The 144,179-nt window shown below is 40.3% G+C and overlaps 7 protein-coding genes and 1 pseudogene across 18 annotated transcripts; 7 read left to right on the top strand and 1 right to left on the bottom strand.

The window, feature by feature from the left end:
- The first annotated feature begins 10,009 nt into the window (after positions 1-10,009).
- Positions 10,010-12,425, top strand: LOC139073308 (calcium homeostasis modulator protein 6-like). 2 transcript variants are annotated; one of them, XM_070556875.1, is made up of 3 exons: positions 10,010-10,634; positions 11,332-11,779; positions 12,079-12,425. In XM_070556875.1, the coding sequence occupies exons 1-2, from the start codon at positions 10,086-10,088 to the stop codon at positions 11,770-11,772; spliced, it is 990 nt and encodes a 329-aa protein (XP_070412976.1). In that variant the 5' UTR covers positions 10,010-10,085; the 3' UTR covers positions 11,773-11,779; positions 12,079-12,425. The 2 variants fall into 2 exon arrangements, with proteins under 2 accessions (XP_070412976.1, XP_070412975.1); XM_070556874.1 differs by having other exon boundaries at positions 11,332-12,356.
- A 17,758-nt stretch (positions 12,426-30,183) lies between these two features.
- Positions 30,184-32,785, top strand: LOC103549659 (calcium homeostasis modulator protein 6-like). The gene is made up of 2 exons (XM_008518150.2): positions 30,184-31,000; positions 31,693-32,785. The coding sequence occupies exons 1-2, from the start codon at positions 30,452-30,454 to the stop codon at positions 32,149-32,151; spliced, it is 1,008 nt and encodes a 335-aa protein (XP_008516372.2). The 5' UTR covers positions 30,184-30,451; the 3' UTR covers positions 32,152-32,785.
- A 3,571-nt stretch (positions 32,786-36,356) lies between these two features.
- Positions 36,357-60,011, top strand: CALHM6 (calcium homeostasis modulator family member 6). The gene is given in 4 exon segments (XM_070632451.1): positions 36,357-36,401; positions 36,804-37,143; positions 37,146-37,339; positions 59,892-60,011. Coding segments are annotated over 4 exon segments (687 nt in total). The 3' UTR covers positions 60,000-60,011.
- On the top strand, positions 38,063-38,638 carry LOC139073678 (calcium homeostasis modulator protein 6 pseudogene; annotated as a pseudogene).
- Positions 60,012-60,906: 895 nt separating the features above from the next.
- On the bottom strand, positions 60,907-114,555 carry TRAPPC3L (trafficking protein particle complex subunit 3L). Of its 2 annotated transcripts, none has more exons than XM_070556877.1 (5): positions 114,263-114,555; positions 95,006-95,103; positions 92,133-92,232; positions 65,066-65,251; positions 60,907-61,435 (listed from the first exon to the last, which is right to left on the bottom strand). In XM_070556877.1, coding segments are annotated over exons 2-5 (408 nt in total). In that variant the 5' UTR covers positions 95,008-95,103; positions 114,263-114,555; the 3' UTR covers positions 60,907-61,315. The 2 variants fall into 2 exon arrangements, with proteins under 2 accessions (XP_070412978.1, XP_008516340.1); XM_008518118.2 differs by lacking the exon at positions 114,263-114,555 and adding an exon at positions 96,405-96,813.
- CALHM5 (calcium homeostasis modulator family member 5) lies at positions 67,345-75,834 on the top strand. The gene is made up of 2 exons (XM_008518107.2): positions 67,345-67,994; positions 71,511-75,834. The coding sequence occupies exons 1-2, from the start codon at positions 67,455-67,457 to the stop codon at positions 71,898-71,900; spliced, it is 930 nt and encodes a 309-aa protein (XP_008516329.1). The 5' UTR covers positions 67,345-67,454; the 3' UTR covers positions 71,901-75,834.
- On the top strand, positions 104,041-108,789 carry CALHM4 (calcium homeostasis modulator family member 4). 2 transcript variants are annotated; one of them, XM_070556876.1, is made up of 3 exons: positions 104,584-104,692; positions 106,816-106,866; positions 108,165-108,789. In XM_070556876.1, exon 3 carries the CDS (start codon positions 108,165-108,167, stop codon positions 108,552-108,554), a length of 390 nt encoding a protein of 129 aa, XP_070412977.1. In that variant the 5' UTR covers positions 104,584-104,692; positions 106,816-106,866; the 3' UTR covers positions 108,555-108,789. The 2 variants fall into 2 exon arrangements, with proteins under 2 accessions (XP_008516362.1, XP_070412977.1); XM_008518140.2 differs by lacking the exon at positions 106,816-106,866 and having other exon boundaries at positions 104,041-104,692.
- Positions 114,556-118,599: 4,044 nt separating the features above from the next.
- Positions 118,600-137,765, top strand: RWDD1 (RWD domain containing 1). Of its 9 annotated transcripts, XM_070556882.1 has the most exons (10): positions 119,340-119,478; positions 120,719-120,846; positions 126,454-126,603; positions 127,270-127,335; positions 129,686-129,719; positions 129,811-129,941; positions 133,616-133,759; positions 134,458-134,590; positions 135,097-135,159; positions 137,472-137,765. In XM_070556882.1, exons 4-10 carry the CDS (start codon positions 127,327-127,329, stop codon positions 137,591-137,593), a joined length of 636 nt encoding a protein of 211 aa, XP_070412983.1. In that variant the 5' UTR covers positions 119,340-119,478; positions 120,719-120,846; positions 126,454-126,603; positions 127,270-127,326; the 3' UTR covers positions 137,594-137,765. The 9 variants fall into 9 exon arrangements, with proteins under 9 accessions (XP_008516302.1, XP_008516317.1, XP_070412985.1 ...); XM_070556881.1 differs by lacking the exon at positions 126,454-126,603 and having other exon boundaries at positions 119,220-119,478; XM_070556883.1 differs by lacking the exon at positions 129,686-129,719 and having other exon boundaries at positions 119,224-119,478.
- The last annotated feature ends 6,414 nt before the right edge of the window (positions 137,766-144,179 follow it).

A 144,179-nucleotide genomic window follows, 5' to 3' on the forward strand; every position in this document is an offset into this window, starting at 1 on the left:
AGTACTGTTCTCTGCACTTTGCCCTTAGCCACCTTTGTGGTTTTGCAGGTGGTTGAAATGAATGACATAACTGTAGAACTAGAATGCTTTCAACTGGCCGGCTGAGACTCTACATAAAATAAGCCAACTTTGTTCAACATCCACAAATCAATCAAGGTGATACACCACATCAACAAATTGAGGAATAAAAACCACATGATTATCTCAATAGATGCAGAGAAAGCATTTGACAAGATCCAACAACCATTTATGATAAAAACTCTTAACAAAATGGGGATAGAAGGAAATTACCTCAATATAATAAAGGCCGTATATGACAAACCCACAGCCAACATCATACTCAATGGGCAAAAACTGAGCGCCATCCCCCTGAGAACAGGAACAAGACAAGGATGCCCACTATCACCACTCTTATTCAACATAGTACTGGAGGTTTTGGCCAGAGCAATTAGGCAAGAGAAAGGAATAAAAGGCATCCAAATAGGGAGTGAAGAAGTGAAACTCTTACTGTTTGCAGACGACATGATCTTATATATAGAACCCCCCCCAAAAATCCATTGGAAAACTAATAGAAATAGTTAACAACTACGGTAAAGTTGCAGGGTACAGAATCAACTTACAAAAATCAGTTGCTTTTCTATACTCCAATAACGAACTTATAGAAAGAGAACTGAAGAATATAATTCCATTTGCAATTGCAACTAAAAGAATAAAGTACCTAGGAATAAATTTAACCAAGGAGGTGAAGGATTTATACAATTAAGACTATAAGACGTTACTGAGAGAAATTGATAATGACTTAAAGAGATGGAAAGAGATTTGTTGCTCATGGATCCGAAGAATAAACATAGTTAAAATGTCCATACTACCCAAAGCAATCTACAGATTCAGTGCAATCCCTATCAGAATCCCAATGACATTCTTCACAGAAATAGAGCAAAGAATACTAAAATTCATATGGGGCAATCAAAGACCCCGAATTGCTAAGGTAATCCTGAGAAAAAAGAACAAAGCTGGAGGCATCACAATCCCTGACTTCAAATTGTACTACAAAGCCATAGTGACCAAAACGGCATGGTACTGGTACAAAAACAGGCACACAGATCAATGGAACAGAACTGAAAGCCCAGAAATAAAACCACACATCTACAGACGGCTGATCTTCAACAAAGGTGCCAAGAACATACAATGGAGAAAAGATAGTCTCTTCAATAAATGGTGTTGGGAAAACTGGACAGCCACAGTCAAAAGAATGAAGGTAGACCATTGTCTCATGCCATACACAAAAATAAACTCAAAATGGATCAAAATGAAGATAAGTCCTAAAACCATAAAACTCCTGGAAGATAATATTGGTAGTATGCTCTTTGACATTGAACTAAAAAGGATCTTTTCAAATACCATGTCCTCTCAGACAAGGGAAACAAAAGAAAAAATAAACAAGTGGGAATTCATCAGACTAAAGAGCTTCTGCAATGCAAAAGAAACTAGGATCAAAACAAAGAGACAACCCACCAACTGGGAGAAAATATTTGCAAATCATCTATTTGACAAGAGGTTAATCTCCATAATATATAAGGAACTCACACAGCTGAACAATAAGAAAGCAAACAACCTGATCAAAAAGTGGGCAGAGGATATGAACAGACATTTTTCCAAAGAAAATATAGAGGTGGCCAATAAACACATGAAAAGATGTTTAACATCACTAATCATCAGGGAAATGCAAATCAAAACTATGCTAAGAACCACCTTATGCCTGTTAAAATAGCTATAATCACTAAGACTAAAAATAACAAATGTTGGAGAGGGTGTGGAGAGAAGGGAACCCTCATACACTGCTAGTGGGAATGCAAACTGGTGCAGTCACTATGTAAAACAGTATGGAGATTCCTCAAAAAACTAAAAATAGAACTACCATATGACCCAGCTATCTCACTACTAGGTATCTATCCAAACAATTTGAAATCAACAACAAAGTAACATACGCATCCCTATGTTCATTGCAGCACTATTCACAATAGTCAAGACTTGGCAGTAACTCAAGTGCCCATCGACCCAGGATTGGATAAAGAAGACGTGGTATATATACACAATGGAATACTACTCAGCCAGAAAAAAAGACAAATTCTTCCCATTTGCAATAACATGGAAAGACCTAGAGGGAATTATGCTAAGTGAAATAAGCCAGTCTGAGAAAGACAAACACCATATTTCATTCATATGTGGAGTATAAACAAGTACTTGGACAAAGAAAACGTTCAGTGATTACCAGGGGAAGGGGGTGGGGGGAGCACATGGGTGAAGGGGAGCACTTATGTGATGAGAGTTAAGAAATAATGTACAACTGAGATCTCACATTGATGTTAACTATTATGACCTCAATAAAAAAAAAAGCCAACATTATCACCCTTTCCTATGGAGGACAAAGATTTGACTGAAATAATCATAAACAGGTGTGGAGGTATAGAAGAAGCTAGAGAATGTTTCACAATCAATGCATCTTTCAGACAGTCAATCACTTGTTGTTCACATTGCTTGTTAAACCCCAGCGTTACATGGGAGGAAAAAAATGAAACTGCAGGGTTTTTTCCTGTTTGGGCATATTTTTAAAATTCTTTATTTTTCATTTTTGATTGAATGTTGTCACTTCTTGGTTGAGTGTTTGTATTTTCGGAGATCATGCCTGTTTCTAGAACTGTTTATTAAGAAGATGGTGTAGTTTAACCTTCCCGTTTTGCAGCTGAGGAAACACCTTGTTTGGCATTTCTTCACTTGAGGGCAGGTGAGGGCATCGCCCGTCAACACCGCCTGCTTTGACTTTTCCACTGAGAGTTGGACCAACCCTAGGGTGGGGATTAAACAAAAAGGACGAATACAAGTTTATGATGCCATCAATCTGGCTGTTGGATTGTTCTTCCCCCAAAGAATTTCAAGTAAGTTGTAGACTTAAATTCATGAATTAAAATATTAATTTATTTCATGGAATCAAGATGGCTGATACTTTGTTTACTAAACATCTGATTCTTTCTGTTCTCAGATGAGCAAATCAAGCCTTAACGCCCCTTAGAGCAGCACAGCCTCTTATGATGGTGAACTAGCGCCCTCTAGCACATCTCTCAGTCACCACTGTTAAAAATCTTTTATAAAATGTAACCGTGAAACTACAATGTTCTCAATACTCTGCTGGGTTCTTTATACTGTCTCACTTTAATTCTCACAAAAATTGTATGACTTTGGTTGAGATAGCTTTGTAAGGAGATAAAGCTAATGTGCAATGTGGTGAGGGCTACTTCAGGTGTGAGAAGAGAGTTGTGGACAGGGAATGACTGACGTTCTTGAGGGATGCCATGATGCATAGGAAGAAGTCCTGGCCCTCTGGGAGCTTCCAGATCAGTAGGAGAGACAGAACTCTGGAAAGGAAAGTTGCAATAGGCACTTTAAGAACTATTGCCACATTATACCCCTTCCCCGTGCATTTATTTTATTTTTTTATTGATGTAACATTGGTTTATAACATTATATAAATTTCAGGTGTAAATCATTATATTCCATCTTCTCTATAGACTACATCGCATTCACCACCAAAAGTCTAGTTGACAGCAATCACCATGTACGTGTGCCCCTTTCACACTCCCCCACCCCCTTCCCCTCTGGTAACCACCAATCTATTCTCTGTACCTATGTGTGTGTTTGTTGTTGTTGTTTTATCTTCCACATATGAGTGAAATCATACGGTATTTGGCTTTCTCTGACTGACTTATTTCACTTAGCATAATACCCTCAGATCCATCCATGTTGTTGCAAATGACAAGACTTCATTATCTTATGGCTGAGTAGTATTCCACTGTATATATCAATTGCATCTTCTTTATCCATTCATCCACTGATGGACACTTTTTTTTTAATGTTGTGGGAGCAAAGTAACAGAACCACTAACTCTGCTTGGGAGTTTTGAAGATGGCTTCAATGAAGAGAGGACGTTGAACTGAGTATCAAAAAACACTTCTGTAACCCTCACTGTGGTATAGGAATACAACATTGTGAACACCCCGTCCCTCATCCCTACCCCAATCATAATCCCATTTAAGCCCCAAAGACAATAACCACTGACTTCATGATTCTTAACCATTACTTTGTTTTTCTTTATAGTTTTTTGACTTATGTGTACATCCTCAGAAAATAAAGTTGAGTTCTGCCTCTTTCTGAACATTTTTAAAATGGAATCATACTGAATATTTTCTGTGTTTGATTTCTATTGCTCAACATTATATTTTTAAGATTCATCCTTGTTGTTGATTGTTGCTGTGGCAGCATTTATTTATTTACCTTGCTGTATAGTATTCTCTTGTTTGAATATTTCACAATTTATTTTGTCTGCTATTGTTGGATATTTGTTCTTTGTATTTTGTTTTAACCACTTCTTGCCTAATGCAGCAATATTGCTATGAGCTTTTGTACCCTGTATCTTGTTCACATGTACATAACAGCTTCTAGAGCATACTCAGTTCCTTTTTCAGGAAGTTAACTCTGCTAGGACTTCCTGTGTGGCATAACTAGCGTGGGGTGAGGTAAAAGGACCTGGTCCACCTTCAGTGAGGGTGGAGAGGAGAGGTCTGGTCTGAGGCAGATTGAGCTGCGTAGGAAGTCGAGTGGCACCCACAGGTGACACTGAGTTTTCTAGCTCGAAAGATTGATATCCTTAACTGACATCAAAATTCTGGAGGAGAAATAAATTTTAGGGGAAAATGAGTTCTCTTTGGGGTTTGAGGTGACTGCTGTATGTACAAGCGGAAATATCTGCTAGGCAATCAGAAATGCCCATCTAGAATTTAGGAAAGGGAGGGGCTGGAGATGAAGATTTGGAAACGGTAACATACAGTCAGTGGTCCAAGCCACGGCAAAGGAGAGTAACAATAATTGACAACACTTTTTGAGCATTTACTATGACTCTAAGACTGTTACATGTATCAACCCATTTAATCTTCACAACCACCCAATGAGTCAGGTAATATTACTATTTTCGTTTTACAGAGGAGAGACCTGAGGCACCCAGAGGTCAATTAACTGGCCCAAAGTTACACATCTAGTCAGTGGTGGCGCCAAGAGGAGATTTTTCAGGAAGAGAAAGCGGAAGGGACTGAACTTTAGTGAGAACCAATATTAGTGGTTGGGGGGAGGAGGAGCCAGGGAAGGGGACTTAGAAGAACAGTCATGGACTCAGGAGGAGAGCCAGAAGAGTGTCACTAATAGCCAGCCTTGAGTTAACTTCGTAAGGTAAGCCCTGCACGTGCCTGGCACTACTGGAGGACGTCAGGTAGCATGCCACAGCAGAGTCACAAATAGTCAAGCTCTGAGTCTAGGTGTCAAGAAAACCCATTCAGACTTGGTTCATTACGTCCAAGAAAGGAAGTGGAACCTCTTTAAGGAATCAAAAAATAAAATGTAGAAAAATAGTTATTTCCTTTTGGTTGCAGTCGACAGCTAAAGTAAAAAGAAAAATTGCTCCCTTAAGTAATTCAATTACGTGTGGGTATGGGAAAATGGGGAAGGCGGTCGGGGAGATGTGCGCTACTTACCAGACAACTCTGCTGAGCAAACAAGCTGAGCTGGGTGGGAGGGAGGGCAGGAAGAAGTCATGGGAGACGCCCTGCTCTGCCAAGGCCTGCAGCTGCAACATCCCCCACTGTGGCTTGGTGATTCTGATGAAAGTGGGTTGGAGTGGGTGTCCAGGTGGCCCTTCAGCTGTACCTGGAACCTGCCGAATGGCCCTATCTTCTCCCTGGTGTTGCCCTGTTCCTCTCTGGATAGACTTACCTACTGTATGTCACAAGATTGGCAACTCAAGATGCTTTATGTTATTCTGAGCTGGGTAGCATGCTCAGACATGCATGACCTCTGCAGAAGGTTTCAAGTTCTGAGCTGAACAAAGCAGGCATGGTGCTGGCTCTGCAGTAAGAGAAGAGAAAATCCAAGTCTGCTTCTCACTCATTCATTCACTTATTATTCTCATAGGTATTTATCGAACACTATGTCCTGGGAACTATGCTAAGACCTGTGTAACCCAATAGGGATTAAATCAAGCATGATCCCTGCCTTTATGAAATTTATAATCTAGTTGGGAAGATGGAAAAAAACAGTAAGCAGCAAATAAAAGGTTATAAAAGTGTAATACGTAAGAAGGAAACAAAGTAAGTCTAAAAAAGATTAAGGGATCGATGGGGGAATTTAGAAAGACTGGTCATAGATGACGTGGTAGAGACCCCTGTGCTCATCCACGTCCAGTTCTCTATACCTTTAAGATCTAGTAGATGACCCTGCTTCCCCTTTTCCTTGCAGTTGGGTGGAGCCTTGTGACTAGTTCTGACCACATATTGGTACCTGAAACAGGGTGCTTCCATAACAAAAATCATCTCTCATCATCCCCACTAACTTCCCCATTTCTCCATCATCTTCCCGTACCCACACATAACTGAATTACTTAAGGGAGGGATTTTTCTTTTTACGTTAGCTCTTGACAGCAACCGAAAGGAAATGACTATTTTTCTACGTATTTTTTATAGCAACTTTTTCTTTTGAAGATTGGCACCTGAGCTAATATCTGTTGCCAATCTTCTTTTATTTTCTTCTTCCTCTTCTTCTCCCCAAAGCCCTCCAGTAGATAGTTGTAGATTCTAGTTGTGAGTGCCTCTGGTTGTGCTGAGTGGGACGCCGCCTCAGCATGGCCTGACAAGCGGTGCCATGTCCACACCCGGGATCCAAACCGGCCAAACCCTGGGCCGCCAAAGCAGAGCGTGCGAACTTAACCACTCAGCCACAGGGCTGGCCCCACTAGTTTTTCTATATTTTATTATTAGATTCCTTAAAGAAGTTTCACTTATTTTCCTACAATATGTGGCATTAGCTTAGCTGTCCAGTGGTGGACAGCACAGAAATTGGTAATGGAAGCTAGGAAGATGGCAAGTCTTCCTTTGTGGTTGTTGACAAAACTGCATTAGCTTGGAAAGAAGATTATACAGCTAAAGAAATGTGGCTCTAGGGAAAAAGATTGGAAAGCATCGTTTCTAGTCTATGTTGGTTCCTACTGGCTATATTTTGGCAAGGCTCTATAAGCTCAAAAAAGAATTGGTTGATTTGTAAGCAGAGTGCAAAAGGAGTAGAGATATTTCAGAGAACTGGGGAGTTGCAAAATTGGAAATCCTGTCAGGTTTTGGAGGTTTTAGACTCTAAACATTAAGAGAGAAGTTGAGAAAGCCTTGAATGACAAAGTCCATTAAAATAAACTGATAGAAGGTCCAAATTAAAAGTATGGCCTCTACCCTATTGGTAATACCTCTCAATAAATTAAGGAACTTCAGGGCAAGATAAAATTCAGGTATTGAATTGGGTAAAGAGCCAGGACAAAGATCAAAATAAAGGTGTGGCTTTTTCATAGAAAACAGTGGCCTCACGTTTACACAGGACGGTAAACATAAAATCATAAAACCGTAGTTCCATTTTTACCTATAATGGCAAGAAACAGACAGACAAATAAATATATGTGGGGGGAGAGAGAAAGAATGAATGAATGGGGCAAGAAAGAAAAAGATAGTAGAAATGAGAACCATGTTTAGAAACGAACTGGGAGTATAGGTATTGACAAATACAGCGTACTGAAATCAAAGAGACAGGAAGCTTACTAAATTTGGGGAGAGATTTACAGCCAAAAGAATCACAAGCCCAACTGAACATGTAAACTTCCGACAAAGTACATTAGCACGTGAACAAAAAACTACTCAGCCCCCAAGAAGGGCATATGCCCATCAAGTATGTGGCTTAGGTAGATAACAGAAGAAGACCTTCCAGGGGGTGGAGTCATGAGAATCAAGCAACATTCTCCACCCCCAAGATAGCGGCCTTTATGGGGTTTGACCAGGAGCAATTTCAGAATTGTAGCAGGGCAGTCAGGGCCTGCTGCTAGCTTCCGTTTTTCCCTTTCAGAATGGAGTGCTCCCTCTGGTTGTCCTGGCCTTGTTACTCCACTGTACATTGTCTCTGGGGACAGATTAATCCATCACTCTTAGTTCAGAGGTCTGTAGACCAAAAAGAAGACCTGATGCAGAGACTACCACACAGTACCCAGAGATTCTGCACTGTGAGCTCCATGTTGTGACTAGTTTAGACTTCCGGTTTGTTTCTTTTGGGAAGAAGATTAGTGAGTGCTGGTGGGGGAAGAAGTGAAAACAGAAGAGTGGCCGGTAGTAGACACTCTTTACCACTCCTTTCCTTCTGGCAAATGGGAAGATTGGATGTCCTTGTCCCCTTGCAGTAAGGTGGACCACAAGACCATGCTGAAGCATTTATGGCTGCTGGGAGACCCTCTAGCCCCACAGTACTCTTCCTGCTCTGACAATCATGGAGGAGGCCTTGGGTTGTGATGGAGGTGCTAAACATTCAAAGTAGCACGGAAGACAGCTGCCCTGCAGCATATGTTTTAGAAATGAGAAATCAAAGTATTGTATTAAGCCCCCATGATTTGGGGGTGGTTGTGAAGACAACACAGTCTAACCCAATGCAGAAGGCCTTTCTGAGGATGTGATGGTTAAGATGAATCTTAACAGGTGAGAAGGAACTAACAGAGAGAACATGCTAGGCAAAGGATTATTTGTGAGTAAAGGTTTTGAGGTAAGAAAGAGCTCATTCAGTTTGAGGAGTTAGAACAAAACTGGTATGGCAAGAGTGTAGTGCATGAGTAAAGGAATAGAGGTTAGCATGGGGACAAGGGAAAGAGGACAAGTAGGACAGCCCAGAGGCTGGAGCTAATAAAACTACTGAAAGCTGGCTGTCTTCATCCTTTCAAGCTGCTGTAACAAATCCCACTGGCTGGGTGGCTTATAAGCAACAGAAGTTATTGCTCACAGTTCCAGAGGACTAGGAAGTCCAAGATCAAGGCACCAGCATGGTCACCTTCTGGTGAGGAGCCCCTTCCTGGTTCATAGTGTGTTCTTCCTGTGTCCGCACATGTTGGAAGGGTCTAGGGATCTCTCTGGAGCCTCTTTTATAAGGCGCTAATCCCATCCAAGAGGGCTCCATCCTCATGACTTAAGCACCTCCCAGAGGCCCCACCTACTAAAACCATCACCCAACCATAATAGCGACCACTCCTTTTGGGGTTAGAATTTCAACATATGAATTTTGGGGAGACACATTCAGGCCACAGCATTGTCGGTAATGAACAAGAAGAAGGAACAAAAAAATGCCCTGGGGACAGGGGCTTATAGAGACAGCCAAACCTCCCAAAGAGGCAAATGTTGCCTTCGAGAGGAATGTGGAGAATAACAAAACTCTAAAGTAACTCCTTTCCCGTTTTGACTGTTCTTGCAACCTTATAACAGCAGACCCCAGGACAGGGATGCTGGCATAAACTGGAGCTCCGTCTAATAGGACCCAGTCCCTTCTCTTTCCCTAACTCTCCGCTGCTCAGTCAGCAGCAGTTCTCAGCCTACATTAAACAATATCAACTCACCAAAACACTATTGTTTTTCTAGATTTTTCCACATACCTAGATGGTTTTTAATGAATCTAAACTAAAACAGTTAACTCCAAACTGGGGTAAAACCTGTGTAGATCAACACTTAAAAGAGGTGATGGTGGTTTCTGAACTGCTGGAAGCTGAACTCCCTGCTCCATCTAGCTTTTTCCTCTTCAACTCTTACTGCTTTTTGTCTCAGTTCTCACACACTCAGTTCTTCATCTTCTGTATTCTTCACAGTTTCTCACTAGGATTTTTCACTTTTGGCAACAAAAAGTGAGTTATTAGGACTCCAGGTTCAGGGAGAAGTCTTTGATACAAACCCTGTGTGCCAAGAAGGAAGGAGAGGGGAGAGACTGTGAAAAAGCCTCTTCCCACACTTGTTCCTTAGAGCTTCTCTGTGAGAACAAGACATTTCATGTTAACATGTTTTAGCTGAGGAAGTAACATATGCATAATTGAAAAAATCAAATACTAAAGAAAGATATACGATCAGCAGAGCGGAAAGCCCCAGCCCCGAGTCCATTCAAACCATTTGAGGCGCAGGGCAGCGAAGAAGCAGAAAGATCCCGACATGGCCACGACATCCTGGGGTAGGGCCATAGCGAGGTTTGGGACGGTGCTAGCAACGTACCTCAAGCACCACAGCAAGTTGGGTTGCGGGCTGGCGTCCCTGCTGACAGTGAGCGGGGAGCTCATCTTCTCCACCGTGGTGTTCGAGTGTCCCTGCAGCGCCGCCTGGAACCTGCCCTACAGTCTGGTCTTCCTGCTGCTGCCGGCGCTGGTGTTCTATCTCCTGGGTTGCGTGCTGAGCGCGCGCTCCTTGTGCCTGCTGTGCAGTTGCTGTCCCACCCGGAACGCCGACAGTAAGTGCTGCGACGGATGCGACGACTGCTGCAGGGTCAGCAGGCCCGCCTTGGTCGCGTCCCTCACCTGGGTGGCCGTGGCGCTGCTCCGGGGCGCCGTCTACGAGTGTGGCGCCAGCGGCTCGACCTTCATGCAGGGCAGGTTGTGCGGTGGCCGCAACTCCAGCTGTGCGGCCCAGCTGCCGCTGATGCCCTGCCGACAGGCCCAGGACCCCTTCGTGCAGGACCTCCAGAAGGTGCTCAGGGCCGAATCTCAGGTCAGGAGCTGGCGCTGGGCGAGGTTGGGAGGAGAGGGGAGGGGCGGACGGTGTGGGGTCGAATTTGGTGCCCTTTCTCCAGACAAATGACATCCAAGACAAACTGGAGAGGCGATTTGCATCTAATGAGCCGACAGGCGAATATTGACATAAAACGAATGAAGAAGAGGAGAGGCAGCCAGTGTCCAATAGCGTGAGGCACCCACCCCGTGCCAGACACCGCGCTGGGACCTTTCCGTCCTACGTTATTCTCTTACGTCTTTATAGCGAACACGCTGAGTCTAGGTCATTGTGTGTCCAGCCGGAAGAAGGTAGAAGGATTGTTAAGATAAAATCAGTCTGCTTGGCTCTAGAGCCATCATCCCACAACGCTTCTGGGCTTATAAAGCTCAGAGGTTCTTGAAAATGAATGCTTGTTTCATTGGATTTGCCCAAATCCCATGTTTTGAGTTCTAGAGGAGTGACACGTAGGCTCTTCCCTGGGCCCTTGACATGACTTGGCAAATGACTGACTAGTCAAGCAAGCAGCTGTGCTGAGGGGTGCGGGAGGGTATTGCCGCTTCTTTCTCTTAACAGAGAAAGACCCCAAACTGTTGCTTGTTCATCATCATCACTTTGAGTACTTCCAACTTTATCTGAGGACTAAAATTTCTTGTGAAAATGTGACTAAATTGCTACTTTGTTGTGTTGTCCTCAGGTGGTGGGCTGGAGCCTGATAGCAACTGTTATGTTTGTTTTTCTGATTTTTACCTGTGTCTCCCACTGCCGAGCTGGAGGTAGTTTCCAGCAGCTGAAATTTTGGAAAATCTATTCGAAAAAGGAGCACCAGTGCCTTAGGATGCAAGTCACAAAGTGTGTGACCAAATTGGCAGAAGAGAATGTTAGATGTTTCTTTGAGGGCTCATGGCCAACGGAATGCAACATCCCAAGCAAGGAAGACTGGGAGAAAATTTCATCACCAGATCCTTTCAACCCAAAGGACAAGTACCTCAGCGCATTGCACAAATATGTTAACAAAACACAGAACAGGCATACTATGAACTCTCCTTCAGGAGATGAAACGCCTCTGAGTAATGTCAGCTCTCCTTCAGGAGATGAAATGACTCCTGTTCGTTGCTCTGATTCACCTAATAAGTAGGCCACTGGTGAGTTATGACCTTATTAATGAATAAGAAAAAAATTTGTGATACTTACCTGGCAGGGGAGATACCATGATCCCAAAGGTAGTTTGCCCAGGGTGAGGCTAATCCATTGCACTCCAGATGTGCTGACCCCTGCGATTTTCTCAAATGTGTGTTTCTGGTAATCATGGACCTTTCCTCTGGGGCATTTGTTTTTGTTTTCATGATAAAAGCAAAAATAAAAAACAAACAAAAAAACAAAAAGAACGTCTGGGGCCAGCTCTGTGGCCGAGTGGTTAAGTTTGTGCTCTCTGCTTCTGCAGCCTTGAGTTCGCTGGTTGAGATCCTGGCCGTGGACCCAAGCATTGCTCATCAAACCATGCTGTGATGGCATACCACATAGAAGAACCAGAATGACTTACAACTAGGATATACAATTATATACTGGGACTTTGGGGAGAAAAAAGAAAAGACAAAGATTGGCAACAGATGTTAGCTCAGGGCCAATCTTCCTCACCAAAAAAAGAAAAAGAAAAAGAGAAAGAAAAAATTATTTTGTATCTTTGCTTCATTTAAAAAAATAAACATTGGTATTATATGACTGCTTTTGGTTTTGGTCCTACAAATGGTGGAAACATAGAATTTTAAATCAAATAAAAATTTAGAACTTTACCTCTTTACTGTATTAATTATACAAAACAGGAAGCAAGGTTAAATGATTCCTTCAAAGGGACAAACTGGAACTGAATCAGAAGTTTTATATCCCAGGTCTAGGGTCCTTTCCACTGAATAATAATGCTGCTTTCAAATAAAAGACTTTAGTAGCAAAAACAGCAAAAGAACAATCGAAATTCAGACCTTTCTTTTAGGTTATCTGATGCTAATGTCAAATTCACTCTCTTGCAGACAGCACATTGCTTACAACTTTAAAATACTGGCATTTTATGGCTCTAATATGGTTTCTAAACAAAGATACAAAAACTCATCATGAAAAGGAAAGTAAGTTTTTTTAAACATCGTATTTGAAAAACTAGGATAATTGCAGGCATAAGTGTTGTTTTCAGTTTGTAGGATCAGAAGGAAAATTTTAAAATTGCTTATTATAGTAAATTTAAAATATGCAGAAAAATAGAAAGGATGGCATTGTGAACCCCCATATAGTTATTAACAGCGTCAACAGAGTGGAGAAGTCTCATAAAACCCACACTGTACAAATAAATAGAGAAATACAAGTTGTGAGCTGATTTAGATCAGGGGAGGGGGGAGTTGGGGGAGTCTGTGAGAAACTGTTATGTGTAGAGTAGAAAGAGAGCATTTCAGTTTGCAGGAACAGTGTGTGCAAAGACTGAGGTGAGAAATCGCTTATCCCAGTCGGAAGCCTTACAGGCAACTGGAAGAACTGAGCAAGAGACGGATCGTGCAGCCCCTTGAAGTCACGCAAAGGATTCTGGTTTTCATCCTGTAAACGTTTTAGGAAGATTGATCTGTTTTTCTTGTTGAAAAAGGAATGGGGGAGGGAAGAGGGAGAGCCAAGGTGGAGGTGGAGAAACTCCTCAGGAGACCACTGCGGGGAAAGAGGCGGGAGTGAACCTGCACTGGGTGGACGGTGGTGAAAATAGAAAGAGGAGAAAGATTCAAGGGAGATTTGGAATGTAGGCAGGACGGGATTTGTTGATGGAAAGGATGCAAGGATTTATTGAGAACAATGCTATCTATAGGCACAAGTCTGTTGAACAATAATGCAAAGATGTTTCAGGGAAGATAAGATTGAAATTCCTGCCCATCCCCCAAATTTATGGCTTTTTGTGCACTTTTAAAAATGAGATAATTAGGGGCCGGCCCCATGGCCGAGTGGTTAAGTTCGCGCTATGCTTCAGTAGCCCAGGGTTTCACTCCTTTGGATCCTGGGTGCAGACCTGGCACCTCTCACCAAGCCACGCTGAGGCGGCATCCCACATGCCTCAACTAGAAGGACCCACAACTAAAAAACACACACCTATGTACCGGGGGCCTTTGGGGAGAAAAAGGAAAAATAAAATCTTCCAAAAAAAATGAGATAATGAAAACTTTGAAACAATTGAGCACTGATGGTGTTTCGTCCTCCTCCTCTCTTGGCAGACCCTCTGCCCGCTTTTATCTACCCTTCATTGCATGGGGCATTAGAAAGAGCTAGTCCGCAGGGCTGGGTATCCTGCAGTTGAGAGTCATATATGGTAAGAAAATTGGCAGCAGAAACTATGTGATCCTTTTTTTTCTATTCCCTAATCAATAATTTTGAAAATTATAGCTCCTTTCATTTTTGCTCCATTTATTTCATTTTGCAATTTCTTTTGTAAATTCTTCCTTTTCAATCTTTTTTTCTGGCCTACGATTTACTGTACTTACATTTTCAGTAGGATCATATCGTCTCCATTTTGTTGACTTATGCTTGACTTTCTCTTGCACAGTCTTTAATAATTATTCTGAAAGTATATACGCTTCAGATAAAAAACGACGATGATAGAGAACTGTGTGAAGTAAACAGTACTATTACCTCATGCTTTTGCCGTGTATCCTTCCAGAGGAAGCCAGTTACTCTGTGACTGCACAGATATTACTGTACCATATACATGGTTCTTCCTCTTTTTCACATGAAATATCATTGTTCCATGTATAAAGGTAACAATTTACCTCATAAAATATTACCACATAGTATTCTACTGATTAGGATATGATGCCTTTTTTGTTAAAAAAAAAATACACACACTATCATAAAGTACATAAAGATAAGCATCAAATTGTCAAATTTGGTCAATTCCAGACCCTAATAATGGGACGGGGGATTTTCTTTTTAAACCTCAGGCACTTCTGATTGTTGGGTTTTTGTTGTAATGATTAATAAATATTAACCACGTAATTAGGAACGATTTAAAAGAACCCGTACACTGGCATAGGGCTTTACAGTCAACAAAGCCGTTTTGGATGTTCACTTCAATTCATTTTCGCAAGTTTGTGGGATACCTGTGAAACACGTCACTCCCACTTACTGGTGAGGAATTGAGGCTTAGAGAGATGACGTTACTAGTCCAAGTTCACGTGGTCAATGAACGCAGGCCTGGAGCTGGAGGGCCGATCCTCTCTGGATCATGTGGTTGAAAGCAGTCACTTGGCTGTTTCTATTAGTAGGCCAGAGTTGTCCCTTCTTAACCCAGGTGCCCTTGTGAGCAGAAAAGATACAGATATCCTTAGTGATCCCCAATATTTTCCTACTCATTCAGACACTTGACAGCTGTTGAGAGCTAAGACAGCTTTGAATAGACATAGTGAGATCAAGACACAGCACAGTCATTTCCTGGTGGGAATGTGGTCACTACTGTTTCATAGGACACATCACTCCTCTGAGCCTGGCCCCAGTCAAGAAGCGTTTCTCCACTCAGCATATGCTTATTTGCTGGCTCACCAAATGATTCTTCATAATCACCCTGGTGTTATGCTGCCCTAAAGCCTTGACCTTAGAAGAGATTCAGACACATCTTTGCTATTAATAGTAGCTGAAGACAGCCATATTGTTCCAAGAGGTGATTCCATAATGTATTGAATACTGGCAAGGTGATACAATTTACAGAGCAGAAGATTAGGCTTTGTCTCTTTGCTCCATCCAAAGCCATGAACAGAAAGAGCAATACTCTATGAACTGATTAAAGAAGCAAGTCCCGAAGGAAGCATCCCAAAATAGAATTAGCCGCGTCTGCAAAAGTCTCTGGCTCGAAAACATCTTGGCATCCTGAAGTTTCACAACATCTTGCATCTTATCTACCAGGTGGCCTATTGTAAACAACTCTTCCTAAGACAAAGGATGGACAGAAGCTCCCTGGCTGAGTCAGCCCCAGCAGCAGCCACAGCCGCTGCCACTCCCACTGAGTGCCCACCATGTGTCACACACTGGGCCAGCCCTGAGGTCTAAGCCTTTGGCTGATCTTATTTTGTCTCTTCCTCTTCATTCCCTACTTAGGAAATAATATCTGTTGTGAATGTCAAGGGAAGGACTGTGGAATTAATTGGATTATTTTCCTAGCTAAGGAAATGGAACTGTATCAAAAAGGACATGTGGTCTGTCAGACTTTTGCCACAAGACACAGCATTCTAAAAACTTCCAAATGAAAGGAAAATTCTACAAGAATAGGCAATTTATTGTCATTTAAAAAATTGTCAGATAAACACAGTGAGGAGTATATGAACCATTTATGTACAGTTGAAAGAATAATTACAAAGCAAACGTCTATGTAATGATTACAGAGGGGAAAGAAATAGTACATTTCCAGTGCCCCCAAAACCCCCCAACCTTTGTGTCTCTTCAGAAGCCCAACTCTCTCCACCTGCAAGTGGGGGTGATCATCTCCTTACTTTCATTTATAGTTTTACCACCTATGTATTCATTGCTATACTATTCATGTTTAGTTTTGCCTGTTTTTGAACTTTTTAGAATCCTCTAAGAAGTGTTGTATGATCGTTTTGTTTGAGAGATTCATCTATATTATGTGTAGAACAGCTTATTTATTTTGAAGGCTGTATAGTACTCCACTGTGGGAGTATACCACAATCTAGTTATCCATTTAACTGCTGATGGACATTTGGGTGGTTCCCAGTTGCTGGCTTCTATGAGCAATGCTGGAGTGAACATTCTGGAGTACAGGTGCAAGTGTTCCTTCAGGGTATGTTCCTAGGAATAGGTGGAAGCACAAGGGTGTTTGGAGAATCCAGTTTGCAAGATAATGTCAAGTATTTGCCTTGAGGGTTGGACCAACTTAGATTACTCTGCGAGGTCCCCTTGCTTCTCACCTCTGCAAGCCTTGGTATTCCCAATGACGTACTTTTTGGCTGGTGAATGTGGAGCTTACATTCTAATGGGAGAGAGAGATAAAAAAATAGTAAGCATAATAAATAATAAATAACTGAATATGAAAGGAGGAGAAGAATACTATGAAACAAAAGAGAAAGGAGAACATATATATAAGAAATAAGATGTAACCTCTACTCTATCGGCTTAGAAATGCTGGAGCTTGGAGAACTGTCACCCGCACAGAGAAGTGCTCTTTAAGCAGATCCTTGAAGGGGTGAAGGGTTAGCCACTGTGGCCTGTGAGTAGTGAGCTGGGGGATAACAGGAGGCCAGGAGGTGAGAGTGGTGCAGGGGGCAGATCATGTTAGGCCTTGGTGCCATCATCAGGACTTTGGCTCTTACTCTGAACAAACTGAATAACTACCTCACATTTTCCCTACCGTGCCTAAATCATCTGATGATTAAGTCAGATCACTGGACACTTTGGGACAATCAACAGAAGCCGAGATGCTGATTTGAAAAAGAGGAAGTGGTACCTATAAAGTAGAGGAAGATAGGCACGGTTGTTAGCTCAGGGCCAGTCTTCCTCAGCAAAAAGATGAGGATTGGCGACGAATGTTAACTTAGGGATAATCTTCCTCAAAAAAAAAAAAAAAAAGGAGGAAGTGGTGCTCCGTTTAGACTATGGATGGCCCAGAAAAGAGATGTCTAAGACCTAATATAAAATGTTAGTGTGGAATTAAACTCACATGGGCAGTGTATGTGTCTGCATGTGTGTGTCTATACATGAATTCTCTTATGGTGCCTCAGTACATTTTTGAGAGTTTTTTTGGCTAGGAGAATATTACTTAAGAAAACTTGGTTTGGTAAGAGTATTAATAATGGTGAGAAATGGGCATGTATATTCAATAGTCACAGATTGCTTTTAAAACTCCGCAGCTCACCATTCAGTGATTCTCCTTGTCAAGGTTCGGGCTCCATTTAACCAATGCCCTCATGTTCATCAGCAGCTCCTTAATATGTTCATTTTCAGTCATTCAAGAAACATCCAAACACGTATGGAGAATACCCACTGTATGTGAGAGTCTTTATTACTACCATGATTAAGAGCTTAGTCGCTAGAGACAAAGTACTACAGACTGAGTGGCTTATGAACAGCAGAATCTTCTTTCTTCCTGTTCTGGAGGCTGGGAAGTCCAAGAGCAAGGCACCAGCACATTGAATGTCTGGTGAGACATTTCCTGGTTCACAGATGGCTGTCTTCTCACTGTGTCCTCACATGGTGGAAGTGGCAAGGGAGCTCTCTGGGGTGTGTTTTGTAAGGGCACCAATCCCATTGATGAGAGCTCTGCCCTCATGACCTAATCACCCTCCAAAGGTCCTACTTCCTAATACCGTCATATTGGAGGTTGGGTTTCAACACATGAATTTGTGGGGGGTGGGGAACACACAAACACTCAGTCTGTAGTACTGGGTTCATATTCTGGCTCAGCCTCTGCTAAGAACATGCCCTTAAACAGCTCTCCAAATCTCAGTTCCAGCCTCTATAAAATGTGAAATAATCACATTACTTAGATGATTTTTGTGAGGATTAAATGAGATAATGCCTAGAAAATGCTCAATAAGAAAAATGTATAGTTCTTATTGTTAAGACAGTAGGCGAAATGGATTGGAGAAAAGGCAAGAAATAACATGCAACCTCTACTCTCAAGGAATTGATAGGCAAATAGGTAAACAGCTAGTCATAACAGGAATCAGGATAAAATACATTATAATAGAAGTATAAGCAAAGAGTTTTGAGACAAGAGAAAATAAATTCTGTCCAGGAATATTTGGAGAAGTTTTCATTGAAGAGGAAATATTTTAGCTAAGGCTTGATAGTGAGTTAGATTCCGCTCATCACAGGAGACGGAAAGTGAAGCCTGCTGAAGGTGAATAAACTCCCAGGCTACCCAGAGTCTCCCAGCGAAGGCCCCTCTCTTCACATTTCTCCTCAACAGTGCTGTTCTAGAACATGGTGATCAGTGTCGAGTCCTAAATGATCCTCTGGAGGTGCCATTTCAGGGTTTCTCCACAATAGCTCACCCCTCCGGACTGTTCCTTTCTTGAATTCATTCCCTTGTTGGGGGGTGGTGATTATATTTTGCAGTGTAATGCTTCATTCACTATGGGTGGGATTTTTTTTTTTTTTTTAAACATTGGCAGCTTAAGAAGCTATCTGATTCAAGCCAATATTGCCATGGAAAACCATCTCAGGACTCTTCCCAGCATGGTGGCGGTGTATGGTCACCTTTTTCATCTATTAAATTGTACCTGTCACCAAGAGCCCAATATCCACATATGTTCTGGTTTGACGTTCACTGTGGATCAAAACAAACCAACCCCTCCCTATTTTGAAAGCTCTCAGGGGGTCCCTTCTCCTTTGTCTCTTTTCCTCAGCAATTTGCTGCTTCTTAGAGCCACTTACCTTTCCTTCTTCAGTGGTGTTTGGCGCTCTAGGTCAATGCACTGAACCGCTTTGTATCCTGGATCCCACATAAGGTGCTGAGATGAATTTCAAGTTCCACAGACTCTGTCTCCTCTGATGCTGGTTTATTGCGATCGTCCTTTCCCTGCTTTGCCTGTCTGCACTTTCTCCCACTTCCAATCCCTCCTTCCTGTGGCTGCATGTTCAAGTTTTCTAAAACACTGATTTTCTCACCCTGATTGAGAGATCCGTATTTTTTGTCTCATCAAATGCACTGTAAGTTCCAGGTGCCAGAAAGAGGCTACCACTCAGTTTCTGAAACGAGAAGCTCCATTCATTGCTTTTTAAGCCAAAGAGAGCTGTGCTTGTGGGTCACCAGCTTCTTAAACAAAGAAATCTGCTGATCTCATATAGGATTAATTTTTTTAGTTTATTAAGAAGAAAAATTTTGAAGTCTCACAAACATTTCTTGAAAATTTAAGACACAAGGAACATAGCCATAGAGAATAAATTAGCAACCAGAGGTTGCATTTCGGTAAATATGTTATCATTCCTAGATTTGAAAACCATTTGTGCATAAATCAGTTGATTTTTTATGTTATTTGTTGGCCTTTCGTGTATGGCACTCCACCTCTTAAGGGCAGATTACAGCACAAGAAAAACCATTACATAAATATATTTATTGTTTTTCTTACATACAGTAAAGCAATACAACTTGAAACACAACAGTTTTTTTTTTTCACGGAGTACCCACCGACAACTTGGGTCATTGGTGTGCCACAGAATACAGTCTGGGAAATCGTGCTTCAGACAACCTGAGGCTGATGGAAAGTTCACTGTTGTTCGGGTTTCTTCACAATATTCTTAAATCACAGAATCTCTCCCAAAATAGCTCCCTGAATAAACTCGAGTCTGAGATACGGTCAAACTGTGGGGCAACTTATTTCAGTGGCCAAGCAAGTAGATAGATACATAGGGAATTCATTAAACCCTAGTTTATTTCATGGAGACCAGATCATCGTGTGTCTAAGTGATTTTAAAGTTACTTAGCACTTGGAGACAGGACAGTGCATAAAATCAAAAGCAGATGTTTCCATCTTAAAAATCAAAGCGATCCTAATGCCTTTCTTAGCTCCAGCTCTGCTGAAGATTTCTTGATGAGACAACTGTTCCTGTTCAATTCATATGCAGTCTAAGGAGTCCACATTTTTTTTTTTAAGGAAGATTAGCCCTGAGCTAACGTCTGCTGCCAATCCTCCTCTTTTTGCTGAGGAAGACTGGCCCTGAGCTAACATCCTTGCCCATCTTCCTCTACTTTATGTGTGGGACGCCTCCGCAGCATGGCTTGGCAAGCGGTACCATGTCCACACCGGGGATCCGAACCGGCGAACCCTGGGCCACCAAAGCAGAATGTGCACACTTAACCACTGCACCACCGGGCCAGCCCCAGGAGTCCACATTCTTTAAATCTGCTTGCCACTGTTCATACAAACACAATTCCACAGCTTTTCCACCCTCACAAGCATAATTATCCAAGCTGGAAGCTGCCTCATCTCCCTGCAGATGTATGCTGAAGCTCTCTCTATAAAATAGCCTTTTTTTGTTTTCTTAAAATCTAAACCTTTATTCCAGATCCTCTATACGTATTGCCACTCCAATTTTAGATTCCTTAATTTATACTTATTAAAAATAATGCTTGGTAAATAATGATTATCGGTAGTGAGATGCAACCGGAAAAGGTACTTCTGGCTAAAATAGTTGGTTTGAAAGTACATATTCAAGCACAACAAAACAAAAGCAAAAGCCTCTTTTTTTCATGTCATAAAGCAACCAGAGAACAGGAGGGGGAAAAGCAACACAATTTTTGGAAGTTGGAAGCAGATGGTAAGTGGTGACTGTTCTAACGGACCTGGGAAACCTGGATCCCATCAGCACTGGAGAAAGAGGAGAAGCAATGTGATTTGTACTGAGGAATTGGTGGGAAAAAGGGCTTAGGAATTAGAGCACCAGTGGCCTCTGGCAATGGGGCTGGAGGCAGGGCTGAAAACAGGATTGGTTGAAATCCTGTTTAAGAAGAATTGGTGCCTGGGGCCGGCCCAGCGGCACAGTGGTTAAGTTCGCATGTTCCACTTCAGCGGCCTGGGGTGCGCCGGTTCGGATCCTGGGTGCAGACATGGCAGTGTTTGGCAAAAGCCATGCTGTGGTAGGCGTCCCATATATAAAATAGAGGAAGATGGACATGGATGTGAGCTCAGGGCCACTCTTCCTCAGCAAAAAGAGGGGGATTGGCAGCAGGTAGCTCAGGGCTAACCTTCCTCAAAAGACAAAGAAAAAGAAGAATTGGTCCCTCAGATCTCTGCCCCCATTCCAAGCAGCTAGGTGACTGCTTCTCTTTACGCTAACAAAAGATGGGAGTTTTAATCTCTAAATATAGTTTTTCAAAAATATTTTTGAACTGAGGGACACTAGACTAGCTAGCTGAAAGCAGGGACACCATAGTGAGCACGTGGAAATTAAGTTGAAATATACATACTGAATTTTTATTTCTCCAGCCTTTCTCCCCAATCTGGCTCCCAGAATGCTGGCATTCGGGCCTATGTTCTCCAGGCAGTAGGTCAGAGGAGCCCTGTGTAGCAAATCTGACTGTGCAGGAGAAGAGACAACAATCAAATGACACATTCTGAGATTCACATTTAAATCTCCCAACTTATCACCCTATGTTGAAGCGCATGATCTACAAGATCATCAAAGTTTATGTTTTATCCAATATGAGTGGATAACCAAGGAGCTCCAGAGATTTAAGCAAAGTAGGAAAGACAGAAGCCAAAGCAAACAGAAAAAGTTATTTGGAGGAAATAGAAACAGTGCATTTTTAAGAAAACTTAAAAAAAACCCTACCATTAAGGATTTTAGAAATACAAGAAGAGACATTACATGTATGAAATGCAAATAGAATGGTATTAGAAACATTTAAAGGACAAATGAGTTCTTGGAAATTAACAACATGATAGCAGAAACTAAAAGTGAAAATAAAAATGTTATGTTTTGGCAAGGTTTTATAAACTCAAAAAGAATTGGTTGATTTGTAAGCAGAGAGGAAAAGGAATAGAGATATTTCAGAGAATTGGGGGCTTGCAAAATTGGAAAGCCTGTCAGGTTTTAGGCTCCAAACACTAAGAGACAACTTGAGAAAGTCTTGAAAGACATAGTCCATTAAAAGAAACCTGTGGAAAGTCCAAATTAAAAGTATGGCCTCTACACACACTGGTAATATCTCTCAATAAATTAAGGAACTTTAGGGCAAGGTAAAATTCAGGTACTGAATTGGGTAAAGAGCCAGGACAAAGATCAAAATAAAGGTGTGGCTTTTCCAGGGAAAACCATAGTCTCATGCTTACTCAGGCTACCTGTAATAGCAGAAGAGAGACGATATATACTTACAAGGAAGAGGAGGAGTGAAAGAGAGAGAGAGAATAAATGCAACAAGAAAACAAAAGAAGATAGTAGATATGAGAACCATGTTTTGAAATGAACTGGGAGTAAAGTATTGGCAAATATAGTTTACTGAACTCAAAGAGACAAGAAACTTATTAAATTTGGGGAGAGATTTAGAGTCAAAGCAATCACAACTCCAACTGGACCTGTAGTCCTTTCAACATGGTACACTGGCACATAGACAAAAAAACTACTCAGCCCCCAAGAAGGGGATATGCTCATCAAGTATGTGGCCTAGGAAGATAACAGAAGAAGACCCTCCAGGGGGTGGAGTCATGAGAATCAAAGAACATTCTCCACCCCCAGGATAGCGGCCTTTATGGGCTTTGCCCAGGAGCAATTTCAGAATTGTGGCAGGTCAGTCAGGGCCTGATGCTAGCTTCCATTTTTCCCTTTCAGAATGGAGTGCTCCCTCTGGTGGTCCTGTCCTTGTTCCTCCACTGTACATTGTCTGTGGGGACAGATTAATCCGTCACTCTTAGTTCGTAGGTTGCTACCGAGACCAGCTAGGCAGCCAGCTGAAGGGGCTGACGGAATTAATAGACAGAACACAGTCTATATAATAGACACAACACAATCTATATTATTTAACAGGACAGGGGACCTTGAGCCCCAAGGGCTGAGGTGAGGTCCCTCTGATTACCGTGTATTTATTTGCAGGCAAAGAAGTACAAGCAGAGCAGGAACTCATGCCAGCAGGGATATGCAAGTCAAAGCTCGGCAGTTCTAGTCTTCCTCCCTTCAGAGGACCCTGACCCTACCCAAGGCAATTCCTTTATGGAGTATCCAGGAGCAATCAGCAAGTTATGCAGACCGCGTTCCATTCCTGCAAGGGCCCAGCGTTCTTAAGCCCCTTGCCTTCATGGTGGATAAGATACACCCTTCCGGCCTTTGATTCCAAAGCACAAGCAAGTACAGTAATTTATGAGAATCAGCAGATCACATATTTCTCAGCCACCCATTTTGTAACTTGTTCTTGCTAAGCTTAAAGCCTAGCAAGAATGTTGCTATGATCTCCTGCAACAGTAGGTCTGTAGACCAAGAAGAAGACCTGATGCAGAGACTACCACACAGTACCCAGAGATTCTGCACTGTGAGCTCCATGTTGTGACTGGTGTAGACTTCCGGTTTGTTTCTTTTGGGAAGAAGATTAGTGAGTACTGGTGGGGGAAAGAGACTGAAACAGAAGAATGCCGTGTCGGTAGTAGTAGTAGACACTCTTTACCACTCCTTTCCTTCCGGCAAATGGGAAGATTGGATGTCCTTGTCCCCTTGCAGTAAGGTGGACCACAAGACCACGCTGAAGCATTTATGGCTGCTGGGAGACCCTCTAGCCCCACAGCACTCTTCCTGCTCTGACAATCATGGAGGAGGCCTTGGGTTGTGATGGAGGTGCTAAACATTCAAAGTAGCACGGAAGACAGGTGCCCTGGAGCATATGTTTTAGAAATGAGAAATCAAAGTATTGTATTAAGCCCCCATGATTTGGGGGTGGTTGTGAAGACAACACAGTCTAACCCAATGCAGAAGGCCTTTCTGAGGATGTGATGGTTAAGATGAATCTTAACAGATGAGAAGGAACTAACAGAGAGAACATGCTAGGCAAAGGATTATTTGTGAGTAAAGGTTTTGAGGTAAGAAAGAGCTCATTCAGTTTGAGGAGTTAGAACAAAACTGGTATGGCAAGAGTGTAGTGCATGAGTAAAGGAATGGAGGTTAGCATGGGGACAAGGGAAAGAGGACAAGTAGGACAGCCCAGAGGCTGGAGCTAATAAAACTACTGAAAGCTGGCTGTCTTAGTCCTTTTGGGCTGCTGTAACAAATCCCACTGGCTGGTGGCTTATAAGCAACAGAAAGCTATTGCTCACAGTTCCAGAGGATAGGAAGTCCAAGATCAAGGCACCAGCATAGTCGCCTTCTGGTAAGGAGCCCCTTCCTGGTTCATAGTGTGTTCTTCCTGTGTCCGCACATGTTGGAAGGGTCTAGGGATCTCTCTGGAGCCTCTTTTATAAGGCGCTAATCCCATCCAAGAGGGCTCCATCCTCATGACTTAAGCACCTCCCAGAGGCCCCACCTACTAAAACCATCACCCAACCATAATAGCGACCACTCCTTTTGGGGTTAGAATTTCAACATATGAATTTTGGGGAGACACATTCAGGCCACAGCATTGTCGGTAATGAACAAGAAGAAGGAACAAAAAATGCCCTGGGGACAGGGGCTTATAGAGATAGCCAAACCTCCCTAAGAGGCAAATGTTGCCTTGGAGAGGAATGTGGAGAATAATAAAACTCCAAAGTATCTCCTTACCCCTTTTGACTGTTCTTGCAACCTTATAACAGCAGACCCCAGGACAGGGATGCTGGCATAAACTGGAGCTCCGTCTAATAGGACCCAGTCCCTTCTCTTTCCCTAACTCTCCGTTGCTCAGTCAGCAGCAGTTCTCAGCCTACATTAAACAATATCAACTCACCAAAACACTATTGTTTTTCTAGATTTTTCCACATACCTAGATGGTTTTTAATGAAACTAAACTAAAACAGTTAACTCCAAACTGGGGAAAAACCTGTGTAGATCAACACTTAAAAGAGGTGATGGTGGTTTCTGAACTGCTGGAAGCTGAACTCCCTGCTCCATCTAGCTTTTTCCTCTTCAACTCTTACTGCTTTTTGTCTCAGTTCTCACACACTCAGTTCTTCATCTTCTGTATTCTTCACAGTTTCTCACTAGGATTTTTCACTTTTGGCAACAAAAAGTGAGTTATTAGGACTCCAGGTTCAGGGAGAAGTCTTTGATACAAACCCTGTGTGCCAAGAAGGAAGGAGAGGGGAGAGACTGTGAAAAAGCCTCTTCCCACACTTGTTCCTTAGAGCTTCTCTGTGAGAACAAGACATTTCATGTTAACATGTTTTAGCTGAGGAAGTAACATATGCATAATTGAAAAAATCAAATACTAAAGAAAGATATACGATCAGCCCCTCTCCCTACATTCATCTCAACATTTCCCTACTTCTCAGAGGCAAGCACTTGACAATATTACTGACATGCAGTGTTTTGCTCACCTGTTCCAATTAACACGTCTGCTCTGTCTTCCCACCCGTACTGGCACATACAGATTTACCTCAATCATACGGACCTACTTTGTATTCCATTGCAGAGATGCGCCATAATTGAAAGAAATCGTTCTCTACAACTGGACCTTTCCTTGATTGTGAATATTTTAAATATGCAGCATATTTCCAGTGATATATTCTTTTCGGGAACATCTTCCTTGACACTTTAAGTTCTCCATGGAGTTAAGCGAAATTTGAGATTTTGCAACAGTGTCATTCACAATTTGAAGAAACCAACATTTCCTTTTATTATTTTAAATTTCTTTATTCTTATCCTTTAATCTTACTTGATATTCATTATTATTATCTTTGTAAATCCAAATCTTTGATCATAGTTTATAAACCAGTAAAGCAAATCTGAGTTCAGGGGAACCGGGCTCGTGATGCAGCAAAGTCTAAGTGGCCATTGACAACGAAGCTCTAGCACACATTAAAATCACCTTTAAAATAATTTGAGTCGATAGGAAAACATACTTAACTTCCCCAAATTCCTAATAGGCGTAGGTTTTAAGAACCCTGGAAGGAAAACTAGGACCTTTAATAGCCTTCTGGTGTCAGATGATGATGATGGTGATAACACCCATGACGATGACAACAGTGACAACAAAACTGGTCACTTTTAGGTTCTCAGAGTTCAAATAATCTTCCATAAGAAAAAAATATGTTTTAGTGTGTGAATCAGTGAATACTTAAAATTTTGCGAGAGGTTTAGAAAATTCATGCTAAGAAAAGGGGAAAATAGTCTGTAAAAAGGCTACTTGGAATGTCATGGGATAGTCATTTAACATGTGACACTCCTGTGTCAGCGAAAGGGCCCGATCTTTTCCTCCTGCTTTATACTTCCCTAGGAAGAACTTTTACAAACATTCGAAAATCTTAGATAATAACTGGGTCAGATTTTCAGACACATTACTTAACCTGAACAATATGTTCATAAATTATAACATATGGAAAGATATTCTCTAAGATTAGGGGTATTACTTTTTAGAATCTAATTTTTTTTAATATTTTTTCAAAATTTTAATTTAATTTTTTTCTTTTTTGAGGCAGATTAGCCTTGTGCTAACATCTGCCACCAATCCTCCTCTTTTTTCTGAGGAAGACTGGCCCTGAGCTCACATCCATGCCGATCTTCCTTTACTTCTTATATGTGGGACGCCTACCGCAGAGTGGCTTGCCAAGCAGTGCCATGTCCACACCCGTGATCCGAACCGGCGAACCCCGGGCCGCTGAAGTAGAATGTGTGAACTTCACCGCTGTGCCACCGGGCTGGCCCAGATTAACGGTATTGACTGTCTAAATTTACTTGTTAATTTTGGCATCTAAAGTTGTTGCACATAGTGGATACTTGCGCATGGGGGACACTTAAAGATAAATGAATCTTAATTTGATTTTACTCTGTTGGCTGGGTGTTGGGGCCAGCACTGACACTGCACTAGAATCTAGCAGTCATATTCCAAGCAGGGTCATACCATTAGTCTGAGTTCTCACAAAGACTACAGAGAGTAATGTTGGAGAACTAGCTCACTTGAAGATGCTTGCAAAGAATTTTCAGATTCACAGTGTGGATGTATATTTCCTTTCAAGAGTTCTTTTGCTTTCTGCTCCGAGAAATGTTTTGTGGTTTCCGAAACCCACTCCTGTCCCTGATAAGGAGAGTGCTGAGAAACAACGTACTACAGTTAAAACAAAAACAAAGAAAACCAAGCAAACCCCATAACCATTGGTTTTCCAGTGTGTTTCACATGAGAATGTCTCACTCATTTCTTAAAAGCCAAAGTAAATTGGTGTTATAGATTTTCAGGAGTGAAAAGGTCTTTCAAATATTATTTAGTCTACTTTCAGAGAAAATTCTTGAATCCTCTCCACACCGTGAGCATGTTACTCTGTTTCCACTAAGGGCTGTACTTCTGAGCAATGTCTTCTTCGAACAAAGCTGGGTATAAAGGGCTGGGCAATCTTCAACAGACTCAGAACTAGAACCATCCAGTGCTCCAGAGCTGGTGGAGGTGGGTTTCAGGGTACTAGACTCAGCTGCAGGTGCTGAGCGCGCATCAGGCTGGCAGGCCGAACCCGGACTCTCACGGTTATGGAACACTGGAGCAAGTGCGGGATGGTCATCAGTCCCTGGTAGACCCTTGATTGGGGGAGCACAGTCGTGGCAAACCCACGAGTGGTGTTTAGAGACACAAGCTCTCAGGATGATGGGTCAGGATGCAGCTCAGGCTGTAATGAGTTTCAGGGAGGTGATCGTTAACTACACACTCTGGTCTATCAAGCCCCTAAACCTGACCTTCCACCTGCAGCTCTGCCCTCATGATGTGCCACCACCCTCAATGGTCCCATCACTGTGACTTTCTTTCCAACTACAGAATACCTTTGCACCCCAGAACCTTGGTCACTCAGATTTCTGATTAAATGTCCTCTCCTCATAGAGGCTTTCTCAGGACACTGTGTTTCACATGATTCCATTTTCATTCTCTGCGTAACCTTGAGGACCCTCCCCTCATTATCTACATCCTCTCCACTATAACGTAAGCTCAGTGAAAGGAGGCTGTCTGTTTGTCTTGCTCCTTATTGTATCCAGTGATCCAGGCACTTTTATAAGTACCTAGCATATTCTCGGTGCTTACTAAACACTTAAATGAATGATTGAATGATCAAATGAATTGACTAATAAATTGGTTAACAAATCAATTACTTTAGCTGGGATAGGGGACTGATTAGATCAAAGTTTCTGTGACTAAACATATTTGAAACCACATCCTTGACTAAATAGCAGAGCTTGGGAGAAGAGGAAGGCCATCACCGGACGCAAACCTCTCAATAAATGAAGGGAATGGAAACAGATGGCAGGAGGGAGGTTGGGGAGGAGGTTGTGCTGAATAGCTTGAGCCTCAGTGGAGAACAATCTATTAGAGGGTGGGGGAAAAGCCCAGATTCACACATAGCAATGGGAGAATGCCAGCCTCCCTCTTGTTTTGAGAAATGTGAGAGAAGAAACAAACCTCACTCAACAGGATGAAAGGGTACACTGTAGTTAGGTTACAGTTAAGGGAGATTTGGCTAGAGCCATGTGCAAGGTTGTGGGTATAGTGGGATCTGTTCCTGATGGATATGGAAAGTGTGGAGGGAGAGGCAACATCTTAGAGGAGTGGGGTGGGGGTGAAGAAGAGTCCAGCAGGAAGAGGAGCAGGGTCACCCGAGGGACTACTTAGCAGAACTGATTTGCCTCAAACATGAAACTTCACTGCAAGTTCCCTGGGAGCCTGGCAGTACGTGGTCTAATCTCAGAGAAGACGGCCTCAACTGTCCTGCATGACCATGGGGTCCCTGATCTGGGGATGGCTTCTTAACACTCACACAGAGAGAATAGCTAATCATCAAAATGCTGTGGAGGTTGGTTTTCTGCAGGCACTGGTGCAGGAGGTTGCCAAGAAGGCAAGTTGGACCAAGAGAAGAATAATACATGTCTCACCCCTCCTCTCACACTGACTCAGTTCCGTGGGCCACTTATTCTTCCCAGATAAAAAAGGCCAAGCTTGTGGATCAGCACCAACAGCATCCAGTTCACTGTGACCCGCCCACCCAGAATCTATATCCAGAGACCCTCCTTGTAATGAGGCAGACAGCTAAGGGCACACTGATTCTCTTAAAGTAGTAGAGGATTGTAGAGTCACTAACTACAATCCTTGGTCTAAAATCGAACATTCATTGGGATTCTTAACTTATGTACAGCACAGTTATTTGTTGCCTATTCCCAAAGTTGCAACATAAGAGGTAATCCCTCACGCTGAGTACTCACTTAATAAGCTCACCCCATGTGTCAAGGTGCTTTACATAAGCTATTCAATGCACTTGTCTCAACAGCCCTGAAGAGGCAGCACTACAATCTTGCTTCCACAGATGAGCACACTGAGTCTTAGTGGGGCTAACTTGGCAGACACACACACAGACACTCTGCACCTGACTCCGATGCCTGTGCTGTTTCAAGTGCACCTCTCCTCACTCTGGAGCCACACAGAGTAAGGCTCAGTTTCACACAAGAGGTTACAGTTTGTGACAGAGCGATGCTGTTTTGAGAAAACCGAAGGTGGAGGAAACAATATGGCAGTTAGAGGTAGCTGTAGTTTGAAATTTTGGGGTTTAATTGGTACATTTTGAACAACCATACTCCCCCCACTCATTAGCTTGGTGGTCACTGGGTAAGAATTTGACACTCCTCCAGCTACGGACAGTATCATGACACACCTGGAGGAGGAAAAGGGGCAGAAGGCAATACAATATATTCAGTCTAGCATCCTGTGGGAGAATTAGGCTGGTGGTTCTGTCCAGAAGGGGGACAGGAAGGGGACAGAACATCATGGACATCCTAGAACTTGTTTTGGGCATTGTTTGGTCTTACTAGGAGTTGGCTTAGGAACTGGGGCGGCTGCGATAGAGGAAAATCTGGCTGTTCCCCAGTTTGGCCAGGTCAGAAGTATTGTTTCCACTGGGTGGCTGCATTGGGTCAGGAAGGGCAAGGGAATTGTTCTAGTTGTTTGTCAGTCAATTGAGGAGACAAAGGCCACCAGTGCCGCTTCCTCAGGAAAAGGGTGGGTACTGGGGAGGTTAGTGGTGCGTGTGCCTGGGTCTGCTTGTCAGCCAGAGGTGTTTTGGTTGAAATAAGAAAGCGAAAGCTCACAAAAGCCGGAAAGCCCTTCTGTTCCCAAAGCTGCTTCTTATCAGGATGGAAAGGCCCAGCCCCGAGTCCACCCAAACCATTCCCGGCGCAGGGCAGCGAAGAAGCAGAAAGATCCCGACATGGCCACGACATCCTGGGGTAGCGCCATAGCGAGGTTTGGGACGGTGCTAGCAACGTACCTCAAGCACCACAGCAAGTTGGGCTGTGGGCTGGCGTCCCTGCTGACAGCGAGTGGGGAGCTCATCTTCTCCACCGTGGTGTTCCAGTGTCCCTGCAGCGCCGCCTGGAACCTGCCCTACAGCCTGGTCTTCCTGCTGCTGCCGGCGCTGGTGTTCTATCTCCTGGGCTGCGTGCTGAGGACGCGCTCCTTGTGCCTGCTGTGCAGCTGCTGTCGCACACGGAACGCCGGCATTAACCGCTGCGACCTATGCGACGAGTGCTGCAGGGTCAGCGGGCCCGCCGTGGTCTCGTCCGTCACCTGGGTGGCCGTGGCGCTGCTCGGGGGAGCCGTCTACGAGTGCTGCGCCAGCGGGTCGACCTTCAAGGCGGATAGGCTCTGCGTTGGCCGCAACTCCAGCTGTGCGGCCCAGCTGCCGCTGGTGCCCTGCCGACAGGCACAGGACCCCTTGGTGCAGGACCTCCAGAAGGTGCTCAGAGCCGAATCTCAGGTCAGGAGCTGGCGCTGGGTGCGGTTGGGAGGAGAGGGGCGGGGCGGACGGTGTGGGGTCGAATTTGGTGCCCTTTCTCCAGACAAATATCATCCAAGACAAACTGGAGAGGCGATTTGCATCTAATGAGCTGATAGGCGAATATTGAAATAAAACGAATGAAGAAGAGGCAGCCACTGTCCAATAGCGTCAGGCACCCGCTCCGTGCCAGACACCGCGCTGGGACCTTTAGGTCCTACATTATTCTCTGACGTCTTTATAGCGAACACGCTGAGTCTAGGTCATTGTGTGTCCAGCCGGAAGAAGGTAGAAGAATTGTTACGATAAAATCAGTCTGCTTGGCTCTAAAGCCATCATCCCACAACGCTTCTGGGCTTATAAAGCTCAGAGGTTCTTGAAAATGAATGCTTGTTTCATTGGATTTGCCCAAGTCCCATGTTTTGAGTTCTAGAGGAGTGACACGTAGGCTCTTCCCTGGGCCCTTGACATGACTTGGCAAATGACTGACTTGTCAAGCAAGCAGCTGTGCTGAGGGGTGCGGGAGGGTATTGCCGCTTCTTTCTCTTAACAGAGAAAGACCCCAAACTGTTGCTTGTTCATCATCATCACTTTGAGTACTTCCAACTTTATCTGAGGACTAAAATTTCTCATGAAAATGTGACTAAATTGCTACTTTGTTGTGTTGTCCTCAGGTGGTGGGCTGGAGCCTGATAGCAGCTGTTATCCTTCTCTTTCTGATTTTTACCCGTGTCTCCCACCACCGAGCTGGAGGTAGTGTCCTGCAGCTGAAATTTTGGAAAATCTATTCGGAAGAGGAGCACCAGTGCCTTAGGACGCAAGTCACAGAGCGTGCGACCAAATTGGCAGACGAGAATGTTAGATGTTTCTTTGAGGGCTCACGGCCAACGGGATGCAACATCCCAAGCAAGGAAGACTGGCAGGAAATTTCATCACCATATCCTTTCAACCCGGAGGACGAGTACCTCAGCGCATTGCACAGATCTGTTAACGAAATACAGAACAGGCGTACTATGAACTCTCCTTCAGGAGGTGAAGTGGTTCTTCGTTCTGTCAGCTCTCCTTCAGGAGGTGAAGTAGTTCGTACTCTTTGCTTTGATTTATCTAATGTGGAGGCCACTGATGAGTTATGACCTTACTAATGAATGAGAAAAAAATTTGAGATACTTACCTGGCAGGGGAGATACCATGATCCCAAAGGTGGTTTGCCCAGGGCAAGGCTTATCCATTGTACTCCAGATGTGCTGACCACTGCGATTTCCCCAAATGTGTGTTTCTGGTAATCATGGACCTTTCTCGTGGGGCGTTTGTTTTTGTTTTCATAATAAAAGCAAAAAAGAAAAAACAAGCAAAAAACAAAAAAGAAGTTCTGGGGCCAGCTCTGTGGCCGAGTGGTTAAGTTTGAGCTCTCTGCTTCTGCAGCGTTGGGTTCACTGGTTGGGATCCTGGCCGTGGACCCAAGCATTGCTCATCAAACCAAGCTGTGGTGGCATCCCACATAGAAGAACCAGAATGACTTATAACTAGGATATACAATTATGTACCGGGGCTTTGGGGAGAAAAAGGAGAAGACAAAGATTGGTAACAGATGTTAGCTCAGGGCCAATCTTCCTCACCAAAAACAGAAAAAGGACAAGTAAAAATTATTTTGAATCATTGCTTCATTAAAAAAAATAAACATTGGTATTATTTATGACTGCTTTTGGTTTTGGTCCTACAAATGGTGGAAACATAGAATTTTAAATCAAATAAAAGTTGAGAACTTTTCCTCTTTACTATATTAATTATACAAAAAAGGAAGCAAGGTTAAATGATTCCTTCAAAGGGACAAACTGGAACTGAATCAGAAGTTTTATATCCCAGGTCTAGGGTCCTTTTTCTGAATAATAATGCTGCTTTCAAATAAAAGACTTTAGTAGCAAAAACAGCAAAAGAACAATCGAACTTCCGACTGTTCTTTCAGGTTATCTGATGCTAATGTCAAATTCACTCTCTTGCAGACAGCACATTGCTTACAACTTTAAAATACTGGCATTTTATGGCTCTAATATGGTTTCTAAACAAAAATACAAGAACTCATCATGAAAAGGAAAGTAAATTCTTTTAAACGTCATATTTGAAAAGCTAGGATAATTGTTGGCATAAATGTTGTTTTCAGTTTGTAGAATCAGAAGGAAAATTTTAAAGTTGCTTATTATAGTAAATTTAAAATATGCGGAAAAGTAGAGAGGATGGTATTGTGAACCCCCATGTAGTTATTATACAGCGTCAACAGAGTGGAGAAGTCTCATAAAACCCACACCGTACAAATACATAGAGAAATAGAAATTGTGATCTGATTTAGATTAGGGGAGGGGGGAGTTGGGGGAGTCTGTGAGAAACTGTTATGTGTAGAGTAGAAAGAGAGCATTTCAGTTTGCAGGAACAGTGTGTGCAAAGACTGAGGTGAGAAATCGCTTATCCCAGTCGGAAGCCTTACAGGCAACTGGAAGAACTGAGCAAGGGACGGATCGTGCAGCCCCTTGAAGTCACGCAAAGGATTCTGGTTTTCATCCTGTAAACGTTTTAGGAAGATTGATCTGTTTTTCTTGTTGAAAAAGGAATGGCGGAGGGAAGAGGGAGAGCCAAGGTGGAGGTGGAGAAACTCCTCGGGAGACCACTGCGGGGAAAGAGGCGGGAGTGAACCTGCACTGGGTGGACGGTGATGAAAATAGAAAGAGGAGAAAGATTCAAGGGAGATTTAGAATGTAGGCAGGACGGGATTTGTTGATGGAAAGGATGCAAGGATTTATTGAGAACAATGCTATCTATAGGCACAAGTCTGTTGAACAATAATGCAAAGATGTTTCAGGGAAGATAAGATTGTCATTCCTGCCCATCCCCCAAATTTATGGCTTTTCGTGCACTTTTAAAAATGAGATAATTAGGGGCCGGCCCCGAGGCCAAGTGTTTAAGTTCGCGCGCTCTGCTTCAGCAGCCCATGGTTTCGCTGGGTCGGATCCTGGGCGTGGACATGGCACCGCTCGTCAGGCCACACTGAGGCGGCATCCCACGTGCTACGACTAGAAGGACCCACAACTAAAAATACACAACTATGTACCTGGGGGCTTTGGGGAGAAAAAGGAAAAATAAAATCTTCCAAAAAAAATGAGATAATGAAAACTTTGAAACAATTGAGCACTGATCGTGTTTAGTCCTCCTCCTCTCTTGGCAGACCCTCCTGCCGGCTTTTATCTACCCTTCATTGCATGGGGCATTAGAAAGAGCTAGTCTGCAGGGCTGGGTATCTTGTTGTGGAGATCATATATTGTAAGAAAATTGGCAGCAGAAACTGCATGATCGCTTTTTTCCCATTCCCTAATCAATAATTTTGAAAATTATATTATAGCTGCTTTCATTTTTGCTCTATTTATTTCACTTTGCAATTTCTTTTATAAATTCTTCCTTTTCAGTGCTTTTTTTCTGGCCTACTATTTACTGTACTTTCATTTTCAATAGGATCCTATCGTCTCCATTTTGTTGACTTATGCTTGACTTTCTCTTGCACAGTCTTTAATAATTATTCTGAAAGTATGTACGCTTCAGATAAAAAGTGACATTGGTAGAGAACTGTGTGAAGTAAAAAGTACTATTACCTCATGCCTTTGCCGTGCATCCTTCCAGAGGAAGCGTTACTCTGTGACTGCACAGATGTTACTGTACTGTATGCATAGTTCTGCAACTTTTTCACATGAAATATCATTGTTCCACGTATAAGCTAACAATTTACCTCATAAAAAATTACCACATAGGGGCCGGCCCGGGGGTGCAGTGGTTAAGTGCACACGTTCTGCTTCGGTGGCCCAGGGTTTGCTGGTTCAGATCCTGGGTGCGGGCATGGCACTGCTTGGCAAGCCATGCTGTGGTAGGCATCCCACATGTAACACAGAGGAAGATGGGCACAGATGTTAGCTCTGGGCCAGCCTTCCTCAGCAAAAAGAGGAGGACTGGCAGTAATTAGCTCACGACTAATCTTCCTCAAAAAAATATATATTTTTAAATTACCACACAGTATTCTACTAATTAGTAGAATATGATGCCTTTTTTGTTAAAAAAAAAAAAAACCCATACACACACAATCATAAAGTACTTAAAGATGAGCATCAAATTGTCAAATTTGGTCAATTCCAGACCCTAATAATGGGCCAGGGGATTTTTTTAAACCTCAGGCACTTCTGATCGTTGGGTTTTTGACGTAATGACTAATAAATATTAACCATGTAATTAGGAACGATTTAAAAGAACCCGTACACTGGCATAGGGCTTTACAGTCAACAAAGCCGTTTTGGATGTTCACTTCAATTCATTTTCACAAGTTTGTGGAATGCCTGTGTAACACGTCACTCCCACTTACTGGTGAGGAATTGATGATTAGAGAGACGACGTTACTAGTCCAAGTTCACGTGGTCAATGAACGCAGGCCTGGAGCTGGAGGCCGATCCTCTCTGGATCATGTGGTTGAAAGCAGTCACTTGGCTGTTTTTATTAGTGGGCCAGAGTTGTCCCTTCTTAACCCAGGTGCCCTTGTGAGCAGAAAAGATACAGATGTCCTTAGTGATCCCCAATATTTTTCATCTCCTTCAGAAACTTGGCAACTGTTGAGAGCTAAGACCGCTTTGAATAGACATAGTGAGATCAGGACACAGCACAGTTATTTCCTGGTAGGAACATGGTCACCCCTGTTTCGTAGGACACACCACTCCTCTGAGCCTGGCCCCACCCAAGAAGCGTTTCTCCAGTCAGTATATGCTTATTTGCTGGCTCACCAAACAATTCTTCATAATCACCCTGGTGTTATGCTGCCCTAAAGCCTTGACCTTAGAAGAGATTCAGACACAGCCTTGCTATTAATAGTAGCTGAAGACAGCCATATTGTTCCAGTTACAGTTTGTGACAGAGCGATGCTGCTTTGAGAAAACTGAAGGTGGAGGAAACAATATGGTAGTTAGACGTAGCTTCAGTGTGAACATTTTGGTTTAACTAGTATTTTTTTGAACAACCATATATACTCCCCTCTCCCCATTCACTTGGTGGTCACTGGGTAAGAATTTGACATCCTCCAGGTACGGACAGTGTCATGACACACCTGGAGGAGGAAAAGAGGTAGAAGTCAATACAATATATTCAGTCTAGCATCCTGTGGGAGATTAGGCAGGGGAGAGAACAGTCAGTGTGAATTAGGCTGGTGGTTCTGTCCAGAGGGGGACACGAAGGGGACAGAACATCTTGGAGGCCCTAGAACTGGATCCTTTTTGTGTGTGACTGTTTGGTCTTACTAGGAGTTGGCTTAGCAATTAGGATGGCTGCAACAGAGGAAAATCTGGCTTTTTCCCAGTTTGCCCAGGTCAGAAGTATTCTTTCCATTGAGTGGCTGCATTGGGTCAGGAAGGGTAAGGAAACCAATTTTCCTTATGAGTTCGGTGGAAACAAAGGTAATAATGGAACAGAGTGGTGTATCCTCTGTCACAGTTCCTGAACTGGGGGAGAAAGGCCACCAGTGCGGAGGCCCCTGGAAAGGGGTGGGTACTGGGGAGGTCAATGGTGTGTGTTTGGGTCTGTTTGTCAGCCAGAGCCGGTTGGTTGAAATAAGAAAGCAAAGCTCACGAAGGCCATAAAGCCCATCCCTTTTCGGAAGCTACTTATTAGCAGAGTGCAAAGCCCCAGCCCCGAGTTCTCCCAAACCATTAGAGGAGCAGGGCAGCGAAGAGGCAGAAGCATCCGGACGGGCCCTTGACATCTGGGGTAGAAGGACCATGGACAAGCTTCCGGAGGTGCTAAAACTGTGCCCAAGTACTCCATTGTCCCGGGCTATGGCCTGGCCACCCTGCTGACAGCAGGCGGGGAGCGCCTCCTCTCCACCGTGGTGTTCCAGTGTCCCTGCAGCGCCACCTGGAACCTGCCCTACGGCCTGTCCTTCCTGCTGGGGCCGGCGCCGGAGCTCTTCCTCCTGACCTACGTGCTGAGCGCGCGCGCCTGGCCCTTGGTGACCCGCTGCTGCTGTGCCCAGGGCGCCTGCGCCGGCTGCGGCGCGGAGCGGCGCGGGGCCCCTGGGAGGACTCAGCTCCCCGGGGCCGCCTTGGTCGCGTCCACACCTGGGTGGCCGTGGCGCTGCTCGGGGGCGCCTTCTACGAGTGCGGCGCCAGCGGGAGCACCACTGTGGCACGTTTCCTGTGCGCTGGCCGCAACTCCAGCTTTGCGGCCCAGCTGCCGCTGGTGCCCTGCCGACTGAGCGAGGAGTCCGACGCGCAGGACCTCCTGAAGGAGCTCAGGGCCCAGTCGCAGGTCGGGCGCTGGCGCTCGCGCTGGGTGCGGTTGGGAGGAGAGGGCAGGGGCGGAGAGGTGCGGGCTTCTGAGGTGCGCACGGGGTGGGGTAGAAATCAGTGCCCTTTCTCTAGACAGGTGACACCAGAAGACAAAGTAGAATGGCTATTTGCATCTAGTCAGCAGACAGGCGAACATTTAAATAAAACGAATGAAGAAGAGAAGAGGCAGCCAATAGTGTCAGCCATCCACTCTGGGCCAGACAACGCTCTGGGCCGTCTAGGTCCGTTCTGCCTTATTCTCTTACGTCTTTATAGCGAACACACTGAGTCGAGGTCGTTGTGTGTCCAGCCGGAAGAAGGGTAGAAGAATCGTTACAATAAAATGGGTCTGCTTGGCTCTAAAGCCATCATCCCCACAATGCTTCTGGGCTTGTAAAGCTCAGGGGTTCTTGAAAATGAATGCTTGTTTCATTGGATTTGCCCAAATCCCACGTTTTGAGTTCTAGAGGAGTGACACTAGGCTCTTCCCTGGGCCCTTGACATGACTTGGCAAATGACTGACTTGTCAAGCAAGCAGCTGTGCTGAGGGGTGCGGGAGGGTATTGCCGCTTCTTTCTCTTAACAGACAAAGACCCCAAATTGTTGCTTGTTCATCATCATAACTGTGGATAGTTCAAACTTTGAGGGTTTTAAAATTTCTTATAAGAAATGTGACTAAATTGCTATTTTGATGTGCTTTCCTATGGTGCTGGGCTGGATCCTGATAGGAGCTGTTATCATCGTCCTGCTGATTTTTGTACATGTCCAGGAATGTCGAGCTGCAGGTAGTTTCCTGCAGCTGAAACTTTGGAAAATCTATTTGGAAGAGGCGTGAAAGACCTTTAAAAAACAAGCCGAAAAGCTTGCAGCTGAATTGGCAGAAGAAAATGTTAAATGTCTCTTTGGGCTCTCACCTCCAGAGAAATACAACATTCCAAGCATTAAAAACCGGCAGCAAATTTCATCGCTATATACTTTAAAACCAAATGAGGAAGAGGACATCCTGTTGCAGACATGTGTTAAAACAAATGAGAAGAAGCATAGTAGCAACTCTTCTGAATGAGATGAAGTGGTTTCTGCTCTTGGCTGTGTAGATTTACCTTTATGGAGACCACTGCTGAGATATGACCTTATTAATGAATAAGAAGAAAAGTTCTTTTGAATTGCTGCTTCATTAAAAAAAAAAAAACATTGATATTATTTATGACTGCTTTTGGCTTTTTTGGTCCTCCAAATTGTGGAAACAGAATACTAAATCAAATAAAAATTTAGAACTTTACCTCTTTATTATATTAATTATACAAAAAAGGAAGCAAGGTTAAATGATTTACTCAAAAGGACAAACTGGAACTGAATCAGAAGATTTATATCCCAGGTCGAGGGTCCTTTCCACCGAATAATAATGCTGCTTTCAAATAAAAGACTTCAGTAGCAAAAACAGCAAAAGAACAATTGAACTTCAGACCTGTCTTTCAGGTTATCTGATGCTAATTTCAAATTCACTCTCTTGCAGACAACACACAGTTTAGAACTGTAAAATACTGGCAATTTATGGTTCTAATATGGTTTCTAAACGAAAATACGAAAACTCATCATGAAAAGGAAAGTAAATTTTTTTAAACACAAAATTTGAAAACTAGGAAAATTGTAGGCATAAGTGTTGTTTTCAGTTTGTAGGATCAGAAGGAAAATTTTATAGCTGTTTATTATAGTAAATTTAAAATATGCACAAAAGTAGAGAGGATAGTATTGTGAACCCCCATATAGTTATTACACAGTGTCAACAGAGTGGAGAAGTCAGATAAAACCCATACGGTACAAATAAATACAGAAATACAAGTTGGTGACCTGATTCAGATTAGGGGAGGTGGGGAGTTGGAGAAGTCTGTGAGAAACTAATATTGGTAGAGTAGAAAGGAGACCCTTTGAGGGACCGGCCTGATGGCTCAGTGGTTAAGTTCACACGTTCCATTTCGGAGGCTTAGGGTTAGCTGGTTCGGATCCCGGGTGCGGACATGGCACTGCTTGTCAAGCCATGCTATGACAGGTGTCCCACATATAAAGTAGAGGAAGATGGCACGGATGTTAACTCAGGGCCAGCCTTCCTCAGCAAAAAGAGAACGATTGGCGGCAGATGTTAGCTCAGGTGTAATCTTCGTCAAAAAAAAAAAAAAAGCATTTCAGTTTGGAGGAACAGTATGTGCAAAACTGAGGTGAGAAATATCTTAGCGCAGTCGGAAGCCTCACAAGCAACTGGAAAAAGTGAGCAAGGCACAGATCACACAGGCCCCCAACGTCATGCAAAAGATTTTGGTTTTCATCCTATAAATGTTTTAAGAGGATTGACTTGCTTTTCTTGTTGAAAAAGGAATGACAAGGGGAAGAGGGAGAGCCAAGGTGGAGGTGGAGAAACTCCTCGGGAGACCACTGCGGGGAAAGAGGTGGGAGGGAACCTGCACTGGGTGGACGGTGATGAAAATTGAAAAAACAGAAAGATTCAGGTAGATTTTGAATGTAAGAATGACAGGATTTGTTGTTGGAAAAGATGCAAGGATCTATTGAAAACAATGATGTCTATAGATACAATTCTGTTGATCAATAATGCCAAGAAGTTTCAGGGGACAGTTGATTGTCATTCCTGCCCATCCCATAATTTTTGGCTGTTTGTGCATTTTTAAAAATGAGGTGTGAAAACTTTAAGCTGGAACAATTGAGCACTGATCGTGTTTAGTCCTCTTCCTCTCTTGGCAGACCATGATGCTGGCTTTTATCTACCCTTCGTTACATGGGGCCATTAGAAAGAGCTAGTCTGCAGGGCTGGATATCCTGTAGTTGAGAGTCGTATATAGTAAGAAAATTGGCATCAGAAACTGCATGATCCCTTTTTTTCTATTCCCTGGAGAATAATTTTGAAAATCGTATTATGGCTCCTTTCATTTTTGCTCTATTTGTTTCATCGTCCAATTTCTTTTATAAATTCTTCCTTTTCAATCCTTTTTCTGGCCTACTATTTACTGTACTTTCATTTTCAACAGGATCATATCATCTCCATTTTGTTGACTTATGCTTGACTTTCTCTTGCACAGTCTTTAATAATTATTCTGAAAGTATGTACGCTTCAGATAAAAAATGCCCATGGTAGAGAACTGTGTGAAGTAAAAAGTACTATTACCTCATGCCTTTGCCGTGCATCCTTCCAGAGGAAGCGTTACTCTGTGACTGCACAGATATTACTGTACTGTATGCATAGTTCTGCAACTTTTTCACATGAAATATCATTGTTCCATGTATAAGCTAACAATTTACCTCATAAAAAATTTCCGCATAGTATTTTACTGATTAGTAGGATATGATCCCTTTTTTGTTAAAAAAAAAAAAACACATACAATCTTAAAGTACATAAAGATAAGCATCAAATTGTCAAATTTGGTCAATACCAGAGCCTAAAAATGGGACGGGGATTTTTTTTTAAACCTCGCAAGTTTGTGGGATACCTGTGAAACACGTCACTCCCGCTTACTGGTGAGGAACGGAGGATTAGAGACACGACGTTACTAGTCCAAGTTCACGTGGTCAGTGAAGGCAGGCCTGGAGCTGGAGGCCGATCCTCTCTGAATCATGTGGTTGAAAGCAATCACTTGGCTGTTTTTATTAGTAGGCCAGAGTTGTCCCTTTTGAGCATAAGTGTCTTTGTGAGCAGAAAAGATAAAGATATCCTTAGTGATCCCCAATATTTTTCATCATCTCGTTCAGAAACTTGGCAACTGTTGAGAGCTAAGACCGCTTTGAATAGACATAGATCAGGACACAGCACAGTTATTTCCTGGTGGGAACATGGTCACCCCTGTTTCGTAGGACACACCACTCCTCTGAGCCTGGCCCCACCCAAGAAGCGTTTCTCCACTCAGCATGTTTATTTGCTGGCTCACCAAACGATTCTTCATAATCACACTGGTGTTATGCTGCCCTAAAGCCTTGACCTTAGAAGAGATTCAGACACAGCCTTGCTGTTAATAGTAGCTGAAGACAGCCATATTGTTCCAAGAGGTGATTCCATAATGTATTGAATACTGGCAAGGTGATACAATTTACAGAGCAGAAGATTAGGCTTTGTCTCTTTGCTCCATCCAAAGCCATGAACAGAAAGAGCAATACTCTATGAACTGATTAAAGAAGCAAGTCCAGAAGGAAGCATCCCAAAATAGAATTAGCCGCGTCCGCAAAAGTCTCTGGCTGAAAAACATCTCAGAACCCCTAAGTTTCACAACATCTTGCACCTTATCTACCAGGTGGCCTATTGTAAGCAACTCTTCCTAAGACAAAAGATGGATAGATGCTCCCTGGCTGAGTCAGCCCCAGCAGCAGCCACAGCCGCTGCCACTCCCACTGAGTGTCTACCATGTGTCACACACTAGGCCAGCCCTGAGGTCTAAGCCTTTGGCTGATCTTATTTTGTCTCTTCCTCTTCATTCCCTATTTAGGAAATATCCATCGTGAATGTCAATGGAAGGACTGTGGAATTGATTGGATTATATTCCTAGCTAAGGAAACGGACCTGTATCAAAGAAGGGACATGGTCTGTCAGACCCTTTGCCACAAGGAACAGCATTCTAAATACTTCCAAATGAAAGGGAAATTCTACAATAATAGGCAATTTATTGTCATTTAAAAAATTGTCAGATAAACACAGTGAAGAGTTATGAAACATTTATGTATAGTTTAAAAAATAATTACAAGCGAAGGTCTATGTAATGATTACAGAAGGGAAAGAAATAGTACATTTCCAGCACCCCAAAATCCCCCTGCCCTTTGTGCCTCTTCAGAAGCCCAACTCTCTCCACCTACAAGTGGGGGTGATCATCTCCTTATTTTTATTTATAGTTTTTACCATCTATGTATTCATTCCTAAACTATTCATGTTTAGTTTTGCCTGTTTTTGAACTTTTTAGAATCCTCTAGGAAGTGTTGTATGATCGTTTTGTTTGAGAGTTTCATCTATATTATGTGTAAAACAGCTTATTTATTTATTTATTTATTTTATTTATTTTTATTTTTTCCTTTTTCTCCCCAAAGCCCCCAGGTACATAGTTGTATATTCTTAGTTGTGGGTCCTTCTAGTTGTGGCATGTGGGATGCTGCCTCAGTGTGGTTTGATGAGCACTGCCATGTCCGCAACCAGGATTCAAACTGACGAAACACTGGGCCGCCTGCAGTGGAGCTCACGAACTTAACCACTCGGCCATGGGGCCAGCCCTGAACAGCTTATTTATTTTGAAGGCTGTATAGTACTCCACTGTGGGAGTATACCACAATCTAGTTATCCATTTAACTGCTGATGGACATTTGGGTCATTCCCAGTTGCTGGCTCCTATGAGCAATGCTGGAGTGAACATTCTGGAGTACAGGTGCAAATGTTTCTTTAGGGTATGTTCCTAGGAATAGGTGGAAGCACAAGGGCATGTAGAGAATCCAGTTTGCAAGATAATGTCAAATTTTGCCTTCAGGGTTGAACCAATTTATACTATATGAGAGCTCCCATTGCTTCTCTCCACTACAACACTTGGTATTTCCAATTATGTACTTTTGGCTGGTGAATGTGGAGCTTACACTGTAAGGGGAGTGAGATATAATAAACAGTAAGCACAATAAATATGTAAATAATTGAATATGTAAGGAGGAGAAGAACACAGTGAAAAAAAGAAGAACATATATATCAGAAATAAGGTTTACCCTCTATTCTAAGTGGCATCAGAAATGCTAGAACTGGGGGACCTCCCTGTGGCAGAATAGTTAAGTTTGTGTGCTCCGCTTTGACAGCCCAGGGCTTCCCCAGTTTGGATCCTGTGTGAGGACATGGCATCATTCATCAGGCCATCCTGAAGTGGCGTCCCACATAGCACAACCAGAGGGACCTACAACCAGAAAATACAACTATGTACTGGGGGGCTTTGGGAGAAGAAGAAGAAGAAAAAAAAAAAGATTGGCAACAGATGTTAGCTCAGGTGCCAGTCGTTAAAAAAAAAAGAAAGAAAGAAATTCTGGAGCTTGGAGAGCTGCTCTTTGAGCAGAGACTTGAAGGGGTGAAGGGTTAGCCACTGCGGCCCCGTGAGTAGTGAGCTGGGGGATAGAAGTACGCCAGGAGGTCAGAGTGGTGAAGGGGGCAGATCATGTTAGACCTTGGGGCCATCGTGAGGACTTTGGCTTTTACTCTAAATGAACTGAATAACCACCTCACATATTCCCTACAGTGCCTAAATCATCTGATGATTAAGTCAGATCATTGGACACTTTGGGACAGTCAACAGAAGGCAAAATGCTGGTTTAAAAAAGAGGAACTGATGGTCCCTTTAGACAATGGATGGCCATAGCCCTGGAACTAGGAGAGAAATGCCTGAGACCTGATAGAGAATGTTACTGTGGAATTAGTCTCATGGGAAGTGTATGTGTATGTATGTGTGTGTTCATTTTTGGGAGTTTTTTTGGCGAGCAGAATATTACTTAAGAAAACTTGGTTTGATAAGAGTATTAATAATGGTGAGAAATGGGCATGCATATTCAACAGTCACAGATTGCTTTTAAAACTCCGCAGCTCACCATTCAGTGATTCTCCTTGTCAAGGTTTGGGCTCCATTTAACCAATGCCCTCATGTTCATCAGCAGCTCCTTAATATGTTCATTTTCAGTCATTCAAGAAACATCCAAACACGTATTGAGAATACTCACTGTATGTGAGAGTCTTTACACTACCTGATTAAGAGCTTAGTCACTAGAGACAAAGTGCTACAGACTGAGTGGCTTATGAACAGCAGAATCTTCTTTCTCCCAGTTTTGAATGTCTGGTGAGACATTTCCTGGTTCATAGATGGCTGACTTCTCACTGTGTCCTCACATGGTGGAAGTGGCAAGGGAGCTCTCTAGGGTGTGTTTTGTAAGGGCACCAATCCCATTGATGAGAGCTCCGCTCTCATGACCTAATCACCCTCCAAAGGTCCTACCTCCTAATACCATCACACTGGAGGTTGGGTTTCAACATATGAATTTGCTGGGGGGCGGGGAACACACAAACACTCAGTCTGTAGTACTGGGTTCATGTTCTGGCTCAGCCTCTACTAGGGATATAACCTGAAAAATCTCTCCATGTCTCAGTTTCAGCCTCTATAAAATGTGAAATAATCACATTACTTAGATGATTTTTGCAAGGAATAAATGAGATAATGCCTAGAAAATGCTCAATAAACAAAATTTATAGTTCTTACTGTTAAGACAGTAAGCAAAATGGATTGGAGAAAAGGCAAGAAATAAGATGCACCTTCTGCTCTCAAGGAATTGATAGGAAAATACGTAAACAGCTAGTGATAACAGGAATCAGTCGTTTCAGGGTTTCTGTACAATACGTCATCCCTCTGGGCTGTTCTTTTCTTGAATTCATTCTCTTGTTGCCAGGTAGTGATTATATTTTTCACTGTAATGTTTCATTCACTATGGGTAGGATTTTTTAAAAACAGTGGCAGCTTAAGAAGCTATCTAACTCAGTACAATATTGCCATGGAAAACCATCTCTCTCAGAACTCTTCCCAGCATGGTGGCAGTGTATGGTCACCTTTTCTCACCTATTAAATAGCACCTGTCACCAAGACCCAAATATCCACAAATATTTTGTTTTGACATTTGCTGTAAATCAAAACAAACCAACCCCTCCCTATTTTGAAAGCTCTCAGGGGGTCCCTTCTCCTTTGTCTCTTTTCCTCAGCAATTTGCTGCTTCTTAGAGCCACGTATCTTTCCTTCTTCAGTGGTGTTTGGTGCTCTAGGTCAACACACTGAAGCACGTTCTATGCTGGATCCAACATAAGGTGCTGAGATGAATTTCAAGTTCCACAGACTCTGTCTCCTCTGATGCTGGTTTATTGCGATCGTCCTTTCCCTGCTTTACCTGTCTGCACTTTCTCCCTCCTCCAATCCCTCCTTCCTGTGGCTGCATGTTCAAGTTTCCTAAAACACTGATTCACCCTGTTTGAGAGATCCATATTTTTTGTCTCATCAAATCCAGACTCTTAAGCTCCATGTGCAAGAAAGAGTCTACCACTCAGTTTCTGAAACAAGAAGCTCCATTCATTGCTTGTTAAGCAAAAGAGAGCTGTGCTTGTGGGTCACAGGCTTCTTAAACAAAGAAATCTACTGATCTCATATAGGATTTTGGGAAAAGGTAGATTTCAGGAATTTGTGGACATTCAGTAAGGGAATTGTTTGAGAATTGGTGGATTTTAAGCTTGGAAGTGCAGTCATTGGAGGGAAGCTATTGCTGATTGGCTGACTTTCAGAATTATGGGACAGTGTTTGGATGGTTTTCAGAATTATGGGACTGTCACTGATGGCTGACTTTCTGAATTATGGGAGAGTAACTGATGGCTGACTTTCAGAAGTGTGAGACTATCACTGATTGGTTGGCTTTCAGAATCGTGGTTACTGAAGCAAAAGTTTTCAGTGGTCAATTGAGACAGGTTTCAATTTGATTATAGTGGTTTCTTATTCAAAGCTTGGGTCTAGGGCCCTTTCTATGGCCTAAATCCCTTTCTTGAGTTTAGGGGATAGGAACATTTCATTTTCACATGAGTTGGGAGGACTGTGTCCGATTTTGTTCCCCATTGTATGCTCAGTGCTTAATATATTGACTTAGGAAACAGATCTAAAACCCTTTGCCTTTCTGTCTTAGTCTGTTTGGGCTGCTATAACAAAATACCATAGACTGAGTATAAACAATAGAAATTGATTTCTCACAGCTTGGGAGGCTGGGAAGTCCAAGATCAAGACATCAATAGATTCAGTGTCTCATGAGGACCTGCTTCCTAGACAGCCCTCTCTTCACTGTAGCTTCACATGGCAGAAGGGGTGAGGGTCTCTTTGGAGCTTCTTTTATAAGGGTACTCATCCCTTTCATGAGGGCTCTACCCTCATGACCTAATTATCTCCAAAAGGCCCTACCTTCGATATCACCTCATTAGGGATTAGGTTTCAACATAAGAATTTTGAGGAGATACAAATATTCAGTTTACAGCACTGCCACTCTAAGCCCTTAAAATCCATCTACCCTCCACTCCATCCCACCTAGCTACCCTTATTTTTCCATATTCTTCCAATATACAATCTCCGATTTAATCAAGTCTTCTCTGACCATTCTCCCACACCTATTAACCAGAATGAAAGGCTCAGGTGCTCTTCTTCACTCCCCTTGATTTTCTTTTCTGTCATTATTCCAATGTCTTGTTTGATTTCACCCTACTCATAAGCTAACAGTCTGTTACTGTATCCTGGAAGCTGGTAGAATAGACGAAATTTCTGGGCCAATGACAAAAGACTATATTAGTCACAGCAGAGCAAACAGCATGAACATTATGTTTGCATTGGTTTGCCTAGCCCCCAAGTCCTCTGGGAACAACACAGAAGGCTAAGATGGATGCCTGCACACACTAGGTTGTGTTACTGGAGAGGATGCTGAGCTTGGGGCACCACCATTTTACAGCATATAGTAATAAGGCTGCTCCTTGTCCAAGAGGGAGATTACTTCATCTCTCAAGGTTGCTTGCTGCAAACACAACCCTGAGAAAATGGCTGAGTGAAAAGCAGTCAGAGCCTTGCATTCTTGGCATACCAGTAGGACATATAAAAGCGTGAGAGACCCATGGAGGACTATGTCCCAACATGCAATGTTTTCAGTCTTTCAAGTCCCATTTTAAATCATACTTCCTCCTCAATGTGTCCCCAACTGCATCAGTTCACAGCAACTGCTTCCTTCTCTGAACTCTTAGGATTCACCTCTCAAACTGACTATGGCGCTTGATCATATACCTCTTTGTATCATATTAAAAATATATGTTTTCTCTTCCCAGCATGATTTTATGACTTCTGAAGGCTTTTCTTTTTTTTAAAAAAAAAAAAAGTTATCTTGAAAATGGTACAAAACAGCAACAAACTGATAAAAACAAGTCAGAAAGATTAAATTTGTAAAATGTTATTAAGAAGAAAAATTTTAAAGTATCACAAATATTTCTTGAAAATTTAAGACACAAGGTACATAATCATACATAATAAATTAGCAACCAGAGGCTGCATTTTGGTAAATATGTTACCATTCCTAGACTTGAAAATCCTGTGTTTATAAATCAGGTGATTTCTTATGTTATTTGTTGGTCTTTTGTGAATGGCACTCCATTTCTTAAAGGAAGATTATAACATAAGAAAAACCATTATATAAATGTATTTAATGTTTTTCTTACATATAGTAAAGAAACAAAATTTGAAAGACAATTTTTATTTCATGGAGTATTCACTGACAACTTGGGTCATTGAGTGATGTTCCACAGAACACAGTTTGGGAAACAGTACTTCAGCTAACCAGAGGCAGGTGAAAAAGGAACTGTTGTTTGCCTTCCTTAACAATACTCTTAAATCACAGAGTCTATCCAAAAATAGGAACTTGAATAAACTCAAATCTGAGATATGGTCAAACTGTGGGACAACTTATTTTAATGGCCAAGCAAGTAGATAGATATGTAGGGAATTCTTTAGACCCTAGTTTATTTCATGGAGACCAGATCATTATGTGTCTAGGTGACTTTAAAGATACTTAGCACTTGGAGACAGGGCAGTGCATAAAATAAAAAACAGATGTTTTTTCTCTTAAAAATCAAAACCATCCTAACCCCTTTCTTAGGTTGTAGCTCTGCTCAAGATTTCTTGATGAGACAACTGTTCCTATTCAATTCATATGCAGTCTAAGAAAACTAACTTTAAGGAGTCCACATTCTTTGACTTCAAATCTGCTTGCCACTGTTCATACCAACAGAACTCCTGAATTTTTCCAGCTTCACAAACATATTTATCCCAGCTAGAAGCTGCTAACTCTCCCTGCAGAGGTATGCTGAAACTCTCTCTATAAAATAGTTTTTTTATTTTTCTTAAAATGTGAACCTTTGTTCCAGATCCTCTATACATATTCCCACTCCAATTTGAGATTCCTCAATGTACACTTATTAAAAATAAAGCTTGGTAAATATGATTACTGGCAGTGAAAGACCACCAAAAAATGTACTTCTGGTTAAAATTGTTGTTTTGAATGTACATATTCAAGCACAACAAAACAAAAGCAAAGGGATCTTTTTCATGTCATAAAGCAACCAGAGAACAGGAGAGGAAAAAGCAACACAATTTTTGGAAGTCGGAAGCAGATGGTAAGTGGTGACTGTTCTAACGGACCTGGGAAACCTGGATCCCATCAGCACTGGAGAAAGGGGAGAAGCAATGTGATTTGTACTGAGGAATTGGTGGGAAAAAGGGCTTAGGAATTAGAGCACCAGTGGCCTCTGGCAATGGTGCTGGAGGCAGGGCTGAAAACAGGATTGGTTGAAATCCTGTTTAAGAAGAATTGGCCCCTCAGGTCTCTGTCTCCATTCCAAGCAGCTGGGTGACTGCTTCTCCCTATCCTAGCAAAAGGTGGATACTTTTCATCTCTAGATATGGTTTTCCAAAGATATTTTTGAACTGAGGGACACTAGACTAGCCAGCTGAAAGCAAGGACGCTATAGTGAAACAAATGGAAATTAAGTTAAAATATACATAACGAATTTTTATTTCCCTCTCCTTTCTCCCCAACCTGGCTCCCAGAATGCTGGCATTCAGGCCTATATTCTCCAGGCAGTAGGTCAGAGGAGCCATGTGTAGCAAATCTGACTGTGCAGGAGAAGAGACTTCACTAAAATGACACGTTTTGAGATTCACATTTAAATTCCCCAACTTACCTTCCTATGTTACCATCCAAGCTCTACCAAAGATCATATTGTATCGAATATGAGTGGATAACCAAGGAGCTCCAGAGATTTGAGAAAGTATGAAAGACAGAAGCCAAAGCAAACAGAAAAAGTTATTCGGAGGAAACAGAAACAATAAACTTTTAAGAAAACTTAAAATAAAACCAAAACCTACCAATAATGACTTTAAAGATTGAAGTGGAGACATTACATCAGAAATTAAAAATGCAATAGAAGGAAGGGAAAATAAACTTGGGGAAATAGCCTAGGAAGTAAAAGATTAAGAGAAATAGACGGAAAAGAAAGAAAAGTAAAGAAAATTAGAGGACTGGTCCAGCAGATCTAACATCGTACTAAAAAGATTCCAGGAGAATGCAGGGAAAATGCATAGAATAGGATAAGAAATCATCAAAGAAACACTTCAATAAGTTTTCCCCAAATGGAAAGACATGGATTTCTAGATTGAAAAATTTCATCAGGTGATCAGCACAATGGAAAGATACACACCCACAGTGAGACGCATCATGGTGCAATTTTGAAACAATGGGGTTAAGGAGAAGACCCTAAAGTTTTCCAGAGGAAAAGAACAGATCAAGAATTTAAACTCAAAAGGAACTGCAACATTTGAAAAACAAGTGGAAGCTGAATCATGTTTTCACAAACTTTATCTCCTATTCACCCTGTATCAGGAAGCTACCAGAGTATGCACCCTTCCAGAAGAGAGAGCACACCAAGAAAGGAAAGTCATGGGATCAAGGAAACAAGGGATCCCATAGAAGATAAAGAAGGGAATCTCTAAGATGCCAGTGAAAGGAAAGGACAAAAATGATGGTAAAGTCAGCCCCCATAATAAGATTAGCCCCATGCAGGTTAGTCAAGGGTTAGAAAGGAAGAAAGTTAAAATTTTAACAAAATTAGGAGTCCCCAATATTTTACTGGAAAATCACTGCAACCTCTTTCAAACAGTGCGTGGTGGTTTTAAAACACAGCCACAGATTCTTTGAAACTCTTTCCTTCAAGAGATAGAGACTAATTCCCTCTCTTGATTGTGTGCTGGACTTACTGCCTCACTTCCAAAGAACAGAAAAAAGGGAAGCGATGATATGCATCTTCAGAGCTTGGGTCATAAAAAGCATTGCACCCGATTTTCATAAATATTTACTAAATCAGACTGGCTCCTGCTTTAAAATTTTTTGAGTGACATTGCAAAGAGAAAGAAAGGCTAGAGTGAAGAAAATCTACTCAATAACTAGAATATTGTTTTTCATACTTTAAACCAATAAAACAAAATAGTCACCAGAACTGAGTAAAGTGGTCACTAGAAATTTTGTTTCATCTCAGTAACAAGAGATTCTTCTCAAAGAGTAGATTGTGATGGGTCCAGTCGTAAGATTATTTGGAATCCGTTCTGAAAACACTGGAAGATCTTAAGCAGAAGTTGATGTCATGTAGATATTCCTCTCTGTAGATGTAAGGACCACATTTGGGGGACCCCAGGAAGACAGTTTGGCATTGCAAAAGACATAAAGCATCAATTGTGACATTGATAACATTTATGGATTCTTTCTCTACATTTTAGTGATTATTTTCGTAACTATCTTGTTTCTCTTTTCTTTTTTAATTTACCCAATTCCGTAATGCCATCCAATATCCAGTCAATGTTTCAGTTCCCACTTGCTTCATAAAGGTATTACTTGTTTGAATTAGGATTGAAACAAGGTCCAAATACTGCGAAATTGCTATAGCCCTTAAGTATCTTTTTTAAAAGCAATTCTTTATTGTAGTCATTTGACTCATTATTATTTTTAAAATTTTTAACTCTGTTAAATACACATAACATAAAATTTACCACCATAACTATTTTTAAATACACAATGTAACAGCATTAAGAATTTCACCTTGTTTTGCAACCATCACCACCATCCATCTCCAGAACTCTCTTCATCTGGCAAAACTGAAACTCTGTACTCTTTAAGGAACGACTCCTCATGCCCCCCTACCCGCTAGCCCCTGCAACCCTCATTCTGCTTTCTGTTTCTATTCATTTGACTACTCTAGGTACCTCATAGAAGTGGAATCATGCGGTATTTGTCTTCCTGTGACTGGCTTATTTCATTTAGCATAATGTCTTCAAGATTCATCCATGTTGTAGCAGATGTCAGAATTTCCTTCCTTTTTAAGGCTGAATAATATTCCATCATAAGTATATACCACATTGTTGTTTATTCGTTCTTCCAGCCTTTGATGGACACTTGGATTATTTCCATGTTTTGGTTATTGTGGATAATGTTGCTATGAACACGGGTGTACAAATTTCTCATTGAGACCCTGCTTTTGATTCTTTTGGGTATATACCGAGAAATGGAACTGCTGATCTACAGATTCAAAGCAATTCCAATCAAAATCCTAGTGACATTCTTCACAGAAATAGGACAAAGAATCCAAAAATTTATATGGAACAACAAAAGACCCCAAGTAGCTAAAGCAACCCTGAGAAAAAAGAACAAAGCTGGAGGTATCACAATCCCTGACTTCAAAACATACTACAAAGCTAAAGTAATCAAAACGGCATGGTACTGGCACAAAAACACACAAAGAGATCAATGGATCGGAATTGAAAGTCCAGAAATAAAACCACACATCTATGGACAATTAATCTTTGACAAAGGAGCCAAGAACATACAATGAAGAACGGAAACTCTCTTCAATAACTAGTGTTGAGAAAACTGGACAGCCACACGCAAAAGAATGAAAGTAGATCATTATCTTACACCATACACAAAAATTAACTCAAAATGGATTGAAGACTTGAATGTAAGACCTGAAACCATAAAACTCCTAGAAGAAAATATAGGCAGTACACTCTTTGACATTGGTCTTAACCACATCTTGTCAAATGCTATGTCTACTTGGGCAAGGGAAATAAAAGGAAAAGTTAACAAATGGGACTTCATCAGACTAAAAACCTTCTGCAAAGCAAAGGAAACCATGAACAAAATGGAAAGACAATCCACCAACTGGGAGAAAATATTTGCAAATTATTTATCAGACAAGCAGTTGATCTCCAAAATATGTATAAAGAACTCATACAACTCAACAACAACAACAAAAACCCGATCAAAGAATGGGTAGAGGATGTGGACAGACATTTTTCCAAGGAAGATATACAGATGGGTAACAGTCACATGAAAAGATGCTCAACATCACTAATTATTAGGGAAATGTAGATCAAAACTACAATGAGTTATCACCTTACACCAGTCAGAATAGCTATAATTACCAAGACAAAAAACAACCAATGTTGGAGAGGATGTAGACAAAAGGGAATGCTCATACACTGCTGGTGGGAATGCAAACTGGTGCAGCCACAATGGAAAACAGTATGCAGATTTCTCAAAAAAAAAATAGAAATACCATATGATCCAGCTATCTCACTACTGGGTATTTATCCAAAGAACTGAAAATCAATGATCCAAAGAGATTTATGCATCCCTGTGTTCATTGCAGCATTATTCACAATAGCCAAGAGGTGAAAACAACCCAAGTGCCCGTCGATAGATGAATGGATAAAAAAGATGTGGTGGGGGCCAGCCTGGTAGTGCAGTGGTTAAGTTCGCACATTCCATTTTGGTGGCCTGTGGTTCGCCGGTTTGGATCTCCGGTGCAGAAATGGCACCACTTGGCAAGCCATACTGTGGTAGGTGTCCCACATATAAAGTAGAGGAAGATAGGCATGGATGTTAGCTCAGGGCCAGTCTTCCTCAGCAAAAAGAGGAGGATTGGCAGCAGTTAGCTCAGGGCTAATCTTCCTCTAAATAAAAAAAGAAGATGTGGTGTATATATACAGAATGGAATACTACTCAGCCATAAAAAAGACAAAATTGTCCCATTTGCAACAACATGGATGGACCTTGAGGGCATGATGTTAAGTGAAATAAACCAGAAAGAGAAAGACAAATACTGCATGATTTCACACATTGTGGAAGATAACAAATACATGGATAAATACAATAGATCAGTGGTTACCAGAGGGGATGGGGGGTGGGCGAAAGGGATAAAAGGGCACATATGTATGGTAATGGATAAAAATTAGACTACTGGGGGTGAGCATGATGAAGGAATTGATAAACATTAGTGTACACCCGAAATTACACAATGTTATAAACCATTATAATCCCAGATACAATAATTTTTAAAAAAGAAATGGAATTGCTGGATCATATGGAGCTCTATTTTTAATTTTTCAGCGAATCACTCTACTGTTTTCCATGGCAGCTTCACCATTTTTACATTCCCAAGAACAGTGCACAAGGATTCCAATTTCTCCACATCCTTGCCAACATTTGTTATTTTGAGGGGTTTCTTTTGGATCCTAGCCATTCTAATGAGTGTGAGGTGGTATCTCATTGTGGTTTTAATTTGTATTTCTCTAACAATTAGTAATGTTGAACATCTTTTCATGTGCTTATTTGCCATTTGTATATCTTCTTTGGAAAAATGTTCAAGTCCTTTGCTCACTTTTCCATTGAATTATTTTTGTTTTTGTTGAGCTGTAAGAGTTCCTTACGTATTCTGGATATTAACACCTTATCACATATATTGCTTGTAAATATTTTCTCCTATTCCATGGGTTGCCTTTTCACTCTGTTAATTGTGTTCTTTGATGCACACAAGCTTTCAATTTTAATGTAGTAAAATTTATCCACTTTTTCTTTTGTGTCTGTGCTTCTGGTATCACATCTGGATTTTTAAAACATAAAAATATATCATAAGTTCATACTGATAGCTTCTAATTCAAATTCTGGGCTACAAGGTTCTTTATCAAACTGACCTTTTTATCTCCTTTTTCTCACGCCCATAATCGCAGCTGGTCGGTCCATGCATAGAAATACCATCTTAATCAACAATTGGGCCTGGAGAAGTTGAATTCTAGGTAAAGACTTGCCCTGCGAGCTATCTAAACTGAGCAACTAGTTTTGGGGCTCCTTTTCATTCATTCTGACTTAACATACTCATGAGGGACTCCATCCAGCAGGTGTTCAGAAAAGCTTAAAAGGGCAATTTTTCATCTCTCAAGAGGGTTGGAAAGTACACTATTTAGAACTGGAGCTCTTCCAGACTGTCTGAAATGTCTTAGGCAGCCACAAGAGAGTCGTAGGTTACAATTTTTAGGGACTGGTTACAGTGGGGGTGGGGATTTTCTTCTTTCTGTCAGTTTTTAAGTGTCTCTGCAGCAGTAAAAATTACATCTATGCGCACTTTTATTTATTGGCTCCAGGTTTTGTGCTGCTTTGCCCAGCATGTGTTTTCAATAGTGACATTTGTCACCTTTTCTCAGGATTCTGTGTGAACTCTTGGAAAATCTTTCCCAAGGCGAGCAAAGCCATTTCTTTTACATCTTTGGGAAAAGTCCAGTTGTGTGACTTTCTGTGGTTTTCTTGAGTGGCCATTTCTATTTGTGCACCATCAGCAGTTTCAGAATGCAGGAGTACCTGTGGCAGCTTTGTAGCCACAAATCAAATCTACTTGCTGCATGGAAGAGCTAAGAGAGCCTGCAACCAAATCTCCCTATCTCCATCAGAGACAGAGGAAGTCTTACGTATGATCCACATGATCTCAGGTAAGTGCATCCACTTGGGATGTTCTCCCCATTGTGTTGGTGAGAGGATGGAGAATTGTTTATTAGAGCAACAGGCGAAGTAAATGTGATCTGTATTTTCTCCCTAGGCGTGTGTATGATCATGCAACCTGAAGGCTGGGTTGTTTTCTACTTCTGGGGGTGAGCATTGAGAGTATGAGCGGTGGCCTACAGCAGAAATGATCTTCATCCGGCCTCTGCCACCTCCATCTCCACATAGATCTTGAACCTTGCTTTGCAGGGAAGGTTGAGTCAATGCTCATGGGCTCTATCAAGGTTTTCCCTAACACCTCCAACCCTATTCTCATCTCCGCCCACTCTAACTTCATCACTCTTTCTTACTGAAAGGGGTAGTCTTTATGCAGCTCAGAGTCAAACTTCACTCTTAGGATCTGGATCCTGCCCTCTTCCACCTCCTCACAATCTTGCTTCATCGGTCATCACCTCTCGCCTATATTTTCAAATGGCTGCAGTCTTAAAAAATCAAAATAAAAGAGCAAACAGCCCAACTTTGCACTGAATACCCTGCATTTCTTTCCATCTACGGTCAAGTTCCAAGAGTCATGTATTTGCAGTATCTCACCTGCTGTTGACTCTTCCATTCACTACAATGAGGCTGCTGTCTCCAACTTGCCCCGAAATTGCTTTGAGGCAAAGACCGTCTTCTTGGCAAATCCAACCTCCCTTTTCTAGCCTAAACTTGTTGGCTTTGGTGTGGCATCTAATACCTCTGACCACTCTATTCTCCTTGAAACTGTCTTGGTGTAAGTGTCACCAGTTTCTCCCATCTCCATCTTTGACTGAAAGTTCAGTCTCACTTGTCTCTTTCTTTCCTTGCTGCCTCTTGAATGGTGGTATTTCTCAAGATTCCATCTTTACTCCTTATATTTTCTCAAGTCCATTCTCTCTCCAGATGTTGCCATTCACATCCATGCTTTTACTATTATCCATATACTGATGACTCCAAAGTCCATCGTCAGTTCAGACTTCTCTTCTGAAGTTGTTTGGATGTTTCAAACTCACCTTGAATTCAAAATATTCAAAGCTTATTTGCTTCTTTTCTACGCTAGCCCGTTCTCCTGTGGTCTCTTACTGAGGCTCCCAAGCTGGACACTGAGGGGCCATTGCCAACTCCCTTTCCACACCAGCCCCACATCTTAATGCATTTACAGCACTGGCAAATTTACCTCCTTTGTAGTTTCATATCCAATCCATTCTCTCTCTCTGTTCCAACTTAACGCCTCATAGATTGTTGTGAAAATAAGGTGACATACCACATAATTAATGTGCCTAGCACCTGATAAAAATCTTAATTGAATCCCAAGCCAAGAAACCAGCATTTCCAGGTGCTTCTATTGTTGAGGATATACAGACCTTTAGGATTTAGCACTTCCTCTTTTAAGTCATTAAAATCTAAGTGACTCACATGCTACACTGAAATAACAAGTCACTAAATACCATCTCTTAGTTCGAAAGATTTAGGCTATGAGAGGCTTCAGAAATTGGGGGATTTTTCTGACTTTGGAATCCTCAAGTGACTCTTGATGAGATTTAAGTTTCCAGCAGAAATAGTTGAAGCAAGGACCTGAAATGCATGTTTTGTTTTGCTTTTAAAAGAGCTACCACTGATGTAAAAGGTCTTCTCCCTACAGATCTCCCTTTTCTGGGACTTGTGAGCTGGGTGTGTTGTACACTATAATGCAAGTTTCTATTTTCTCTTTCCTGTAAACCTCTCTTCTCTGTGAGGAGGAGAGCTATTGTAAATCCACATTTTGTTGGTTGAGCATTCAACCATTTGAAAAATGTAATAATAAACAGTTTATTGTCTTTGGAATTCTCCAATATGTTGCAAATTATCTGACTTATTACATATTTATCATACAATGAACTTTGTTGCGTTACTATAACAGAAACCCAGCTCTACTCTCTTAAAGAATACAGGAAATTTACTGGCTCGTGTAACAGATAGGCTTTTCTCCTCTTCTACCCAGTCATCCTTGTCCTCCTTCCTATGTCAGCAGCAGTGACTGTGATCTGGGGAATGACATCTCCTGAATGGCGATATCTGGCCAACAGGGGGGTGGTATTCAATAGGGAATGAGCCACTGTGCTCAGGTGATAGCAGTGGAGCTAGGGAGGGGGATGACTTCCTCTGAGGTAGATAGGTTCTTAATAAAATGGTGAGCACCTTAACAGAAGAATGTCATTCTCTTAGGAGGGGAAAAGATACAGGCAGCCAACAAGTGTTCATTATGTGAAGCATAATTAGAATAAATGGAACGGAAGAGGGAATAAAGGAAGAAGTAAAGGAGTTGCAGGAAGATTCTTTGGAAGAAAGAGAAGCATATGTAGTGGCAACAGAGCTCCTAGAAGAAAAAAAATGGAAGACAAAAGAAATGACGGAAGAAAAGCAGAGAAAGATTTAACTGGGAAAGACAGAGTCTGAGTTTAGGAGAGAAGAAGGAATTATCCTAGGACATTTATTTCTTAACTGTTTTTAGGGAAGGATTTCTAACTTTTGACTTCTTTTGTTTAGCTTCTTCCTTCTTAAAGAAACATTTGAAAAATAAATTTTTGCTAATGATTGTTGTGGCGATGCCTTACTCTCAATTTGAGGGTGACAATGGCTGATTGAATAAGAACAGATATTTCCTTTACAGACCACAGACCTTATACCAGCTGCATCCCTTTTCTCTCTGCTGATTATTTGCCCTAGCCACTGTTGGCTGACCGCTGTTCATGTCCAGCTAAATTTCTGGAAGGTTTACCAGAATGAGGAAGCGCAGCAACTGGACAGATTTTTCAAGGAGTATGCAACCAAACAGAGTAAACAAAATTTTGCTCCCTTTTTTAAGAAGCAATCTTTGGTCATACCAAATTTCAAGGCCTGAGAGGATGCCTTCATCATGGACTCCTTTGGTGTTACTAAGGAGATATGAATTAGCCTCCATAGCTGGTGGATGAAGCTCTCAAATACAATACCCGGCGTCTACAGACCCAATTGGAGGGATGCTTAACCATGAATAATATCATATCTTTCAGCATCTACTGGGTTAGTTAACATTTAGCAGAACTTGGTTAAAGCGGCCTCTTTGGTTACAAAAGTTTTAATGTCATTCTCTCACTTCAATTATCTGGTTTTAAAAATTTCTACTTTAGTCTTTCATAAACGGGGAGAAGAGGGAACTTTCCATTTATTCATAACAGTTTATCCCAACTGCTAAAGAGATCCAGCCTTCTAAGAACTAGTGGACGAACTCAAGAGATTTGAAAAGACAATAAGTGTGCAGGCCACCAATGGAAGTATTTCTGATTCCAGGGAACTTTAAATAGTGAACGGGCAACTGAGGCAGGCCTCCTCAGTAACCAGCTTGGGCAACAATCTGGTGATGTCATTTGAATAGCACTAACCTATCTCTCTGCCCCTTTGGCTTTGCCAAGATGATGAAAATCTCTGCATCGATCAAAGTTTTGGGTTCAGAGTGAAGACTTTTTTGGAAAAAAAATATCATATAACTCTGTAGTTATTCTGTGCAACTTCCACAAGCCCTTATTAGAAAGACTCAACTTCACACAAAGATGAGGAAAATACACTTGGAGCCCGCGGGATGCTGTGCAACCTTTCTTTACTATGAAACCTTTACACAGAAACTTTTCTGTTTTTATGGATCACCACTCAGTTAGTGGAGAGACGGCATTTCATGCATCTGACAGTCTCTTTTGTCCTGGTTTTCCTTACCTGTTATCTTTTCTTCCCATTCTCTCTCTCTGTGAACCTGGAAACTCCCCCTTGTGTCCAAGGTCAAGGAGACCAACGGATCTCTGAAGGGGAATTTTAGACCTGTGTTGTACGTTACAGTAGCCTCTGGTCACATATGGCTACTGATCACTTAAAATGTGGCTAGTGTGACCGGGGAAATCAACTTTTTTTTTTTTTGGCTGAGGAAGATTTGCCCTGAGCTAATATCTGTTGCCAAACTGCCCTTTTTGTTTGCAGAAGATTTGCCCTGAGCTAAGTTCTGTGCCAATCTTCCTCTATTTTGTATGTGGGTCACCACCACAGCATGGCTGCTGACGAGTGGTGTAGATCCATGCCTGGGAGCCAAACCTGGGCTGCCAGAGTGGAGTGCCCTGAACTTAACAACCAGGTGATGGGACCAGCCCCAGGAAATCAATTTTTAATTTAGTTTAATTTTATTTAACTTAGATTTAAAAACTGAAGCTATTAAACAAGGCTAAACACAATTTTATTGTTTTGATGGGTCTGTAAACTTTGGAAATTTAGCACTGAATTGAGATGTGCTAAAAGCATAAAACACACACTAGAGTTTAAAGACAGTATAACAAAGAATGCAAAATGCCTCATTAATAATTTATTGACTAAATGTTGAAATAATAATATTTGGATAATTAGTCTAAATGAAATATACTATTAAAATTAATGTCAGCTGTTTCTTTTTACTCTTTAATATGGCTGTTGGAAAACTTATAGATGTGGCTTTCATAATTTTAATGGACAGCACTTTCCAGATTCTCACATTCTTCACGATGGGATGCCTATTGAATACAAACAAGCCACTCTCTTGGTTATACAGGTCACCTTTCATAGCATAAATTCAATGCTGACAGACTGCCCTCCCTCTCCAGAGTGAGGGAAAAAAAGACATGGAGAACAAATCTCATCCTGAAACCAGCACCAGTTCCAACACTCAGCATCACTGAGAGAATCAGATTAAGCTGCTTTCAAAGGGGTAGGTCATGAAGAAATTGGGCCAAGTGAGTTTTGATGGCTGGGTTGGGAGAGAAAAGAGAGGAAGGTGTAGACAGGTAGAGAACATTCCAGGGCATGGAGCATTTTCAAGAGGGCTAGTGGGAGGCTGATTTAAGAGAGAGGCCCTTAGACATGAATATCTTGGGCTCCTGGAGGGGTGAGTGTACTATAAAGAAGAAAGAGGAAACTGAGCAGAAGATGGAAACATCCTGAAAAGAAGATTTGGGATGGACTGTAGGCAAACATTCTTCTTGGAGGCCTCAGTTAAAGTACATGGCATTGCGATATCCCTTATGATAGCAGACATTTTCTTCTTCCAGATTCGACTCCTGGCCTTCTGTGCAACTGGCTTGAAGTTTCTTCCCCGATGCTGCACCTGCTCCAGGGGCCCTATTTGGTCCTTAGTACCCACCTCAATGTCCTTTTGAAGAGATAGATGGGTAGGTAGGGAACAAATAATTTCTTCATGGTCTTCTAAAGTCCCCAAATATGGAATTTCAGTGGTTATTGATGTCATTTAAATTCACTGATATAATTTTAGATATTCATCGTGTCCAATCGTTTCACTTTACAGAGCGAGAGAGAGAATAAGAGATGATATGCCTTGCTCAGGATCGGCAGCTAGTCAGGATCAGCTGAAGCCACTAGAAATGGAACCGGGTCTGTATCTTCAGGCTCCTGAGTCCTAGTTGAGGTCTATCACTAGCATATATCACTTAACACCAGTTTTAACTGATAGTGCCACACTAATTGTTACTTTTACTTGTAATTTGAGTCCACTGCAGAGCCTAGCAGACTCTGGACTGCTGTAAAGGCTGCCTTTGAATGCCAACGGTCTGGTAAAGAGTACTGTTTATTTTACCCAGTACATTTTGAATTGTAAATATGTTCTGGTCACAGACAAAACATACCTGTAAGATTTTAGGGGATAAAAATGATAGCAAAAATTGTAACTGAATAACCTTTGGGGTAAGAAAGTATTCTCAAAGAATATGGTTTACCTCTCATTTTAGAGATCTCCTGGCCTGATCATCACTAACATTTCATGAGAAAATGAAGGAATTTGGTTAATACCTGCTGTCTAAAAATTAAATGAATTAAAATGAGATGCTATTTTTAAATGTTTAGAATTAACATCCAAATAAATAGCTTGTCTTGTTGATTACAAGCCAAGAGTAGCTTCAGGAGGCTGAAGCTATAAGCCAAGCCAATATATGAGAAAAATCACATCCATAGTTTCTCAAGAATATGGAAAAGTGTTACAAATGGCATTGTTTCTATAGAGAGTGCAATATATGGTACTAGAAACTGTTTCTATGTAGGAATTCTATAGTGTATCATTTCATCCATTCTTCCAACGAGAAGGGATAAATAGATCAACTGTATAGGTGGTATGCTTTTTTTTTCCTTACAATAATAAGTGAAATGAGTAGATTCTCTTTGCATGGACTACGTAATATGTGGATTTCATGTTTGCCATCTTACAGGGAGTTATTTATATATGAAATCTCGTGGACATGAGATTGCGAATGTGTGATTTACAGGCAAAGAAAAAAGACAGCTCTAAATCCTAGTGCTCTACATTTCAAATTTCTGGCTGATCTATAAGCCTTTTAAAGCCCATGTTATTAAGCAATTCAAAATTTCTATGGCTGTATATGTTTAGCTAACATTAACTGCTCAACTAGCCACCCTGTGGCATTTTGCACGCTATTCTTCATTTTTACCATCTATATTTTTTCTCCTATTTTTTCCGTCTATATTTTTTCTCCTCTGGCTTTTTCAGAAATGTTATTCCTATTTCTGTCACACTGTCGCCTTTTAGTCTGTCTTGCAAAAATGTAACATCAGCAGCCAAATGAACCTAGGAAAGAAAAAAAATAAAACAGGCCTGCGTCATTCAGGTTTTAAATAAAAGCTCTCTAAATTTTTTGTCTTTTTTTTTCAGCTTTATTTACCCCATACGGAGCTGATTTTCCTTATGGAGTAATAAAAGTAAGCTTGTTCTTGGACGAAGGGCCCTTTACTGTGTCCTCCAGAGATGGTCTGATTGTGTGTCAGCTCGGTAGTGTGGGTCTGCAAAGAAAAGGGCGGTCCTGGCCAGGCCCAACTTGGATGACTCTGGGGCGAGCCCAGAGATGTGGACCCATTTATGGTCACAGCGCAGGTCTGAACTATGGATCCGTCTCAAGAGGAATACAAATTCCCAACTCAAAGATGCCTTGACTCAGTGTGCCTTGCCAAGCAGAACTCCCAAGGATAAATGGGTTCTTAAACAATTCCCCTGCAACTGACTTGCTATAAATCATTTTGTCATTAGCTAAATAACATAATCACTTGTCACTCAACGACAATAGTTTGAGAGCGTTGAAAAAATATCAACTAAATAAAGTTTACATATAAAATTAAAGACTGAAATTACAGACATGCATATGTGATACCCAGGCCTTCTTTTCCACTGGCAAGAATTTCCCGTTTCCCAGACATTGAAGTAAGCCCTAAGGGCTTACTTCTCTATTTATTAAAATGTATTCACGTAAAAACAGCATGATATTGCTGACCTACTCTCAACAGAGCGTCGAGCTATTTTAAGTCATTGGGGTAAATAAGATAAATAAGCAAAAGTACCTAGTAAAAGCAAATAATAAGTGAAAAAGCCTGCGTCTGGTAGGCAATTTATTATTATTTATTACATCTTATCTGACTCACTCCCCTCTCTCACTAAGAATTCTTGGCCAACCAGTCTGGATTGAGTAACCCATAGACTTCGGTATGGCAAATTATCTGACTCATACAGGGTGCAAAAACCATGCCTTTGTGATGCTTGCCACCCAATAGAAGGATGTAGACTGCACTCTGAAATATAGAAGCTAAATTCACCCTTATTTTTATCCACATAGGATCTTTTTTCGTCTTTGCCAAAACTTAACAGCAAATCAATGAAAATAACAAGGAGATGAATTTGAAACTATTTGCATATTTGGGGTCACATGAGCTCTGACACGTATTTGTCATTCAGCATAGTAATCAACTGTTATCCATGAAAGCTGGAGACTTTCTTATCCTATTTTTGCCTTGGTTTTATGGTTCATCTCGTTGCCCATTAGCTCCCAGAACTCTTCCCTTCCCCTTTCTTGATTTCACGGCCATTGATTGTAGGGCAAGCCTAAAAAAATGTTAGAGCATGGAGGACCTGTGTGAATAACACATTATTTGTATTGTTTTACTCTTTTGGATTACCTGTTATTATATCCTTCCCCTAATTATCACAAATAACTGAAAATTATACCCATGTCTCACTATTGGGTAGGTCAACACATGTCTTACCTTTAGCTGCTTTGTGGTCCCAACATTCTTAATAGCGAAGCTTCTGGAAAATTGAGACTCTGTTGACTGTTACCTCTTCCTAAGCTGCCCTTGTCTCACCAGTCTTTGAGAGATTATCTTCTTCTCCCTCCACTTTCCCAAAACAGCTTTTACCAGGGTCCTTCCTGACCTTTTGATCCCTAAATGTGAATATTTTTTAGGTCTTGTTTTACTTTGCCTCTCTGCCGTCCTTGAGCTTGTGAATCAATCCTTCTTGAAATAGTCTCCTCCCTTGTTTCTATAGCTCCATTCTTTCCTGGTGTTTTTCCTACCTCTGATTACTCCTCCTTGGTATCCTTTGCAGTCTTTGACTTCTCTGTTTAACCTGCTCATTATATTTTGTTGCTTCCTAGGGTCCCATCTGTGACTCCTTTTTCTTCTTACTCTACATGCTCTCTCTAGGCATTCTTTGATAGTTCCAATGCCTGTTTGGTCCACTTCTCTCTGTGACTTCCAGACATGTATAACAACTGCTGAGTGGGTATCATCACTTGTGTGGGGGTTAGACACCTCAATCCCAGCAGCTTCCAAAACGAACTCCTCACTTTGTCTCTTCTAATCCCCAACGCCCCCAGTATACTCCTCCTGGTTTTACTCTCTTGGTTAATAGCACATCCATCCCTACATGTTGCTCAGAAACCTAAAAAGAGTTCCTGAATCCTTTTCTCAATCTTGTCCCTTTAAGCCAACTAATAGCATAGTCTTATCTGTCCTGCCTTCTCAGAGTTGTTCAAATCTGTCTTCTCTCCGCTCCTACTGTCAGTGCTTTGTTGTGGTTTTACTGGAGGTTACCATTATCAGCTTCCTAACTGCTCTCCCCTGCCCTCCAGCCCTGTCCCCTCCTGTACACTTTCACTTTGTTGACAAAGGAATGAAATTCCTAAAACACAAATATCAAAATATTCATTTCCCTGTTATAAACCTATAATGGGTCATGGCTGTTTTCAACATAAAAATCCAAATTCCTAAGCTTGTCATATGAATCCTTGTTTTTTTTCATCAGCCCCTATAAAGAATTTAAATCTACTTTCTCATGACCTGTCTCACCCTACATGTCACTCATACTGAACTAATTCAAGTTCCTTGTTCCTTGAATAAAACATTCTTCTTGTGCTTTTGGACATGCTGCTCCTTTTACCTGGAATATTATTTTCCCCTGCTTACCTTACCCCAAGACCTTTGCCTCTTTTTTTTTTTTTTTTTTGGTGGAAGATTATCCCTGAGCTAACATCTGCCACCAACCCTCTTCTTTTTTCTGAGGAAGAGTGGCCCTGAGCTAACATCCATGCCCATCTGCCTCTACTTTATATGACAGCATGGCTTGACAAGTGGTGCGTATGTCCTCACCCAGAACCTGAACCGGTGAACCCCGAGCTGTAGAAGTGGAACGTGCGAACTTAACCACTGCACCACTGGGCCGGCCATGCCTCATTTCGTATTTAGCCTTCAAATGCTATCTTAGAGTGGCTCTAGGAAGTCTTCCCTGCCCCCGAACCGTGCCCCCTCCCTCAAGGTCCTCCCATAGCCCTTAGGTACACTGCTTTACACACCTGATTTCTCCACAGGACAGAAGATTTTTGAAGGACAGCAACTATGTCTTGCTCTTTTTTGTAACTTCAGTGCCTGACACTTAGCAGATGCTAATAATTGTCTTAGCTAAAACAATGAATAATTCAGGTGTGGAAGCCAGCCTCCAAAGTGGCCTGCAATGATCCCCACCTCCTGCTACTCATGCCCTCAGGTAGTCCCCTCCCACATTGCACCAGGGTTGGCAGCACCTGTTGTGATTAGACCTACAAAGAGCCCTATGTGGCAAGGAACTTCCTGAAGCCTCTAGCCAACTGCCAGCAAGGCACTGAGACCGAGTGAATGAGGTTGGAAGTAGATTCTCCAGGCTCAGTCAAGTCTTCAGAGACTGCAGCCCTGGCCAACAGCTTGACTGCATCTGCATTTAGCTGTGAAAGGCTCTGAGCCACAACCACCCAGCCAAGACTCTCCCAGATTTCTGATCCTCAGAAACTGTGTGAGATAATAAATGTCTGTTGTTTTAAGCGGCTCTATTTTGGGGTAATTTGTTACATGGCACTGCATAACGAATATACCCGGCAAAATGAAGTATGTACTTTACCATTTCCAGGGCACCTCTGATAATCCCACAGAGTAAATTACAGTAGCACAGAGAAGACCGTCCAGCGGGGAGCTCTTCCACAAACTCCACCAGAGGATTCTTGTCTAGAATCAGAGAAAATTCGTTTCTGCTTGAATTGTTACAGGTCACACTTGGTGTAATTCCCAAGTACATCTTGAAAGCAACCTAATAAAGAGGAAAAACAAATTACTAAAATTTGGTCTAGAACAAGTGTCTACTAGTAGGGCAGCCAATACCCTGTTCCAGGTGGTGCAAAATGGGTATGCGTGTGGAGCTTATAGTCAGGAAGTCTGGGTTCACTCCTAGCTTTGGAACTTACTGACCCTATGACTTGTATAAGTCTTAAGGTCTTTTATTTTTATGCAACCTCCTAAGGGACTAGTTTTCTGTGAAAAAAATATGGTTTATGAAACACAGAATTAAGGCATCATTTTCAAAAAAAAATCTTTTTCAGAAATAAATATCTTTTACCAGGGTAAAAAATTAAAATATTATTAATCATCAACACACTACTATATTTGTCATACTGAGCCTAGTAAAGGATAGGATCTGGAATTAGGACCAGAAGGGGACCGAGGACACATCTGCCACAATAGGAAGATGATAGAGCCAAGAACGTTACAGGAAGATTAGACCCCAAAAAGGGTGTGTTTTGGGAAATGAAGGGAGTAATATCACTAAGAATGACAAGTCTCTGAGAAGGAGCAAGGGGTTGGGGGAGAGGTGTATAGTCGAGTCATAAAAGAACTTCCCCCAAAAGTTTGCTGTTTTACAGGGCTTACAGAATTTCACAGTGCAGAGACAGAAACCTTGGAGGCTATTTCTTTTATAACGAATTTTCACAAACGAATAAACTGGGATTCGGAGAAGTAAAATGACATGTCCAAGGCTATACTATAACTTATTTCTTTGACTCCTAGTCCAAGCCAGTTTCTTTTCACAAAATGCACAGGCCCGGAATTTGAAGCTTATTAATGGAAAGTTGTCAGTTTGATATATTGTCATCATTCAAGTGCTTTAATTAATTTAATTTTTAAAATTAAGACCAGTATAAGAGAGAAATGGAAACAATTTCCTTGAATTATTTATAATTAGAAGTACTAAAATGTTCATTCTTCATTCATTCATTCATCCATTCATTCAATAGGTACTCATTGAGCGCTGCCTGTCTCGCACCGTGCCTGGCACACAGTGGGATTCAATAACTATTTGAAAAACAAATTATTAAATGAGCAGCCATTCTGTGTTTGACACCATGTTTAGATCCACAATACAAAAGAAAATAGCACATAGTTCCTCTTTTATAAAAGCTCATAGTCAAAAAGGGACTACAGATATTAAACAAGTAATTGCAACGGAATAAGTCCTACAAGTACAGTGTTGTATAGTAGGAGGCAATCCTGGAAATATTCAGAGGTAGTGACTTCTATCCTGCCATGAATCTTGAGGGAGAGTTTCCCAGGTGGACAAGGTGGGGTGGGAGAGATCTTCTAGGTGGAGGGAACATATCATGGAGATGAAATACCTTGATGAGGTTCAGGAGAGGTTGGCATCTATGAACTTGTGGGCAGTAGGAAGCCCTGAGGTGTGAGTAGGCTGGGGCAGAATTGAATTTCTGCTTTAGAGGGATCTCCTGCATGTCAGCATGGAGGGTGGATTTAGGGTTGAGCGTGGGGGTGGGCACGAGGTCAAAGGCAGAGATACCAATCAAGAGGTTACTGTGATAGTCTAGGAAAGAAATGATGAGGCTCTTTCTCATTTTGTCTTTCATTCAAAACTCAAACTCTCCCTAAACGTTTCCATATAAATTTCAAATAGCCCAAATCCTAAAACACGGTTCAAATCTCTAACACTAGTCAATTTAAAAGGCTATAAAATGAATCTTCCAGATCTTAAGTCAAAATAGTAAAAGTAGCAATCTTTAAGAAGCAAGAGAAAAAAACCACCATGAGACTCCAGGCTTGGAGACGATTTGGCTCCCTATCAATTGGCTGAAACCCATTTCTGCTAAGGTTGATTCCTCTGGCTGGAAAATTCCTAGACTATTATTTATATGATTGAGAATCAGAAATCCAAGCCCCATGAAAATAACATAAAAATGGAGGCTGTGTGCTTTGAATTTACTCTAATTCTCAGTCTTTTGGCACTGGTTTCATGGACCAATATACAACAGTAGGAGGCATTATCTGAACATAGTTGGGAAATGTTCATTCCTAGGGAATGACATTATTTCCTTATCTGGCTGAATTCAGCCTGAGAAGGAGGACTGTTGTTTCTAATGAAGAAAGAGCTCCACCCTCGGCCAGTGCCACAGCTGCTCTGCCAATGAATAAGAGCAAAGCATTTTCCCTCTTTGTGTATCTCCAACATGGATGCTTTTCAGGGGATTTTAAAATTCTTCCTTAACCAGAAAACTGCTATTGGCTACAGCTTCCTGGCTCTGCTGACCGTGGGAGGTGAGCGTCTCTTTTCACTCGTGGCTTTTAAGTGCCCCTGCAGCACTGAGAATATGGTCTATGGGCTGGTTTTCCTTTTCGCTCCCGCCTGGGTGTTACTGATCCTGGGATTCTCTCTGAACAACCGGTCCTGGAGACTCTTCACAGGCTGTTGTGTGAATCCCAGGAAAATCTTCTCCAGACGTCACAGCAGCCGCTTCTTCTGTGTCCTCAGCCAGATCACTCTGAGTTCGTTGGTGGCACCAATGATGTGGCTTTCTGTGGCTTTGCTCAATGGGACTTTTTATGAATGTGCCATGAGCGGGACGAAAAGTTCAAGCCTCCTGGGACTGATTTGCAAGGGCAAGCCCAAAGAGTGCTGGGAAGAACTTCACAAAGTATCTTGTGGCAAGACCAGCATGACACCCACAGACAATGAAGAATTGAAACTGTCCCTGCAAGCCCAGTCTCAGGTAAGAGAGGACAAGCTCGCCTTGCCCTCCCAGCGCGAGCCTGAAGCTTTTTCTCCACTCCTTTCAGCCAGGGCTGAGACTGAATCCCGCTAGAACATTCCGAAACGAAATGGAAATTGGAACAAGATGCAGCATTAAGACAATCTCGGGAAAAGCTTTTTAGAGCTTAGATGGCTCAGTAGAATTGCTGATTGGGTTGTCTTTTCCATTTCCAGAAAGAAAATATCCTCTGGGTGATGCATATGTAAATACTTAAGTACTTGAAAACAATCTCTCTGGGTTGACTTTGTAAATAATGCATGACACTAACTCATAATTGAGTGTTAATGGCAGAGCTGTAATTAGAAATTACTGCCTTCTATCAATTAGTTATTTGCAAACTTGTTTCTCAGAAACACACACATAGTATTCATCTATTAAAATATAGCTGAACCAAATGAGCTAATACTTCTCAAAGTTGCATGTAATATAATTAGTGTAGGGATTCCCTTGAATGATTTCTGGCAACTGCTATCTCTATTGTAAACACTGTCAAGACTCAGAAGAATTTCCCGCAGAAAGTAGGACTTGGCAGTCTTTAAATAGCCGTCAGTGAAAAGGGACCATATTCTCCACGGAGGTTACGCCCTATGCTCTTTGTACCGTACAGCTAAAAAAGTTCTTACATTACTTTAGAGACTCGAGACTGGGGGCATTGTTTTATCTAACAGAAAGAAATCACAGCTGATACAGGGAAGTAGCTTGACATCCTTGCAGACACAGGAACACAAATCCAGATGTGAAGCCTTGCCCTGGCCTCAGGAAAAGACTGAATTCCTACTTGTGAGTAGTAAGAATTGCATTCCCCAAACCAAACAAGCAACAAGAGTAGATAAACAGATCCACAATTTGTCAGGAATGCTATTTGTTTAAGAATAAATGCACTGAAAATAGTATAATTTTGTATTTTCCACAACGACTTGCCTTTATGACAACATGTCCAGGCAAAGTCTGTTTTTTTTAAAAAAAAAATTTTAATGAGGCATAATTGACATCAAAGTCTGTTTTTAAAATCATACATTCCAAAGCTGGTTGGTAGTATAGTCATAGTCTTTTCAGAAACTGAAAACCTAAAAATGACCCTAAACAAAGTCTTTTGTTTAATTCATGAAGTGCATCTTAGATAAAAACATGCCAAGCTCCCAAATGTCTTCCCTTTTTTGTTGAAGGAAGGTATTAATTATGAACATTGTGATACAATGAGTGATTTATGGTTGATGTCCTCAGGCCCCTGGCTCCATTCAGTTAGTGCCAGATCCAAACACTTATCACTGTGTGAGCTTTTCTTCTCTAAACACGGGTATAAGGAAATCACACACATCCTGTCACAGCTCAGCCTGGGCACTCTGACCTGTTTACTTCTCAGCAGAATGAGAAGGACCTGGGGCTGATTCCCGGGGGAGGATGCATGGGGGATGTGAACAAGAGGAGCCGTATCCATAGCAGGTGCTGACTGCATGATTCAGGCAGGAAGGAGCAACAAACAGTCCAGGCCAATAGTTGGGTATGTGGGCGGGGGTGGAAAAAGTGCCCCATCCATGGGTTGGGCAGAGAAACAAGAACTCCTGCTGGGTGGCTCTCTGTTCTTAAGGAAGGTAGAGTGGAGTAGTGACAAGAACTCTGCCTTGGGGTTGGTTAGCCTTGGGTTTGAATCCTGATTCTACCACTTACCAGCTCTGTGACCTAGAGCTAGTGGTTTGACCTCTCTGAGCCCCAGTTTCCTCTAGTTGGGTAGTAACACCTACCTTGGAGAGTTGTTGGAAGGTTTAGAGATAATGGACATAGATGGGCATAAAGCTGCTGGCACATGGTAAGTGTCCTCAATTCTAAATTGGTGAGAAAATTGAGATAAGAGACTCAGTCAGAATGCTACAATATTGAGGGCTATTTATGGCTGGTGTAGGAGCATCTCTGTGTCTAGTTAGATTCTGGGTACCGTGAATTGGAGAAGAACAAGAGGGCTCAGTGCTCAGCACTCAAATGAGAGCAAGGTGATGCTAAGGTGATGCAGTACGGGGGCGGGAGGTCTGAAACTGATCAAATAGGTTATGACTCAAGCAGAAACGGCTCAGATACTGGTGAGAAGGCTGCTCCCACACAGGAGGCATGGCGGTGGGGAAAGAAGAAGGCAGAAGATGCAGAAAAGAGAAAGTTCTGAGGCAGCCAACCACAAGTGATTCCAAGTAAATATGAGGACTTTCATTCACTAGTCATAATGACAGGAAGGTACTACGAGTTCAGTAATGCTTTTACGTAAACGTATATACATTTGAAAAATAGTAGCAAGTGATAACAGCTAACACTGAATGCACATGTGTGTCCAGCATTGTTTCATTTTAATCTCCAAAATTACCCTCCAAAATTACTTTAGATGAGTAACCCCATTTTACAACTGAGGAGACTGAGGCACAGAGAGCACCCATCGTAAGGGAAAGTTGGGCCAATCCAGGGTTGGCATTCTTCTGGAGTCTGAGACCCTGCACAATAGTTCCATGGTCTGAGCCAGAGTTTAGAAGCCACTGATTCAAAGCAATGAGCTTATCTATGGTTCCGGTACAGTCTGAACGGGCTCCTCTGCAGATTTCTGTTTCCATTTTCAAATAGGCCCATCAGCTGAGAAATACTAAGGGTCGTTTAACTAAAATGTCAAGAGAAACTTTGAAAGAGCTCTGTTGGTCGTTTAAATATGAAATTAATTCCAATCATGAAAAATATAATTAGAACAAAAAAGTTTAGAAGTTGAGCTATTTAGACTTCTGCTTTTAAAATTCAGGAAAAAAAACCCCAGCTGAACCAGTTTGTATTCAGAGAGGAATTTTTTTCCAATGCTTGAAAACACCTGGCTAAGGAACTGGTCATTTGCTCAAATGACCACATTTACTCACACACAGAATTCTTTCCTCTAATAGCTAATACTATCTGAGGACTTGGTTTATCCAATTCTTGGATAATCTATACATTTTACTCTTTTCCATTTGCCTGGCTTCTGGTTATTTCTTCGCATACCTGCAACAGTGTGTAGGTTAGAGATTAGAGATTAGGGAAACCCTAATTTTATTTGACAGTTAAAAAGTTAAGATGAAGGGGACCAGCCCCGTGGCTGAGTGGTTAAGTTTGTGCGCTCTGCTGCGGCAGCCCAGGGTTTCGCTGGTTCAGATCCTGGGCGCAGACATGGCACCGCTCATCAAGCCACTCTGAGGTGGCGTCCCACATAGCACAACCAGAGGCACTCGCAACTAGAATATACAACTATGTATTGGGGGGCTTTGAGAAGAAGAAAAAGAAGAAAAAAAGAAGATTGGCAACAGATGTTAGCTCAGGTGCCAATCTTTATAAAAAATTAAGATGAAGGATTTCAACTGAGATGTGGCAGTGACTGTGGTATTAATTTAGCCATACCCTTCCTGATGACAACCACTTGGCTCCCTGAGAAGTGGCCTTGCCTTTACATGTCCTCAATATTTCTTTCTTTCTAAGATTCTAGGATGGTGCCTGATTTGTTCAGCATCCTTCTTCTCTCTGCTCACCACCTGTTATGCTCGCTGCCGATCCAAAGTTAGCTACCTTCAGCTGAGTTTTTGGAAGACCTACGTACAAAAAGAGAAGGAGCATTTGGAAAACATGTTCCTGGAGTACGCCAACAAGCTGAGTGAGAGAAACCTGAAATGCTTTTTTGAAAACAAGAGGCCAGATGTCTTCCCCATGCCCACCTTTGCAGCCTGGGAGGCTGCTTCAGAGCTGCATTCTTTTGACCAAAGCCGGCAACATTACAGCACCCTCCATAAGGTGGTGGAAGACGGTCTGGAGCTTAGCCCTGAGGTCGATGAGACCACGATGGTCCTTGTGGGTACTGCCCACAATGTTTAGTTCATCCATCATCACTGACTCACGGTGTCCAGGAGTACACTCATTCTGACATCTTCCTACTGCATCAACAGCAACTTGTAGATCTGTTTTCCTCACATTTAGTGCTCCTTTATAAGACAATAATACAAAGGGAAGCAGCTTTGCAGCTCCCCAGTGCAGATGGTGTCAGGATGTGTTTAAACTGATGCTGAGCAACTGGTCAAGGATGATGACAAAGGTGCTCTTCCATTGGTTGGGGGTTGGGCTCAGCCACTTCAAGTTCTGAGATTTTATGATTCGACACTGAGATTCATACAAGAAGGTCTGCCACTCTATAAATATTGGTCATGGCATCTGGGGACAGAAGCGGTGACTTGTGAGTGAGGTACTCAACATAGATTGTTGTGCAGGGTGAGACCTGTGGTGTAGTCAGTGGGAGTCCTTGTCCTATAAATCTATCTTATCGCCTTTCAAGGATGTATGAAATTCTACCATTTCAAATTCATTCCCTTGGAATCTGAAGATATCAGTTCTCAACAATAACCAATTGAGAGGATATGGTTCCTAAAATTCAGAGCTTATCACATGTTTCCACTGTGTACTGAAAGAATGTCCCTACAGGCAGGGCTGTATTATGACTCGTGTGGGTCCTAGGCACTTTTGCCTTCATGGACCCTGTCTACATTAAAAAATACACACACACATATATTTATAACTGTATTGATATAAAGACATGTTAATATTATATATTAAAACATTTTCTTCAACCTTCATTTATTTATTTCCTTCTGATTTTAAACGAAATTAAAAACACTTTTGTGGGACCCTGCAAGTATCATGGGCCCCAGGCACAGTCACTACTGTGATGAATGGGTAAGTTGACCCTGCCTCGAGGTCTGGGGAAGCTATTCAAAGCAGTGATGGTGTAAAACTGTTTTGTGGTTTTACATTTATAATAAATAATGCAAATTTTGCAACCTACTATGTAATATATCCATATTAGTTTAAATATATACACTTTTAAAAATTCTCCCTAAATCTCTGAGTAGAACTGATGCTTAAGGAAGAGGCACCATGTTTTATGCTGTGGCTCACACCTTATATCACTGGCAGTCCTTGTCTCCTATTTTGAGAATCTTGGGGATTAACTCCTTACTGCCATGGAACATTATTGAAAACTAGGGGGAGGACCCTATAGATTTTAGACCTGGATCATATCCTTGGGAACTCAAAGGTGCAGGGTCAGATGTGTGTGTGTAGGTAGAAGAGTGGGAGGTGGGGGCTGTGAGGTTGCAATATTTGAAATCTTATTTGGGTTGTAAATATGATATGTGATAAATGTTTACCAACTGGCTCTCAAAAAAGAAAAGAAGCCCTGAGTTGAAGTGTTTGATATGGTGTAACTTCAAGTTGCCAAGGTGATATCACTGAATGCAGAGTTAGGAAGAGATGCTAACCATGGCTCTCTTGAGCCAGTATGAGCTTTCAAGGAAGGTATTATAGATAGTGTGCCTTTGCATTTACATTGATTCTAGCCAAACCAACTTTGGTGCATCTGGGATTCACTTTAATAAAACCTAACTGTGATAAATTAAAGCTGGCTCAATGGCTCCAGCTGAGAGATGGGGTCACATTCTTCTCCTCACTACCAACCTTGAATCTAGTCTTAACAAACCAATAGAATGTACAGAAGTGAAGGCAGATTATGGAAGTGTTGCAGCCTATGCCTTGGTCTCTGGCAATGCTCAACCTGGTGGAAGCCAGAACCATGTAAGAAGTCCAATTACTTTGAGAGCTGCAAGCCCTGAAGAAGTTCAACCTAGCCAAGTGGAGAGACAGAGAGAAAAGAGACAGGGAGTGAGAAAGAGAAAAAGAGAGGGAGCGACAGAGTCCTGGCTAGACCCAACTGTTCCAATCATTCCGGATTAGGTGCCAGACATGTGAGCAAAGAAACCATTTTGGACATTCCAGCCTCAAGAGACAAGACATGGCGAAGAACCGGGCAACCCAACCAACAGCCACAACAAAGGTCCCAGATCTTTGCTCCTAGTGAAGTCACTTTAGACATCCAGACTTTTGAGCCACTCCATCTCAGGCTGCAGACATGGTAGAGCAGTCTGCACTATGTCCTGTCCAAATCCCTGAGCCAGAAAATCATGAGCTTAAATGAATGTTTCTTGTTTTAAGCCCTCAAATTTGGAGGCAGTTTGAAGCAGTAGATAGCCCGAACACCAACACATGAAAATCAGAATTTATTAAAGGAGAGAAGTTAGAGGCCAATTGGATTTATACATAGATTTATATGAAGATTATCTCTATGCATAGGCTTTTCCTTAATAATTTTTCCCTCTAGAATCCAGTCAGCAGTATATCCTCTATGAAATGATTTGATAGATGTTGAGTAGGTACCTCTCCATAATGGCTCCACCAAAGCCTGAGATTCCTTTTTAATTATTTCTGGTTAAACTTGGTTTAAAAGGAATATACTTCTGTGCTTTAAATTCTGTTTAAAATAACATGTTACTGAGAGGAGCAACATTATTTGTCATTAATACCTAGACAAAAATGGGAGTGGAGGATACAGGATAGGTTGGCCTTGAGTAAGCTGGAAACAGATTGGTCTTCTCGTTTGGCTCCTCAGAATGTCGTCTTCAGATCATCAGCATCAGCATCAAGAAGGACCTCGTCAGAAAGGCAGAACTACGGCCCCATTCCGACCTGTTGAATCAAGCCTGCAGTTTCACGTGATTCCTGTGTAATTTCAATGTAGATGTGCCAGAGCCCTGTTCTCAAACTTTAGCTCACATCAAAATCATCTGGAGGGCTTGTGAAAATGTGGACTGCTGAGCCCTAGCCCCAGAGCGTCCCATTTGGTAGGTCTGGGTTAAGGCAGGAGGATTTGCATTTCTAACGAGTTCTCGGGTGACGCTGACGCCGTTGTTCCAGAGAGCACATCTTGGGAACAACTCCTCTAAAGCACAAAGCAGCCCACACTGGGGAACACAGGAAGATAGGGCCTCACCCCAGATCTACCGAATCAGACCTCTTTGTCATGTTGCTATCAACCTGATAAGAACATGGGGTGCCTTTCCATTTATTCAAGGCTACCTTTTGTCCTTAGGAGTATTTTAAAGTCTTCCTTACTTAAGTTTTGCAAGTTTCTTGTACTTGTAGGTATTTTTCTTTGCTGCTATTGTAAACAGTTTCTTTTTTCCAACGTATCTTCTAAGTGATGGTTATTTGAGTACATGAAAAAGCTATTGCTTTGTGCATATCAATTTTATACCTCTCTACTGATTCTTTTATTCTCTTATTTTTTGTAGAGCTTTTCAGAATTAGAAAATAACCATTTTGCAACCCCTAATGACATAATACATCTGGACAATAGATAATGAATTCTAAACTACTAGGTGAAAGCATGAAAGGGTGAGGACCACGCAACTTGAAGCCACTTATCTATCTTAGCATCCCTAAAAATGGGACAACCAGATATCATGTGTCTCCTAATGAGATGCAATGCAAGAGTAAGTACACGGTACCATCTGTGAAATCTTTGTTTCCCCAAAAAACTAAATCTGAATCTAATGAAGTATTTAGACCTAACTACTAGTTTACAGGGAATATAGGCAACAGAAAACAAGTTAATTAGCACTATGAGAAAGTAACCGAGTAAATCTAGAATATCAGACATTCTATTTGACATATGACCCAGTTTTCCACAGACCAATGACATAAAAAAAAAGGAGAATAAAAGAGACATAACAACCAGAAGCAACACGTGGGCCTTATTTGTATCCTGCTTTAAAGAACCAAATGTAACAGGATATCTTTGAGATTATTTAGGGAAATATGAATGGGGAATAGGGAAATATTATTACATATTCTCTTTACATTTGTTTATGTTTGAAAAATTTCACAATAGTTTTGCAAAGAAATAAATTATATGCTCAACTCAGTTCTTTTGCTGAAATTTTGTCAATCTATTCCTTCTGGCCTGGAGTTTACCCTCTAGTATTATTCTCAGAAAAGGTCTCAGGAACACTGTTTCCTGAATTCTTACATATTCAAACTATTGACCTGTACTTGAAGGGCGGCTTATCTGGTTCATGCTTTCTATACATTTTAAGTGTTAATATAGCTCTATATTTTAAGTGTTACTCCATTATCTTTCACCACTGAACGTTGCTAAGGAAAAATCTGATTCCATCCTGATTTATTACTAATGTGATGTTTTTGCCTATATTTTCACAGGATTCTTTATCTTTAAAGTCAAATAACGTTACTAAATATGCCTTCAGATGGGTCTTTTGGGTTAATTTTCTCTGCTACAAGTTGTACTCTTTCATTATGGAGAAACATTTTCTTTTCAATCAAGAAAATGGAGTTTGTGAGTTTTCCCTTATTCTCCTCGTTGCTCTATGTGACTTTCAAGAAACTTTATGGTTTTGGATTCAGAACTAAGCAACTGCTATGTTCCTATTGGAATTTCTTTAATTTAATAGCAATTTAAAAAAACTGTGAGTCTTGTGGTCTTGATTCTTGTTTCACTTATTCCTACCCTCGCCTTCCATTTTGCTCTGCCATGCAACCAGAACAGAGTCAGTACTTGACTTTTTGACATTTGTAGCCCCTCACCTGTGAGGTAAGTACCAAGCACCAGTGGATCCGGATATGCACCTCTTATATGGTAGTGGCAAGGATGAAGATTTTTCTCTTTTGTGTGGTTGCTGCCTCGATTGTTATCATATATTCAAGCTAATCCCATCATTACCCAAAGGTCCCAAGAGAGCCTTGGCTGCCCAGAGGAGCTGACACAAGAGAGGGTCGAGCTCCAGTTCTAGTCATTTATAGCCATGGCTTCTGAATAAGCCTTAGTGAAGCCCAAAACGTGTCCTGAGACATAATGAGATGTTAGGAGAGGCAAAAGGGCAAGCTGAACTGCTGAGGCTGGAGACTGAGTACGGAGGGCAACCCCAGAAAGAGGCCTAAATTTCTTACAGGCAAGGCATGTGTCAGTGGCTTTGGACTTATACCTAGTTGTGTAGGATTTTGTTCAAGAGCATTGGGTTAGTTTCCTCTCTTTTGGGGATGGGAACATTCTTATTACAAACGTAAAATGTCGTATCTGAGTCTTGAAGGGAAGCTACTTTTAGGCAGCTTCAAAGAATGTTTTCAACACTCAGCTGTTTGTTCAAATTGACTTCTGCAGAAGGAATACTTGTCTAGCTGTAAGAGAGATCATATTCTAAATTTCGCTCTTCCACAAAGGAGGAAAGGCAGAATTAATGTTTAGTGGTAACCTATTATGTGCACTTTACATTTAATTTAAATTTAAAATTTCACAAGCTTACTAGGAAGGAGGTATTACTGTTTCTATCTTTATGAATAACACTAAAGTTCAGAAGCTTAAGGTGAAGCTACAGGTAAAGAGATCGAGCCTAACTTTGGGCCTGAATTTGTCTGACTCCTAACTCACCACATAAATGCTGCCTCATGTTGGTATATTCTCAAGTATTCATTTTAACCTTTAAAAGTGTATTTTCTCAGGTGTAAAATTAGAGTGTTGGATTAGTACATCTCAGAGTTTCTTTCGACTCTGTCTTCCTAAATCTTACAGCCAGTAGAACGTGAATACCCAGTCAATTGGCTTCTTGGTGTACTCCTGGGAATTGATGTCTATCTCCAAGTTTCCTGGCCTCTGTGTGGGTCCCTGGCCTCTTTCCCATCCTGTATAGCTTTTTACCTTGGGTTTCTAGATATTTGGGACAGTTATGCTCAAACTATGCTTAGTTCACTATGCCAGTAAGGTCAACTTCCTATTTTATTTCCTTAGATAAAAATGACAATTGATAAAGAAGAAAGTTTCAGCATTGAAAAGTTCGTAAAAGATTTAGAATGGTCCCCAAACTTTAATTTTTATATCTTTTAAAGCCCATCTTTCTGTCTGTCCACATGACTGGCTATCTTTTTTTCTTTTTTTGAGGAAGATTAGCCCTGAGTTAACATCTGCCAATCCCCCACTTTTTGCTGAGAAAGACTGGCCCTGAGCTAACATCCGTGCCCATCTTCCTCTACTTTACATGTGGGACGCCCACCACAGCATGGCTTGCCACGCGGTGCCATGTCCGCACCCGGGATCCAAACCGGAGAACCCCTGGTCGCTGAAGCAGAATGTGCGCATTTAAACGTTGCGCCACTGGGCCAGCCCCTGGCTATCTTTTTATAGTTTCAGATTTCCTGATCCTATAGTTACACCAATGCCAGAGAAAAATCTTTAAAAGCTTTAAATTGTATTGAAAACTGAGATTAAAATGGGGGAAAATGAATTAATTAATTCACCTAATCATATTCTCTAGATCATTTCAAGAAATAGGATAAAGTAAGAAAAGTATGAACTCAGGTGATATTGAGTAATTCTGCTTAAGAATAGTACGTCAAAATATATTCATCCTTTGGCAAAGTACATAACCTATAAAATAATAGTTGTGTTGTAACAACATTTTACTCCTACATTTTAACATAAAGGGATGTGCTTCTGCAGTAATAATGGTTGCTGATGGTGTCAACAGGACAAAATTATTTTTCCCAGAGGTTTTTTTGGTATTTGCGTCATGGGAGGAAACATGAGGGATAGTAATCAGTGTTTTAAAAAGGCTTGTTCCTTAAACAATTGGCTAAGAATGGGTTTTACTGACCCTGTATATGAAGTAAAACAATTAAAGAAATATGCAGCTACAAACAAGTGTTTGATCAATTTCCATCTTCTTCGGAGTGAATGTTCTGGAAGATGCAGCTTCTCTCCTACCTCCTCTCTAAGGGATAAGCTACATCGCAAACACTGGTGGGGTGAGGTTTGTTTCGATCAAGACTATCTTTTATTATATCTCTTTAGTGTTTTTCACTTTTTTTCGATGACATTTTATTTTATTTGAAACACTTAGAAGAGTGTAACCCTGGGAGAATTTGGACTGAGGGTCTGGAAGAGGGGCAGCCCTCACATCTACTTCTCCTTTACAAAAATCGCCCTTGACCACCAAGGAACACAGTTTGGAAAACCCTTGCTCCAAAGCAGTGCATGCCCATTAGGATCAGTAGGGGAGCATCTAAAAAGTTCTGATGCCTGGGCCTTATTCCCAGAGACCATGACGTAATTGATCAAAGGTAAGGCCTGGACAGGAGGATTTTTTTGCAACGCTCCAGGTGTTTCTATGGAGCAGGAAAGACTGCATCAACTGAGATGTTAGGGCAAATCTGGACAAAATCTTACTCCTGACATGAACTAAGAGTCACACCAAGCAGGGATGACCCAGAGTGTGGCTGGACTTCCCGAAGTGTCTATGAATCCTTAGCTCCAGCTGGATCTTGCTTTAGCCTTTGGGGTTTTGTCTCCCAGATTATTTCCTCAATAGTTTTCATCTTCTGGTAAGGAATTTCCTTGTAAATAGCTACATGAAGTGTTCACGACACTACTGCTATTTTCAATCCACACTCTTAGGTTTTTTCACAAGCCAATCTTTCATGAGTTTCAGCTAAATAAGTTAAGCCACAGAAATAAAACCAAGAATCTCCAATGGAAAGTTAGGACAGCTTAGATTTTCAAGTGCTGAAATATCTGGAAGATTGAAAACTCCCCCTGGAATGTCTTTGGTAAGAGTGCCAAGAAGACAAGATGCCTAGATAAAGCCAGATTTCCTGTAAGACCTGATCAAAAACAGAAGTGGAAGATTGGCTTTCATAAGTAAGGGGAGATAACCTGCAGAAGTCACTGAGAATTGAGCCTTAAGAGATACTCCTCCGTGACTCAAGGAAAAATAATGTTACGCAAATGTAGTCATAATGAAAGGTTAAGGATAGGTTTCCTGCAAGTGCCTTGCCTTCAGGTTGGAACTCTGCCCTAAGCGGTGGGTGTGGTCTTCTGGGTGGGACCTAATCAGTCTGCAGAACCCACAGATCTTGCAGCTATGCACACAGGCTTTGCACAAAAGAATACTTCCTATGCGTTTCTTCTTTCACCCTTCCCAGAGGTACAAAGGGGAAAGATCAAATGTGTGGGTGTTTATATAAGGCAGCTCTTGCCTACTCGGATAGGAGAATTAAGCCTAAACAATTATGTTTGTTTAAACAAGTTTCTTATTTTTAATAATCCATCTGCCATATTTCTGGCCCAAATGGTAAGAATTCTCAAAATATTTTATGAGTTCCTTTTGCTGTTAATATTCATCATTTTTTAAATATTGAGGATTTTATGACTATAAAGGGGTCTTCTTTCCTTTTAATTTTTACTACTCCCTTCTTCCCTCCTCCAGAATGTTACTAAGAAGGAAAATGGCTTGGCCTTCAGCTAACTGTGAGGCCAGCCTTCTCTGGAATGCTGTGTGGTGCTGTGCTGTGACTTCCGTGGAATTCCATCCCTGTTTATCAAGAGCTCCCACTTATTTTAATATCGTATGTTGGAAAAAGTGGAAAAAGTAAAGCAACTCAATAGGGCCCTATCACTAAATTGTGAGTTAGCCTTTGAAAAATAGTAATTAAAAGCAAAGAAAGACGTAATATTTAGGCTTAATCTGATTAGCTCCCATTGCTCAGTTGAGGAGTGAAAGGAAGCAGTAATCCTAGGAAGGCACTGAGCCTGAGACACATTGGTGCTGGAATCCACTCCTGCCTGCACGGCACTGAGAACTGCTCTCTGTGACTTGGTCTTCTGTTGCCACTCGGTTGTGAACCCTCACTCTCCACGTCTGCCCTTCCAATTAATGACTGAGCCTTTCACTTGGCTTCTCCCCACCCCTTCAGCACCCTGCACAAGTCATACAGTAAGGAATGCCCGGCTCCCAAACCCGACCTGGACCCAGAGGACTCAACCATTCCAGTACCTCCATTTCCCACTTCAATTTTTGGGTGAGAGTGGGAGGCATATACAATAATAGCTAAATTCTCAAATACCTCTTTATAAATTACTCTAGTATCAAACATTGGCAAGATGCCTAATCATTTTAGGATTGGGGGATCTTTGTAACTAACAGAGTGACAACTCTTGGCTGTCTGATGAGGGGAAGTAAGTGGTTGCCACTCTGCAGCCTCTCCCCCCGCCTGACCCTGTACTGTTGGGATTTCCTGGCAGGTTATCTTGAGTATAGCACTGAGTTGCCTGAGCTGGAGTAGATTTGAGCTGAGTGGAAATTACCCTTCATTAGTATCTGTGTGGGGAGCACAGAGCCTCCTCTCCGTGTCCCAGAAGGCGGAAGGCTGAACCAGGGCATATTATCATCATCTGGTGCTGCCGACAGGTGGCAGTGGCAGTGATGTGCTCCCAGCCATGATAAGGTGAAGCAGCTAGAATGAGGCACCTTTGGAGGGATCATCACCAAAAACCAGTCCTCAACATCAGTGAGAGATCTTAACAAAGGGCAGGGGTTGCCTAGTAATGAAAAGCTTCCAGGTCTCCCTCTATTTTATGCCATTCAGGTGGCATTTCTTAGTCTATCCCTTAGAGTAAGTTGTGTAAGAGAGAGGGGTGTGTGTGTCTGTGAGTCTGTGTGTGGCGTGGGAATGGAGGCAACTTATAATTGAGATTTAAATTTTTATCCTGGTGAAAGAAAGAACATTCAAAGGACAGAAAAAAGCCTTCTCATTTTGTGCGTAGAATTACGATGTCAACACAATTCAAGTGTTGTGCATTGTACTGGGTGCATTACTTTTAGGCTTATAGCCAGAATTGTGAAATAGGGTGGCTTTTAGAAAAAAATATGTGTTTGAAACATGCACAATTAAAAAAATTGTTTAGAAAATGAAGGAAGTGAAATACAATCAGAAAAAAGAAGGAAATTAAACTACAGGAGTATAAGGAACAAAAATGTTTTGTTTTTAAGAGAAAAAAACAACAACCCTAAGATACGCTGATGTCTCCAACTTGAATGGCCTGGTTTAAGTTCATTTCACCTGGGCAGTTTTACTCTTCACGTAAAAAATCGGGTCAGGGGCCGGCCTGGTGGCACAGCGGTTAAATGCGCAGGTTCTGTTTCAGCGACCTGGGGTTTACCGGTTCGGATCCCAGGTGCGGACATGGCACCGCTCATCAAGCCATGCTGTGGTAGGCATCCCACATATAAAGTAGAGGAAGATGGGCATGGGTGTTAGCTCAGGGCCAGTCTTCCTCAGCAAAAAGAGGAGGATTGGCAGCAGTTAGCTCAGGGCTAATCTTCCTCAAAAAAAAAAAAAAAAGAAAGAAAGAAAAATCAGGTCATCACTGGTAACATTCTTTGAGAAAACACAGAATGACAAAAGAAAGAATTGAAAAAAAATTTAGAAAAAGAGAAACAAAAGTAAAAGCTGCATACGATTAGAGGAAAAGAGTGAACTTTTATGATTAATTCCCTTATTAGAAATTCAAAAGAAAACTTAATACCGTCTACTGTAGTACAACATCATTTTCCCAGGAGAATTTGGTTATCTCCCTTCCACCAAAGGTCCCTAAGTTTACTGTTCTGAGAAATGTCTGACCCACTCCTGCTAACGGTCTAAAATATTTACTTTCAACTAACAATGTAGTGTCACTTGGACTGCTTCATAGGGGAAAGTTTTCTTTTGAAAGCTTTGCTTACTTGGTTATTATCTGCAAAACGTCTAACAATGACAATTCTCTCTATTTCAATACCTTATAGTCAGCATGCTAAATGGAGCCTGCTGCATTATTCTCTATACAAATTCTAGCCTCTGCAGCAAAGGAAAGGAAACACCAGCATCAGTAAGACGAATAAAGCGAGCAGCAGGTTCATAGGTAAAGTAAGACTCAAATTACTGTTACAGATTTCCTAGACTGGAAGAACAAGGTCTTTGCTAATGACTTTGTCCCATTTTGGGAAATCTCAGAATGTTTTTCATACCCAAATCCCCTTCCTAGGGGTTCCCTATGATGGCCATGCTCTGTGTCTCATTACCCTGCTGTTCTGGCCACAGACAATGGACTTGCACGGGCATTGGAAAGCCCAGGCGGTCAGTACATAGTTTGGCTATGGGCGTGGAAGTGGCCTAGTGTGAAAGCTTTACCCAGCAGAGGGCTAGTGATTGACTGACAGGCTGGAGACCCTCTTCCTGGGACTTTGAGTATGAGACACACAGAGTCACAGTTTGGATGATAAAAAATATGCAGAAAAAGAGAGTAAGCAGAAGCTATCAGGCAGCAAAAACCATGAAGCAGCAGGATTGCTGAAGTGGAGAGAAGATAAAGGAGAAAGAAAGATGCCGGCAGGAAGCTGTAAGAGCAAAGTAAGCCAAGAATAGACGAGTCACCAAAGTGGCAGAGGATTGCAGTAGGGAACTGCTAATGTCTGCTACCGAGATGATAAGATGGAATGAAGGATTTTTAGTTTCTATTCTTCCACGAGGCCTAGCTGTTGAGCCGCAAAATATCCTTACCATAACCCACGATGACCTGACATAATCCCAATGCCAGCAATATAAAGGAGTCTACCTAACACAATTTAGCTCCGTGATGAATTTTAGGATACATTTCGAATATTTTCCATAATAAATGGCAATGATTTATTTACATGATCAATTTTATCTCTAATTAGCTTCTCCTAATAATAAAACTTTTTATCATAAATGTGTTTGGAAAGCATGAAATATGCTTTGCGTAACTAGGGAGATGTATTTATGTCTTAGACAAGAGAGGGATACAGTTGCATTTTTATTTGTCCTCATAATAAACTGGAAGAGATACATGCCTGTTAAGTAAGTTAAGTGAATTGTACTGTCTAATCATTTGATTACCTATTTAATGCTTGCATTTTGTAATCACAATTGACCTTAATGTAACAAGAATGAATGTCCTTCTTCTCCTGAAACTTTCTCCACTCATATAAATAGGGGAAAAAATAAACCTTTCAATAAAATTATCAAGATGAATTCACTTTCTATTATTTAATAAGAATCAGATATTTTCCTGTCCAGGATCCTATTGCAGTTCAAATTTGGTTAGTGAGAATTGTTATTGTGAGCAACTAGACACTTTTGGAGTGCTGAAGTTTCAGTGTAATAAATGTTGCTTGAAATAAGGGGGCTTCTGCAGGTGGTGAGAGTTGGGGTGCGAGGGAAAGGGAGTGGAGTGTTTAATTTGAAGATGAATGTGGACTGCTGCCCTCTTGTGGACAGAATAGGAGGAGCAACAGTGAGTAGATGTGTGAAAACATCTCCAAATATTTCCTAAATTCACTTCAACGGTACTTAATGAATGTCTACAATGTGCTGGTTTGCCACAGCACAGTGGGACAACCCCCAGGAATGCCTGAAATTATCCCTCCCTTTGAAAAGCTTACAGACGTCATGGGGAAATGAAATGTCCCACAAAAGAGAGTTAACTTCACTGGATAGTACAATAAAGTACCAAATCAAACAAAGTTAATGAGTATTACTGTAACCTGAGAAAACTATATTATTTCTATTCTTTGTGAAACACTTTTGTTCTGGTTAGATGGAGAATGAAATATATACAAAGGAAGCTGGGCAACAGCAAATTCTTGGAAGATCAACAGGCACAAAACACAGTCAAATTGTATTTCACAGACTGATTAAAACATTAAACTAAAATGCAGGCTTAGGTTGCTCTATTTTCATCATAAAGATGTTCTAAGTAAGGTTAATCATGAGTTCCTTTACCTTTTCAAGGTTGTTCTGTCATGTTCGCTTACTCATCTGGACCTCGCAACGCCTGCCTCCTACAACGCAAAGGAAGTTTCGCCCTTTGGCACGTTAACATATGGACATTTCAGAAAATGCACTTGTTTGATTTAAAGCCTCTGAGACCCTTACGCGGGCTGTAAGTCTCAGCCCCAAGATCCCACCATATCTTCCACTGGGTGGCAGCTTACGTGCCGACCTGCATTGTGCCATACATCTCACTTCCGTGGACTTCCATGGAAGAGAGTACAAGTTATTGGTCAGCCACATTCTGCGGTTCTTGGCCCATAATGTCATTTAATACCACTTCTAACGGTAATAAAACAGAGTAGATTTAATAGTTAGGGGAGAGAGGACATAGATTTGGTTACAGAGAAATTCGTAGAAAAAGAAGCAGCGGCTGTATTTAACAAACTTCAGTGTTTAACAGAAAATCTTTCTTTCAGAAGAAAAGTTTGCATATTGAAAATTGTGCTTTTCATTCTATTTTGCATCTTCACTGTAAGGAAGTTGGCCCTACCCTTCAAAGAAAAGAATGCGGTTTCCCTTGCCACATCTCCCTTCCACCAGCCTGCTAGAGTTGCACTTAGAGGTGAGAACAGCTCATGTGTAGGCAAGCAGTTTGGATAGGGTCAAACATGAGGCCACCAAAGTCACAAACGGCAGTAGACATGTAAGCAAGCACCACAATGGCTCTTGCCTTCTGGGCTGGTTGTTAGCAGGATTGTTGCCTCTCAGCTCCAAACCCACTCTTCAGTGCCTTGCTTGTGATGCTGGAGGTAGATCTTGCAAATCTCTCTCCTTTGCCAGTGGAAGGTTCTGTAGGGGCACAGCAGGAGAGAGGGCTGCTGTTCCTGGCTCTAGCGTGCCTTTTCTTGTTTTACTCCTGCTGGAAATGGTGACTGGTAGTGCGTGGGCTACCCAGTGGCACTCCCTTCCCAGCTGGCTAGTCCCGGCCCGTGGTTCCTTCACTGCCCGCCTCAACCCACTTTTACCCCAGTGGGAGATTCCCACTTACCAGTTTTGATCCATGATCCCCTGCCCACCAGTCTCAGCCAGGCAACCCAGAGGCCTTTTCCCCCATCCATGGGCTTCAATCACACGTCTCCAAAGACGTTAGAGGCTCAGCCTTGGGAAGAGGGGCCTCCTTCAAAATGTGTTCCTTCTTTGGGTATTCTCTCTCAGCACTAGGGAATTCTTTAGCATTTTCTCCCTTTCTTACCAGGTAGTCCCCTGTAAATAGTTACTAACGTTTTATGCTAAACCTTCCTTGTTGAAATGATTGTGTGATTTCTATCTCCTGACTGAGACCTCACTGATTCACCTTCCAAGCCATGGCACACCCCTCTGAAAATGTCTAATAAAGTCAGATTTGGATGTCCCTTTTGAGGTATTAAATCAGTGCTTCTGAGTACGAATCTTTGTTGGAGATGGTAATTCTACGTCCACGGAGCCGCCACCATCCGAAAGTGACTCAGGACTTTAAGGCTTCAAAATATTTGAATTATTTGTATAGATTCTGCCATGGCAGTTTTGCGCATTCAGATCGGAAGCAGAATAAAAGAAATATGACCAGAAGGACTTGCTGGAGTCCTTCTAGAATCAACTCTAGTCTTAAATGGACCACTTTATTGAAATAAAAATGATTTAACCACTAAAAAAAAATTTCCTCTGCCTTTTAGACTCCTCTCTGGATTATATTCCTAAATCTGTTGTCCTGGAGTTGATATTTACAAAATTCACCATTTAGATTTCCTTTCCTGCTTTAGGTATCCTCATTTATGTTGCCTCCTATGAACACTTGCTTTCAATTATTGCTTCGATTTTTTTTATTACTTATCCAAAAAACAATCATTGCTCACATTATTTAATTAAGGCAAAATTTCAATTTATACTATTAAAAGGAAATGATCTCATTTTTGCTTTCCAGAATTTCCGACAAGTACAATATATTGGGTTCCAATTTTTTAGTCTGAAGACCAGAATTTCAAGTTTTACAAGTCTTTTTATGTATTTTATATCATATTTTTCTTTCTTTAAAAATTTCATCTTACACTGACAACATGAATAATGTGATGTTTATGTTGAAAAATTATAAATTCCCTCAATACCCCTCAGAGCGACCATCATTATGACATCGACCTGACAGTAAAAAGCTTTCCCAGCCGCGATGAACAGCTCGTGCTGCACCAAGCAGCTGTAAACACCATCAGTAACTAGAAGCTATGGATGCTCTGAGAGAGGCCGTGGAAGCTACGCCCACCACATTCAGCTATTTATGATTATAGTTCCCTGTCTAGATTTCAGCTTGGGAAAGTAATAGCTGAAAATCAGGAGAACTATACTGAGAAAACTCTCGTCTGACATATATGGAAACTGAGGTTCTGGCAGTCTTTACGATTTGCTCAGGGTCACACTGGGAATGTGGCTGAACAGGATGTGGACTCACCTTTTAATGTCTACTACATTGGACTTGATCAGACTATTGCTCTGAATCTGACGAGGATCAGAGCTCCTTGTGTTTAAATTCCTTTTAAAAGGCAATATTATAATATTTCTTGTCAATATGACCATCTTGATTTAAATAATCAAGTTTATCTCTAATAATAAAACTTTTATCATAAGTGTGTTTGGAAACCATGAAATATATTTTTGTATAACTAAGGAGGTTTTTTAGACCTTAGACCAAAGAGAAGTAACTTTGTATTTTCTATTCATCCTGATAATAAACTGAAGGAGATTATGCCTGTTAAGTTACAGTTAAACTTTCTAATATTTCAATACCACAACTAAAAACCGCTATGGCAACTCTCCTGCAAATTCCACATTTTCATTTTTCTCATAATAATGATCATAATAGGAGAAAATCTTCAAAGGCACATTTTAAAGAAACAATATTTGGAAGAAACACTGGAATAAGGTCAGAAGAATTGAATTCTAAGCTGACTTTTCTTACTATGTGTCTGTGGTGACGTCTAAGTCTGAATTACGTGATCAGTAAAATGGGGTTAATGATAGATGCCCTTTTTAGTGTACAAGGCTCTCATAAGGGAAAAAAAGACAAAAGGTGGGAATTTGAGCTTTTATGAAGAAAGATTTTGTATTACCAAAGTTTTTCAATATCATTTGTAATGCTGCTGACAATTTTTATAAATTATATGTCTTATTTGAAATGTGTAGTTAGTTATACCTCGAGGCAATCACCACAAAAAGTAGGCTTGTATACGAAAAAAATCGCATGTTAAAAATGGGTACATTTTAATGTTTCAGGAAGATGCCTTTAGAATTAGCCTGTCATCTCTTTTTGTGTAAAATATAAGGCTGACTAAAGATTTTTTCCAATCAATGATTTGGCCTGTGTCATGGGATTTTTTTCTCAGACCACTAGATGGCGGAATTTGAGGTCTAAGCCCTGCCGACATGATTTGTCAGATGCTTAGTGATAGAGTGACCTCTCCTTTGGAAAAGGCAAAGTGAGGAAAATAAGAGAGAAAGGGATGTTATTAATACCTGAAGTTACATAATTTTTCCCTCTCAGCGGCAGAGTGTAGAGCACAGCATAAGGTCAGGAGACCTGTTCCTACGCACAGTGTTTCACTAACTAGCTCTTGGAGGACTCACTTCACTCATCTGGGCATAGGTTTCGTCATCTAGTCAGTTCTCTTCAAAAGCATCTTCTTTCTCTCTTTCTCTGTTTTTCCTTCTCTGAAACCAGGGCAGGGATCATGAGTTCTGTGGAAGCCACAGTGCATGTATACAGGCACTCGAGAAGGATGATAATGGTGTTCTGTCTAAGAGCATGGTCTGAGAGGGCAGCCAAACGAAGGTCACAACCATCAGGTTCTGTTCCTGGTTCTGCCCTGCTCCACAAGCAGCATGTGACTACCGTAAACTTCCTCTGACCTCGCACACTTCTCTATAAAACTGACTCTGGAACGTCTGACACCTGCCTCCTCTGAGGCGCGTTTACAAGGATTAACGAGATAACGCTCCCGAAGGCCAGACCTTTTAATGAAAGCTGCTAATTATAAGCAAAGCTTCAGTGGGTCAGGACATAACTAAAGTCTGACCCTTCATCAGTGTTAAAATGCTCTTGAATTGGGTGACATCATTCCCACATGTGAAAGAACATTTTGCTGGAGAAGTGAAAATGATGAAGAGGGAAGCCTTTGAAGGAAAGTGCAAAAGACCAGGAGACAACTTGTCTGCGCAAGAGATGAGTAAGGGTGAGGAAATATTCTCCTCATTGTTAAGAAGGACTCTTGCATGGGAGCGGAAGTGGATCTTTTCCCAGTTCACTGAGGACAGGAGGAGCAGACAAGAATTTGCATGACATCAGAAAGGTCAAAAAGACATAAAAGGTTTAGAGAAGAGATATTTGGGAAAATGGATATAATACATGCTCTTAGTTTCATATCAAACAGACCTGTTTCTTTTAAGTGTTTTTTTTAAATTGTGATAAGAATACTTAACATGAGATCTACCCTCTTAAATGTTTAAGTGTACAATACATTATTGTTGACTATAGCTACAATGTTGTACAATACACCGCTAGAGCTCATTCATCTTGCTTGACTGAAACTTTATGCCCATTGATTAGTAACTCTCCATTTCCTTCTCCCCACAGTTCCTGGCAACCACCATTCCACTCTTGTATTCTATGAATTTGACTATTTTAGATACCTCATATGAGTGGAATAATGCAGTATTAGTCCTTCTGTGACTGGCTTCAACCATGTTGTTGCATACTGCAGAATTTCCTTCTTTTTAATGCCATTGATGTATACACCATATTTTCTTTATCCATTCATCTGTCAATAGACTTTTAGGTTGTTTCCACATTTTGGCTACTGTGAACAGTGCTGCAATGAATATGGAAGTGCTAATATTTCTTTGATATCCTGATTTTAATTCTTTTGGATAAATACCCAGAAGTGGGATTGGTAGATCATAATAGTAACTCTATTTTAAACTTTTTGAGAAACTTCCATACTGTTTTCCATGGTGGCTGCACCATTTTGCATTCCCACCAACAGTGTGCAAGGGTTCTACTTTCTCCACATCCTCACCAACACTTCTTGTATTTTTTTTAATAATAGACATCTTTACAAGTGTGAAGTGATATCTTAGTGTAGTTTTGATTTGCATTTCCCTGATTAGTGACTTTGAGCATTGTTTCATATTCCTATTGGCCATTTGCATGTCTTCTTTGGAGAAATGTCTATTCAAATCCTTAACCTATTTCTTAATCGGGTTAGCAATTTTGTTTTTTTTTTTTACTAGAGTTATAGGAATTCCTTATATACTCTGGAGATTAACCTGTTATCACATATATGGTTTGCAAATATTTTCTCCCATTCTGTACGTTGCCTTTTTACTCTGTTGATTGTTTACCATGCAGAAGCTTTTTAGTTTAATGTAATCTGACTTGCTTATTTTGTTTTTGTTGCCTGTGCTTCTGATGTCATATCCATGAAATCATTGTCAAGACCAATGTCATGGTAGTTCGCCCTATGCTTTGTTCTAGAAGTTTTATAGTTTTGGGTCTTATGTTTAAGTTTTTGATCCATTTTGAGTTGATTTTGTGTATGGTGTAAGATAAGGGTTCAATTCCATTCTTTTGCATGTGGTAATTTAGTTTTCTCAGCACCATTTGTTGAAGAGACATTTTTCCCATTTCCGTACTCAATGGTGAAAAATTAAAAGCTTTTCCTCTAAGATCAGGAGCAAAGTAAGGATAACTGCTCTCACCATTTCTGCTCAACATAGTACTGGAAGTCCTGGCCAGAGCAATTAGGCAAGAAAAAGAAATAAAAGGCATCCAAACTGGAAAAGAAGTAAAATGATCTCTTTTTGCAGATAACATGATTTTGTATGTAGAAAACCCTAAAGACACCACAAAAACCTGTTTATAACTAATAAATCTTTTCAGTAAAGTTGCAGGATATGAAATCAACATACAAAAATCAGTTGTGTTGTTATACAGTAACAATGAACTATCCAAAAAAGAAATTAAGAAAATTCCTTTTACAATAGCACAAAAAAAGGATGAAGTGCCTAGGAATAAACTTAACTAAGGAGGTGAAAGACTGTATACTGAAAACTACAAAACATTGATGAAAGAAATTAAGACAAAAACAAATGGAATGACATCCGTGTTCATGGATTGGAATACTCAATATTGTTCAAATGCCCATACTACCCAAAGCAATCTACTGACTCAGTAAAATTCCCTTCAAAATCCCAATGGCATTTTTTACAGAAATAGAACACAACCATCTGCATTTAGATATTTTTAATATTTCCTTTCCATTAAAACAGCTGGTATTCTTATAGTATTGCCCATAGAATTGATTTAGTGAAAAATTATTTCATTTTTCAAACTACTGTTTCAAGATCTTAGTTATATTCCTCCAATATGGAAAGAGAATTTTTAACAACCTGTTTAGTCCTGTGCTAAACTCACTACACTAGGACTAGAAGACCTGGATTTCCATTTCAACCACATGATCCACTAGCCATGACATAATGAAAGTAATAATGACAATAAGCGGGAAAATCTTTCATTTGGATTGTGTTTTTGAATGTGCAAATTTCTTTTTCACATGTACTAGTAATCAATTTATTATTTGCTTTCTGGGACTCAGTTTGCTTATCTGGAAAAATGGGGATAATAACTCCTACTCTGCCAACTTCACAGAGATACTGTAAGGAGGAAAGACAAAAAAGATATGTAACACTGCATTTAGAATCACAAGGCACATGTAGCACTATGATTGCCACTCATGTGAAGAGTCAGTACGGCAACGTATAATAATGTTAAGCATCAGGAGAGAAAAGAAGAATGAGATTGACTTAATTGGCCGGTTGTGAGAACCTGGAGGTGGCATCCCTGGACCTCATACATATCTCACATCCGTGCACACTTTCTAGGTCTTCTTCAAATGAACAACACTAGGGTAATAACCATAGTCCTGATTTAATCTGATAACCTGGCAGATTAAGGAAAGTCTCACTATGGCTGCATTTCCCCATCTCATCTTATATCTAAGAAATTTGAGCTAGTTCTGGATGATGCCAAATTCTGTCTCATATATGAGGACTGTGAAAGTCTTAGAGCACTTCCATTTGCAGGAAGCTTTATTTTCCTCTTGGGAAAACATTGCTCTGGGAATGAAATGGCTACAATAATATTCTCTGAGACAGCCAAGGGCCATCTCCTTCCATGTGCTGAAAACGATTATATAAAGAAATTGATTCGGGACATGCATGTTATAAAGTTGCCCTACTACATTCCCCTCTGTTTACCCTCTCAAAATATTTTTCCCTGTGTGGGACACACACTCCGCATACACTATGTGTTCAGAAAAATCGATAGATGGTTAAAGCATTTTTCTCCGTTCACAATAGCTTTATCTCTGTGCTTAAATAAAATGCTTTTCGATCAGAATCCCCTCTCTTAGCACCTAATAATGAATACAACTGGAACTTGGTTCCATCGGAGTAGAAAATCACCAAACTGAGGACGAATCAAAGATTTTCAAAACATACTGACAGACCGAAAAATGTGCTCACCTGGGCAATTATGTCTGTGATTTCTGAATAGCTATGGCATCTTCCTACACAAGAGCGAGCCAAAAAGTCCTCCACCAGCCGTGTTCCAATGCCATATCCCCTGCGGATGAAGGAGAAGAGTGTGGTCTGAAGATAATATTTGAGAATTAGTGACGTCTATCAATGTTTAAGAATGGATTCATCTGATCGGCCCTTGCACAAGAGGATAACAAAGTAAACTAAACTTGACAAGTCAAATGGCTATTTGGCAGTGGGCTAAGGAGCCCCACAGACCATAGAAACAGAGAGCAACACTTCCAGGAAATATTAACTAGTCTCCTACAAGCAAAGGAGTCTGAGGAGTAAGGGCTGGCCCAAATTTGACAGTGTAAGTTAAAGTTAAAGGAGTCTGATGTGTGCAGCCTGATGTTTCTCATTAGCAGCTAACTCTCTCATCATTAGCTGTTGACGGAAACAGAATGAGGGTCTAGCTAGCTTTTTGTTGGCTACAGATGTGGTTCCCGGATGCTCATTTTTCTCTTAGCACAGCCGTTACGGTAGGAGGGAGGCGTGTCTGTGATGGGATCTGGAAGGAGGGGAAGAAGGGAATAGAGAAATCAGTTTTTGTTGCCAGTGCAGGCATCAGCAGTTAGAACTCTGAAGTTTAGTAAAAAGAAAAAAAGCCAAATTCAGAAAATTCATTTCTCATACCAGGGAAACTGAAGCTATGGGACTTGGGAGAAGCTATTTGTATTATCTGTTAGCTCCAGCACACAGCAAACAGCTTGAGCAGTACCTGAAGTACGATTCTGAAAGTCTTTTATTGAGATGCGATAATACAATGGAGAATGTGGCTAAGATGGCTGAGAAGACACCTTCAACAAGCTAGACCTAAGAACCTAAGAACTTTCAATCTAGTTGAGGAGATATGGCCTTAATGGTAGAAATAGAAAGGAATAAGACTGCTTTTGCCAAATTGTTGGCACAAAATTGTCTTTGAATTTTACAGCCACACATGCACAGACAAGTGAAGGAATTTAAACGGAGCAACATATTCCCAGCAAAGTAAAGACTCCACAGTTGCAGACGCAATATTTGCTCCATAGGGTCTAAAAGTGGGGGAGATATTTTGCGACAGGGTGGTTGGAGGGAGATGGATTTGATGTCAGAGTGCTCGTTAATTCATTAAATCTATGAGATATTCTATTTATATTTCTGAGTGCATAGAAATATTCAATTTAGCTTACTTGCCTTTCGAGAAAAATGTTCTGTGATCCTAAACAGGAAGTTCCCACTGAAAAGACTTTCAAAGAACAGAACATACACTTTACAGAAATAGTTGTACCAGGATTTAAAAAACGTTTCCAGTGTTTTCTAATTTTTCTGCCTATCCACAGGCTTGGCCACTGGCGACAGTAATGGGAACCCAGAACATTATGGTTAGTGCAGCGTACGTATATATATCTTGCTTTGGTCAAAGGTATGTTTCTGTAAAGTAGATATTTTACATATCAAAGTAAAAATGTAAGATGCTCTCAGCAGAAGCTATTAAAGAAATCCAAATGTGAATTATTGTTTTTTTAAGGCAAGGCTTTTCTGCAGCCTCTCAAAATTTATTCTTTAATGTTTCATTCATATTTGTTGAAATGTGCATCCATGTAGCTAACCAAAGGTATTTTTTTAGTCAAACAAATGTTTCTTCATTTTCTACAGCTGTTTCACAAAACAACGCCAATTTAACATAAGTTAAATAAAATGGCGTAACTTCTGGAAATGCTACATCACATGTTTAAGGATGACCAAAGTGTAAAACAGTTTAAGCAGCTCCCACCATTACAGACAGTTTAGCTGAAAGAGTGCTCCTGACTAAGAAGAAATGAAAAAAAAAAGTGTGTGAACCAAAATAAACACAGGACCATGGAAAAGAACTTTCCAATAGAAAAAGAATAAGCAAAAAGAAAGGAAGGAAACCAAGGGTTCAAAACAAAAAATCTTTCAAGCTCTCCTTTGTCTTTTTTCTGTATTCCAACTGAAAATAAAATAAAGTAAACTTTAAAAAGCTCTAAAATGCTCAACTGGGCTAATTTGGCCCTTCAATCTGTTTAAATCTTCTAACTAGTACAGGTTTTCCAATCACTGCCCTCTTAGTGTCCATTTCAGTATCCATTATTAAGAGGTTTAAAAAATACTGACAGATATTTTATTATTGGGCATGAATCTGATGATCATATAATTATTCTGAGAAAATTAAAGGCTGAATTTGTGCAGACAGAATTCCCATGAATAAAGTCAAAAAGAATGGTCTTTATTTTCAAAGGAAATAGTGAGTTTCTCTATTTAATATATTTTTAAGTAAAGCATAGTAATGTAAAAGCATTCAAACAATAAAAATACTGCATAGGAGAAAGTAAATCTCTCTTCAACTATAATCCTCATTCTCCCAATTCTCTCAGGAAACTACCGTTAGTAGTTTTTTGCATTTCTTTCCATAGATGGTCTCTGCTTATGTAAGTAGATGTTTATATTGGAAGGAGTTATGTTTGAACAAAAGACTTCTGAAAGGATTCCAACTTGATGATCCATCATAGCGTTAAAACAATGATTTTGGTTTTACCACAGCCTTTGCTTATAAGCGACTAGCAAAGAAATGATTTCTAACCAAAAAAAAACATTCCACGCTTGATATTCATAGAAAAGAAGTTCCTTCCTATTGCTTTCTACTTTAGGACAATCCAAATGGCAGTTGTCAGAAATTATGTTCGGTTTAACATGTGAATCATTGAAGGAAGAGAAGAGCTGATGAAATGGAACTGGAAAGTCATCAGAGGTGGACAAAATGCAGAGGATGCTAAGAAACAACATACATTCCACAAGAATGAAAGACTTCTACTTACATCTTATCTAAATATTTATTCACATCTTCATCTTTCTCATAATCCTTACACAGTTGGGCAACCAGAGCTCCATAGGTGAGGACGAAAAGATCTTTGTTCTAGAGAAAAAGGGTTGGTTTTATGTTACAGGTAAAGTTACAAACAATATGTTACTCTATTACTTTTCCACAAATCTTTCTAGTTGGAAGCAGATTTCCAGATCATCTGTTCACTTTTTCCACCCTCCTTCTAATTATTGCCACAATTTTCACTTTTAAGAACAAATTGTACCCATAATCGGATACATTACTTGGTGGGTGGGGAGAGCTGTGAAATAAAATAAATTTTTTAACACAAGGACGTCTTTCTGTGCATTTGTTTCCATTATATAACTTGCAATGTATTTTCATGGAGGAAGTTTTTTAAAAGAATACTAGTTGCTGATATAAATTTCTAACGTTCTAGAATGGCCTTTGGTATATGCCGAGCATGTTTTCAGTTGAAAGAAATAATTGGGTGAGACTTCTCATGATTCTGCACAATCCCTAATGGATTCTGAATCTGCCAAGGAGACCATCAGGAGGAAGACAGCTGTAGCAGCAAATTTTTGAGATTTCTTTTTTCTTTATACTTTGATCCCAGAATGCCAGAGGGGTCATCTGCAGGCATTCCCAACCAAGGTGTGCCAGTTAGTCATATAATTCTATACCTATGGCTGAAATTAGCTTAATTTTATCCAACACCCATCAGTGTCCTGAAATAATTAAAGGAGCTTTAAACTTAATGGTGAGATTTCACATCCATAACTTCTGAATGCCTAAAACTATAGTGAGAAGATTAAAGAAGAATATTTATCTAAATCTAATCTCAAATAATTAAATTTTTAAAGTAACTCTGAACTTGGAATATATAGAAAGGATAATAGCATATACAAATAATAATAATAAACACATTTAAGACAAGGAAATATATGTTTAAAGATAATCTTTTAATCCTGAGTTTTTTGGTGATCTATTCCTATTCAATTTAACACATAATCAACTATTTTATATACATTCATTTCCTATTTCCTAAGTATGAAACAAAGAATTACAAGTATGAAATACAAAGCATTGTTTAATCTTTTCATATTTTCTGTCAGAGATGAAAGAAAAATTTGACATTTTTATAGATCTAATTAGTCAGAAAAGAAGACCCTAAAATATGCATAAAGAATCGATTATCCTGTTACAGTAAGAGATCATTGCAACTATTCCCAGAGTTGTCATTTGTGATACACTCCGCTAAACACTTCCTTGCTCCACTGAAAAAATCTACTTATAGTGACACCTTTCAAAATAAGTCAGAAATCACTCAAGAAAACATTTTCTCTGAAGTTGAAAAAAATCTCTTTGAGAATATATTTATAAAAAGATCTTACTATTTTACGGTATTCTGGTCTTCTGTGTGTAGGGCGAGACATAGCGCTGGATAGGTGAAGAATATGATCTTCGATTTCTTTTTTTTGGCTTCTTCTTTAGAGGTGTGCCAATCTTTGTCCTTTGGTTTGTTTTTTTTGAGTTCCTCCCTGCTTTGCAACACGAGTGCTACTTCTGCACTCTCCTGCTTTTGCTCTTTGCTGAACTGAAGAGGAAAACCATCACAAACCAGGACAGCCTGGTAGCCTCGTATCTTGCCGCTGATCACGTCCTGCTTCACTTGCGAGGAGGAGCTGTAATCTAGAGGCATTAAGCTGAAAGTGAGAAGTCAGACCAGAAGCACCAGCTACTGAAAATTCTTTAGCCCAAGGGAGTATAAGAGTGGTGTTCTGTTCTCATGCCAAGGCATTGTTTTAAAATCACAGACAGAAACCTTCACAGTCCAAGAGAGATCTAAAGGTTCGCATTATTCAGTCTTCATATTGATTGTTGTGTGAATTCCAGACAGGATCAGCAATCTTTAGCCACTAAATCCTGGGTTCAAACCTAATCAACAACTCTAACGGCTATCACATTATACCCCAAATAATGGGTATCACAGACCCTCATCTTGTGTGATTACAAAATTCAAATATAGCTGGTACCTTTTTTGCTTCATAAACAGCAACTTTAAGGATTGATAGAGTTTAGCTGCTGATATTTTCTCATAAAACTGTTGCTCAAAATGGGTGTTCTACAGTTTAATAATGTATAATGATTCTGGCAGAGAAAGCAAGCCCTTGGCTTTCTTCCGATAGTCCCTGAGACGTCAGCTCTTGAAGGCTCTCTTTATTTGTGCAGAAGTACAGATAAAATTAAAACAACAAACTCTCTCATCTTGACAACTGCAGGGTGCGGAGGATCAAAACCGTTCCGGGAAAGAAGCATAAAACTCCATTTAAGAAAGTAGTTTCCCACTTAAGCTTGAGTCAATAAGCCCCATGTGTTCTGGAAAACTCTCGCTATAAAGTGACAGACTAGTGGCTATTTTGAAGAAGAATGTGGTGTAGTTGAAGGAGCCTAGGAGGATGTGGAAGTCAGGCTAAGCCGCGGTTCTACCATTTACGGGCTGTGTGGCCTCCGGCAAGCCGTTTTATTGCTCTATGGCTCAGTTTCCACATCTGTGAAATGACAATAATAATACCCAACTCACGGGATAATTGTGAGTATCAGAAAGATAATGTATGCCATAAAACACATTATAATGCACTATAGAAACACTAATTGCTATAGATTATTCTTGTAGGTGGATATATTCAATGGAATTCTACAATATTTAAGGTATTTCCATTAGTGCCTATCTTCAATGACACTATTATGAGGAAAATCAGTTTTGCTGGGTTGTACGGTATAGATTAATAACACATTATAGTTATATAAACTACAGTTTACAGCATGGTTTTCATTTTCTTTTTCTCATTTGAATTCAACTACAATCTGTGAAGTAGTCAGTACGGTAATCATTACCATGTTATGGGATAGAAACCTAAAAGTCAGAGAGGTTAAGAAATTTGTTCAAGGTTAGCTGAATAGTAGGCAAGGAATAGGGATTTGGGCTAAATTTGCTGACTCCAAATCAAAAATTTTTTTCTTCTACACACCTTCTAATTATGTTAGAGCAAAATATTTTAGAGGTAGACTCGCAAAACCCACTAACATATGGTGACAGCATGTTGCTGGGTCCAGTTTGGAAGCAATTCTGGGTTCTGGATGAGAGATTCCTGAGAAAAATACAGAAAGGTCCTGTGTACTTGCCGGGAAGGGTGTGATGGTACAGGAATTGATTTCACTCAACTCTAATGGCTATCGTTTGGTGACATCAGAGCCACCAAGAGCATTCAGGACATGGTGGGTACATTAGAAAAAGCCAGGTCTTCCTCCAGACTTATGTGTCTCCCGCTCTGCCCTGCCCCTGCAGCCAGCACCACAGGCCTTAGGGAAGGAGTCCCTGCCAGGCGCTACCCTACAAGAGCACCACCTGCCCAAGCACAGCAGTAGGCACTGGCCGGGACCCTGGTTTGCTGCTTTCTAGCCTGTGAAACCACTTACCTTCAGCAGCTCTTGTGATCAGAGTGAGCCTTATGTTCCCCAAGCTCCTTCTTTTTGTGTAAAACCGCCCTTTGTTTAAACAGAAGAAAGCACAGAGGTAGGTGATGTTTCGAACAGGTTTATGATGTCTGCTCTGGAAGTAAACTAGGAAGAAGAAACATTTCAAAATAACGCAGAAGAGTTTTTCCTCCTGTATTGAGTTCTTTTGGTGGCCTAGGACTGAATTCAGAGCTGGGGCTGGAAAAACGATGCATTCTTCAATCTCATCATGTCTGCACTGCAGCCAACCAAGCCAAGGAAATGATGAACCAGGCGACCCTCCTATACTGCTCTCTTGAGAGGTCTCTGGGCGGCTGAGTAGAGACTTGGGGAGATGCTAAAGGAGGAGGACATATGATCTGTCAGCTGCAGGATCACCATCGGAGACCATCCACACACTGTCAGACAAGGTAATGCTGCTTCCAGCTACCATGACATCTGGTCCAGGAGCTTGTTATCTTTTTGCAACTTCTTTTTCTAGTTAAGGCTGCTTTGGGTGTTTACTTTAACCGAATTTCTTTACATAAAATTAGTGTTGATTTGCTTGGCACCCCAATCCCACTGAAGACGCTCTGGCTGTCAGACCTGATTTTCCTTATCCATGTGCCAGCATGCACTCAGTGAATGAACTGGTGGATCCCTGCTGAAGAGCAGGCATTTTACATATTAGATAAACTGGAGACAGCAAGCCAGCTTTAAGAAGGGGAACATTTGGCTATAAAGCCCCAAAGAAAATTGATTACTCACAGATGTAATCATTCAAATCATTGACAGGTTACACATCGGTACTGCAGATGAAGTAATTAGTTCTTTCAATTGAACAACAATAAAACCTTAAGAATTTGTCATCAACAAACTCCTTTGCAGCAAGACTTTGACACTCAAATAGTGACTTTTCATCAATCAATGCTCCATCCTTTCCTACATAGTCCCCCAAAAGAATGCTCTACGATGTTGTTTTTAACTTCCTCACTTCCCATATATTCTATTAAACGGATTTTTTAATATAAAATTAAAAACATACAAAGATGTGGTACTTACCCCCAAGATGTACTGAACAAGTTGCTGTATATACTTCATGATTTGTTTAAAGCAATAAAGTAGTACTGACAGGTGAAATATCCTATACCCTCCTTCATTCTATTCTTTCTTCCTCAGTGGTCACCACTCCCAAGAACTTGATATTTATCATTCTTATATATGTTTTTAAACTCTATATATGGTAGTAACCATAAAGAATATGTAATATTATTTTGTTTTAAAACTTTACATAATGCATCATATTACATGTATCCTACAGCTTGCATTTTTCTTCTAAAGTTATTTGTTAAGTTTTAATCATATCCATAGCTATCACTCCAGTTAATTTATTTTCACAGTTCTGTAGCAGGGATCAGCAAATTTTTTCTTTAAAGGGCCAGACAGCAAATATTATAGGCTTTACAGTCATACGGACTCTGTCACAACTATTCACCTCCACTGTTGGAGTGGGAAAGCAGCCACAGACACCTCAGGAACAGGCATGGTTGTGATTCAATAAAACTTTATTTATAAACACTGAGATTTGAATTTCACGTAATTTTCAAGTCACAAAATATTAAAAAAAAAATTCCAATTATTTTTAAATGTAAAAACCATTCTTAGCTCACAAACCATACAAAACAGGCAGTGGGCCAGTTTGGTCTATGAGCCATAGAGTGCCAACCCCTACTCTATAGCATTCTATTACCATGTTTATTAATCTGTTTCCTTCTTACTGGACATTAATACCAAAATTTCTTCTGTCATCTCATACACGATCATGTGTTTGGCAAATGATTTATTGGGAACTTTTAAAAATGTTTATTCTCTATTCTTAGGGTATGGAATACTATATATCTGAGACAAAGCTTGCTAATTTTGTTCTTCACATCTCCTATATCCTAATGTTTATTTGATCATCATTTTTAATAGAGATGTTTAAAATCTCTCTCTATGATTATAAGAATTCTCCTTATAATTTGATCAGTTTTTGCTTTATGTATTTCAAAGTTATGCAGTCACAGACATACAAATTGATCGCGGTCAGATCTTCATAATGGATTGTTCCTTTTATTAGGAGGGGAGTATTCAAAAATAGCACTCTTGACACTTTTTGCTATTAGTTCAGTTTTACCCAAAATATTAATATTATTATTCTCAGTGATACATATTTCAATATCTTTATTTTTCAAGCTTTGTATGTTGTCTAGTTTTGAGTGTGTCACTTGTAAGCAGTATGACTCTATTTTTTAATCTCGGTAGGTGAGTTTACTCCAGCTTTGGTGTGGTGGTGAACACCGTGGACCAGACCACCTGGGTCCTAATCCTGGCCTTCCACTCATCTCTGTGTGACCCTGTGCAATTTCCTTAATCTCACCACACCTTGGTTTTCTCATCTGTAAAAAAGTTGAGGATAACATTAGTACTTCATCATAGGGTTATTGTAGCGGTTAAATAAGATAAAGTTCTTAGAACAGTGTCTAGTATGTAGTAAGCACTCAGCAATTGTTAACTAAAGTTTTTTTGTTTTATTGTTGACATGTTTGGTCTCATTTATACCATCATTTTGCTTTGTTTTTATCTTTTTCTCTTTCTTTACCATCTCTTTTCCTGTCAATAGCCCCTGTTTATTTCCTCTGTTTTTTGAATGACGTGTACACTGTATTTCTATTATTTAATAATTATACTTAAAAATTTTACTGCTTTATTGAAACATAATTGATATATAATTTGATGAGTTTTGACATATGTACCCACACTGAAGGCATCAAATCAATCAATATAGCTAACCTTTCCATCACCACCATTTTAACTGTGTTATCTTAGATTCTTTGTCTATTTGGCATCCATTAATTACAGGCTACACTAACAGCCAAAGTAGTTTATATCTCCCATGTGACTCAGAGCCCACGCTCTGAGCCACCTTCTTGTCTAACTCTCATACACGAAGCCAATATTTCCCCTGCTCTGGGTCAACCCAGGACCTGGCACCGGACAAGTAGTGACAGCTGACAGCTCCTATCTCTCAAACTGGCTAAAATTATTTAAACTAGCCAAGTTTAAGCTGTTTCCCCTGCCTGCCTTGCCTTTCCCATGGAAACCCCGATAAAAGCTCTTGTCCAGGCTTTCCGCTCCTCTTTTCTGACTCCTGACAAAAACTGGTGCTTCTCCATGTGGCCCTGTGTGGCCTGGCATGCCCCCTTCTCTTGGTAAATGGAAATAATAAATTCTTCTTTCAATGACATTGGCTTCTCTATATCATCACTCCATCACCTCTGTAAATTAAAATCCCTTGGGCACATATTGATACAACCCACAGAAGTCTTCTCATGCTCTCTGGTAATCTCTTTCTTCTTATTCTTCCTCCCCCTACTCCTTAAGCAAACACTGGTCTCTTTTCTGTCAGTATACATTAATTTATATTTTTTAGAATTTGATATAAATAGAGTCATATATTATGTACTCCTTTGTTTGAATGCTTTGATTTAGAAAATTATTTGGAATTCATTCTTGTTGTTGTATATATCAATAATTTATTCCTTTTATCTTGCTGAGTAGTATTCCATTATATAGATATATAACAATTTGTTGATACACTCACTTGTTGATGGACATTTATGTTGTTTCCAGTTTGTAGCTATTATAAAGAAAACTTCTATGGATGTCCATGTACAAGTTTTCGTATGGACATATGCTTTCATTTCTCTTGAGTAAACAACTAGGAGATAAATGACTGTGTTATATTGTGGGTGAATAGTTAACTTTTAAAGAAACTGACAGTTTTCCAAAGTGGTTGTTCCATTTTAGATTCCTACTATCAGGGTGTGAGAGTTCCAGTTGCTCTGAAATCTTCAGCAATATTTAGTATGGTCAGTTGTTTTAAATTTCAGCCATTTTAGTAGTGAGAGTGATATCTTATTATAATCATGTATTGCCTTAGTTGCATCTTTTAAAATAGAAAGCAGTTATTTCTACAGCTAATAACTAAAGGAACTTTAAAAATATTGTATTTGTACTTATTAGTTTTTCTCTCATGTCTTTCCTCAGAGTTCATTTTCCTCCTTGCTGAAATATATCATTTAATAATCCTCTTAATAAAGTTCTGTGGGTGGTAAATTTCCTTAGTCTTTATGTATCTTTATTTTGCTGTCTTCAGTGATAATTTAGCTGGTACTAAGCACTTGGAAGATACTGTCTTCTGCTCTCTATTGTTACTGATAAATCTCCTGTCAGTCTATTGTCATTCTTTGTAGGCTATGTGTCTCTTCTTTCTGGTAGCTTTTAAGAATCTCTCTTTATTTTTCACACTTTGAGGTTTCTCTATGATGTATCTGTATGTGGATTTATCTTTATTTACACTGCTCAGAACATCTAACACTCTTCTGATGGGAGAATTTTCTTTGATTCTGCAAAATTCTCAGTTATTTCTCTTCCAGTGTTGCTTCTCTGCCTATCCCTTCATTTTTTTCTTCTGAAACTCCTATTACACAGATCATGGAGTTGCTAAATCTGTCTTCTATTCCCTTTAATTGGTTTTTAAAATATATTATTTCATTTCTTTCTCTTTTTGTACTGCATTTTGGGTGCATTCGTCAGCATTATGTTTCAATATACTAATTATGTATTTAACTATGTCTAGTTGAGAGTTTATTTGACAAGAGACATTTATATCTCATTTACTTTTTATAAGCCCAACCAAGACTAGTCCATTGCATTTTATATAGAAGTTTGACAATAAATATCTACTGATTAAATAAATATAGAAAACACCTTACATGGTTGATCATTTTATTTCTTGTTCATAGATGTATAACTATTAACCACCCAAATATCACATTTTCATATAAAAATATTTTATATGAAATATATTTTTATATGAAATATATTTTAGTTTTCATACAAAAAGATCCATATAAACAAATTTGCAACTTAAAAAACAACACATTATTATTTTAGACTCTGTCAATAAAAACAGATTTTTATGCAAAGTTACCATGTTTTTGTTGTGGTTTGTCTTTAGGGGTACCCAAGGCTGCTTTTGTCTTTTGGGAAAGCTTGTGGAATCTTCTGGCAGGAGTCTTAGGTTACAAATGTTCAAGACAGCCCTAAATTTTGGATCCCTCTAGTATTTTATAATTTCTACTTTTTTCTGTCATAATTTTATGGTAACCAAATCCTGGTCTAGTACAAAGGTAAGAATGTTCTCTGTTTCGCTTCCAGCGCTCCATTTGCTGGTGATGAGCATTTTGTGTCACACAAAGCAGCACAAGAAAAAGATGGCAGAGTTGGCTTGCAAGCAGCCATCCTTTCTTTAGTGGGAAGACAGACTGAAGAAGTTTTCCCCTTCACTCATCCCAGGTGAATCTCTCCTTCAATTTCTTCCAGCTGTGATCTGAACTGCATTTATTAGCTCAGGATTCACAAAGTACAACAAGGAAAGATGCTAGGATCCTTTAAATATATAAGGATGTTGGGTCGCTTGACACAACCAGTTAAACCAGTAAGATCTCATAAAATGGTTATAGCTGCTGGAGTCCAGTGGTCAGAAGGGCTATAGGCTGATTTGTTTAAGAGCTTCCTAAGGATGAGCCTAACTCTCAACAGTATCGTATCTTCTCTGCAGAGGAGTGGAACATTTATCAATTCTTTAATTGCTGCTTTGACTATTGGTGGGCAACAACTGTTCTCCTCTTTCACATTCAGATGTCCCTGTCAGGTCGGGAAAAACTTCTATTATGGTTCTGCTTTTCTGGTCATTCCTGCCTTGATCCTTCTGGTGGCTGGCTATGCTCTGAGAAGCCAGATGTGGACCATTTCCAGTGAATACTGCTGCAGCTGTACCCCTCCACACCGGCAAATCAGACCCCTGGAGCGCAAGCTGGCTTGCCTGAGGTTCTTCAGCATCACCGGGAGGGCCCTCGTAGCTCCATTAACGTGGCTGGCGGTGACCCTGCTGACAGGCACCTACTACGAATGTGCAGCAAGCGAATTCGCATCCGTGGACCATTACCCAGTGTTTGACAATGTCAGTGCCAGCAAACGGGAAGAGATCCTAGCTGGGTTTCCATGTTGCAAATCTGCTCCATCTGATGTGATTCTCGTAAGAGATGAGGTTGCTCTTCTGCACAGATACCAGTCACAAGTAAGTTCTTGATTTTTTTTCTCCTATGCTCTCCCATATTAACGACAGTCACTGGACACATTTCACATTCTTGCTGCTTCTCATATTGTCTAATTATGGAACACAAACTAGATGCCATTCATCAAAGTGATTTCTGAAGAATGGCTATAAAAATATAGTTGGGATCTGGGGCCTTGGAGTCAGCAGACCTGGATGGGACTCTTGCTTTGCTATTTATTAACCTGCGAAACCTTAAACAAGTTATATAACTTATCCATGCTTCACTTTTCTCAGCTGTAAAATGGGGATATGAATAGGATTGATATCCCCACCTAGGACTGGAGTGAGTAATAAATGAGCTAATACATCTGAAGTGCTCAGTATTGTGTCCAGAATCCATATTGAAAACAATGAATTTTAGATATTATTATTAAAATTATTACTATATTACTAAATTTCATCTTTCTGCACATATATATTCTTAAATATGCATTCTTATATATTAAAATCTCATCTAACATTAGAGGAAGCTTAATTATGATTAACAATAAACGTCAATAATGGTTTTAAATTTAGTATCCTTGGGAGGTTTGTGTGAGGGGGTGGGGTGAAGTTGCAAGAAGACCTGAACCTACCGCACTTTTGGTTAAATTTAAAAAGTGTGAAAGTGCATTTTTACCAGCAGAGAAAGAGTCATTGGCTTTCATCAGTTTCTCTAAGGGATTCAGGGAAAAACGCTTTTTTAAGCCATGGCAATACAATAAAAACACATTATTTTTTAAACTACTTATTGTAAAGGCATACTTTTTCGGTGCAGAAGATTGGCCCTGAGTTAATATCTGTTGCCAATCTTCCTCTTTTTTCTTGAGGAAGATCGTCCCTGAGCTAATGTCTGTGCCAGTCTTCCTCTATTTTGTATGTGGGATGCTGCCACAGCGTGGCTTCATGAGTGTTGTATAGGTCTGCACCTGGGATCTGAATCCACGAACCCTGGGCTGCCAAAGTGGAGCATGCAAACTTAATCACTATGCCACAGGGCCGGCCCGGCATACACATTTTTTGACCCACCACTTTTCACTTATTAAAATTTAGAAGTGCTAATGCTATTTAGTTGGAGAAAATTACTATCAATACACAGCACACTGAAGTGTTGCATATGGCCTAGTTTAAGCAAAATTGGAAATCCCATTAAGACAGGCTTTGTCTCAACTTTTTTATACTAGCCCTAAAGCTCAGGCAGAGGAGCTATGTGAAGATAGGTGAAAACTCAAATAATCAATGGGGCAATTTTAATTTTAAAAAGTGTTCTTGCTTAAGAAAAACTAAGATCTAATACACATCAGTAAGATTTTCTCAAAGTCAGAATAAAATGTCTTACTTGATGCATACACAGACTTCTGTGAAAAGAGTTTTACTGTTCCGAGTGCCATCAGCCAGTGAGTTTTTTGGTTTAGTGACAACAAACCTAATATTTATTGAGATGTTTATCATATACTGTAAAAATATTTTATATCAACTAAAATCCTCATAATATGAAGAGACAGGTATAATCAACCCCATTTTACAGATAGGGAAACTGAAGCTCAAAGAGTTTATGTAATTTTCATAAGTTCATGGAGCTAATAAATGATTGATCAAGATACTCGAGGATCATGCTGTTTCCGTTTCACCAGGCTGCCTTTTGCAACCATCTCAAACTTCAGTCTCATTTGAGGAATATATATTAGTCTTTTAGTTGATTATTCTGAGTTGGCCACAAGATTACATTAAGTTCAAATCCCTTCTCTGCCCATACCTCATTCTACAATATCTTCCTGACTGGTTCCACCCCATTTTAATCCACCTTCTATACCCATGCCAAAATTATCTTTCTCAATGCAAATTGGATGGGGAACCACCCCCCTCCATATAAAGTCCTTCAGTGATTTTCCCCCAGCCTAAGCACAAATCCAAACTCTTGATATGACATACAAGGGCCTTCAGTAGCTGACCCCGCCCGCTTTTCCGCATAATTCCCATGACTCTGTGAATCCAAACTTCTTGAGATTCTCCCTACTCTTCACACTTTATTTTTCTGCCTTCTTCCCTTATTTGAACTCTCCTCAACTTCTGGCATCTGGTGAACTCCTCTTCAATAATTTAAGTCTGAGCATCATCTCCGCTGGGAATTGTTTCCTGATACTCCTCTGCGTTAAGTGAGTTCATTTCTCTTCCATTGTGCTTCCTTGGGCCCCGTGTTTACTCATATCAAAAACTAGCACATTTTACCACATTTCTTGGCTTGCTATTTTGTCTCTTTCTTTAGGTTTAAAGATTGTGGAAAGAATGAACATATCAAATTATTCACACTGAGTTCCCATAACCAAGCATCACTTACAGCACCTGGTGGGAGGTCAACCTAGGGCTCAATAAACGACAGCTGATGATTTAATGGGCACCTGAGATGGCCTTTCCTCTACCATGCTGGCCTCTATTAAGTTAAATCACGATGAGCATCACTTTGTAGCTTTTAACCTCCACAGAGTGCAGCTACCCCAGCAGGCACACGCTGGTAATTCCAGTCCCGTCGGTGAATCACAAGCTGTGGAAGAACCTTGACCTCCCAGACAGTGGCTGCCTACTGCTGACTCTCCAAAATGTGCGGAACTTGTGTCTCTCACTTTACACAACCACCACTAAATATTAAAAACAGAGAATAATGAAAAGGAAAAAAAGGACACTAAGAGTAGACAACAGCCATTTATGTCAACCTTTAAAAGTGGACACTAAATAGTTACAAATAAAATCTAGTTCATATTCCTTTCAGAGCATATTTCAAAAATGAATCATAACACTGGTCAGCAAATGAGTATTTGAAGGAGGAGGGAAATGAAAAGGAAAATAATAAAGTGCTACCCATTTAGGGACATAAAAGTCTGCTCACTTTCTTTTTTGGTCACAAGAAATAAAAGAAAGAGTGACTTAGGAAGAAATATCAATGAATACTTGTTGGCACCTTAGGAAGCCATTGAAAACACCTTAGGAAGCTACCATTATTAGCTATCATATCATCATTCTCATCACCATCATTATCAAATATTTATCAAGTCCCCAAAGACTGCCTGAGCCTGTAGCTGATGGTTGAAAAATAAAGTTGAGCTAAAAGCAAAGAATGTAGCTTATGTACCTTATGCAAGGGTAATTGGTGCGTTATAGCGTCTGCCACTTCAAGGACAGTATTTAGAATCCATTCCAAGTTACCTGGTCAATATCCTTTGTAATCCAAAAACCAAGTTGAAATGGTTGGGCCTCTGCCCTCCATCACACCTATATCCATTTCAAATGTGCCTTGAACAAACAGTGACTTGTTAATACGTTAAAGACTAGAAAAACAAATTTCTTACCCACAGTTTAGTTCTCAGTTTTATAAGAAATCCTTCTTACTATGGCTTCTTACTACAGAATATTTGATGTATTGATGTTTTATGTTTTTCTTTTAAATAATTACGTGAAGATGCTGGGCTGGATTTTGATCACCTTGGCAACTATCGCTGTCCTAGTCTCCTGCTGTTTGGCGAGGTGCTGCTCTCCCCTCACCTCTCTGCAGCATCACTACTGGACCAACCAGCTCCATAACGAGAGGGAGCTCTTTGAACAAGCTGCAGAGCAGCACTCCCGGCTCCTCATCATGCAGCGCATAAAGAAAATATTTGGTTTCATTCCTGGAAAGGAAGATATCAAACACATCCGTATTCCTTCGTGTCAGGACTGGAGGGAGATTTCAGCACCCAGTCTTCTCTGCATGGGTGATGACTTGCAAGGTCATCACTATAGCTTCCTTGGAGACAGGGTGGATGAGGATAATGAGGAAAGCAAATCAAGAGGTATTGAATTACAACCTTGATTATAGTATCTTTCACAATTCAGGTTGCTGAACAGGTACTTTATTTTTGTGATGATGGAATTTCAATGTAACCTGTTCATCTTTTTCTCTCCCTTCTGATACTTGTTTACATAAGTCTAGCCAAAATCAATTGATCTGATAATTGTGCCAACCTCTTTTTGAAATTTCCCTAATGGTCTGGTAATGCCTATGTCGGTCTGAATAAAACAACATGGAATTTGAAGTCATATCAAAATTTGAATCTTGATTCTGTTATTTAGTAGCTGTGTGATAATTAACTTTTTGAGTGTCAGTTTGCTATCTGCACACAGTAGCTACATCACAGAGCTGTTGTGGAGATTACATGTGATAATATAAGCAAAGTGCTAGCATAGTGCCTTTTATAAAGTAAGTGCTGATACATGTTACTTTCTCCCTTTCTCTTTGCATTCCATGTCTTCTATTTCACCTGTCTCTAATTTCTGGTTGTCCTTTTTTCTACCTCTATATAACATCCAGGAATTTTTCACTGCTTCCTCCTCTTTATTCAAGCTTAAATATCTGAACTTTTGGGAATCAGGATACAAAACCCTTTCTAAACTGGCAGTATGTAAAGGAGAAGCCCATGCAAGACAGTCTTGAGTCATCCTGTCACAACCAGGGGAAGACGATGCATTATTGTATCATCATTAGTATCATGAACGTTACTTGGAGCACCTCCACACCAGGAACATTTGTTTTAGCCATGACGTGTAAAGTTTATTCTAGAAAGTTTCCCCTTGATGCTCCAACACAGAGACACCATCTGTGTCTTTTCATTACCAAATTACACCTTTGCTCTCAAAAATCCATTTGAAAAAGCAAGACTGCACCCTCTGTTTGTCTATCCATTATCTAGAACTCCAAAAGGGGATGCCTGCCTGACTTTTCTCTGCATGACTTTGCACTTCTAATATCTGACAACTTTCTAATTTATCTTGATTATTTCTGATATATGTAGTATTAAGCAACTGGTTCATTGGCCAAAATAAGCAAAATGAGGGCTTTTATTTATTTTCTAAACCCAAACGACGGCTGCTCACTGGGCAATGGACCAACTCCCAATAGTCAGGCTGACTTTCCAGATCTACTTTTAAGAAGACCAGAGAACATGACTGTCTAAAACACAATCAATTACTTGGTAATCTACTTTTATGCATCATAGAAGAAAGAGTCTATTTTGTGTGAAATTATGGATCTTTCAAACATAATAGAAACAAACAGAAAATCAATTTTAAGGAAGCCATTTTTTTTTTTAACCAGTAACAGGTGCATAGAGTAGTACTTTGGTGGGGCAGGAGATCTGTTCCTCCATCACCATTACTTATTGGGCAAGTCAGTCAGTCTCTCTGGGACTCAACTGCTTCATCTATAAAATAGGGATAATGATACCTTTCCTGCTGGAAGGAAAGGAACGGAACCAAATGAATTCTTGAGATCCCTTCTAAATCTCATAAGATTTTTAAGTTCATGTTTATAGGTATACAGGTCAATATGTACAATCTGCTGGAATGGTGGTAGGTCTGGGTTGTGTCTATTGGAAGGAAAATATCACCAAGTTTGATTCTGAGCTTTCTCTAAAGACATTTGCTGGCATTCCGCTTTTAAAAGAATGTTAATGTATGGATCTTTTTCAAGTGGCCAAGGAAAGCTATTCCACTTTGTCACCTAACTTTATATACAGTATTGGTATGACATTACCAGAGGGAACTTTAAAAAAATAGAACTAAATTTGGAAAGTAACTAGGGTTCTAGTTTGGTTCTGATATAAATGAGCCATGTAAATATGGAAGGTCACATCCACTTTGTTCTCTATCATCTCTTCCAGCTCAAAAGTTCTATTGCTCTAAGTATCTGAGAATTTTTGAAATTCCTCTGTATTGGGACATCCTAGTTAAATCAACACTTTACACCATGCTCAGAATTATTTTATTAATTTTCTTGGAATATACCAGAGTAAATACTCTTCAATAAGATTTTCAGTTAACAGCAAAATCAAAGAGTATACGAAGTTAAAACATTACATAATCAGAAACAAGATAGTAGTTATTTATACACTAACACCAGGAAACTTTCTTTCCACTAGATTCTGGAAGCCCTTTCTACATAAAACTTTTTCAGAGTATGACATACACAGTTTATATTTTGGACCACTTAATCATGATCTTCCATTATAGCTTTCTAGCAAAGGATTATAAGTATTCTCTGGCTCCTCCACATGGCTTCAAAGGGTTTTACAGCATCTATGTGAACATGTAAAGGGTAGTACACATCCTTGAGATTTCATTGTATATTATCCATTTCAAACTAAATAAATTAAATTCCCAGTCTTTTTTTTCTGTCCAGAGTATTCTTTTGTTCCACAGCCATACAAAACTTTCCCATTAAGAACACGTATTTCCTCCCCTTTATGCTTAATGGATTTATATAATTTTAAAACATACAATTAAAATCAATTATATGCTAATACAACCTTATATTTTGCTACCAAATGCTCTTGGCTACTATATCAAATGCTGTGGCTTGGCATATATACAGACTTTCTCATTTCTTAACTTCAAACTTGTCAGCTGCCACATTCCTCTGCCACAATCTAAGTTGCCTCCTTTCTAGGAGACAAGTACAATCCCAATGTTTGCATGTGTTTTACTCAGTGTTTTTTATGTTTACCAAAGCAGAATTATACTTACACTCATCATCTTCTTGTCTCCTTTCTCTGTTCTCAATCTCCAATTCATTTTTTTAAAATTCTATTTTTTTGATTGTAATAAGAAACAACAATTGTTACTTTATAAAGTGTTTTCTTGCATTCTGTTTGTAGCACAAAGGGAAATCACATTAACCCTAAAACTTTGAAATACGACAGCCAACCAAAGGCCTTCGAAATGCGAGACTAGGTAGCTATTTGCTGCCTCAAATATAAAGTGTAAAGATACAATTTTAGCTTGTAAATAAGTCTGCTAAAATTTAGCACTGGTCACCAAAAAACAGATATAGGCAGGCTATCCTTAAAGCACACAGCTACACAACTAGATCCTTGAGCTGTGGGGCACAAATCTATAAGTGTGAACCCTGGGCCAAAGAGCAATGGTGGTATTTCCAGAGAGGCAAATTACATTATTCCTGACCCGAATTACTCTTCCGTACTAACCACCAGGTACATTCGACTGCTCCAGTCTCAGTACGTCATCAAGGAATGGATTTCAAGTTTCCTCTGCTGTCCCCCAGTGGTCAAGATAGGTGTCTACACCAATCTGTAGTGGTGACAGTATCAGTAGAAGTAAAAATAATATGTACTGTGCACTATATGCATGTACTTTAAACAAATTATCCCATTTACTCACTACAAAAAACCTGATAAACAGAGTCACATATTATAAAATGACTTGCTGAAATGACATTAAACAGCATAGACAATGTGAAGGACTTTTTTGCAGTGTGAAGTCCTGTACAAATGAAATGCTTTCTCAATGATTTAATTATTTTATTAGATAACTGGTGAATCATGGGTCATAATTGGAATCCAGGCCTATCTGACTCCAATAAGATAGTTCCTCCATTCTACTGATGAGGAAGCTGAGATACAGAGAAATCAAGCAATTTGCCAGAAGTCACATACCTATAAGTGATAGAGCCAGAATCCAGCTCAGAAGTCTGCCTTTTGACCCTGCACTCCACAGCACCATGTGGACTACAGCAACGGGAGGCAGCTTATCCACCTTCCAGGGCCCTGTAGGTGTTAGGAGGATTTCCCTCCTATTCCTGTTGATAAATAACTAAAACATCCTGAGCTCCAACAGTAAGGTGCCATATCACAGCTGAGCCCCCTCTTTGCACTTCCACTGCACCGGCATATAGAAGGGCATCCCCTTCAAGGCACTGTGCTTCTTAGAAAAGTGACTTGTCCACTCTCACTGGGGCATGACTTTGGACCTGAGCTACCCAATAGCCAGTGGCACTGATTCTATGAGCCACAGTCTAGCTGCAAGCTTACCCAGGAGTGTCAGGTGTTCTTTCTCTTACGCAGGGAATGGACACAACACCGCTATAACTGGTCGATTTGTTTCCAGTAGACCATAGGTACAAAGAGTGAAAATGAAGGTCAGGAAAACATGGTCTTTCGTTAGTCATATGGTCCTGTACAAGTCAACGTCTCTGGGACTTTATTGTTCCCTTATAGAAGACAGGAGAGGGTGATAAAATTGTGGGAGTGAGTGATTAAACTATTTTAAGTCACAGAGCCCCTTGAAAAGCCATTCTGGGGAAAGCTATTTTGAGGAAATATCCAGAAAAACTGTGCGTACACACAGACACAGGCTCACATATCTCAGAGTTTACACACTGTGGAAAGCTGAATAATGGCCTCCCCAAGGATGCTCTTCACTAATCACTGGAACTTGTCAGTTTTACTTTATACCTTATATGGCAAAAGAAACTTTGCAAATGTGATCAAGCTAAGGATCTTGAGACGGGAGGATTATCCCAGATTATCCAGGTGGACCGGATGTAATCACAAGGGTCTTTATAAGAGAGTTGCAGGAGGAAGCAGAGTCAGAGAAAAGGTAAAGTGGCAATGGAAGAGAGTGTCAAAGAGTGTCAGAGTGATGCCTGAGAAGTTAGCCTTCGCCCGCTTTGGAGATGGAGGGGTTCATAAGCCAAGGAACGCAGGCAGCTTCTAGAAGTTGGAAAGGGCAAGGAAATGGATTCTCCTCAAGAGCCTATGGAAGGAACACAGTCCTGATGACATGATGACACCTTGACTCTAGCCCACTGAGACTTATGTCTCACATGTCAGAACAGTAAGAAATATATACTTTTCTTATAGTTACAGAACTATAAGATAGTAAACTTGCATTGTTTTAAGCCACTAAATTTGTGGTAGTTTGTTACTGTGGTAACAGGAAACTAATACACAAACCAACACATTTCAGGACTTCATGAACCCACAAGCCTGTCATGAATGACATCCCCTGGATTAAGACCTCTTCAAGGTAATTTCTAGCACAAGCATCCTAAGATTCTGTATGCGCTGCTGCTCTGCCATAGGTGACACTGTTGCTCCTGAAAAATAAATAACTATATCTATAATATTTTATAAATATACAAAATACAATGTGTTCTAATATTTAAGGTGTTCTAAATACAGAAAGAACAGCTGAATATACATTTTATATGTATTTGTAAATGTTTCAGCCTAAACTGCAAATAAAAAATTTTAAAATATATTTTCCTTCTGTAGTTGTGTTAGTGACATCAACAGAACAATGTACTGTAAACTATTTCATAACGTGGACATATTTCAGCATTTGAAATGCGGAAAAACAAAAGCCAAAGGAAAAAAAAACTAATCTGGATCGATGTGGTGCTTTTGTGATTATATAAATTTTATAAATCAAGAGTAATTGGCTTATGATTTAGTTTATACCTGCCATTCTTTCACTTTGAGACAACCAGAATTTTAGAAAGCTGCCTACAAAATAAGTACCTTTACTCCAATAATGATTTAATAGATCCTCTGAGGTCCTGTGAGAAAGGTCTATATTTTGTGGAATACATAAAGCTAAAACGAAAAAATGTCCAGGTTATAAGAGGCAGAGCTAGAATAATATAATTTAGTATGCAATTCAGTACTGCCTGCCATCAGGGTGCAGGCGCTTTGAGCTCATCCTCGGAAATGTTCTGGGACCCACCTGTCTGGGGCGCCCTGAGCCGGACCCAGCAGCGTGGACCTTTATCCGAGCGCTCTCGACCCTGTTCCCTGAGCGTGGCGAGCCCGGGGTGTTCCGAGCAGAAATGCCATTTCCCGTCGCCAGCACCCAAGCCGGCGGGGTGGGCAGGTCCTCTAGTCAGCGTCCGCACCGCCGGCTCCCGGGCGGCCACGGTGCAGGCGGCGCGCCTCTGATCCGGCAGTGCGCTGGGGCGGCGCGTCAAGTTCTCCGAGGCTCACAGCTGGCCCTTCCAATAGCTGTCCTCTGTGGTCTCTGATGGTGGTGCCCCGTACCCCCCCAGGTTGGTCAAGCGCATTCCATGCACAAGAGGCAGACCGAACGTCTAGCTCCGCCCACAGGCATCTATCTCCCACCTGGTGGCCATGTAAGGAAAGTAGAAAGAAATCCTATTCTGGGGATGCAGTGATTATGGCCTAAAAAAATCCAGAAAATACATTGTTGGAAGACGTGTTGTAAATTTAACATGACTAGGAAACAAATGATCATTCACATTTCCTGCAAACTTTGGGTAAGACTTGAATGCGTGGACATTATCGAGAGGGCGCATTCTTCGAGAAAATCATTGGGAGCAGTATTCAGGAGTAGCATGATGGACGATGGAGCTTAAGGAGTAGCGATGTGACCAGCTTTACTTAAATGGTATTAGGATATTGCAGAAGTAAGAAGAGCTATAATGTTACAAAAGAAATTACAAAGAGCCATGGCGTTGCAGTAGTAACAGCACTGCTCCCTTTTTTATGCATCACTGTGGGAGATAAGAAATTAGACAGGAACAGTGAATTTGACAACAAATAACACAAATAGGTGGTTCTTCAACCTGCACAGGAAGAGAGGCTGCATGGACACTCAGGAGAATCTTCAGGCACACTGATTAAACAATAAACAAATGCATAAGTGCCTTCTTTATTCTTCTAAATCTTCATCAGTAAATCAATGTATCTTAGGTGAGCCCATAAATTTTTAAAATATATCTTTTAATAAAATTGCTCAGATAGACAGGATCCCCACAAAAACTGTTTGCGCAGGACTGCATACCCTTAGAGGCATCCCTGACTCGACCCTTCACTATATTTTCTCTCAGGAGGCCAAAAAAGTGATTTGACTTAAATTTTACTATTCCATTTTAACTCTCCAGTTCATTTTCCTTTTTCCTCCTATACATTTTAAGTAATTCATATTGCGTTTCACTAACCCTACCTTCTTCCATACCTTTTTTGCGCTTTCGTTTCTCTCTTCCTTTTCCACCTAGTCTCTTTCAAATCCAAAGCAAAGGTGCTTGTGCGTGTGTGTGTGTGTGTGAGAGAGAGAGAGAGAGAGAGAAAGAGAGCAAGACAGGGAGAGAGAGAGGGGTGGGGAGGAGGAAGAGAAAGGAAAAGTCAAAGAGAAGATCAAAATGATCAAAATGGTCATTGCTAGGGGTGGAAGAAAAGGAATGTGTACAAATGCTACTTTTTGTCTGCTCACCTTAGACTTTGTCCTTACATGCAAGGTAATTGGAAGTGTAGCCTGCTGAAAACTCATGTTGTCCCAACTTTGTTGTTCTCCAGAACTGAGGCCTCATCTTTTTATATGGTTCAAGAACATTAGCATCAAGGTTGTTAGGACAGTAACAACTCCACCCACAGATACCACTCTTCTGGCATGACACCTTGGGTCAGAGATGTTAACTGCTAGCTTTGAAGTCTGGTTCTACACAACTCTCTCCACAATAAGCATGATCTTGAGGAATCATAGACTTTTACATCTGGAAAGCATCTTGAAGATCATTCTGCCCAACTTCCTCATTTTTTAGATGGGGAAGCTGAGACCCAGAAAGGGTGTGTCATGTCCAAATACATATGGCAAATCAATTATAAAGAAATGCTATAAACTAGTCTTAGAATGCCCTGCTCCAGTGCTTTTAGAACCACATCATGTCACCACTCCATTGGATTCATTCACTCACTCTGAAAATATATAATTTGAGTGCCTACTCTGTCAGGCACTGCCCTATGTGCCAACATACAACAGTAAATAAAATCTCTGCCCTTGTGGAACTTACTTTCTAGTAGGGAGCAGAAAGAAAATAAACATAATAAATAAATCTGGTGTAATTTTAAACTGCCATGGGAAAAATCAATAGGGTAAAGGGTATAGGTAGAACAGAGAAGGGAGTGGTTGTAATTTTAAGTAGGGTGATTGAGGTAGCCTCACTGAAAAAGTGACATTTGAGGAAGGACTTGAAGGAGGTGAGGGAGCAAGCCACGTGGGCACAGGAGGAAAAGCATCCCAGGCAGAGTCAACAGCAAGTGCAGACTTTAGGAGAACCTACCTTGCATGTTTGAGGCACAGCAAGGAGGCTAGTGTGGCTGGAGCAGAGAATAGGAGGCAGAGTAACAGCAGACAAGGTCAGAGAGGTAACAAGAGCTGCAGGTAAGGGTCAGGGAGTCAGATTCTATAAGGCCTACACTGCAAAGACAGGGGCCTTTAATCTGAGATGGCGGGCAGTTATGAGCAAAGGACTGATGAATTTACATTGTAGCAGGATCACTGGCTGCCGTGCTGCGTCAGAGTAGACTGTAGGAGATAAGGAGGGAAGCAGGGATGTCAGTCAGACCAGAAGTGATACTGGGATTCACTATCTTTCAAGAGGACTCCTTAGAGTCTAAGAATTAGAATTCTAAATGACTGTTTGCATTTGTGACTGGTGACAAGCCTTTGAGACACCTGACAAAACAAACATTAGCCCCAAGAACTGTTTGAGAACTAAGATTAACCTTTAAATAGATAATTCTCAATTCCTCACTTCTGAGACTAGTGAGATTGCCAGAAAACTCACAAGGCACAGAAAAGTAAAAATAAACATCAAAACAATTTTTAAAGAGTGACAGTATTGGGAAATAGCAACCGTGAGTTTGCATTACCTGCAGAAGAAACTTAGATGAATACAAACAAGATGAATCTCTTAGGGACATTTTTCTTTAGCAATAAAGATGAGCAGAGAACAGCAACAGAAAACATACGTGCTTCAGAGGATTTACCAACTTTCTTGCCAAACTCATTGCCTTCCTTACCTGTCATTTTGTTCAAGAGCTTCATCATTCCAGTTGTTCTAGCCCCAAATCATCCTTGACTCCTCTCTTACAATGGACACCAAATCCTGACAGCCCTACCTTCAAAGTATATCCAGAATTTGATCACTGCCTCATTACTTTCACTCCTACAGCTCTGGTCATCATCATTGTCTTTTGCTTAGATTACTGCCATAGCCTCCTAACTGGTCTCCATACTTTCATAATTTGTCCCCCTTACATATATTTACTCAGTTGCCAGAGTGGTCTTCCTAATGTAATAGCGTCAGATTGTCACTCTTCCATCTAAACCGTCCAGCGATCCTACATGAACTGCAAACTCCCCTCCACCCGGCAACCAGTTCACTGTGCCCTGGCCACAGTGGCTTCCAAAATACCAAGTGGGCTCTCATTCTTTGGACCTTTGCACTGGCTGTTCCCTCTGCTCAGAAGCTTTGTGGCCTCCCCGATAACAAATCACTGATTTATTTGAACTGAGGATACCCAGAAAAATAAGCACCTTATATTTCCAAATCTACTTCATGTATTTTGATTCTATCGTCAGGAGAGCAGCCACTTTTTTCCTGAAAGTTTAAAAGAATGCCCCAAAGCAACTTTTAATACTTAAGACCTGGAGTCAGTAGGAAAGTGTACCCGAATATGTTTATTTTAATGTACTCCTCTGCTCTCAGTAAGCAATACTTCCCAATAAAAAAGTCAAGATGCGTTCCAGTCCACAGGACATCATCAATTTTAACAAGAGAAAATTTCAGAGCCTTTGCCACTAGGCAGCTTCTTATTTAAACACTGTTTCCTTCACTACACAAGTGAAACCAGCTTTAATACAGAAAACAAAGGAAAATACGAAAACTGTGAAAATTTTTTAATATGTTGAGGTATCTTCTTACATTTTTGACGATTTGTTTTTGATTTAACTCAACCATGTTCTTTTATTATAAACATAGATAGTTCTTTAGTATTCTTATAAAAGTTGCCATGCTTATCTAGCCATTTTCTTAGCTTTTGCTATTATGGTTCCTCGAAAATTTTCTTTTTTAACTGCTGCCATGAACTTGGAGATGACAGATGTACATATTTCAAGTATTACTGCCTTAGTTTTATTCTCCCAAATCAACCGTTCTGAACATTTTTCGGAGTACTGATACTTTTACAACGATTATCAAAACTGTTACTGAAACCTACATCCCCTTCATCAATTCACAGAAACACGCAGTCACAGCCACCTTTAGATCTACGTCCCAGCCGCGTTCACTGTACAAATTCAAAAGTGAAGCCTAGAGAGCTGAATCGAGAAGCCCCATCTCCGCACTTCCAGTCGATTTCTCCCCGGGATGCACTCCGACTGGCTATTCAGCAGTTGGCCGACCCTTCGGACCCGCTGACGAACGAGCAGAGCTTCTGCTCCTCTGCCCACTGGACTCCACGCTGGTCTCGGACCCCCGTCCAACTCCCGCGGGACGCCAAGGAACGTGGAGATTCGAGGTGTAGAAATCACCTGGAGCCCACCATCAGCCGACACTAACACGACCGTCTGTCCTCACAGCCGGGACCACAAGGTCGGAAACCGGAAACGACGAAGTTCGCCGACGCCCCCCGCGTCCGGCCACCAGCTACACCGTCCCGCCCCGGCACGCGAGGCAGGTCTTCAGCCCAGACACATCGAGCGTGGATGCCGCGCTGAGGGGCTTCTCAGGCCCTGCAAAGCCCTAGAACCGGCTCTAGGTGTCCGTGGCGAATGCCAGACAGGACTCTGTCACTATCCCAGCAAATCCCGAGCGGGCGTGGGACAGGCGGCTACTCAGTGCCCCTCGGCCAGGCCCAACGAGTCGAACGCGGAACTAGGGAGCAGGCGGAGGCCGGCGAGGGGTGATTGCTCAGCAGGCCCGGCCTGGCTTTGGGCCCCGGGCCTCGCAGCCGGTGACTCTGCGCCTGCGCCCGCCCCGCCGCTGCCCGCTCTCCAGGCGCGGCCGCGGTCCCGGCTGCAGCACGCCGCGGGGTGTCTGCGTGATCCATGGGCAGCGGCGAGGGTCACGATGACAGATTACGGTGAGGAGCAGCGCAACGAGCTGGAGGCTCTGGAGTCCATCTACCCTGACTCCTTCACAGGTGACTTCTGCGGCCGCAGGCCCGCAGCTACCCTGGGGTGGAGTGGGATCGGCCGGAGCCGCCTCGGCTCTCGGCATTCCGGGCTGGGATGGAGAAGGGGACAGCAAGGCCGCGTGGCCACCTTGCCCTCCACTTTCTCCTCCAGTTCTTCTCCCAAATGGTGAGGCACTTACCTGTAAGTCCGAGGCTGTTTCCCCTTCTCCTCTGTTCTCTAACCTCCTAAAGTCTGGTCGAGGCTGGCGAGGTCCCTGGAGAGTGTCAGGCCTAGAATTCAGTCGGGGGCACTTTGGTTTCTGTGTCACTTACAGCAACCCGAGGTTTAGTGAAATACACGAAAACAGATACTCCGAGTGAGAGTAGTCTTTCCAGAGTCGCAAAGGTGTCAGTTTTCACATTTTTACCTTTATTCAGATAGAAGCTGATTTTCGTACGATGACGTTTTAAAGTTTGTGGGATTCAGAGTGCTGTTCTCAAAGTACCCCAGAGTCAGTTTTGAGAGGAGTATTGTCCCTGAAGTTTGTCGCGTTTTTTTCCGTTTTCCTTCTTTGTTTTTTATATTCTGGCATTCTGCAGAATGCCCAATAAACGGTGTGGCCCAAATTTCAGTTCCCTTGGACATTCGCAGGTTCTTAAATTAGAAGGGATATTAGACATCATCTATTCTAGCCTCCCCTTGCTCCCAAGCAAGGTAATGGAGGCTCAGGAAGGGTGAGTGGCTTGCTCTGAGTGGACCAGCAAGGTAGTAGCCGGATTCCAAGAGTTAAGTCTGGACCTCTTTCCTGTTCCTTTACCTTCCAGACATGTGGGACTTGAGACCTAGCTCCTGCTGGGATGAGGGGGAGCAGAAGATTACTTGGTAGGTTGGGCTAATATAAAATATTTTTGAGAAGTTCGTTAGGTATATTTTAAAGGAAGAGAATTCTATATTAAGCTGTGCTTCTGATGATTCTGAAAATGCTGCAAGATAACCATATCGGTATGGCTTCTCTCACATTACACTCAGTTTTTGAGAAGTGATCAAATAGAGCCTCTGAGCGCGTAGATTTGTGGGGTTTACATTCCCCATCCCTTACTTTGAGTAGTGTTCATCATTGATTGTTAGAATTCAGAGTGTAAGGAAGGTTATTTTAACTTGCAAACTCCAATCTCTCTCCCTTTCATGGTTCAGCTTAGTTTTCTTAGCTCCACCTTTTGATCACTGCTTGCAATGGTAGCAAATTTTGTTCTGCTTTGCCAACAGGCAGATGTCTCTCAGCTATCCCTGTATAGCTCCAGTCCTGTTCATGTTCTCTCTCACCAGCAGTACGGCTGTGCTGTGAGGATGTTAAGGGGATGAGTGAAGAGGGGTTTGAGAGTGTCGTTAACTGGGTGAGTGTGTATGGAGTCTGGCTCCCTTCTCTATCCTTGTTTGTATGTCAATATCTAAATAAAATAAAATATAGGGTCAGTTTTTGGTTATATTCTTATGACGTTTGGTCATTTCTAGTACATTACAAATGTAACAGGCATGAACACTGTGTAGGCGGAGTTAAGAAAGCATAAGATGTGTTATTCTTTTCATTTCTTTGGACATAAAGTATCCGTCATTAAGTACTGTGCATATAAGCCTTTATAAAAGTGATACATTTTTTTAACCCTCAAACAATTGTGTGGTTCTTTCAAATCGTGCTAGGCTCTGATGTAAGTCACTATGTGAAATTCTTGTCAGATGCAAAAGGGCTTGAGGATTCTGAGCCAGGGTAATAAAGATAATTTATGAATCTTTGATGCATTCAAGTATTCAGCACTATCAGCTGAGCCCAACTGTGTCTAATTCCTATCACCATTCCTATGTGCTTTGCAATAAATATATTAAAATGAGATGTCTTGATTTATTGTTCTTCAGGAACTTTGCCTTACTCATGATCATGTTCTTTATGAAACCTCTCAGGGAAAAGGCAGAGGACTTTGGAATAAAATGTTTCTGTGTTTGATCTTTTGAAATCTTGAGGATTTGCAGAGTTTACTGTTTTGTAGCCTTCTTTTGTGTTGATGATTTCATACTTCATATTTTTGTGCTAGGTTTAAGAAAGAGCTTGTTTGTGTCACTTTGTGGAGGAACACTAATTGGTAGTTTTCCAACTTGACTTTGAATCACATTTAATATTAGATTTAGTAAATACTCAATGCTGTTGATGGAGGAGGTGGATATACTTTTTTTTAATAGATGGTCAAGTGCTTGACGGAGAAGCCTGTGTTCAACACATCACGACCCCCCTTGTGGATGCTGAAGAGGCACCATCCAGCCAGCCCATTCTCCTAGCCGCATAGACTTAGTCTAACTTCAGAATTGATTGCTTGACTATCTGCAGAGAACTTTTGGTCCACTGTTGCATTTCTTGTGAATTATAACAAATCATAATTTGTTTCTTCTTTTTTGCCTATTCTGTAGCTTGATAGCACACTGATCCAATCCTCCTAACAAGTAGTCTTCCGAAATATAAGCAGACTCTTCTGATACCGCGTTCTCCTTCCGTAGTGCTTCACTTAACGAGGTCCTGCTAAGTAGTAGAATTTGGTTATTTGCATTTCTGTATCCAAATCTCTGACTGTGTGCGCTCTTTTTGGAACAAATTGGTTGGCTTCAGGCTAACCAAAAGTTAAGTTCTTAGTTCTGTTTGGTCTTATACAGAGGTGTCCGTAATCCTGTATGTGCTTGCGTCAGTACCTCTAAGTAGCAGCCATGAGCATTTAACAGTTAGAATTGCATCTTAGAGATGGGGCAGAAGTCATCTTGTGAAAGGAGCTTTTCTAAGACAGACACTCCCTAAGAACCAGAGGGACTTATTTTAATGTGAGCTGTCTGGTTCTTTGTGAAAACCTTAATATCATTTATGTGTCCCTTTAGTGTAACTTTCTCCTACTACCTCCATTATCTCTCTTCTTGACAAACTCCTTAATTCTGTCCAGTTTACCATCATCCGCCCCTATATCACCTCATACTTCTGCCCCTCCACTAGTTCCTTTCCTATGCCCAACAATCTGACTCTTTTTCTCAAAAGTATTTTGATCCACTCACAATGTTGGAAATCTGGTGTCTTTACTGAAGGCTTCTCTTTCCTCTGCTTACCCCAGCTCACAGTAATGCTTTGCAGTGGCATTATTCCTTCATCACAACTCAGGAATTGTTCATCTTTGCAAATCCAGTTAAGTAACTTTTCCATCCGTAGTTTTCAGTCTTCTCCAAGCTTTGCAATGTTATCTCCCTTTCCATAGTTTTTCTTTTTTTTTGGATTACGTTCAGCTATGACAGAAACCCCCGAATAACAGTGGTTTTAAAAAGATAAAAGTTTATTACTCTTGCACATAAAAGATAGTTGTGTAGCTCTAGTTCAAGAATTCCTCAGGGACCTAGGCTTTTTTTTAGTTCTCTGTCATTCCTAAGAGGTCGTCTCACCCTCATGGTCAAGTGGGTGGTATTCCTTTTCCAAGTGGTAGGGTAGATAAAGGAATGAAGGAAAAAAAGAAGTGAAAGATAGCTGTTTCTTCAGGAAATTTCCTGGAAACTGTGAAAGGACTTATTTGCTTCCATCTCATCAGATGGAACTTAGTCACTGGGAGAGACCTAGTTAGAAGGGACGCTGGGAAATGTAGTCTTCATTCTGGGTGGTCAGTATGCTCAGTTGAAACTGGTATAACTGGAAGAAGGGAGGAGTGGACATTGGGGGATATTAGCAGTGTTCTCTGATATCTTTTTTTTTCTTGTACCTGGTTCATAGTTTTTTCTCTGTAATGGCAGCCTGGTGTGGTGGGTGTTAGCTATGTGACCTTGGAGAAATCATATAAACTTTCCAAGCCTCAATTTCCATGTCTGTTTGAGGAATAATGTAAGTGTAAATACTTTAGAACTGTTAAACAAATATAAGATACTCTTTCATAGAAATTTGCCAGCTTAGTTGCTGATTCTTCTAATTATATGGCTACATGACTCTTCTTTATCAACAGTTTTGATTTCCATTTCCTTCAAGTGCATGGGGCCTAGCTATATCTTGGGAATGCCATCTTTAAAATTTTGGTCTATGACATTCTTCTTTCTGTCTCTGAACTTTGCAGCCCTGCAGTGTTTTCATTCCCATGCTTACTAAACACGCCTCTCATGATTGCTCATAGATTGATAGTTTATCAACTTCTTTCTTGTCCATCTTGCCTCCCTATTCTATCTGGCTCCCAAGGTCAGGCCGTTCAGTGGTGTTCTTGCTAGCATCCCCGTGTCCTCTTTTACCAAATAGTTCCTCATTTACCAAATATTTACTGTATGCATCGTTAGAAGCTCAGTCTGTGGGGAAAAAACACCAAATGAGTAATTTACAACACAGTGTGATGATTCTTTCATGGTTTGTATAGGATACAGCCAGAGCATAGGGGGAGGGGAGGGTCTGAGTCGTTTTGGAGGACTGAGGGGTGATGAGAAGTTAACAAATGAATGAAACCAGGGGAAGGGGCACAGTATGTGCAGAAGCATGACTCTGTGAGGGAGCAAAATGTTTTCAAAAGACAAGTGGCTAGGTATTCCTAGAAAATAAAATGAGAACTGAGAGTTATGGGAAATGAGACCTGACAAATAAGCAGAGACCAGATGACAAAGGGCCTTGTTGGAGATTTAGATATGATCTTATGGGCCAACGGTTCATCACCCATTTACCCCCCACATAGCTACACAGACATGTACCCTGCACCTTTAGACACTGCCACGTCAGACCTGGATCTCGATACTTGGGGTGGCTTCACAATAATATAGGCTTCTCTTGAGTTTGTTGTTACCTTTCATGGCTGCTGCTTTTCTTTTAATCTCTGGCACTTTTTCCTTCTCTTACTTTTTTTCCCCAAAGCTTAAGATTCCTTTCAGAGCTGGTGTCGGCCCTTATTTCTCTCTCTGGTGATCTCATTTACTCTAATGACTTTAGCTCTCACCTCTCTGTGGATGATCCCAAATTCAGTTCAAGCCCACCTGTTTTTAACCTCCACTTGCCCATGTCTGATTGCATGCTCATTACTTCCAACCAAAAGTACTGTGTGTCCTTCAAATATATCATATCTGATTTTTCTTTTGTATTTCTTGTTTTTGTTAGTGGCACCACCATCCTCTGCCTGCAAATTCAGAACGTCATCTATCACTGTCTTAGATTCCTCCCTGTTCTCTGCTATTCCCATAGCTGCCAACCTAGTTCAGAACCTCATTAACTTTGCTGCGACGATTTCAGCAGCTGTCTAGTTTCATCCTGCCTCTGCTCTTGTTTGTGTCCTTCTGTTTTATGCATTCTTGCTAGATTTATCTTCCTATGTTTAAAAATAAAATTCTCACCATACTGCTGCTGCTAAAGAAACTTTCACTGTCCACAACTAAACTTCTAATTGTATTTTCAACTAGTTTTCTTCACCCACACATACGCCTGCCAAGTGGAATAATTTCTGATTCCCTGTATATTCCTTAAGCTCTCCCACCATTATGCCCTTACTGCCCTGTCCCTGTCACCTACGTTCTGTTTCTCCCTCTCTCCTTACCAATACACCTTCATTCACAGCCTAGCTCAAATGACTTCCCTGGAATTTCTCTACTGGAAAACAATTTTTCATTTTTCTTTTTCGAGGAAGATTAACCCTGAGCCAACATCTGCTGCTAATCCTCCTCTTTTTGCCCAGGAAGATTGGCCCTGAGCTAACATCCGTGCCTATCTTCCTCTACTTTATATGAGGGGTGCTGCCACAGCGTGGCTTGACAGGTGGTGCGTAAGTCCTCACCCGGGATCTGAACCGGCGAACCCCAGGCCACCAAAGCAGAACGTGCGAACTTAACTGCTGAGCCACCAGGCTGGCCCCACAATTTTTCTTTTTGAAAGAAACTTTATACAGTTTATTCAGTTCCTCCAGTTACTAGCTGTATAACCTTGGGCACATTATTTCAAAGCTCTTTTATCTCAGTTTCTATATCTATAAAATTGGGATAGTACTATATTTAATTGATTCTAAGGCATAGTTTTACATTTTAGCATCTCTGAAATATGAATTTGTCTTACAGTCAATTACTTATCATAGTTTAATTGGCAGCTTCTTTTTTCTTTCTTAGTGGCGCATAAAGTAGGGTACATCTCATACTTGATGGCATCTTAAATTGGGTAAAATATGGTAATAGTATAAAATCGTGGTCTTGGTGTGAAAATTAAAGGACCTTCATGTAAATGCGTAGCACAACACAGGCATAAAGTAATGCTCAATAAATGTAAGCTGTTGTTATTAAGTATTGACGACCCCTAACTTACAGCCTCACGGAGTCCTAGAAAATGGTCATAAGTTGGAATGTCATTAGGTTGAACCTTTATTTCTATAGTTGCAGTGTTTACATTTCGTGACATGTAAATGCTAAAGTTGGTCATGAAATAGGAACGAAATACATCACATATATTTTATACACATTTCTTTAAAAAAAGATAAGGCCAATCATATTACAAAAGCTTTATTATAATTACCTTTCAGGGACGTTTTCAGCATGGACTGGACTTCCTGAGGCCTGTTAAAATATGAATCCAGTGTCCAGTGACTCTTATCCTCCTGACAAACCCCTTCCTAGTAATCATAGATATTCATCATTGCTTCACGTGCTTTCAGGCATCAGTTAAAATGAAGGCATGTGTCTCGAAAATTTTATTGATAATGAATATTTGATGAAGGCCTCAGAAGTTCTTGAGTAGGCGGAAGCTGAGTAGTCTCCGTGGTGACTCCTTCAGAGATCCCCTTGCTGTTTCATTTCAGAAAGAGGCTGCTAAGCTGCTGCGAGCCTCCCAGGAGCCGCTGCCTCCCTGGCCGGAGTGCGGCACCAGCTTTTCTTGTGTTCGGTAGCAGTCACAGGTGGCTCAAATGGTTTTGTTTATTTGTTTACTTTTCTGATGGTTCTGAATACAACTTTTCTTTGTTTTCATTTTTCTTCTTTCATTCCATTAGTTTAGTTCTTTCATCGAGCCAGAATTTGTTGAGTTTCGAGATGCTGCCAGGCCCCAGTCTAGGCGCTCTCACAAAGTTTCATGGCATTCTTGTGGAAGAATAGACAGTAAGCAGGTATCTAGCATCCGGTAGACGTCAGGCTGTAAGAAGGTATATGATGCTTTCTATTTATATAACTGTTGATTTGTGTGTCTGGGGTAACAAATTGTAAGCAATTTGATGTTTGAATTCATGACTAATTTTGTAATTCCGTGAAAGATGATAGAGGGTCAATAGTTTGTGAAAGAATAAGGTTCGGTTCTAGGGATGATGTGGGAGGAAGAGATAGCTAGAAGACAAACTCTAACAAATTAATATTTACTGTTTGTTTGTCATGGAGATTGAGTTATACTTCGGAATATCTAAGTATAAAAATTGGTGATGAGACTGAATATCATTGGGTAGTTTCTGATGAGAAATGTCAAAGTTTTTTTTTGCTGTTCCATTTGGGAATTTTTTAGGATGTAATTTTCCATGTATAGGTGGACATTTTGAATTAAAAGGTAAATTACTTAATGTTTTAATTGATTTGATAAAACTCCAAGAGGGTATCTGCTATATGTATTTCTTTCCAGATTGCGGACAACATTAGAATTAAATAGAAAACTGATGGACGTTTTATCATTTGAATCTTGTGTTCAGTCTGTATTTGTGAAAATGGAAATACAGTCTAGGGATCACTTTCTGGGACTGAATAGTGGTATTTTGCTAATAAGGAAAAGCATCTGCCTTAGGAAGCATCTTAATAACTTAACCTCTGTGGATATTTTCTTGCAGTATTATCAGAAAATCCACCCAGCTTTACCATTACTGTGACCTCTGAGGCTGGAGAAAATGATGAAAGTAAGTCTGGGCAAAAGTGCCTGTAGTTTTTCTAAGCTTCTCTCTTAGGAATTTTACTCACTGTGCTAGGCATTGCAGATATGGAGGTGCTAAGGTGCTGTTAAAAATCTAGTATACTAGACATACTCACATAGTGCTGGTGGGAGTGTAAACTGGTGCAGCCACTATGGAAAACAGTATGGAGATTCCTCAAAAAATTAATAATGGATCTACCATATGATCCAGCTATTCCACTGCTCGGCATTTATCCAAAGAACATGAAAACACAAATGTGTAGAGATGTATGCACCCCTACATTCATTGCAGCATTATTCACAGTAGCCAAGACTTGGAAGCAACCTAGATGCCCATCAAAGGACGAATGGATAAAGAAGATGTGGTATATATACACAATGGAATACTATTCAGCCATAAAAAGGGATGAAATCTGGCCATTTGTGACAACATGGATGGACCTTGAGGGTATTATGCTAAGCGAAATAGGTCAGAGGGAGAAAGTCAAATAGTGTATGATCTCACTCATAGGTAGAAGATAAAAACAAGGACAAACAATCACAGAGAGACAAAGATTGGATTGGTGGTTACCAAAGGGCAATGAGGGAGGGAGGAGGACGAAAGGGGTGATTAAGCACATGTCTACGGGGATGGATTGTAATTAGTCTTTGAGTGGTGAACATGATGTAATCTTCACACAAATCAAAATATGATGTACAGGTGACATTTATATAATGTTATAAACCAGTGTTACCTCAATGAAAAAAGAAAGAAATTCTCTTTTAATTGATGCGAGGAAAACTTCTGAGAGCGTATGTAAATCTTTGAAAATCCAATACATTTAAGCATTAAAGTCAAACCTTGATTGCATTGTAATATGCTACTTATTCCTGAAAATACCCCCAGTGTGAGATATAGGGAAAGGACAAAGTAGGCTGCTGCATATCCTTTTAGTTAGAAAGAGATTTGAAAATTTTGTTTTGTGTGATTAACACTTTTGTAACTGTTAGTGTTTAAGGGAATTAAATCTTAGAATAGTTTCCTATGTATGAGTTAAAAAAAAAAGAATCTAGTATAAATGTGTGTTTCTAGTCAGTATTTACTATGTAAACATGGCTTGTAGAGAAATAGAGAGGAAGTCAATGAGATATATTCTGACACAGTAAGCTTAGTTTTAAAAAGTGAAACAGAATCATTAACCATACAGCAGATGGAGAAAAGGTAGGGGATTTTTGTCCATCACAGGACTTCACATGCACACATACTTCAGTGGTTTGTGGTATTCCATCGAGTGACTGTTATTTTTCTTCTTTGAATGTTTAGGTGGTTTATTGGACATTTGCTGTTATAAATTGGGCTGAGTAAACACCTATCTGGATGTTTTTGTCTCTCTCTTTAGGATGGATATTCCATCATTAGTTAAATACGTATGTACATAAAATCAGATAAAAACTGCTATTATATAATTATAAGACTAAGACAAATGTAAAAATTGAAATAAAATAGCTGTAAAACTAATGCATTAAAATTAAGTAAACAAATTTGGCAGATTTGGAGGCCAAGTGTCTGAAGTTCATTTCCACCTTTAGTCTTTGGTGGCAGATGTTATCTCAGGGCTAATCTTCCTCAAAAAGAAAAAAAGCGTATATAGAGAATATTAGAGGGTAGTAGTAAAACAAACAGACAAAATTTTTTGTTGACATCCAACACAAAAATTAAAACAAAATATCAAACCAGCATATTTTAAGGTGTTTTTTTTCTTCCATGGAGAGAAATCTAGATTTGAGTTATAATCATCAAACTCAGGAGGTTTTAATAATTAAAATGTGAGTTATAAGGTAAAATCTAAACAAAAGATTACTATGACTTATAAGTTTTAACAGAAAATGTTTGGCACAGGCCAAAAGTGAATGAGAAGGTAGAGATGAGTCAGGTTAAAAGTTTCTCAGACAACCTCTCAAACTGTGCAGTTGAAAACCATTTCACCTAGCAGCCGCTTGGCACTGCCCCGCTGGCATTGTACAGATGGAAGTAGACCCCAGGGCTACAGCCGGAATTGCTCTGGGAACTGGCTCTGGGAGAACCCTGAAAATGAGCCTAAGGTAGTACTTTGTCTATGTGTTGTATTCAGTGCCTTTTGTTCATCTTAAGGAAGGTTTTAGAAAGAGTGACTTTTATCCATCCTCTTTCTCAGACATGCAATCTGGTAAAATACTAATAAGTTGTAAGTGTTTTTAATGTGTTAGAAGTGATTTTAGGTATTCCCATGATTTGTTTTCACTTATCTTTGTGGTATGTGTTGTTTGTATTAATGAGTATCTATCTGGTCTCATAGTAATCTTGTTTTTCTATGCAGAAAAATCTGTTGAGCTACTTTTCATTGACACATTGTAAGTTAATTACTGATTCCACAAAGATGTTGACCTCTCCGTACTTTACATTTTAAGGTATTCATATCAAACTTTTATCTTGTGTCTTTAGCTGTCCAGACTACCCTCAAGTTTACATACAGTGAAAAATACCCAGACGAAGCCCCCCTTTATGAAATATTCTCCCAGGAAAATCTAGAAGATAATGATGTCTCAGACATTTTAAAATTACTAGCATTACAGGTAAGGAAATAACATTTTATGTTTTGTAATGGCATTATTTTACTGGCCTTAAATATTATACATTAATTTCAGGAGTCAGAAAATGCTATTAAATGTGTGAAGCATTGAACAAGCAGAATTCATGATTTATATATATATATCACAAAGCATCTTTTTGTTTCTCACTCTGTACCTTTAAAATTTGAGTAAGCCAAGTTCCTAGACCTTTGTTTGAAACTCAGTCAGCCCTGTCATTTTGGATGATAAAAGTCCGATAGGTACTTTAAGTTATAAACATGGTTTCGATTTGTTTCTCAGAATGTCCAGTTCCATGTGCAGTTAAAAATTCCAACTTTAAACAAAATTTAAACTCCCAACTCCTCTGACATGTTGCAGGCTAGTTGCCTACAATCTGGAAAGAGGACTGGTGATTTTTTTTTTAATCCTAGCTCTCCTTCTCCCTAAGCTTACAAATAGCAACAATGGCTGCTATTTTAGAGGGGAGATTGTGTGGAAGAAAAAATGGCTATTGGAAAGCTCTTCTTGCCTAGTTCTGTGATGGGATGGGCCATCCACAGTCTGAGCTTGGCACGTATTTAAAGCTCTCTTGCTTGGGTAGAAAGGTTTCATGGGTTCTTCAGAGTAGGGAGTAGGGAGAGCAAGTAAAGTCTTTACTCCACCATCTTGAAATTAGAAGTCCTAGTTTTGTTTTTTTCTAGAAGAATTGGAAAATATGTCTCCACTGTAAATGTGACTTGTATATTTCAAGGACTGTTGGTCCTCTGAATGCTGATATTTTAAAAATATTTGGAGCTATTATGAAATGAAGAGTGAAAGAAGATATATCAAGCATGAATTTATGCTGTTCCTGGGCCCCGTTCACTCCGCTACCCAGTATGAAATTCTCTTAATTCTGTTATCATTTGGCTTAACATGCTTCAATTTAAAACATGCAAAGAACTTGGGATAGTATGCTGTATTCAGTTAGTCATATATTAATATAAATTATTTGATCTGAGTGATTTTTTTCCTATGTGTTTTATATTTTATTTATACTCAAACTCCTTCCTTTCAAAAAAGAAGTTTTGGTTTCTTTCTGATACTTACGTGAGATCAGATGTATTGAGGGAGTATTTGTACTTTTTCTCCAAAAATAGTTGTATTAATTTTCAATTATCAAAATAATAAGTTCATGTTATGAAAAACTGAGAAAATCATGAAGAGGAAAATAAAGATTACTCTTAATCTCACCAGTGAGGTACAACTGCCTATTAACCTTTTGGTGTGATATAGTTCCAGACTTTTTTTCTTATGCTATTATAGTCCCCCTCTCTTGCCCCAAGTTAGATCATTCTATACATAATGTTTTATCACATCCTTTTTCTCACATAACAATATATGTGGGCATCTTTCCATTTTAGTAAACATGTATATGAATCATTGTTTTTGATAACTGCATAGAATTTCACTGTATGTATAGTTATACATATCCTTTTTGAAACAATTTAGAATTATTTCTCATTTTGCCTGATTTAATATGTAATTCTTTGAACAGTCTTATATATCACTGTTTATAAATCCTTAGAGCAGAGTCTCCATTGAATCCCTAGTACCTGGCACATAGTAGACTCAAATATTTTTGAATAAACAAAAAGAATGAATTAACAATGAGAATACTAATCCAGTGTTTTCTAGAAGTAGGATTGCTGGATTAAAGGGTATGTGTACTTAAGAATTTCATACACACTGCCCAATTGACCATCAGAATGGTCGTGCCAAGTTATGATCTCACTACAGCCAGTGAGGTGTCTGCCCACATTTGCTAACACTAGATATTTTCATTTAGGAAGAAAAAAATGATAAGAAGATGAAAATAGTATACAATCGTAATTTGTAATTCTTTAATTACTAGTGATATTGAAATCTTTTCATATGACTTCTCGTTGTCTAGTTTCCATATGAATTTTTTTTTTTTCTGTTGGAATACTTTTTAAAAAGAGATCCTACTGGGATTTGTTATTGAAATGTATCAAGCATTAAGTGACCAAGACAGACACCATCCCCTCTTGTAGATTTTATACTCAGTGAGGAATATGGACTAGCATTATTCTGTGTAAAAAATGCTATGATGGGTGAAGTGCAGGATTGTATGAGTGGATATAGACTTGAGCCATTGGAGAAGCTTCCAAGAGGAAGCTGAGACCTGAAGGAAGACTGCCAGGCAATAAAGGGAGTAGAAGAGTTTCAGGGTAGAGGAACCAGCTTGTTAAGGGGCGTGGAAGTGAGAAAGAGAGAAAAGATCGTTATTTCCTTCCCCAGCGTCCAGTCATACTAATACTCTAGCTTAGAATTTGAGGTTGGTGGTAATATATGATGGAAGTAAAGAGATTAATTCCCCAAAGGTCTTCTAAACTATTTTAAAAAGTATGGCCTTGCTCCCATTTGGTTTGGGAAACTCTTGAGGGATGTTAAACAAGAGATTGACTAGATCAGTTTGTGTGTGTATTGAGTGGTCAGAGAAGTTGATGTCAGGGGTGACAAGACCAGAGGTTTTAAGAAGATCATTTAGGAGTTTCTTCTAATATTCTGGGCTGAAGATGATGGTGTCCTAGGTTAGGATAATAACAGTGTTGATAGAGAACGATACATGGATTTAAATGTTACATAAGAATAGATAAGAGGCAGTGATAGAGCTTATGATGGTATGGGAATGTTTAGGCTGGGTGGATGGTGGTGTGATTCTCTGAGATGGAGAGCTTAGAAATAGGTTTTGTGGAGAAGATGATGATTTCAGTGTTGAGATGCCTGTGGTACATCTGAGTCACTGTCCAGTGGACAGTTTTAATATGGGTTTGGCACTCAGGGGAGAGATTTGTGTAGAGTCAGATTTAGGATGGTTAGCGTGGAGACACCAATGGAGAAGCCCCATTGGAAAGGATTACAGAAGGTAGGTTGAAGCCTTGTCTTCATGGAGGGTCCAGGAGATGATACCCACTAAGTGCTGCTGAGGCCGGCCCTGTCAGGGAGTGCTTGGAAATGTCTTCTTCTTCTAGGAGTGAAATTCTGGCTTGTGTATTTGGGGATTTTTTTTTTTTTTTTTTTTTGGCCTGCTTTCTTGGAACCCTATCTTGTTTCTGTGGATAAACAAGATATTTTATTTTATTCTGCCTTCAAATGACCAAATTCCAAATATCTTTTGAATTATATCCCTTTCATGAGTTGGAGATGCTTTTATATTTGATTTTAAACCATTCCAAATTGAAAGAAAAAAAAGTAAAGATAAATCACCTTGGCTACAAAATTCAGTTCATTGTCACAGCTCTTAAAATACCCAAAAAGAACTGAAATAATAAAAACATGCTGGAGAACTGATGTTACTGTTACTAGGAACTGTTGGAAAAGGTTTTCTGAGTTCTACCTTCCTTTATGATTGTTAAACAGAATTTACTGAAATATCTATTTTATGTTGGATATAGCAAATTACATGAATTTTTACATTTAAGACATTTATGTGAATGTTCAATTCTTAAATGATCATTTATCCAAGTGTCTGAACTTACAGTGTAACTGAATTAGTAATCATATTAGTAATGTATCGAGTTTAGTGATTACGCCAAAACACTTTTTCATTGGTTAGCTTTAAATTTTCTGAGAAGTGTGTTTCTCACTGCAACTTTTTTTTTTTGGTTACATAGGCAGAAGAAAACCTTGGTATGGTGATGATTTTTACTTTAGTGACAGCTGTGCAAGAAAAATTAAATGAAATAGTAGATCAGATAAAAACCAGAAGAGAAGAAGAAAAGAAACAGAAAGAAAAAGAAGCAGAAGAAGCTGAAAAGGTATATTTAAGAGCCATGTTTTGTTTCATTATTCTTTAAATCTGGTTTTTTTGGTTGTTTGGTTTTTTGCTTTTGGAAATTTCAGTAATTTTTTTGGAAATCACAAAAATAAATAAAAGTAAATTTTAACAAAGTTTTACTAAGTAAAATTTTAGAAATCCCTCATTTAGTTGGTGACATAGCACGAGTAATGATTAATAATTAGTCAGTAAAGCTCATACAGGTAAAATCAAGAAATATAAATTATTTCACTTATTGTATAGAGTTTAGACTTATAAAGCTCTTACCAGAGTGATTTAAATATTTACTAAATGTAAAGAAAATATCAAATTCTGAAATTGAATAAAAAAAGATAAGCTGTGATGTTAGTATTGTAAATTGACGTGTATTCAAAACATACTACCGACAGTAACAACTTTCTTCTTAACAGTGAATAGCAGCGAGGGTACATTCATTGCATATTATCTTTGTTGTTTGTAATAAAAATAAAAAATGGACTTTTCCAGAATAAATTGCCCAAACCAATGAGAGTAGCCACTGCAGGCAGAAATCAGATTAAATATTTCAAAACTTGAAAGATTGTTTTTCTCTTTTTCTTATAAGTGGCTGTATTCATTCATCTAGAAGATCATTAGGCTTTATTTTTTAAACCACTGTCTCATTTGTCTGGTGATGATATGTCTTCTTTATTTTCTAAGCAATTATTTCATGGCACTCCTGTTACAATTGAGAATTTCTTAAGTTGGAAGGCCAAGTTTGATGCAGAACTCTTGGAAATTAAAAAGAAACGAATGAAAGAAGAAGAACAAGCAGGAAAAAATAAATTAAGTGGTATGACCCCCCTCCCTACTCCTGTTCCCTGCAAACTCCTTTATCACTTCTTATATAGAAAGAGGATCATTTGGACAATTTCTGTAAGAAAATAATATACTTGGGCATCTAGTACAAAAAGAGAAAACATTCTCTCTACATGATGATATTTCTTCACACATAATTATAATTAATTTTTATGGCTTATCTTTGATCTCGATATTGCAATGGATAGATCCCAAGATACAGCTACCATGATTTTCAAGATCACAAGTCTTAGAAGTTGTAGGGTCAAACCCATTGTTTTTCTAGGACTCTAAGGCAGACTAGGTTTTCACTTGTTCCATTTTAATGCAAATACATTTCATATGTCTCTTAGCTGTTTGTTGGGTTCATAAATTTATTGAAATTCACAGAAAAACAGGTTTTCAGACTGGTTTTCTTAGATTATTATACTTTTTAAAGGGCTGTAAGGGAAGATAGAGGACCACTATGTTGTTTGAATTAAACATATTTATTTCTTTTAGGGAAACAGCTGTTTGAAACAGATCATAATCTTGACACATCAGATATCCAGTTCTTGGAGGATGGTAAGATAATACTAGAATTCCACATGTACATGATGTGTTGTTTTTAATATTAAACCCTGAAAATCAGAGTGATAACTTATTGTAAAATTTTCCTTCCAAGGCTGTAAGGAAATAACATTTTGAATAATAAATAGTAATATTTGATTAATTTATACATTGAACTATAGTATTTTTTAAAGTTTCCTGATAACTTAAGCAACGAAAGGATAGCAGTGGATAAACAATTATGGTCATATTAGCATCTAACAACTAGTAAAATGGGCCACTGTGACTCAGGTGACCTGTTCTCTTCAAATTTCTAGTATCATAAATCTATGGAAATTATATTCCATGGTCTGTCACGGAGCTTTATAAAAACCTCAGATCTGGAACTCCTGGCATGCTCTCCAACCAGAAATCTTACATTTCATACTACTCTTGCTGTCTTCGGAGCATGGAGTCCCTTACGCCTTCCTTCTCCTTTTTGTCCTGACCCTTACCCTTTTTCAGTCTTCTGTCTGTCCATCGTCCATCCATCCACTAATATTTATTGAATCCCTACTATATGCCAAGCACTGTCCTGGCTGCTGAGAATACAGCAGAGAACAGTCTAGACAAATTCCCTGCCCTCATGGAGCTTATGGCCAGGTGTGTTTATTAAACTGCTCCATCTGTCACACCTCCAGTAGCACACTTCGTTAGCTGTCTGTCATGCCCATCTTGCCAGTTGGAGATCCATCTGGCCTTTCACTTTGTTTCCTGGACTGTCTGGGAGAGGGTTAAGAATCCTTGTTGATGTGGCCCATTGCTAAATCATACTTAACCTGAGCTGGGCCCTTACTGACTCTCAGCATTCTATCTATCTATCTATCTATCTATCTATCTATCTTAACACATTCTTGCTCCAACATTTTTATAGTCTTAAAAAAACCAAAAAACAACAAAGATGTCCTTATCCTCATCTATCCCCCTCTCACTTTAGGAGCGTCTTTGACCTACTTTGTTGAGAAATTCTAGATCCAAAAAGCTTTGTCTGTCCTCTCTTGCACTTTAGAAGTTCTATATCTTCACTAATTCCCGACTCCTTTCCCTAGCTGATGAATCAAATGTCTCCTCATATCCAATAACTTACCAAAAGCTGTCTGTTGATTCTGCCTCTGAAATGTCTTTTTAACTCTTTCCTCCTGATTTGAAGTCTATATCATTTTTCACCTGTACTTTTGTAGTGAAAGATGTGATAGCTTTTGTGGTAGCTTCTTAAATTATCTCCATGCTTCCATCTCTTCTTCCTTCTAGGGCTCTTAACTATCCTATAGTTACTGCCTCTGAGATGGTATTTCTAAAACCCATGTTTAATCATGACGTTGTTCTCCTTGAAATCCTTTGATGGTTCTCTACTGCCTAGAGTAAAGGGTTGACCTACACAGTCCTTCAGTCTGGCCTTCGTCTGTGTTATCTCCAGATATTTTCCCTCAAGAATCTTGTATTCCAGTTAGAAGTAGTCAAGGTCTTATCTTTTCTCTCTGCCTTTTTTGTATACATCTACCTAGAATTTTTCTACTTGGTGGATTCAAATTTATCATGAAGATATTTCAGATGTCATCCACTCTCTGAAGCCTTCACTACCTCTCCGACAGAGTCGGTTATTCTTTGGCCTGAAGTTAGCAAATTGTATTTTATTACTGAGCTGCTCATAGGCATGAAGCAAAACTCATTCTCGTTGAATTGAATGTCACTGGGCTAGAGTCTGAGAGGGAAGGAATAAACAAGTTTTGGTGATTTAAGAGTACTGTAATATTGTACCTTTATGTACTTCAGACAAATTGAAGAGTGAAGACGTTTAATGCAAAGCCTGGGTATTGCTTCCTGTAGGGCTTAGATATTGGAATCTTGGAAAGGCATACCAATGGTTACAAGGGGAACTGGATGAGAGTGAAGATCAACTTTATTAATTGAATAAGTTTAGTTGAGCTGTAATGTACATATCTGCCACTATTGGAAGAGTATGGTCAGTGTTCATCAACTCTGTATAACCAGGACATCATCATTGTCTTCATCTTGTAGTATGCTACATCATAAATAATTCATTCTAGGAAGGCTTTTTTTGTAACTAGATTTTTTAGTCTATGAACTGGAAGCATGAAGTTGCTCTTAAAATGTGTGTGTCTCTGCTGACCAATACAGATCATTGTTGTTGTGATTTGCAGTAATAGCTCAGGATTTCATCTTGAACTTCACGTGCACATTTAGAAGTTTCTGTTTCATATTGCCAGTGAATTGTATCTGTTATTCCTGAGTGTAAGACTGAGGGTGAAAACTTTTGTCTTTTGCAGCTGGAAACAATGTGGAGGTAGATGAGTCTTTGTTCCAGGAAATGGATGACTTGGAGCTGGAAGATGATGAGGATGATCCAGACTACAATCCTGCCGACCCAGAGAGTGACTTGACTGACTAACGGACCATCCCCATCTGCAGAGGCTTGACTGCCACAGCATCTGTGGCTATGCTGAGATGGTGTGGATTTTCCTTTCTTTTTTTCTAAGAAAAAATAATTTTCAGGAGAATATTCTTCTGATAGCTTTCATCATTGAACTAAATAAACTGACCTTAAAATTTTAAATATAAAATGTTCAATTCCTCTTTTTGGTGGGAAGAAGGTCACATATTTAAAATCATTTAGTGTTGGAGAGAGATCCTGCTTATAGCACTGAGACTTGAAGATAGGCTGCTGATGTGCACAGTTGTGAGTATCTATACAGCAGAATTGGAATAAGTCAGAATTTCTATGCTGGAGACAGTGGTGCCTTTTGGATTCTAAGTGTTGTCATTCATATAAAATATTAGAAGACTGAGGTGAATAGAACACTGACCCTTCTGAAGTCTCACCTTCAGGCATGATAAATTCAAGTCTTAAAACCAGAAGCCCATAATATAGTCAGGAATAAAATGAACTTTAGTCCTATAGTAGTATTTTAATGAGAATCCTTTGTGGAGTTATTAACAGTTGTGCACTCTAGGCCCTTCTCAGTTTACATTAATAAACACTGAGCCTCAATCTGAATTTTAAAATAGTGAAATCTCATGCAGTGACATATGCGATTCTGATGCACACTCCTGATTAAGAACACTCTCCTACAGTTATGGAGACTATATATTGTGATGTTCCCCTAATTTCCTAATTAACCAGTCTGAAGGGTTCTGAATTTGTGGGGCTGTACACACCATCTACAAGAAAACCACACATCCACATCCACGCACATGTGACTGTCTTCTTACTAATTTGGGATGATTGATTTGGGGACTCCAGGTAGGAGAGCCAGGCTTTATGCAAGTTATCCAGTCACTGCAGTTTCGGAGGATTGGATCTTAACTCCAATAGTAAATTACTTGTGCTATTGCAAATGGCTGCCTTCATTCAAAAATACATAGACCACATACCCACAAGCACAGCAATATCAACCTCACATTTGTCTTTGGAGTCGGAACTTATGATTAAAATCAAATTATTTCAGACAAAACTATCATTGAGGAGTTTGATACTTCTCACCAGCCTTGATCCCAGACCACTAAAAGGGAATAGCAGCATTGTTCAGCATTTTCATGCAGAGAGTAGTCCAAAAGTCTGTGTGGTGTGAGATTTTGCTTTTCCTAAGGAGAGATCCTTTTTGAAATTGACCAGCTGATGCCTAAGAACCGGAAAGAGCAGTTCAGTTAAAGTTAAGAAAAGCAGTGGTGAGGAGTGATGTCCACATCATGGCAGAGTGAGTTCTTTTTGTCAGTCACCTATAAGTTGCAACCAGTAGGACATCCATAGTCCAACAAAGGGCTCTGCACAGCACATGGAATGCCTGAGAGACCCATACATCTATACATCTAAAGATGGGGGGGAATGGACCTTCTGGAGGTGGTGGAACCAGGGGAGCAGTGACAGAAAGTCCAGAGACCAGAGGCCCTGGGAACTCAGGTTACATCCATGAATGGAGGCCCCAGAAATCCAGGCAACCCATGCTCCCAGAGGCACCAGGAATCACTGCAGGGCCTGTGACCAGATGCTCTCAGAACTATGATGACTTGTGACCTATGCCTTCCCCCAGTGGTGGTACCTTCAACCCTGGTCCTCCCAGCAGTGGGGGCTGCATCCAAGACCCTGACACCCCTGGAAGTGGCAGTGGCGCCTGTGACCAGAGGTTCCAAGAATTGCACGGGTGCCAGACACCAGAGGGTGTAGGAACTGCAGTGGCACTTGCGAGCAGCCCCTCTCCCTCCCCCAGTGGTGGCAGGTGGCACCTGTGACTTGAGGCTTCAGGAATGCAGTGGTACTCGCAACCCAGCCCCCAGTGGTGGTACCTCCGACTCCAGACCCTGGCAGTAGTCGCATTGCCTGTGACCTGAGGTTACAGGAACCACACAGGTGCTGGAGAGCAGAGATTTGAGGAAAACTGGTGGTGCTTGCGACCTAGGTATCCCAACCCCTGTGGCAGTGATGGTGATACCCACAACCCGTGACCCTAGCTCACCTGGCAGTGGTGGTGACACTCGCAAACACAGCACTCCTGGCAGCAGTGTTGCCAGCACTCCAAGATAACCTGGGAGCAGCAGGGTAGGAAGTGCATGTGGCAGCACAACCTGAGCCTGTGGAGAGCCCACAGAGCCAGGTAACAGTGACAGTGGAGCCTACAACTCCGGTCTCCCTCAGCTGCAGGGGCGCCTGCAGCTTTGGCCCCCCTGCCCATAGCAGTGATGCCTGCAGAGCCGACAAACTTGGACATGCCAGAGGTTCCTGTGACCCCAGCTCCTGCCCCACTCTCCCCTTCCTCCCCATTGCAGTGGGGGAACATGTGACCCAGGCAACCCCAGAATTAGCAGAAGTGCTCTGACCCCAGTGGCAACACTCGTGACTGCAGCACTAGTGTGAGCAGCAAGGCACCAGCAATCTCAGAGGCACAAGCAGCACACGGGGCAGTGATGACACCTCTGGCAGAGGCAGTGGAGGCTGGAAAGTGCAGACTCTCAAATACAGTCAAAAGCAGCTCAGAATCAAAGTAACCAAAGCCTTACCCAAATGAGAATGGTGCTTGCTACCACAAATGTGCTGGCAGAGATAATTTAAGTACTATGATGTGCTACAGTAACAGTATCACACAAAGAAAATGATAACTCTCCAGACACCAAACTCAAAGTCATGGAGTATTGTGACCTAACTGACAGAGAATTCAAAATATCTTTAATGAAGAAACTCAGTGAGTTACAAGAAAACTCAGACACTTCAATGAGCTCAGGAATGAATTTAATGAACAGAAGGAGTACTACGTCAAACAGATTGAAATTCTAAAAAAGAACCAAACAGAAATTCTGGAGCTGAAGAAAGTAGAAAGCATTGGAAATAGAGCAGACCAAATGGAGGAGATAATAAGTGAGCTTGAAGATAGAAACCTAGAAATGATTCAGGTGGAAGAGGAGAGAGAATTAACATTTTTAAAAAACAGAGACATATTGACTCAATTAGGAAAAGCCATATAAGGATGATAAGTATCCAAGAAGAGAGAGGGAGAAGAGAGGAGAGAGCTTGTTTAAAGAAATAATAGCTGAGAAGTTCCCAAACTTGGGGAAGGAACTGGACATGCAAGTACGTGAAGCTAATAGAGCACCTAATTATCTCAACATAAAAAGACTTTCTCCAAGGCACATTTATATTAAAACTATCAAAAGTCAATGACAGAGAAAGAATATTAAGGGTGGCCAGAGAGAAGAAAATAACCTACAAATGAACCCCCAATAGGCTATCAGTGGATTTCTCAGTAGAAACTCTAAAGGCCAGGAGAGAGTGAAATACGTTCAAAATATTGTAAGATAAAAACTGTTAGTGAAGAATACTCTATTCAGCAAAGGGATCTTTCAAATATGAAGGAGAAATAAAGGTTTCTCTAGACAAACAGAAGTTGAATGAGTTCATTGCCTCTAGGCCTACCTTACAAGAAATTTTGAAAAGAGCTCTTCTACCTGAAAGGAAAAGGCAAACGTATACAAAGCTGTAGGCAAGGTGATAGAATCAGAAAATTGCTACTGTGTATGAGAACAGGTTAGTAAACAATTAATTATAATATAAAGGCTAAAGGGAAAAAAAGCGTTAAAAATAACTACTTCAATTTGGTAACAAAATCACAATACAAAAAGGATAATTTGTGACAAAACATAGATGGGAAAGAGGTAAAGGATGGAATCTGCATAGGCAAATAGAGATAGGATGCTATCAACAGAAAAAGGACTGTCTCATCTATGAAATCTTTTATACAGACCTCATGGTTATCACAAAACAAAAAATCAGAGCAGAGTCACAAAACATAAAAAAAGGAGAAACTGAGAAACACATCACAGAAAATGACCAAACTGAAATAGCAGACAGAAACACAAAGAAAAAGAAACAATGGAAATACAGAACAACCAGAAGACAGAAGATAAAATGGCAGTATTAAGTTTTCATATATCAATAATCACCCTAAATTTAAATGGATTGAATTCACCAATCAAAAGACACTGAGTGGATGGATGGATTAAAAAATAATAGCCAACAATATTCTGTCTCCAGTATACCCAGCTCAGGTCTAAAGAGAAACATAGGCTCAGACTGAGGGGATCAAAGATGATATTCCAAGCAAATGACAACCAACAGAAAGTGGATGTGCCTGTACTTAGATAAAGTAGATTCCAAGCCAAAGTAGATTCCAAGCCAAAAAAGAGAACAAGAGAGAAAGACAAACATTACATAATGATAAAGCCTACAATCCACCAAGAAGATATAACATTTGTTAATATATATGTACCTAACAGAGGAGCACCAAAATATATAAAGCAACTGTTAGTAGATCTAAAGGGAGAAATTCACAGAAAAATAATAACAGTAGGGGACTTTAATACCCCACTTACATCAATGGATAGATCATCTAGGCAGAAAGCCAACAAGAAAACATCAGCGTTAAATGAAACGTTAGACCAGATGGACTTAATAGATATATACAGAACATTCCATCCAAAAACTGCTGAATACACATTCTTTTCAAATGCACATGGAACATTCTCCGGGATAGATCACATATGAGGCCACAAAACAGGTCTCAATAAATTTAAGAAGATTCAAATTATATCAAGCATCCTTTCAGACCACAATGTTATGAAAGTAGAAATCAACTACAAGAAGATCACTGGAGAAGTCAAAAATATGTGGAGATTAAACAAAATGCTACTGAACAACTATTGGACCAATGAAGAAATCAAAAGAGAAATTAAAAAATACTGGAGACAAATGCAAATGAAAATAAGAAATACTAAAATCCATGATATACAGCAAAATCAGTACTAAGAGGAAAGTTTATAGCAATACAGGCCTACCTCAAGTAACAAGAAATATCCCAAATAAACAATCTAACAATACACCTAAACTAACCAGAAAAAGAAGAACAAATGAAGCGCAAAATCAGTAGAAGGAAGGAAAGAATAAAAATCAGAGTGGAAATAAATGAAACAGAGACTAAGAAGACAATAGAAAAGACCAATGAAACTTACAGCTAGTTCTTTGAAAAGATAAACAAAATTTTATCTAGACTCACTAAGAAAGAAAGAGAGAAGCCTCAAATAAATAAAATCAGAAATGAAAGTGGAAACATTATAAGGGACACCACAGAAATAAAAAGGATTATAAGAGAATACTATGAAAAGCTATATGCCAACAAACTGGATACCTAGAAGAAATGGATAAATTCTTAGATCATACAACTTCCCAAATCTGAATCATGAAGAAATGGAGAATCTGAATCACTAGTAAAGAGATTGAAACAGTAATCAAAAATCTCCTCCAAAGCAAAAGTCCAGGACCCAGATGTCCTCTCTGATGAATTCTCCCAAACATTCAAAGAAGATTTAAAAATGTGTCCTTCTCAAACTCTTCCAAAATATTGAAGAGGATGGGATGGCCCATGTTATGAGGCCAACATTACCTTGTTACCAAAACCAAAAAAGGAAAATTACAGGACAATATTGCTAAAGAAGATAGGTGCAAAAATCCTCTCAACAAAATATTAGAAAATCAAATACAACAATACATTAAAAGGATTATACACCACGATCCAGTGCCATCCATTCCAGGAACACAGGGATGGTTCAACATCCACAAATCAATCAATGTGCTACACTGCAGTAATAAAATGAAGAATAAAAATCACATGATCATTTCAATTGATGCAGAGAAAGTGTTTGACAAGATCCAAAATCCATTTATGACGAAAACTCTGAATAAAATGGGTATAGAAAGAAAGTACTTCAGCATATTAAAGGCCATATATGACAAACCCACAGCCAACATCATACTCAATGGTGAAAGACTGAAAGCTACTCCTCTAAGAACAGAAATAAGACAAGGATATTCACTTTTGCTACTCTTATTCAACATAGTATTGGAAGTGCTGGAGCAATACGCAAGAAAAAGAAATAAAATGTATCCAAATAGAAAGGAAGAAGTAAAATTGTCACTATCTGTCGATAACTGATTCTCTCTCTATAAAATCATAATGAATCCACCAAAAAACTGTCAGAAATAAGTAATGAATGCAGTAAGGTTGTGGGATACAAAATCAATATACAAAGATCAGTTGTGTTTCTATACACTAACAATAAACTAACAGAAAGAGAAATCAAGACTACAATCCAATTTACAATCACAGGAAAAAGAATAAAATACCCAGGAATAAATTTAACCAATGAATTGGAAGACCTATACACTGAAAACTATAAGACATTGTTGAAAGAAATCACAGAATACATAAAGAAATGGAAAGATATTTTGTGCTCATGGAAGAATTAGCATTGTTAAAATGTCCATTTTATCTAAAGCAATCTGCAGAGTCAATGCAACCCCAATCAGAATCCTAATGATCTTTTTCACAAAAATAGAACAAAGAATTGTGAAATTTACGTGAAACCACAAAAGACCCTGCATAGCCATAGCACTCCTGAGAAAAAAGAACAAAGCTGGAGATACCACACTCCTT

Source organism: Equus przewalskii, chromosome 9 (genome assembly GCF_037783145.1).
Source record: "Equus przewalskii isolate Varuska chromosome 9, EquPr2, whole genome shotgun sequence".
In the NCBI taxonomy this organism is placed as follows: Eukaryota; Metazoa; Chordata; class Mammalia; order Perissodactyla; family Equidae; genus Equus; species Equus przewalskii.

Bases quoted from the DNA above. Each gene is read 5' to 3' on its own strand.
- LOC139073308 (XM_070556875.1), top strand. From the start codon at position 10,086: ATGGCCACGACATCCTGGGGTAGGGCCATAGCGAGGTTTGGGACGGTG. The intron at 10,635-11,331 runs GTCAGGAGCTGG...TGTTGTCCTCAG, and splicing joins TGCTCAGGGCCGAATCTCAG to GTGGTGGGCTGGAGCCTGAT.
- LOC103549659 (XM_008518150.2), top strand. From the start codon at position 30,452: ATGGCCACGACATCCTGGGGTAGCGCCATAGCGAGGTTTGGGACGGTG. The intron at 31,001-31,692 runs GTCAGGAGCTGG...TGTTGTCCTCAG, and splicing joins TGCTCAGAGCCGAATCTCAG to GTGGTGGGCTGGAGCCTGAT.
- CALHM5 (XM_008518107.2), top strand. From the start codon at position 67,455: ATGGATGCTTTTCAGGGGATTTTAAAATTCTTCCTTAACCAGAAAACT. The intron at 67,995-71,510 runs GTAAGAGAGGAC...TTTCTTTCTAAG, and splicing joins CCCTGCAAGCCCAGTCTCAG to ATTCTAGGATGGTGCCTGAT.
- TRAPPC3L (XM_008518118.2), bottom strand. From the start codon at position 96,446: ATGTCTCGCCCTACACACAGAAGACCAGAATACCGTAAAATA. The intron at 92,233-95,005 runs GTAAGTAGAAGT...CTTCATCCGCAG, and splicing joins AATAAATATTTAGATAAGAT to GGGATATGGCATTGGAACAC. The intron at 61,436-65,065 runs GTAAAGTACATA...TTTCTTTCCTAG, and splicing joins TCAGAGGTGCCCTGGAAATG to GTTCATTTGGCTGCTGATGT.
- CALHM4 (XM_008518140.2), top strand. From the start codon at position 104,135: ATGAGCCTAACTCTCAACAGTATCGTATCTTCTCTGCAGAGGAGTGGA. The intron at 104,693-108,164 runs GTAAGTTCTTGA...AATTACGTGAAG, and splicing joins TGCACAGATACCAGTCACAA to ATGCTGGGCTGGATTTTGAT.
- RWDD1 (XM_008518080.2), top strand. From the start codon at position 119,406: ATGACAGATTACGGTGAGGAGCAGCGCAACGAGCTGGAGGCTCTGGAG. The intron at 119,479-127,269 runs GTGACTTCTGCG...ATTTTCTTGCAG, and splicing joins CTACCCTGACTCCTTCACAG to TATTATCAGAAAATCCACCC. The intron at 127,336-129,810 runs GTAAGTCTGGGC...TTGTGTCTTTAG, and splicing joins GGCTGGAGAAAATGATGAAA to CTGTCCAGACTACCCTCAAG.